This window comes from Typopeltis vanoorti, chromosome 25 (assembly GCF_054136105.1).
Source record: "Typopeltis vanoorti isolate ZY-2024b chromosome 25, IOZ_Tvanoo_1.0, whole genome shotgun sequence".
NCBI classification, from domain to species: domain Eukaryota; kingdom Metazoa; phylum Arthropoda; class Arachnida; order Uropygi; family Thelyphonidae; genus Typopeltis; species Typopeltis vanoorti.
Window position 1 is genome coordinate 63,916,078 of NC_143573.1, and position 136,714 is coordinate 64,052,791.

The 136,714-nt window shown below is 35.6% G+C and overlaps 2 protein-coding genes and 1 non-coding gene across 3 annotated transcripts; 1 reads left to right on the forward strand and 2 right to left on the reverse strand.

Moving 5' to 3' along the window:
• Nucleotides 1-4,842: 4,842 nt before the first annotated feature.
• Nucleotides 4,843-107,274, forward strand: LOC150092802 (uncharacterized). The gene is made up of 3 exons (XM_090414283.1): nucleotides 4,843-4,879; nucleotides 104,138-105,156; nucleotides 105,937-107,274. The coding sequence occupies exons 1-3, from the start codon at nucleotides 4,843-4,845 to the stop codon at nucleotides 107,272-107,274; spliced, it is 2,394 nt and encodes a 797-aa protein (XP_090270409.1).
• Nucleotides 29,896-29,977, reverse strand: TRNAS-UGA (transfer RNA serine (anticodon UGA)). Its single transcript has one exon. It is a non-coding gene; the product is annotated as a tRNA-Ser (tRNA).
• Nucleotides 107,275-119,876: 12,602 nt separating the features above from the next.
• LOC150092804 (uncharacterized) lies at nucleotides 119,877-135,394 on the reverse strand. Its single transcript, XM_090414308.1, has 10 exons — nucleotides 135,303-135,394; nucleotides 128,799-128,899; nucleotides 127,082-127,218; nucleotides 126,868-126,956; nucleotides 126,538-126,613; nucleotides 126,011-126,124; nucleotides 124,106-124,185; nucleotides 123,374-123,457; nucleotides 120,133-120,289; nucleotides 119,877-119,931 (listed from the first exon to the last, which is right to left on the reverse strand). The coding sequence occupies exons 1-9, from the start codon at nucleotides 135,357-135,359 to the stop codon at nucleotides 120,206-120,208; spliced, it is 822 nt and encodes a 273-aa protein (XP_090270434.1). The 5' UTR covers nucleotides 135,360-135,394; the 3' UTR covers nucleotides 119,877-119,931; nucleotides 120,133-120,205.
• Between the last annotated feature and the right edge of the window lie 1,320 nt (nucleotides 135,395-136,714).

Genomic DNA, 136,714 nt, shown 5'->3' on the forward strand with positions numbered 1-136,714 from the left:
GGGAGGGTCGTGCATAGACACTGCTGAACTGCAGCACCTCCAATTTTTCTGGATATATAAATATATTAATTAATTTATTTATATTTGCTTATAATATTTAATTTTATCGTCAACAATCCTATACAATTCTTTTATTTTGTATAAAAAATAATAAAAACCCATCTTGTAGCATTTAGGAGGGCGCTAACAGCACTGCGTTTATCACAGTATCATATTGCTACGCGCGCAAGCATATGCACGTCACAGTGAGATGCGAGCTATTAGCGTAATACGGCACTGTCCGTCGCGCAGTTCCACTGTTGTTTATATGCAGTTTGTGTCAGTAGTAGAGTGTTCGTTGTGCTTATCGTGTTTACTCCTTCTTTTTAAATATTTCGACATTACAATTAAAGACATAACATTTGTTATAGTTTTTATTTTAGAATATTATTGGGGTTATGATAATGGATTTTATTTTAAAGTAATTTTGAATTATACCAGACTGTATAATTTTATCGATAATAAACAATATTTTTCCATTTAATTTTTACCATAATTTTGATATTTTATCCAAACACGTATACACTGTTCTTACACGCAGCATCCCCACGATTTTAAGTTGCAGCACCCCTACGATTTCAAGCCACCAGCCGCCACTGAGTACAACAGTGGATGTTATGGCAAGTTCAACAACCATGACCCCAAAAATCGTATGATTGGCAGGAAGACAATCTTCGAGTCATCTCGGAAAGGATGTCATCGAAAAGTAGTTTCCTGTTTTCAAAACAACAAACCGGCTAAAAGAAATTCAAGTAACAAACAAAAGACTTACAGACTTTTCAGATAGGATTAGCTGTCCCACTGTAATACTAATAAAGTTTCTACGAAGACAAATTGCCTACAAACAAGCATTCAGATTTAATTTGGACACTATTCCCGCACTCTGAAAAATATTCCCCCCCACCTTTGCTATCATTTGACAAACTCCGTAGTGATTATATATTCAGAGCGTCAAGAATATCAGTATGTAGGTGATGACTTAAATATTTATCACTGAAGTTTTCCCTCGATGCCATTTGTTCGGTAAATACACGTTGGTTATCAATCACTCTCCTCAGAACTTTAAACTAAGTGGTAGGCTAAGAAACTGTATTCGATGAGGAAAACGAAGTCAGTTTCAAAGTAAATGAAGTTTTAATTTGATTCGGTCCACGAGAACCCCCTCTCACACACATACGCCAAACTTATGCTTAACAAAGTTAATTATAGATCAGATATCTTTTCTCTGATTAGATTTAAATCCCCCAGTCATGGAAAATAGCTAACATCATCCCAATTCACAAACTAGGAAAAGACCCACACCTACCTGAAAATTACTGTCCCATCAGCCTGCTATCCAATTTAGGGAAAATAGCTGAGAAAATCATCCTCATCAGACGCTAAGATCATGTCAACCAACTAAATATTATTCCACAAGAACAATTTCGCTTCCGTCAAAATCACAGCACCACCCATCAAATCCATAGACTGGTAGAATACATCACCACAGGATTTAATTGGAATCAACACACTGGAGCCGTCTTCCTAGACATCTTAAAGGCCTTCGATAAGATCTGGCACCAAGGCCTCCTCTACAAACTTATCATCGCTAACCTTTCCACTAAACATGACACCTGATCAAATCATACCTCTCCAACAGGAGGATGCAAGTCAAAATCATGAAACAGTCTCAATCCAACGGAAAATCCTCGCTTGATCACTTGATCACTCAAGGATCACTGCTAGCCCCGATCCTGTTCAACATTTATATGGCAGACATCCCTCAAAATCCTCTCACATCCACCATCGCCCTTTATGCAGATGACACGGCTATACTAGCCAGATCTCGCCAACCACATCTCGTTACCAAAAAACTACCTGAATCTAGAAAAATGGTTTAAAGACTGGCGACTACAATTAAACCCCCAGAAAAGCAAAACGATACTCTTCACAAGAAGACGAGCATCCCTAAAAAGAAGACATCACCCTGTTCAACTCCAAAATTCCCTGGAAAACTGAAGCAAAATACCTCGGAATACTTCTCGATAAATGATTATGCTTCAACAGCCACATCGAGAACACATGCACCGAAGCTTCAAAAGTTATCGTCCAGCTGTACCCCTTGATCAATAGACACAGCAAACTAAGCTCAAGAAACCAAATTCTACTGTACAAGACAGTGATCCGTCCCTCAGTTATATACGCCTCCCGAGCCTGGAGCCATACCTCCAAGACAAACATCCTCAAGCTACAAAGACTACAGAACAAATGCCTGCGAATGATTCTGGACGCTCCGTGGTTCATCAGGAACGCCCAGATCCACCGGGACATAAATATAGATATCCCCTACATCTCTCCACTATTACGCTCCCTAGCAGAAAAATTCTTTATGAAGACATCTACGCATCCAAACCAACTAATACAGCAAGCCGGAAACTATAACGGTAATGACCACTGGAAACATAAAAGACCCAAAGCCATCCTAACATCCAACGACGAATAACCACTTCTGCCCACTCAGGGCGAGCTGAAATAGCTCACAAATCTCTCCCATCACTGATCCCGAAACAGATAACAAGGAATATAAAAAGCGTCAAGCTTCACCCTCTGCGCCATATATGTCCTGCATCTTGATTAGATTTAAATCTTTTTCCATTGTTGAAATGAACGTTAAAATATGTTTTTTTTTTAGTTTGTTTGTTACAGGTTATTGTTTACTTAAATTCTCTTTAGAATTTATTCAGTTGGTCCAACGTTTCTGCCGCTGCTGGGAACATTTGTTCTTCTCCAAGATCAAGTATAGCACAGTCGGGACGTTACTCGATATTCTGAAACGTACTTCGAATCTCTATCTTTGTCTTTTGTCCAAAACTGTTGTACACTGTGTACAACAGCGCGAGTGCAAGGGGTGCACCACACCCGGGTGGAAACATTGACAGGGTGGCATTTTATGTAGCTAATATCTAATTTAGATTATACAATGCAGGTATTAGGGGCGGTCTATAAAAGTTTGCACCTGGGCAACAAATACCCTTGGCGCGCCCCTGTATACACAGAATGATTTGCGAAGGAGAATTGTGGTGGCGAATCAACGCTTCTGCGGAAAAAAAAACTCAACGAAAACTCTTGACTCTTTTATGTCACTCATTTTCGAAAATTGAAGAAGACAAACTGAAAATTAAACGGAGCTATGAAGACACTTGATAGACTAATTCAATAAAGCATGACGCAGATTAAAGGGGGACAAATTATTCTCTCAGTAGTACGTGTTTGTAATATTCAATACGGATCTTGGGTAGCACCTCGCATATTTTCAGCAGTATGTAAAGAAGAAACTACACCGTGTGTAAAGTCGTGATTATGCAAAAAAAAAAGACCTTGGTGTGTAAAAGAAAAAAATACATTCGCAGTATGCTTACAATATGCATTGTGAATTTAAATATTCAATGATCGCGAGCTTGTAAACATGTGCGTTTACAAGCAACAATATTTCTGTCTCCTCCTGTTTAATTATTGGACTTCACTACTAGGTTCAGACAATGGTGATGATTCATCAGGTGTGCTCGCCTGAAATTTTTTCTTAATATTTATTTTTGTTTTACTAAAAGCAAATTATTCGACCTTTCACTTGTTGATCCTCAAATTATCAGTAGTTTTCTAACTTACTTCAAGAGCTAAGCTTTTTTTTTTTCTTTGGAGGGGGGAACAGAATTCAAGCTTATTTTATGGAGAAACATTTTAACTGATTGCAGAAACATGAAGTAAACAGTATCACCCGAATTTGTAAGAAAATCGCCTCGTGTGCTAAATTCGAAATGGCTAAGCTTCATCTCACCTAGACATAGTATCAAAAACACACAAAGGTCTCGTGATCCGAGTATAGACATGTCAGAGTGGGGCATCGGGCCAAGGATAGCTGTCACACACAAATTAAAGGGTTGAGGTTTTTGGTGACACAAACACAAGGTTAGGCGTGTCACTCGGGTAGCTCCTCTTAACACCTTGCAACACTAATCTTATTTATTAAAAAAAAGATTACATAGGAAGACATAGTTATGCAATGCATCGTTGCGTATGCTCAGATAAGATCTACGTTGCCATGGAGACCAGAGGGATCTCCATGGCAACTTACCTTTAATTAATAATTAAACTCAGAACATCGTGATTTGGGAAATTTTGCTCTGAGAAAGAGGCTCCAATATTAAATCATGTAAATGAAAATTGCAATGAATAAGATTAGTTTAATTATATTATTCAAATATGTTTTATTTTAGATAAATAAAATACACGTTTAGATAATTATTTGTAAAATTCTTTTGATGAGAAGAAAGCGGATACAGTGAAATGTTATTTCAGATAGAGGACAAGGACCTACATAAAGATTAACTCAATCGGTGTTTAGGAGGAAAACCTAGAAAAAGCAAAACAAAGGTTTAAACACTGTATTGAAGGATAAAGCTCACGTAGGAAATATACTTTGCTATTATCCATCGAAAAGAATGCCATCCATCTTCTTGACAAAGACTTTCAATTGTGCGGATTTGCTATCCCTTAAAAATACCTCTCTAAATAGTTAAAGAGGGTATTTGATCTTACACAGTAGTCGTTGGAGTTGTAAACATCCCATTAAACTATTTTGCTATTCAGTCTGTGATGAGGTTGATTGGCAGCGGGGAACTTGTGTGTGTGTGTGTGTGTGTGTGTGTGTGTGTGTGTGTGTGTGTGTGTGTGTGTGTGTGTGTGTGTGTGTGTGTGTGTGTGTGTGCCTAGTTACATATAAAAATTGAGGTAGTCATGCATTAAACAAGTGTCCCATTATCGTAAATGGGTAGTGATCAACAACAACCAGAAGGATGGTTTAGTAGGTTGTGACAGCGTTCAAGGAGGTACTCCAGAGATGATCGTATACCGGACGATAGTAGAGTGTTGCGTAATGCCCTAATTATTAACAAATACACATGCGGGTCAGGTAGATGTAATGGCATTTCATTCACTTCGAAGGCAATTATGGACACTGCTCGTTTGCTTACACGTGGTTTCCGTGAATCTAGGGAAAAATATCCTCCTCCTGCAAATTAAGGACAAACTGATGAACATTTAAGGAGCAGAAAAACATCTCAATAGTCATCATTATTATTATTTTTTCGATCTTCCATTAACAACAGATCTTAATATAACAAAGTGATTTTTAAAGTTCATATTTGTCCATGTTAATGAATCCATTCACCCAGATCAATTAAACCCAATTTCATCACAAATACGAAGCAAAAAATACAGCGTTTATTTGGGACAGTTGAGATCAAGATGTTGCTGATTCATGTTCTTGGAATCAGCAACATCTTGTTGCTGATTCGAAGAACATGAAGAACTAAAATAATTCGAAGAACTATTTTAGTTTTTATTTTTCGGTTGCTTGATAATCTTATAATAGAAACACATAAAAGACCAAAACGATCTTAGTGATTCCGTTGATGATGAAGTTTGTAATATGGTCACTGGTTTGAATCTGTTCATTAGGACATGTCTTAATTTCAATTGAGTGCATCACTTGACTGAAGAGAATTGTGCAAAGTCTGAATACGAAGGGCATTTAAATGTTTTAAATGGATTCGCGGCTTTTAGTTGGTCAGCGCACACTAAAACATATTAATGGAGTAAGTGTGGTCAATGTTATGCTTGACATTGACCACACTTACTACTGAAATTCCAGGCTTAATAGCTGTGACGTAGTCTTGGATTTCAAAATGTCTGCCTGGTCCACCCGAAAGAAAAAAAAAAGTTTAGGAAAAGAAACAATATGAATATTTTAATAATACCCTAAGGAAATAAACTAAATATAAAAGGCGGCTCGTGCATAGGCACTGTGGAACTGCAGCACCCCCAATTTTTCTCGATATATCAATATTTTTATTAATTTATTTATATTTGCTTGTAATATTTAATTTTATCATCAACAATCCTTTACAATTGTCTTATTTTGTATAAAAAATAATAAAAATCCATCTTGTAGCACTTAGGAGGGCGAAGGACGCTAGCAGCACTGTGTTTACCACAGTGTCATATTGCTACGCGCGCAAGCATATGCACGTCATAGTGAGATGCGAGCTATTAGCGCAATGCGGCACTGTCCGTCGCGCAGTTCCACTGTTGTTTATATGCAGTTTGCGCCTGTAGTAGAGTGTTCGTAGTGCTTATCGTGTTTTCTCCGTCTCTTTAAATATTTGGACATTACAATTAAAGGATTTAATTGTAATGTCCAAATATTTGTAAATCCATTCCTTTAATTACAATTAAAGGAATGGATTTTATTTTTAAGTAATTTTGAATTATACCAAACTGTATAATTTTATCGATAATAAGCAATATTATTTCATGTTTAATTTTTACCATAATTTTGATATTTTATCCAAACACGTATACACTGTACTTACCGTGTGTATGTATATTTCCAAAGTTGCAGCAGCCCCATGATTTCAAGCCACGAGCCGCCATTGGAAATGACTTCAGGCCTCTAATAAGCAGGATGATAGCTTCACAGCAGAAGATATCTCCCACCTAAAGGCATTTTCAAAAAGTCCACATTCACAAGATTCACAATACTGTCTTGTATTGTGAATCTTGTGTTGATCTGTCTCGTATCATAAACCCCACCTTGCTGTGCATGTTTTTGGAAACCAAATCCGATGGAATAAGGTGTTAATCGCTATTCCCGTAGTCTCCTATAGTGCATGTATTATTCTGGCCTCTTTGTCTGTTTCACGGGATGAAAAACGAGAGTTTCCGGTAGTTGAACCTTGCTACATTCATATGAGACCGACTAGCTCACCTTCAAATGAAAAGTCGTGATAACGTTTTTTTTTCTCGTCCTAGATGGGATTCTTACACAGGTGTTTACACCCAAAGAGCATCGTCGAAATCGATTGACCGGAAGCTGGATCGTTGGTAGTTAAAGTTTTTTCTCTCAATATTGTCATTCATAAATAATGTTCATTTGATTTCTCACTAGTCGTATAGCTATACTTTGCTTCGTTTTATTATTTTTTATTTTTAATAGCAGCATTTATCCTCCAGCTTTTGTCCTCGGAAGACCAACGATCCGTTTTCGACTAAAAAAAAAAAAAAAATCCGTTTTTTTTTTTTTCCCAAGAAAGTTGAATAATATTAGATAATACTTGAACGATCTTTTTCCTCCTCTCCAACCACGTTCGCGTTCTGTATCCAAATCTGAAACGGTAAAGTGCATTCAACAGAGCATTCAAAACTGGATGACACAAGAATTACCCAATGACGTACTTACTCTCCGAGCATCCTGCAGTATTTCAACACAGCAGCGAGTAAATCAGCCTGTCTTGAACACCTTGACCGGACTATGCTTACGAAATGGAGTGATTTCATTTGTTTGTGTTACAATTGCTCTTCCGTATGAGAACACCACCAGCGAAAGAAGTTGGCGGCATTAGATTCCCAAATCTCGCATCACTTTCGTTCTCTCCCCTAACACCACTGCTCCCCTTTTCTTCTTTCACCTCCTCCGATTCTCCTTGGAAGGTTATTTTTTGCGTGGAAGCAACGACACGGAAACATCTGTTCATGAGACGTTCCCTAACCCTTTTTACCTCTCCTTTGGCCGTGTGATGACCTCGATTCGTCGCCATGAGCGGAGCACTAGTCCAAGACGGTGGTAGGTGTACGAAGTGCTCGAGGCCACCGTAACAGGTCGGGCAAGTATTTCTTTAGGATTGTGGTAGGTCGACGTCGGTTGTAACGGCGTTTCTCGCTCTTTCTCCTCTCCCCCCCCCCGATTTGCTTTTCCCCCCTTCTTTATCTGCGTTCGTTCAGTTCCTGTTACTCAGGTGGTTTTCCTTTGACTGCCCCACTTGCACGAGGGCCATCTAGGAATAACGGACTCTATCGAAAGTGTCTTTGGATCGTTGCATGTGTGCGTACGTTTTTTACGGGGGTGTTTTTGTTTTCGCGTGATCTGTAATACCTCCATGTGTTTCGTATGAGGTGCGCTTGTGGATGGAGTAATCAGACTGTGGTTTAGGTACTTGGAAATGTGAGGGGGGTTTGTGGTGTGCGCGTGCTTGAAGAAGGGAAGAGAGAGAGAGAGAGAGAAAGACAAGATCGGGATAATAACAGAAGAAATGGAAACTTGGAAGATCGTTGTCTTGCTGTTCATCCTCTCAATAGGTCGTTTGGGTAAGTGATGTTTTAATGTTTCTCAACGTCCCTGTAATAAATCTGTAGGCTATTCTCGAATATTGGGATTTAGTTGTAATATGACATGCGAGGATCCAACATATGTTTAAAGCAATGGCAGATTATTTTCTCCACTTCATCTATTGAAGAGAGGCTTGGATATTAATGAAAGATAGAAAGAGATAAAAGAAGAGTAAAGAGATGGGGCGATATATTTTAGCGTAGTCATAAACACTCTAAGAACATATGCTATTCAAAGAATAAACGACGTTTTTGGTCACGTGACCAACATTCTAACGTCATTAACTACTTTAGTTTCAATACTAAATGATATTCTAAAAATAACTGACAACTGATTATATTCTTAAAGATTTATTACAAAACAATCGAATGGATCAAATATATTTCATCCTATTTTTTTAACATTATGTAAATGATTATGTCATAAGCCCGATTATAATTCAGAATCCTAACCCAAAATATTTAACTTGGATGTAAAAAATTGAAAGGATTTTTCAAAAAATCAACGTAATTGATATTTAGTGTTTATTTGCAAAATTTATATTTTAAGAAAGAGTTTTATTTTATTTTTGTCTAATCAAGCTTTTTATAAGTGTGTGTGTGTGTGTGTGTGTGTGTGTGACAAAACTGTTTCAGGTAATTCCGAGTTCAGCCTTTTTAACTCAGACATGCTAATAATGTTTATTAGATGTAATCATTAGTAATGCCTGGAAATTCCGTTTTTTTAGGGGGGAGGGGGAGGCTTCCACAAAAATATGTTCTGATTTCGATGGGTATTTTCTAGGTGTCTTTTGCAAAGTGTTGAAAAATACGTATGGTTGCACCCTCTAATTTATGAGAGAATCTTTATGATTTTCCACGACAACATGATGTTATGTTCTACACACATTTTTACCATGTTTTCCATGCTTTCATATTCTCTTTTCATCTGCTGCTTGTTTTTGGCTTCTTCATCTTTGTAACTTTCTGAATTTACTGAAAAAAGTAGCTCTATAAATTACTTATTTAACTTACAGAATTTCATCATATAAAAAAAGTGTCTCTAAGAAGAATCATTTATCCTTGACTATGTATTGCATAGTTGAGAGACAGTTGTTAGAAGATTTTGCTATTGTAAAATATAATATGTCTATAATATTCTGAATCATTCACTGTTTTTATCTAGAAAAAAAAATCGAGCATTTTACTTATCTAGAAAAATCAACATTTTCCGAACAATAACAGGAAATACCCAAAGTAGATGCTAATTTCCACTTGACTAACTTATAAAAATGATTAAGTAATCATAAATAACCCAAATACCCACCAACAAATAATGGCTTTTGTATTTATGATTCCTGGCAATTAGTTTCAGCAGTAATCATTAAAACCAGCAGTTTTAATCAGCAAATTGAACTTATTGACTAAATTATTGGATCATAGGGCACTGCATCTGTGACGTAATAATAGACCAATAGTTCGCAAACTTTTTGTGCCCATGACACATTATTCTTTGCCTAAAAGTTGCAATACTACAGGAGAGTTAGCGCATGTGCAGTACTTGAGTAAGTTTTATTCCTATATAATGCATATAATAAGAATTGTGCATTATATACATTGAAATAAAATATATAAGACCGAATTAATACATTATATCAACAAATAGCTTTGTAGTCTTACAACATCCCCAAAGACGCTATTAGCATATCTTCTTGTACATGTTTCCGGTATCGCTCTAAATGATATCATCGGCTACTTCAAGTGAACACCCCGCCAGGAAAGAATAACCTGTTTGGGGACGTGTTTACCTTGGGGTGATCGCAAATACTAGACTTAGGTGTTGCACAGAGTGGTATGGTAATTGCAGTTTTTACGTTGAAAGAGTGAATGTGATATTATTTTTATTACAAAACTCAATTTCTCATTTCTGCATTTAATATAGCATTTTTGAAGAAGAAGTGCAAGTCTAGAAACTTCATGAATTATGTAAAGCCCCTCATAAAGTCTCTCTCCTCCACCTACCCCACTCACACAGAAAGAGAAATTGAAAAATCAATCAAAGAGAAAATATCCAACTAATAGCCATTTCAATGATGAATACGATGGTATGTTTCCATGACACGCATCAGTTAATATTCAGTGTAGAATGTGTTTATAAGACATCACAGCCAGGTCTATACTTTTTTTTTTTTTCCTGGTTAAATTTCATTCTTATAGGAGCTTCCGGGTTTTCTACTACTTGTACTGACATTCTGTGCTTGGCTAAAAGTAAAAAAATAAAGAAATTTACCACAATCGAGCAAAGAAATTTATAATTATTCTTTCGTGAAATTTTTTTTTTTTTTTTTCATTCTCTGGTCACTAAACAGACCTAAATCACTATGTGATTTCAGTTTGCAAAAAAAGCCTTATAGTCCTTATAAGAACTGACTTAAAGGGGTGAAGCAAGAATGCTTTTCATATTCGCCGTTATCTGTAGTAAGGATAACGTGTTATTGAGCTGTATAAAGCTCTGATCATGGTAGGAGGGTAACAGCAATAGCCGAGCCTGAGTTAGAACTTCATTGGTTACAGCATTGCCATCCATTACCCTCCCTGGATACCCATTTTAGTCGCCTCGTACGACATGCATGAGCTACATTGGTGCTGATACGTAAGTAAAGTCCTGTATAAAAATACCCTTGGAGGGTAATGGATGGCAATGCTGTAGCCAATGAAGTTCTAACTCAGGCTCGGCTATTGCTGTTACCCTCTTGCCATGATCAGAGCTTTAATTTAAATAACATTATTTTATTTAAATAACAGTATTTCAAGTGATTTTACTGGGAAGATCACTTGCAAGAAGTGTAGTAGTAGTAGTATAACGTAATCAGGTTACTGAACACTGAAAGTAAGGTGGGAGTGCATCATATCGAGCAACCACCCTTCCTGAGAGGGCGTATAAGAGATGCGGTAAAACATGTGGCCAGGATGGCATTTTCTTTGCCTGCTTCAGCAATCGCTTTCTAGGGTGGCACAAGGTCATCACAGGGAAGTATTACGGTGTTAGGAGGCCACCGAAGGCAGACTAGGTTTACTTTTTTATTTACATTTTTATCTACACTTTTTCCCCTTCGATTTTGGTACTGTTTTTTTCTTCAATATAAAAAGTGGAATAATGGATCATTCAAACATCCTTCAAAAACCGTATTTATATAATTTAATTAAATACATTTTAGTAGTCTTAACTAGACATTAGTAATGAATAAAATAATAGTTAAAGCACGGTTTCACCAGTAATTAAAAACGAAACGTCCCACAATTTCGTCAACAGCAGTTGACGGAAAATACACTCCCATCAACATTGTAAAGTTTTTTTCAAAGCATAGTCTGTAGTTATTATAATTTTTTGTTCTTTTATAAATTTAAATTCAAATTTTTACACTTTTTTTGCTACATTTTGAGACTACGCCCTTTTTGTACACGCGATATCTACATCACAGGACTAGTGATTAGGGTGGATACCGTCTATCCTCTGCTAATGTCGCATTCAACAGGGTACTTCATGACTGCCTCTATGTGCTACCACTTAGTCACGTGATTTTGATTATATTTTAGCATTTATGAATTATATACATTTAACCCTTTGAGAGCTACTCTAGGAGTAGCTCTAGTCTTTTAAGGAAATATCATGGGAGTTAATGGTAGTTGGCTTAAAATCTGCTATCCATTTAATTTATATATTGTAACTGACCATTTTGAACTTTTGACACATCCCATGATCATATAAAACCAATTAAATACTTTTAACAGCAGCCTCCTTTGGTCGGAAAGACCCGGGTTCGATTCTCGTCAGTGACGTGAGGAACCTTTATCTGGTCTCTTTCGAGAAAGGTGAGTTAGCCAGTCTCATACGGAGGTAAGGGATTTTTTTTACCAGGAAACTCGGGTTTTTCTTCTCCCAGAACAGGCAAACCAACCTCTGAACACACATATCTACAGACACAGGCTAACCACCTTATCCTCGATACGGTAGTGGTTAAGTGTAGAAAAATCCTCGACACCGCAAGTAAAACAGGAGGGAAGGAATAATAACAAGAAGATACTCAATATCTGCGTGCTGCATATAATTTGCAAAAAAATCGAGTTATATATCTCCATTAAAAAAAACCAAATACAACCTCTCTCTCTCTCTCTCTCTCTCTCTCTCTCTCTCTCTCTCTCTCTCCCTCTCTCCCTCTCCAGACTCTCCTATACACAGCAAGTTACAGAACTTCACAGCCAGAAGAGAAAGAAATTGATTAAAAAAATTAAATGATGAGCATGGAATGAAATTTTTGCGTCTTCATTTCCTGTATTTTAATAACAACTAATAGATTGTACGTTATGTTATAAAAAAAACTGGTTGTTATGAGTTGTCGAAATTAATAACAATAATACTCAAACAGTAATTTCATATCTGTTGTCGAACCTTTTTTTTTTATGAGACTGCAAATAATTAACACAACCGATATCTGGATTATAAGACCATAGGTTTAATACATATATGTACAAATTCGTCGACTAGTTTCGCTAGCAAAACTGACTAGCTTTGTCAAGACTAAACGGTGAAAAAACTAATAAATGCAAAAAAAAAATGAAAGAATGCAGTAACGGTTAGGCAACAAAAAATTGGAAGGCACCGCGTGACATGGTATGCGTGAAGCGATATACTTCAGTCATTATTATAAATACGCGTTATGTAGTTTTTGACGTACTGTAGTTCCACTAAACTTAATGAGTTCTTAAGATTTTTCCATATATATCCTTTAATATTACTCCTTGGTTTCTATTAAGGTTGTTTCCTGTTCGTAGGACCACTGCAGCTTCTTTAAATATTCGACATCTGTAACCTTTCTCCATGTATGGCATTGAGCTGCTATCCCAATCTATAGCGTGGTTTGAAGCTAAGACGTGATGCGCCAAACCTGAGGTGTCTGTTCTGTTATGATTAACGTCTCCGACATGTTCCTTCTGTCTAATTTCTAAGCTTCTTGACGTTTGGCCTATGTAGGATAGTCCACACATACAAGGTATGCTGTAAACACCTGCATATTTGAAGAAAGGTACACTGTCTTTAGGGGATCTTAAAAACTGTCTAGTGGTAACGGTGGGTTTAAACACCACTCTGATGTTATAAGATTTTAAAATTTTAGAATTTTAAAATCTTATAACATCAGAGTGGTTATAAGATTTTAGAATTTTAAAATTCGCCAATTTTAAAATTTTAAAATTGGCGAATAAACCAACATAGGGTAGTATGGCAATGGTTGATACGTACTGAGTTCCTATACGTTGTTGCTGGAGGTTGTTTTGATAGAGCATTTTATAGATCATTTTTTTTCAAATATGCAGGTGTTTACAGCATACCTTGTACATGTGGATTAAACATAGGCCAAATGAATTATAGTTAATAAAGACCAAATATAACTTTTCAACATGAGACTGCAAATAAATAAATAAAAAATTTAAAAAATAATAAAAATGTTTTTATTTAGTTATTTTTATTTACGAAATTATTAATAAAGAGCTAATTTTATAAAATTAAATAATACTTGAATCGCAATATCGTAACACTTCCAGTTATTTCCTGTATACATTGGACAATATTCCACTGATGATTTTAAAACGTGATTATTGACAAATAAAAAATAATTAAAGAAAAATAAGGCTCCCACTGTGCATGGATATTTGCAAATATCTTTAGGAAGCTGATGATTTTCATCTTCCGATGTGAAACTACCACACTAACTTATTACAGGCGTAAATGTCTTAAAAAGTTAGAAATTTAGATATTTAAAAATTTATTATTAGAAGATTCCTTATCTAGATCAATCAGAAAGTGAATGGTATTTTTTATTTATTTATTTTTCTTTAAGTTGGCATTTTTACATAGCGATTTTTTAAAGTAGCATTTCAAAGGGTACCTTTCTAAACAAAAATGCAAGTTTTGATTTTCAGTACAAAAAAAAAATAAAATAAAATAAGTCTTTTGATTTACATCTCGATGTCAATATAGACGCCATCTATCCCCTAATTGCGGAAGGGGGGGGAAAAAAAGACCGCACATTGCTGCTGTAAATCTGTCATATAAAAGATCTCGTGCCGGTACTCATAAAACTGGTCGTAAATGATATTTTATGTGGATCCATTATTACGTATAGACTTACAGTACAAGCTCTGCTGTAGGCCATTTTAAAACGAGTTGCAGCAATACAACAACGCCTAACATGCCCGCATAATGTTATGCGGTGTCTGGGACACATTAAAGTAGCCTTTACAGCTCAAGGACTGCACATTTTAAAAAAAAGTAAAAATTATCTGTACAGCAGGAATACATGCAAATGTTTGAAATTATTGTTGTATCCACACTAACTCAATAGGTATTTGTAAAAAAAAACAAAAAAAAAACAACGCGATTAGTAAGTAATGAGTTTATGATCAGAATAATTTTGCCTCCAGGATCGGCAGATAGACACTAATGGTGTCAAATATATTAAGCTAGTACAGTGGTATCTGGGATTCATTAGTTGATCTATCCCACTCCACCCCTTTCTGAAACAAAGAATCCGAGCCCATACCTGGACCGTTCTATTTGTAATTGTCTCATGCATATAGATGATTTGTATGTGTGTGTGTGTGTGTGTGGAAATATTTGTACTACAGCCTACAGAATGTTAATTCGGACAGTGAGTGGTGTGCAGGTTTCTCTCGTGTGACCTTCACATCGACATAGGCAAGGATAAAACCCCTTTGGATAACATCTCTGATACAAAGCACGGCTGTTCCATGGCCATTCTGCACTACGCATGCGTTCCAGTGGGGTAAAAGATAACACATTCTCAAGCATACACACCTGGAATCATATATTGAAGAAAGATAATGAAGACTCAGTCTGATAATTACTTTAATCCAGAAAAAAAACATATAAAGATATACGGGCATCAAACCTAGGTCTTTCCAAGCATAGGACATCGTATACCGACTGACCGCAAAACAGGGAAAATCTTTAGCAGAACACACGCAGTTAACAGACACAATGCACTGATCTCATAGCATTAATTCAAGCAAAACTCAAACAAAATGAAATCACTCGTAAAAATAACGATTGTACTCTCCATTTATGATTTGTTTAGTTGGCTTGAGGCCATCCTTCCCTGTGTTTGTGAATGTTGTCATGCCTGGTCTGTTTAAACCTACGAGCATATTGCGTAAAGTTTTAGCATAGCCTCACTTATAAAAATAGGGATAAAATAAGAGTTTTTTTATATTTTTAGAAATGTGTTTATTAGGTCTAGTATAAATATCTGTTTGAAACTTCGCGAGCTTGGGGATAGGGCTGAAGCATCGTGATGTGCGTGCACTTCTCTGAGCACCTATAAAAGAATATTCACGACTCCTTCCATTTCATAATTATAATCGTGAAGAGGAATATGTTTTCATTCTCTTCATGAATAAAGCAGCTTGTTTTTATATGTTTCTTTAGTTTTCGCTACATTCTCTTGTCCTACAACATAGCTTCGAAATCAAAGAATGTACATGAAACCGCTACTGGTTATCAAATTGAAGAATAGTCATGTATTATTATCTTTAAATATATTTAGCATTTTACTATATATTTAATATATTTTAACATATTAAAATTTAATAAATGCTTAATATATTAATATTATAAAATATATTATCTAAAATATTAAGCATTCGAATTAAATTCTTAAATTTTCATCTAAATTAAAACCAGTTAATAATACACATCATTTTAAAGAGGGCTTAGATATTCAACATATTTTGTTTAAGCAGTGATGAGATTATCTACGCAGACGACACAGCTATACTAACCAGATCTATTAAACCGCACCTTGTCACCAAGAAACTGCAAGAAAACCTGCACAGATTAGAGCACTGGTTCTCGGAATGGAGATTGCAAGTAAACCCTCAGAAGAGTATCGCCATGCTCTTCACTAAAAACTCAATGACATCTTCCTATTTAATATCAAGATTCCCTGGAAAGCAGAAGCTAAATATCTGGGTGTACTGCTGGACAGAAAACATAAACGCCTCATGTACAAAAGCATCAAGAGTCATTGCACAACTTTACCCTCTTATCAATAGGAATAGCAAGCTGAATACCAAAATAAAACTGATCCTTTATCAGTTGATGATTCGACCCATTATTACTTATGCATCCCCAGCCTGGAGCCACACCTCAAGTACAAATATCCTCAAACTACAGAGAGTGCAAAACAAATGTCTCCGCATGACCTTAAATCTTAAACGCACCATGGTATATCAGAAATGTCCAACTCCAGCGGGATACAAATATCCCCCACATCTACTCTTTTCTGCAGTCTTCGGCAGTAAAGTTCTTCTCAGCATCCTCTTCACATCCAAATGAATTAGTGCAGCAAGCAGCAAATTATGACGAAACAGACTTTTCCAAATATAGGAGACCCAAGGCCATCCTACTTCCAAATGAAGATCTTTTAATCGCACCCATTCTGGCAGAGCACTTAGCTCATAAACGTTTCCATACACAGCAACCTTATCAGATAACAGGGATTATAAAAGCATTTTGCTTCACCCTTATAGTCAGAAACGTCTTGCGTCTTGTGATGATATTATCTGTAAGATCCAGAAGAGTCCATTTTAGGACTTCCATGGTAACGAATGGCAATGCTCTAGCCAATGTGGTTTTAACTAAGGCTAGGCTTTTGCCGTTACCCAACCATGACTAGAGCTTTTAGCTCGATAACACTCCATCCACACGTTTTCTTCAATGAGATGAAGGGATAAAGAGTCAAGGACTCAGTCCATCTCCAAAAAAAAAAAAAAAAGCTCATAGATGAAAATTTCATTTATGAGGATTTTATTCCGAATTTTTATTCTAAGATTATTAGTCCTTTCACTTAATCTTGTGATGATTAAGTGAAAGCACTTGATCTTACTCGCATGATGATTATATCATGATTATTATTTTGTTTGTTTTTTTAAAGTTCATTTCCATGCCAGTTTACCGAATTCGAAATTGCTCATTCGTATTCATTTAAACACTTCCGAGTACAACATGTGGAAGTTAATTATTAGGAAATAAAGTCGCCCTACTAGCGTCGAAAAAGGGTTTGAAAGACGCAATTCATACCAAGTGACTGATATCGAGATAAAATATAATGAAGCATTTATAATATAGCAATTTATTTTAAAATTCGTTAAACATGATGTTTTTTTTTCTTGATTTCCTCTCTTTTTCCTTCGAAGTGTTACATTACGATAATGACTGAAGTCATATGAGCCACTTGGTGCCATATAAGTCGCTCTGTGGCTTGGAATACTCAAATTTGATTGCAGTGTAGTCTCTAAAATAATAATACACTGCCCTCATACTATATTTTTATTCTCCTGTGTGTCGGTCATTCTAAACTTACCGTTCTTATTTTGTATGAATTTTTCACTCGTATTTTCATGCTGTCACGCTCTGAGCGATATGCATGCACAGCGGAATATATTTTTTATTAGTTGGAGGTCTGCAATTCAATAGAACAGCTTCCTTGAAAGAACGCTTTTAGGGGAAACAACAACAAATTTTTAAGATTTTTGGTGCACCACTACAAAGGTGAGAAGAGATAAGGTTGGGCCGATTTGGAATTTGTACAAAGTTAGTAGTTAAATAACTGAAAAGCAACGCCATGAATGGAAAAAGGACACCAAATGTTTTGAAGTTGGATGTGCAAGCTTTTGTTTTTTTACAGAGAATTTCTCAATAAACACCGCTCATTGTAAAAATGTCTAACGGTTTTTAAATGATTATGATTACATGCCAACACAATTGCTATTAGAAATAAGATGAGATAAATATCAAAGCCACGAAGCACTTATAGAAAACACATAATGCAAAAACAGAGACTATCTGTAAGGTTTTGTCTGGTGATCTTTTAAAAATTGAGTTGTTCTTGGCTTATTGGCTTGAATTTAGTGAATATATGATTTTACAATAACAGAAATTCCAAAATGGATTGAACTTCACTCACTTCTGTGAATAAGGAAATTTCTCTTTAGTTATATTAATTATATTCAAAATTTATTTTGGCTTACTACATTAAAATAATTTTTAACTATTTTTTTAAAAGAAAAGTCAATAATAATAAGAAATCTTGTAATTCTTTAAAAATGCTTACATTTGTTTTACTATCATTGGTATTTATTACGAAATAATCTCAAAAAAGTTTGTTCTTTTTTTTTCATTTGCATCTATTAACCTGAGGGCAACAACAATGTCGGACACAAAAAATTTTGAACCATTATGGAACTGCAGCTGAATCGTTCATCCTCAGTTTGCCGTAATGTTTGCTGCAAATATCTCGATTCGAATCCCACAAAACATACGCAACAAAATGATATAATAGCCTAATAGTCTTAGTTGCTTCAGCCATAATTACAACCAAATCAAATCTTAAACTGAAGCTTTACAATTATTAGCATTTATAAAATTGAAAGAGGTTATTTCTCGATATCAAAATTTATAGAGCACATATGTTGTCATTTAGTTTTTTCAAACAAGCAAAAAGTTGCATAGGAATAAATATGTTGATTTGCTTCACTTGCGTTCTTAATTGAAATGCAACCATGCGTAATAAATATTGAAAAGACTATTTGAACTGACATCTTAATGAAAATTAAAAAATCTCCAGTAATAACAATTTCAGGCAAATTCTTTGTGCATATATAAAATAAGTTGCAAGCATAGTCTCCTAAACACTTAAAATTTTCTAAAATCATAAATATAATAAAATAATTTCTCTTATTTTATTTTTAATTTTTAAATAAATTTCAGATATATTCTTGTTTTCTATTATTTTTCTCTTATTATTAAGAACACCTTAAATTTCTTTCAATAATTCTACTTAATATATCTGCACCGTTTCTCCGAATTTGAGACGAATAGAATCAATCGACCGTGAGATGCGGTGATTGATTCATTCAATCCAATACCCTTGGAGTGTAATGGATGGCAATGCTGTAGCCAATGAAGTTCTAACTGAGGCTCGGCTATATTGCTGTTACCCTCCTGCCATGATCAGAGCTTTAATAGCTCAATAACACCTTATCGCTACACTGTCCTCTACAGATAACGGGGAAGATGAAAAGCATTTTTGCTTCGCCCCTTTAAGCCAGTCCTTATAAGGACTATAAGGACGAATTTGAGACTGTAGTTTAGGTTATCGTTAGAAGGGTTACAATGTTTTTCCAAATTTTTAACTACAGTTTCGGCTTTTTTTTGCATCTGTGTGAACAATTTCTAGAACAGATTTCAGAGGGGGAAGAGATTTATTTTTGTTTTTAATTTTAATATTTTAATTATAGTTTCGGCTTTTTTTGCATGTGTGAACAATGTCTAGATCAGATTTAAGAAGGGGAAGAGATTTATTTTTGTTTTTAATTTTAATATTTCTCAATAGCTTCCAAATGGTTTGATCACCGGGTGATATGGGGGCTAATTTGTCTTCCCATGATATGTTTCTGTGGGTTTTTTTTTAAGTGCATCTCTCATTGCACTTTGTTTCTGTGGGCTTTAAGTGCATCTCTCACTGCACTATTCAGTTTTTTGAGAAACCTTTTATCTTGGGGGTGCCCTGGCGTTATTTTTTCCCCTGATTAAATTCATGATATCTTCTGGTAGTCGTTTAGGCTTAGAAGCAGTTGGATTTGAGGTGATAGATGATAAGGCTGCGTTGATTTGATGAGTAAGTTTATTGACTGCAGATTCGACTTCTTCCTTGGAAGTAATATGGGGAACAGGACCATTGCAGTTTGGGAGCATTTTGGATAATTTTCCCCAAGGTATGAAGGTGTGAGGCGAAGGGGGAAGTCCCTTCTGATTACCCAGTTTGAACAGAATAGTGTTGTGGTCTGAGGATAATTCGTTCAGTGATTCCAGGTTGTACTGTAATTTAACATTCTGGAGGACAACTATATCCAAGACGTAGGAGGAACCAATCGGACTGTGATGAGTTGGTACTGAGGGGCCAGCCACAGTTGCGCAATTGGAACTTGATTAGTTAAACAGAATGCAGCCATTCTTATTAATAGACTTACTGCTCCAGGCGTGATGTTTTGCGTTTAAGTCTCCAGCGATAATGACCGGCACTTTAACTCCGATGATGGCATCCAGATCTGAGATCAGCAATATTTTTGATGGCGGGTTGTAAGCAGCGTAGATTTTTAGGTTTCCGACGGAGTTAGTGATGACATTAATACCTGTGATTTCGAGATTAATGGTCGCAGGGTTGGCTACAGAATGATGGTTGATGTAATTTTTGATGAGGATGGTTGTACCAAGTACTGAGTCTGTCATTCCTATAAAGTTGGTATCCTCTGATTTTTGGATAGTCAGCAGGTTTCAGGTGAGTTTTATTAATTAATAATATATCCGGATTATATTTATCATTGAATTCTTGTATTTCTAGTATTTTATTTTTGAGACCGTTAGCATTCCAAGCGATAATCTTTAGAGAATTTGGGGTGAGCTTTTTCTTATATATCAGAGAGTGCTGATAAGATGGACTGGGTTTGCTGTAAAAACCTTTTTGTAGTGCTTAGTGATGGATTTGAGTTCCTAAAATCCTGCAGCATATTTGCAAGAGAAGAGGTGATCTGGTCATGGGCTGTCTGTTTGGAGCGGGACACGTCGGCATATGTCCTTGTTTGATTGAAGGTTCATCTTCTTCTTCTAACTCAGTTAATAGTGGGTGAGCACCTGTCGCCCTGTTCGAACTAGTGGGAGACTGATCAGCTTGAGTTTCTAGAGCTCTTGTTTTAAATAATGAGGTAGATTGACTGGTTGGCTCAGTCTGCCTGTTTTTGGGGTGGTAAATACACCCTCTATAGTTAGCAGGGTGAGGGCCGCCTCACTTAGCGCACTTAGCCGGTGTGGTTTTTGGCTTGGCTTGGCGCAGGTATTTGTGGGGTGGGTCTCACTACATTTTAAACATCTATACTGAGCTTTGCACAACTTCTGGGCATGGCTAAATTTTTGGCACCTGTAGTACTGCCCAGAAGAAACTCTTTTCCTCAGTGGTTCTGGCGAGATTTTAAGCAGATTGACTTCAAGTTGTATATGCTTTTATAAATATTATGGATCTCCACAAGAACTAGAGGCAGAGGGGCCTTATTTGATCTATACATTCTGCTGACCTTTATAGGAGGTAGATCCTGTAAGTTGAGGTCAGTAGCTATTTCATCTGGGTGAATGTCTTCGGATACTCCTCGGAGCACCACTTTCAAATTTCAATCATATTTATAAAATTCACCGCCACGGCAGATACGTGCTAAAACGGTCTGATACCTGTACCAGCCAACTCACATCTACTTCTCCAGCTGAAATTTATGACATTATACCGAATTTAAAGAATAAAAAAGCTCCTAGGCCTGACGGCATATCCAATAAAATCATTAAACTGCTTCCCCGAAAGGCCATTGTACATCTTACAACAATAATAATAATTGCCATGTTCAGATTCAAGTACTTTCCCTCTGCACGGAGGTTGGCAGACGTGATCCCTATTTATAAGCTTGGCAAGGATCCACAGCAGCCACAAAGTTATCTGTCTGATTTCAAATTTGGGTAAAATTGAGAAAAAGTTATCCTTTCCAGAAATCAAGTCTCTGTAAACAAGTTAAATATACTTCCTACAGAACAGTTTGGCTTTCGTCAGTTTCACAGCACTACTCAACAAATCCGTAGACTAATTGAGTTCATTACCATAAGCTGCAATTGGCACCAATACACCGGAGCAGTTTTTCTTGACTTAGAAAAGGCTTTTGACAAGTTATGGCACTTTGGACTACTATACAAGCTGATTTTAGCCGGTATTCCATTTGATCTAGTCCACCTTATAAAGTCATTTCTTAGTGGCAGACGAATGCAAGTCAAACCAAATCATGTGTTATCTACTCAACGACGATGAATCTTGGCAGGAGTGCCTCAAGGGATCGCACAATCCAATTTCATCTATCATTGTCCTCTACGCTGACGACACAGCTATCTTATCCATATCTCTTAAACCGCATCTTGTCACCAAGAAACTGCAAGAAAACCTGCTGAAACTAGAGCATTAGTTCTCCAATCGGAGATTGCAAATAAACCCTCAAAAGAGCACCACCATGGTTTCTACTAAAAACTCAGTATCTCCCAAAGAAGATATCTTCCTATTTAATATCAAAATTCCCTGGAAAGCAGAAGCCAAATATCTGGGTGTACTGCTGGACAGAAAACTAACCTTCAGTCCACATATAAAAGCCTCATGTACAAAAGCATCAAAAGTCATAGCACAGCTTTACCCTCTTATCAATAGGAATAGTAAGCTGGATACCAAAATCAAATTGCTCCTCTATAATGAGACGAATCAGTTGATGATTCGTCCCATTATTACTTATGCGTCCCAAGCCTGGAGCCCAAATTCCTCAAACTGAAGAAAGTGCAAAACAAATGCCTACGCATGATTTAGATGCGCCGTAGTATATCAGAGATGTTCAACTTCATTGGGACACAAATATCCCTTATATCTACTCTTTCCTGCAATCTTTAGCAGTAAAGTTCTTCTCAACATCGTCTTCACATCCAAATGAACTAGTACAACAAGCAACAAACTATGATGAATCAGATTTTTCCTAATATAGGAGACCTAAGACCATCCTAATTCCTAACGAGGATCTATAACTCGCACCCACTCGGGCAGAGCACTTAGCTCATAAACTTTTCCCTACATAGTAACCTTATCACACAGCAGAGATTATAAAAACATTTTACTTCACCCTTATAGTCAGCAAACGTCTTGCGTCTTGCGAATTTGAGATCAGAATGATTTTGACTGTTTTGGTGAATGTTCTCTGAAGGTGACGTCACTAAGTGATGTCAACTACTAATGAAACGTTTTACAAAAACTGTTTCATCTATGTATGTATATAACACAACACACTATCTTATTAATACATTTCTATTCTGTGAACTAGCGTGAAGTTCACAGAATATTTTTTTTTTATATATATATATCAATAAAACTTTATCGGTAAAAATTAGTTTTTCCTCTTTTACGCTGACGTCTTATGTGTTCATACGAATTACATAATAACTTCAGTTAATTGAAGATAATAACCGCTTCAGGTTAGTTTTATTATTATTTTTAATTTTGGTGAAATTCGACCGTGTAAATTATTTCTGTTATTAATTACATTTTTCCCCATATCGTGTCTTTGCTTGTTTCTTAGCCTAATCATATTTTATTGATTAATAAAGTTTGACTTTTATTCCTATTACGTGATAAAAATTTGTCAGCGTTATAAACGTGCTTGACACATTTATAATGCTGTCATACACGTGTGTTTTCTCATTGTAAAACATTGTCTTCATATAAGAATGATAGTATAGATTCTTTTAAGGAACGATAGCTTAGCAAAATGCTGAGTTTAGATTCTTGTTGTCTAGAAAATATTCAATATTACAAGGCGTGACCCATTTTTGCTTTTTCTTTTTTTATCAGGTGATAACAAGGACAAACTGTAGGCAGTTATTTTTAATTAATGATCAAGTAATGTAAAAAAAAAAAAAAGATCGTGTGTCCATGTATATTAATTCAACCTCGATGGTAGGCCTAAGAAATTTAAATACTGTTCAAAAAGAAATCCTAGTATTTACTACATAATCGTAATTATAAACAAGAAGTTGGTTTTTAGAATTCATTCTTTAACACATTCAAATATATTTTATGAATTTGTACTAATATTTTAAAAATGAAGAATGAATGACAGCTCTCTTAGTTTCGGTCATGTCTATTCAGTAAAAATGTCACTCTGGTTTTTGGTGCAATGATGCTAGTGGTCATTTAGAATGCCATTTGGGGATGAGAATATTACGACTTGTATGGGTTGGTACTTGGGTATCATTTTGGATCTTTTTTTTTTTTTGTTCTGTGTGTTTGTCCTTTCCTGTTTTTCTCTCTGAGGCTGTTTGGAAACTTGCCAAATAACTGAATACGAGAATCCACTAATAAATATATATAAAAACAAAAGATCAAAGATGAAAGAATGAGATAATAACGGTGAAAGATTTAAGCATTTTCTTTGATCTAAAAGGTCATCTATATTCAGGGAGCGAGTAATATTTTACCAAAAGGTATCCACTGACCTTGCTCGATTTCCTTAATATTTCTAAGCTTCAATTGCATCCCCGCCTCTTTTGTTCATGAGTTTGAATTGTGCTTGGACTCTTTGAAAAATAACTAATTAATTTATCCTTGAATTACACATATACATCAAATGCGTATGTATAAGGTATACGTTAAATACCTTAACGTATACTATTTTATTATAATTAGAAGAATTTACATAAGATATCCCACTTAACTTTAAACTATTATGCAGAAACTATGATCCTTTCGATTATCATTGTCCAAAAAAAGGTCCGAATAACCATGATTGTTTTCAAGTACACCATTACAAACAATTCAAATTTTCATGGATTTTTAGAGCTACGAATTCGATGGCAATATGACTTTTTTTTTTTAAATGGTGCATTTAAGAAGCAATCAGGAGTCTGCTTGACATTAATTAACTTGTTAATTAATTAAGTCTTTTTGGCATTAGTAGTGAATATTAAGTTGTTCTGATGCTGCCTCGACCTCCAAGACAGTCTTAATACTTAACCTTTGTAGATAAAGCATAAATTTAATTATTTATATAGTAATATAATATATAAAAATGGGAGCAAATTAAAATCCAAAAAAATGCTAATGAATTCCATTGCATTCTAGTGTAGTGCAAATGCTAATATGAGGTTAATGGTTTTATTTTTTATTTGGGTTAGCAAATGCTCAGCGACATTTCGTGGTCGCGAAAATAATGACAATAAATAATAAAAATATATTTATTTTATATGAATAAAATTAAATGGTGTTTTAGGTGAAACATGACATCGATCATTTATATTAAAATAACAAAAACGTTTTCTTTTTCTCTATATCCAAACCTGAAAATTGGGTGGAGAAATCTGAGTGTATTTTATGCGATCATTTTATAATGGCAACAATGTAATAAACAGAAACTTTCATTAATAATCTTTATTGATTTCTTAATTATATATTGTCAGAACTGTACTTTTCCAGATACTTTTCCTAATTCAGCATTGCATATTATTGTAAGATAGCGTTTCTTTCAATCGAGACTGTTTAAATTATTATATAGGATATTCACAAATAATTCTGGTATTTCGAAAGTTAATATTTTTTAAACTGTATTGTTGATAGTCTTGCAAGTAACGAAAAATGTTGTTTACCTGACCAGAGTTTTCTGCGCATGGGCGTCCATTGTATTGTAGTCAATAAGTATAAAGATGTGAGTTGAACAAAGAAAGCTTACATTTTGTACAGAATACAAAATTGAAGTCTTTATTGTGTATATAACGAGAATTAAAATGAATTTTTAGCTCAGTTTGATTTACTAATGAATGCAAAAATCAGAATTATAATAACAAAAATTGATAATTTTCCTGCACCTTTTCTTTTATCAAGCAATGTAAAATATAATTAGCCCACATTAACTACGAATGTGAATGTAGGATGGAAAATAGGCCTTAAGATGCGGTGATTAATACCCTTGGTGGGTAATGGATGGTAATTCTGTAGCCAATGAAGTTCTAACTGAGGCCCGGCTATTGCTGTTACCCTCCTGCCATGATCGAGCTTTAATTGCTCAATAACACCTTATCCCTACACTGTCCTCTACAGATAACGGGGAAGATGAAAAGCATTCTTGCTTCGCCCCTTTAAGTCAGTCCTTATAAGGAATGTGAATGTAAGGAAAAAAGTCCTTTCCAGGGTAACAAATGGCAATGCTGTAGCCAATGAAGTTTTAACTGAGGTTCCATACACTGTCCTCTACAGATAACGGGGAAGATGAAAAGCATTCTTGCTTCGCCCCTTTAAGTCAGTCCTTATAAGGAATGTGAATGTAAGGAAAAAAGTCCTTTCCAGGGTAACAAATGGCAATGCTGTAGCCAATGAAGTTTTAACTGAGGTTCGGCTTTTGCCGTTACCCAGCCATGACTAGAGCTTTTTAGCTCAATAACACTCCATCCACACAGATTTACTTCATTCAGATGACGGGATAAAGAGTCAAGGACTCAGTCCATCGCCCAGTTCTTATAAGAACTATAAGAATGTGAATGTGATAGATTGAATCGACTGAGATGCAATGATTAATACCCTTGGAGGGTAATAGATGGCAATGCTGTAGCCAATGAAGTCCTAACTGAGGCTCAGCTACTGCTGTTACCCTCCTGCCATAATGAGAGCTTTAATAGTCAATAACACCTTATCCTGCACTGTTCTCTACAGATAACGGGGAAGATAAAAAGCATTCTTGCTTCGCCCCTTTAAACCAGTCCTTATCCTTTATAAGGACTATTCAGTGCATGGATGGAGGAATCGACCGTGAGATGCGGTGATCAATACCCTTGGAGGGTAATGGATGGCAATGCTGTAGCCAATGAAGTTCTAACTGAGGTTCGGCTATTGCTGTTACCCTCCTGCCAGGATCAGAGCTTTAATAGCTTAATAATAACATCTTATCCCTACACTGTCCTCTACAGATAACGGGGAAGATGAAAAGCATTCTCTTCACCCCTTTAAACAAGTCCTTATAAGGAATGTGAATGTTCGAGTTAAAAGACAAAATAAGTTACTCTGTAACTTATTTTTTAATTAAATTATCTGCAATGTTCAGCAGTGTTCAATATTCGGAGCTTACACAGAGCTAAAATACGAATTGCATTCACATTCATTTCTGGAACTACTCGATATACATGAGTTGTTAAACTTACATTTGTTTAGTAATTCTTAATTGTGTTATTATATTATATTATATATTATAGCCTAAATTTCGCTATTTAGCTATTATATTATAGCTAAATTTCACCCAGTTCAGAATGTTGCGAATGTGTCATTGTTATGGATTTACGTGACTGGAATAATCATTTTATAAACAGGAAAGTTTGTTTTTTATCATCCTACAGCAGGTTCTTTTTAAGTGTTCGTTTTTCTATTCATCTTCTAATGAGTCTGGTAAAACCAGCTGAAAACAGGCTTTTTGTTAGAAGGAACATTTCTAGTTAAATATAAGCACTTTTCCGGAAGTAAATAATCATATTTTATTAATATATAGTCTATTAGTATATTCAAAATGTTTTCTTTGTTTAACTTCAATAATATCAATTTTCAAATGAAAAACAAACTGAGTTAGCTTAAAGACTTTTATTATATTTAGGACTTTTATTATATTATACACAGTATACAAGCAATGCTCCTGAAAATTAATAAAACAATCTGGTTTGCACTTCTGTGTGAGTTCTACGCTCTTTAGAAAATTTCATATTGGGTTTTATTAATATTCCTAGGTCCTTTTGACTATTACGAGTTTTCTCCTACTTAAAATATTTTTTGTCATCTATTTGAAGGAATTAAAATTTTCATCTATTAAATAGTATGTTATTCTTTTTAAACTAAAGAAATATTTTATAAAAATAAAATAAAATTAAAAATCTGTTTTCTTATTTGGATGAAGATTTATACACCATTAAAAAAATAAAACAACTTAAACTAAATTAAAAAGAAAAATTTTCGAAATAAAAATCACACAGAGGGATTTTTTTGGAATATGCGTATTTTTCTGACGTTATTATATTATATAATATTTAATATATGATAAAGACATTATAGTCGTTGAGTTAATATTTATTCCACTGCATACAACATTAATTCATGGCAACCACTATTGCAGGAATGAATATATTATATTATATTACGCTTATTAAAGTGTAATATCTGCATACAGAAATTGCGAATATGATTATTATAGAAATAATTGAAAAAAAAAAAGGGGAATTTATTTGTGATCACTTCTGGAATACAAAATTAATTCTTAATATGCAAACAATTACAAAAAACATCACGAGTCACACCAGATTGGGATAATGCAACGCCATTTCTGAGCTTTCGCAAGAATTAATAAATTTCTTATTATCGATACAGCACTCACAGGTAACGTATCCGAAGCGCCAAGTTAAAATGACGGCCTAGTTATATGCACCATATAATTATACGGTACAGTGTCCCGGTTAAAATTGAACAGCTTAATCAAATACTCCGCAACCTCGTTAAAGTGTTCAGGTGTTTACGAAGTATGCTTATTGCTCGAATTAGAACGGAACCTATCCGAACATCGTGCGGTTACCTAAAAAATTTGAACTTATTCGTGTATTTTAAAAATTAGCTTAATTGTAGTTACGTTTTTTGAGTATTTGGGAGATAATGTACATAAATCTGTTTCAAACAGTAAATCCTAAGTGGAAATGAACGGCAGTAAATGCAGTTTGTTTACTTTAAACTACAAGGAACTTAAACAAAGGAGACAAAAGGGTGACTTGTAGAATGGTTGCTGACCATAAGTTAAGATCATACCAGGTTCTTGAAGCGAGAAATGTTAGGCTGACAGATAAAAAGGAAAGCCATGAGTGCAAGGCAGCTGTCATCCAGTTAAAGCACTGCGCTGGATGTAATTTAACTTATAAAAATTGTTGACAAGTAGGTATTTATCTCTATTTTGTTATTAACGTCTTGTGGAAATGGAATGCCGTTTGAAAACATCGCTCTTAGCTATTGAGTGGATGTGCCTTTTATGCCGTTTACAACTTTAATAAGATTGAAAGGAAACCTCGACAATTCAGCATGTAATGGTGCAGTACGTGTTCTCATTCTGACTCCACTTGGTAAGGCTAAAATCGGTTTTTCGCGTTTATTGATGCTATCGTTCAAGGAAGTATCGCAATGAGAATTTATTCCGTCGATTTCATCATGTTACTTGACGTGACCAATACGCATGCGATATTTAAATGACCCAAACTTCATCTTTTTATGTTCAAATGGTCTGTACAAGAATATGGTTACTACTAAAGATGCATTGCCATCAAATGTTGCGATGGGTGTGCCATTTGATGTTTAATTTTTATTCAGATAAGTTAAGACATTTTCGTTATTGACTATTGTTCTCTAATGTTTCGAAAACGCAACATTGAACTCGTGTAAGCGAGGATGTTGTTTGAATTGATTCTCTGATAAGTCTCGTTCACGTAAACCGACACGTGCAAACAATTGAATAGAGGGGGGGAAAATACTGATTACACTTCCGCACTTTGATTATGAGATCTCTTTTAATATCTGTTTCGTGAGTTAGCATGGAAAAGAGATAACATTAAAGATCTTTTCGACGTTATTAAGATAAGGTTTTAAGTAAAGAAATAGAGAATCAGCATTGGACTTCCTCAATATCGTAGAATAACTACTAAATTGCTAATAAGACTAATGCACTTTCATCACACAGTAAGGAAGTAATTATTCAACTTTTTAACTCCGTGCAAAATATGTTATCTGTAATCATCCCCATAGTTTTTGGAATCGGAATAAAAAACATTTTGTTTCTCCCCAGGTCCTATAATTTCGCTTAATGCAGTTTAGTAATTTGGATATAACATAAAGAAGCGAATAAAATTAAGGACAATTCTAAGTAGAATGATTTTTGAATGACAAAATTAGCGAATGAAAATAAAAACTTTTACATAGCCGACAGGACTCGAACCTGTGCGGTAACATCCCAATGGATTTCAAATCCATTGCCTTAACCCCTCGGCCACGACTGCCCTGTAAGTGTTTTCTACTGAGATACTTTTAGCCAATGAGACGAAAAGCACTCGAATCTGTCGGAGTTAGCCCGAAAGTGTACGGGAAAAAGTAAACAGGAGATACAGCCGTATACATCTGTCACAAAAGATTGATTTCTTCTTCGTTCTAGAAAAAAATACGTAATTCATAAATGACCACAAATTCTGATATTTTATATACTTATGAGATGAGAATTATTCTCTATGCGATGTGTACAACGTAACGTCAACGAAATATCAACATGTTACTTAGTATTAAAAAAAAGTAAGAAAGATATTATTGCAAATTCCCTAATATGTTTTATATCCACGAAAAATAATGCTACAGGCAGGGAAGGGTATACCTCTGAAGTACTAATTCGGAAAAAGCAATTAATTTGCTAATGATGTTAAATAACTACCTGAATATGAATGAGACGAATGTACAAAATACTTTTTAGGCAATAAAAATCCGCATTTTTTAATCTACTATTTATTCTACTTCGATTAAGTAAATTATTCTTGCAAATAAATATTAATCATTAAAATATTAATTTAAATCAAACATTTCTGATCTGATAATCTGAATTATCATGGCTACAGTGAACGTGGTTCATAATGGTTCGAAGTATTCTCCTCTTCCTTGTCTTAGTCGCTAGTTCACTTACAAAACATGGTTGTCTCAATCTACCTTTGGTCAGTAGGTACACAACATTTTAGGTGGGTGCTTAATGGATGGAACTGAAATTGAACAAATTAGGTTTTCCAATTTATTCGCTTTGGGTGGTATTGCTGCCAACATAATTAAGATCTTTTTGTCAAGAATTTCTACAATGTACGTAAATCAGAAATGTCTCGAAAAGATCTTTAAACAAACCGAATATTTTTAAACAAAAAACAAATGTAGCGTCTCACCTGCGACTGCCTTAGTAACTGTCCTTCCCAAAGGAACAGGGGTGACTCGTGCATAGGCACTGCTGAACTGCAGTACCCCCAATTTTTCTCGATATATAAATATATTTATTAATTTATTTATATTTGCTTGTAATATTTAATTTTATCATCAACAATCCTATACAATTCTCTTATTTTGTATAAAAAATAATAAAAATCCATCTTGTAGCACTTAGGAGGGCAAAGGACGCTAGCGGCACTGCGTTTACCACAGTGTCGTATTGCTACGCGCGCAAGCATATGCACGTCATAGTGAGATGCGAGCTATTAGCGTAATGCGACCCTGTCCGTCGCGCAGTTCCACTGTTGTTTATATGCAGTTTGCGCCAGTAGTAGAGTGTTCGTAGTGCTTATCGTGTTTACTCCGTCTCTTTAAATATTTGGACATTACAATTAAAGACATAACATTTGTTATAGTTTTTATTTTAGTGGGGTTATGATAATGGATTTTATTTTCAAGTAATTTTGAATTATACCAAACTGTATAATTTTATTAATAATAAACAATATTTTTTCATGTTTACTTTTTTAAAATTTTTACCATAATTTGGATATTTTATCCAAACATATGCACCGAAAGTTGCAGCACCCCCACGATTTCAAGCCACGAGCCGCCACTGCAAAGGAAGCTGCTAATTAATTTCATATCAAGTTTTATTTTTATGTTCTCTATTTTATGTTATTATTATTCTTAAATATCTAAAATCTCGAAAAATAAAACATAATCCTAAGGGAATCCACAATTATGAAATCCAACCTCGTTCCACTTCGCACAATGAAAGTTATTTGTGTGCTGGTCTATGAATGTGGTCAACGCCTTGTGTTAGTTCAGCTACTAAAAAGGAAGATATTTTTAATGAGATTCGCACTCGTAGGAACTCTGCTTGTATTCACCCGGGCGTCCTTGTGACACTTCTGAAACGGTATAGTACTTCTATGGACAGGAGGGGCAAGTCAACTAACACCGTTATTTAGTAGGCAAAGATGTTTTTAAGGTATTTTTACTAGAACACCCTAAAGTGCATAACCTCTTGTTTTTTTTTTAAACCAGAATGGATGATTTTTGAAGAATAAAACAATTTTTTTTGTTTAACTTTTAAGTAACTTCTAAAAATTATAATTTGAGACTGACGAAGTATTTTTTTAGAATACGAAAGTGCGTATAAAAATATTTTATCTTAATAGGGAAATAAATGTCATGAAGTATAGAAAAGTAAATTGCATTAAACTCCTAACTCGGTTTTACGATAAATTGTAATGACTTCTTCTTCAATATTGTTCGCTGCCATCTGAGTTTTCAGGAGCAGCATGAATAAATGAAACAAGCTCGATCTTTGATAGATAAGGAAAATAAAAACCAAATGAGATTATTCATATGTATTTTCCCATAACAGAAACAAATACCGCATTAAAAAGGATAGAAATACAAACTGCATTTCTAAAATGTACGTTAAAAGACATTATCAATCCATGCTGCTTTTATTAACGTAGTTTCCCAACACATTACTTTTATCTCGCACACTCCATCTGTAGTGAAATCAGGAAGTTGGGAGGCAATTTTAAGGAAGATAATTTTCGATCCTCAATGTCCACACTTCGAAAATTACCAGACATTATACGCATCTGAATGTTTCATCTTGTTTTCCTCATAAGAAATATTTCCCATTTAAAAGAAATAACGACATCAGAGAGTGGCGCTCTGATTTATTTTTACCCACAGTTCCCTATTAAGGAGATCCATTTTTTAATGATATATTTTAAGACTTGCCATTTTCATCCCTCGCTACACCTCACAAAAAAAAGAAGGCCATTTCACATCTCGCTAGCTACGACATTCCAAAACTGGCAATTAAATCGACTGAAAAGCAGACGGACGCGCTAATGTGAACAGTTTGTTATACGCCCCCAAAGATGTCGAGGGACTCATTTTCTAGGCCATAGAAATGCATCAGTGAGTTCTTCAATCACTTAGAACATAGCGCTGTTCAAAACGAATGGAGATGTGAGCCCTCTAGTGGCATAAATTTGAAACTTTTTTTTTGCTATCATAAATTTCTTGCTTCCGTGTCTAAGTGAACACGGAAATGCTAATAGCTTGATTTTTTATTTTTATTTTTATTTTTTTTTTTTTTGCTTCGATAGACACTGCGTTTAAATCTAATTTCATTTATTTATGTCAGTGAACCAGCTGTCGAAAGACATCTCACTGATATCTACCCTGATTTCGTACAATAGTAAAAAGAATTCATGCTGTTAATAGTTGCAATTATCATTACGTATTGATATCGTGATAGTTGGTTATGGAAAAGTTCAATGAATTGTATTCAGAATTTAAAAATATAAATTAACACTAAATGGCTCATTTTATTTTTTTAATTACATACACGTTTTATTTGTATTCTCTTGTATTGATCATTATTATAACAGACAGTGAACTCGCTTTTCTCCACTTTATAAAGGATATCGCCTACTTAAATCATAATATTTTTTTTTTCTAAAAAAATACGCCAAAATTTATAAACACTGCAAACAGATATTCGACTTTGTATAATACTTGGTTCGTTTTTAATTACGATGACTTTGCTTATATGCTGTTCGTGTGCAATCAAAACAGGTCCCTTCCATCTTGACTGATTTTGATGAAATTTTATATCTGGGGATATTCGTAAAAATTTTTTTATGGAATTTAAATTTTGTTTAAAAGTTGAATGAACATTCATAGTTTTCTAAGACAAATCCGAAGACAGTATACACAATTTCGATCGTAAGTCTTTCCAACTACGCTACTCAATTCAGAATAATATTGCAAAATCACTTAAAATTTACCAAATAATAAATTAGATTGATTGTAAGCTCTTATTCCAAATACTTTTAACTTAGAGAAGACGCGAAACAGAGATCAATCGATATTTCTTTTTTTTTTTTTTTTTCAGGGCACTGGTTTGTCATGCGCAACTGTAAAAGCTGACAAGAACAAGTCCAATTCCTTAATGACTTACATTCTCTTGATGTTACCTTGTAATTAAGCTTTCACTACAAGTTGTACACAATGGATTAATGTCGGAGAACTTCAGCTGAGTTGCGAGATGTGCTAATTACTGCTTTCATTATGTGCCTTGTAGGAAAACTTATTCGAAGTAAGATCACGTGACCAGGAAGTTGGGGTATACAAAAGTGTCTTGTGAACTGTGCTAGAGTTACTCAATCCTGGTATACACAATATCCATTAAGAGATAACTATTACCTGTTTTTTTTTCTTTGTTAAAGGATCCCAGTATCTATTTTCACTCATTACTGTGGGAATCTTTCAGAATTAGGGAAAGAGAAAATAACGGACAGTTGTCTCCAAAATGAGTTCTTTCTATCAGAAATATAAGTCAAAGAGGTGATGTTACAATGGTGTTAAATGAATGGAAAAGCGGTAAAATAAACGCACGTCATCGTATGAAAGACCATAACAAATCACCCGGTAGCTGTTTGAATTCAACAGTGTTAATTGTGCTAATTTATGTTCTCCGTTTCCGGATAATTATTCACACAGTAGTTGGTTCTCTGATTTCCTAGATTGTGAAAAGTGGCGCACCCACAGAAATTCCGGGTCAACACTGTGGTACGGTCATAGACCACTTCCTATTTGAACATACTTATATACAAAGTATATTCATACAAGGATCAGAGGAATTTTTCTTAGATAGTTTTCAATTGTGGAGGGTTTTTTACTTCTGAAAATTGGTGATTTATTTTCACAAAATATAACAAGCTGCGAATACTGAAGCTATGATTTCGTTGTCTTATTAAAAAAAAAAAATCAGCTAACGCCTTTTTATTCCCGTATACGAGAAGTAGGCGAGACCATTTAGCCCTATCTAACTTTTGGAGACTGAGTGGGCAGTTCAATCTCCACTGGTACCCAATCAGAGACAGATGGCCCAAGGCTATCACTAATTAAGCGGTACACAGTGAAGAGAGACGGCTCAAATGTGCCGCCATCTCGTGGTCCCTAACCCTAACACAATATATTTAATGTCTGAAATAATGTGGGTTCTACGGTCGATTTTCTTGAGTTTGCGGGACGAAAAACCCGCTTTTCCATGCCAGAGATCGACTAACTCGGGAACCGGTCGAAAAAAGGCTTAGAAAAATTTCCTCTAGTCGCCGACTAGACTCGAAACCAAGTCTTCCTTCGTGCGGCCAAGCGCCATGGTGTGCAAGCAAACGCCACATTCACTGAGCTACACAGGCTCCGTTGTCTTATTACCGTGATGATTTTTGTTTTGCTCAGTTTTTAAAATGAAGTCTTAATATCTTTTGAACTAAAGCATATTGAAAACTAGTTAGATCATTAAAGAGTGAATAGCCCTCTCTTGAGGCAAAAAGATTTATCCTAGTTCTACTGTTACTACTACTAATAATACCCTGTTGCACTATTCTTGTTTGTAAAACTGTTACAAAGTCCATACGTTATTGAGATTGGAAAGTTTTTTTTAACGGTATAGGAACATTTTCATTCTAGTCTTCAAAAACAACAGAAGTAGTAAAAATGTATCTATTCCTGAATAGGAATGAATACTTTTGTGTATTAATAAATAGGATCTGAGTTGCAAGCGTTCTCAGAAAACTATCACCCCTACGTCTATCTTCTGAACTCTTCAAATGTTCTCAGCAGTGCCGGATTACACAAGGACTCCGTATATTTGCTCCAATGTGTTCTTTCTTTATACTGTATAAATCAGACTTTCACTGACTTCAAATCGTGTCCATATTTTCATGGCGACTGCATGCTTGGTTGCTCTTCTTCATTTGACCGAGCATGTAAGGTTAATAAGAAATATTCATACTATTCTTCAGTGTGATGTTGATAATCTCGTCATATTTCATGCTACTGTAACGTGGTCGAGATTTCTCTCTCTCTCTCAAAAAAAAAAAAAAAAATCGCTTCATCATCCAACTATGCCTTTTAACAGAGGCGAATGCTGGTCTTGAAATTCACGCTTGCTCTTGTTATCATTCAGGGAGTGAGAGGTGTGATTGAAATCTGATTAGCGGAATAATGAATTACTGACCATTTAAAACTATATATTTAGACATTTATGTACATTTAATCATACAAATACAACATTTATTTTACAAATGATATTCTATCTTTTTCAATTTAGCTACTTGAATACAAATTCTACCCTCCTCGGTTCTTCTTTATGAGCTGGTCAATAACATCGTCATAAAAAGTTGGTTGTAACTTAATATTCCCAAGAAACACACACACTTGTAAAGGCTGACTGAAGCTCACTTGCTAGAGCTACTTTGACTGCGTATGGCCTGTGTTTAAGACGACGTGAAGGGAGCGGAAATGGCTATGCGCGCGCATAAAATCACAGTACTGTAGCGAGGACCTGGAAGCTCCTACAACCGAGCAAGCCAAGGTAGCTTTGACTAGACGAGCAAGCATCGGCCTTCGATACACAACGCAAAGCTCAATTATTGCCGCGCAAGCTTAAGACGTCTTCAGTCTACAAAAATAAAAGCCTAAATGGAATGCTTATAAATGCATGCATTTATTAACAAATAAATATTACTTCTTTCTCAATTAATGAGCTTGCGCAGCAAGCATAGCAAGCATGGAGAATTCGCCCCTGCCTTTTAATAATTTCCATATCTCTAGATAAATATCACATTTTTGTTCGTGGAATGACTCACACCTTCAGCCTTTTCAAGCACCAATACATCTTTTTCATTTCATAAGCGGTTTTTCTGCTTTCATCATTCGCCTTTTCTCTAACCCAATAAAAGACACGTTTCTCTATTACCTGCATACTCCAACCTAGCAATTTCTCGTTCTCTTCTTTCATTCCGTCTGTTCTCTCATCTGGAACATCTTTCTTTATATTATGTTCTTCAAAGAGGCCATGAACCCACCGTAACGTCTTCAGAGAAACATTCCTTTTTTTCTTGTCAACCACTCGTCCATTACACGAGATGATATACTGTAGGTTTTGCCACAAACATTCGTATGTACAGTTAAAAAAAAGAACAGAATGACTAGTTTTCTCTCCCATGTCACTGTGCCGATGTCCCCGCTTACAATGTCCTTAATAATGTAAGAGTATACAGAGCTCTATTCGTCTACCTATAATTTTCCTCCGATAGATCAATGATCTTTCTTCAGTGCTTGTAAATTGTATGATAGCTTTACTGAAGAGAGTGCCTTTCGTTCTCTTTCCAGTTTAAAATGTCAGTGTTCAACCTATCAAAGTATAAGAAAGATCAGTGACTGTCTTAAACTTATCTCGAAATGCAATGGAGAAAATTCTTCGCCTTACTTATGTTAAGTATGCTAATTCCTCTTTCATTTTCCAAGACAGTGCACCAAAAATCTTCATTTAAAAAAAATACTGTTTAGAAGTTACGTTGTAACTTCTAAATCATCAAGCTAATCATTGGACTTACGAAAAGAAATGGCTGAAGAGAAAACTCACATGGCAGAGGCCATCACTTAGGAAAATTGAAGGAGGTAATCATTGATATGGGTTGCCATAGTAGAACAGCAATTATACAAGCCCCAAATTACCCGAACCAACATGTAGCGTCGTCTTCAATGGTGCAAAGAACCTGTGGGACGTGGAAGCTTGGAAAGTTGTCTTATGAAGCGAAGAATCACACTCTGTCGAGCAGATGACGGGTGTGTGTGTGTGTCGAATGCCCGGTGAACGTCTCTTATCAGAGTGCGTAATCCCAACTATGAAATTCGAAGGTAGGGCTGTGGTCAAATGGTCCTGTTTTTGCTGGTTTGGCCTCGGATCTCTATTTGTAGTGCCACGAACATTGAACTCCGAGAGGTATTTGATCATTCTGGACAATGCAATGCTTCTTACTTTGTGTCGTTTCTACAAACTGGCCATTTTCTCTTTCAGCAAGACAACGCACCGTGTCATAAAGCTACTACTATCGTAACTGCGAAGTTTGTGGACATGAACGTCGCCAGAATTGAATGGTGTCATTATCTCAACCGTATTGAAATTTCTGGGATGAAACTAGTGTTAGGTGAGGTCAAGGGACACCGCCTCACAACAGTCTATCACTGCAGTGATAGAATTTTTAATCACTAAAATAATCACACAGCCTTGTGGTAAATTCTATCTGACATTCATAAAAAAATAAATCTAGATCAATTACTCAGTTAACACAGATGACTGAGACTGTTCTTCTAAATTTCATAACAGTTTCTTGTAACTTAACGTGTATTATTGTTAGGAAGAACCTTAATGCAAACTATTTTTATGAGTGTTGATAGAATACTTAATTATTCTTTTTTAGAACTGAGAGACCACAGAAATATTACTTAAAAACCCAAATAATGAAATATAAACACTTCTTTTTGTATTAGTGAAAGCTTACGTTCAAATATCTCTCACAGTCGATTCCACACCGTTACCTACGTTCAAATATAAATAAAATAAATACGTTCAAATATGCAAGACATTGCTATCTATAAGGGTGAAGCAAAATGCTTTTATAATCCCTGCTATCTGATAAGGTTGCTGTGTAGGGAAAAGTTTATGAGCTAAGTGCTCTGCCTGAGTGGGTGCGATTTAAAGATCTTCATTTGGAAGTAGAATGGCCTTGGGTCTCCTATATTTGGAGAAGCCTGTTTCATCATAATTTGCTGCTTGTTGCACTAATTTATTTGGTTGTGAAGAGGATGCTGAGAAGAACTTTACTGCTGAAAAGAGTAGATGTAGGGGATATTTGTATCCCGGTGGAGTTGGACATTTCTGATATACTATGGTGCGTTTAAGATCATGCGGAGACATTTGTTTTGCACTCTCTGTAGTTTGAGGACATTTGTACTTGATGTGTGGCTCCAGGCTGGGGACGCATAAGTAATAATGGGTCGAATCATCAACTGATAAAGGAGCAGTTTTATTTTGGTATCCAGATTGCTATTCCTATTTGATAAGAGGGTAAAGCTGTGCAATGACTCTTGATGCTTTTGTACATGAGGTTTTTATATGTGCACTGAAGGTTAGTTTTCTGTCCAGCAGTACACCCAGATATTTGGCTTCTGCTTTCCAGGGAATCTTGATATTAAATAGGAAGATGTCATCGTTGAGAGATATTGAGTTTTTAGTGAAGAGCATGGCGATACTCTTCTGAGGGTTTACTTGCAATCTCCATTCCGAAAACCAGTGCTCTAATCTGTGCAGGTTTTCTTGCAGTTTCTTGGTGACAAGGTGCAGTTTAATAGATCTGGTTAGAATAGCTGTGTCATCTGCGTATAGGGCAATGATAGATGACATTGGATTGTGCAGAATGTCGCCATGTAAATCGTTAAAAGCAACAATATCAAATAGGAACCCTTGACGTACTCTTGCCAAGATTAGTAGATCACTCTGGTTGGATATTTCTGTAGTCTAAAGATAATTTCCATTTTTAGGTGTGAAAGTACTACTTATCGGATTTTTGTTCATTATAGATTTAATTTGACTAACATTCTAATATAAGAATTTAATCTTTATAAAACATTTTTTTAATATAAAAAAGAAATTAAAGTATAAGATAAAAACTCATTCATTTTCTTTCTTGATACTACGGTTGGTCTTTCTATCTACTATTCTGGTTCGATAATAAGAGATTTAAATTTTTTCCCAGAAACATTTGAAGAAAAAATAATGTTTCTGTCAGAGCGATAAAGGAAGTGTGCGAAAGTTCCTTAAATGCTACCCACAGATTTCATAAAAATAGATTTTTCCCAATGATTGTAATTTTTATTTTAATTGTAAAGCATTCACCTTATGAGGAAGTAAGCAGACCATTGAAAAGGCAATTACCCTCACTCTAGGACATTCATTTATTCCCAAGTGAGTGGGAATGAATGAAACGTTGTCAACAAGTAGATCAAACAAATATTGCTTCCGTCTTTTATAATGTAATTAATGTTTCTTATATCATCAAAACGAAATTCTGAAGGATACGATTGTAACTAGTCACATTGGAAAGCGAATTCTTAGTCATTGTAGCATTCTTAAATGTAGAAATTTTCGTATTAAAAAATTCGTATTGACTTCTTTTTTATATTCAATTTTTTTAATATAAAAAAAGAAATTAATATGAAGTTTTTATCTTTTACAAAGATCAAAACCATATATTAGAATATTAGTTAGATCAAAGCTTTAATGAACAAAAATACGATAAGTAGTACTCCCACACCTAAAATTGAAAATCATCTTTAGACTATAGATATATCCAACCAAAGTGGTGGTTGGTTTGGGTAGAATGGATTAAGATGGCGGCTCGCGTGTTAGTGTTTTGTGTCGTGTATGTATTATTGATGGTGAATTGTGAATTTGACTGATAAGTTTTTAGAGATTTATGCTTATTCATTAGTAATATCAGTTATTTGCTTGCTGCCATAAACAGGCATTTTATTTTCCATACTGGTTTATCCAGGTAAGTCAACTGACTTCACAAAGGCGATACACTAGGCCTACTACCATTAGTATCGCCATTGTTGTTGTATTTTAACATCTTATTACTGGTTGACAAGACTATGCTTGATATTGCTGGCAGTCCTTTGCGGCTGCGGGATATTTTATTAATGCACATACGCAGTTAAACCGATATGAGCGTACCTGACCTAGACGTATTCAATAAAGAGCCAGCTCTTGAACTCATTGATAAACTCCAAAAGAAGTTCAAGCTGACATGGCCTACCAGCATGATTGACCCCGACACTATTATCGAGTCACTCGATAAAAAGCTAGCACTCAGTTTTATTAAAAAGCTCCTCAAAAAGTTTGAACAGGATTGGCCCGGCTACTTAAATTTGTATTCCTCACCTGAAGTCGATGTTGAGGAAAATGAAGACTCCCCTCAAATGGAGGAAAAACTCAATCTAGTTGTCTCTACCTCTAATCCTTCTGATCAAGAAGAAACCCACGCACGTAAGAAGAGAAAAATTCTTGCTGCTGAGTCAACAAATGTTTTTCCCGATTATCCTAAGGGAAAAGCAGAGATGGACATCACTCAGAACCATCATGGCTAATTCACAGATTCGTTACACTTTTGCTAAAAATGCAGACGAGGGAATACGAATCCAGCCCACCACGATGGCTGACTATAGAAATCTCACAAAGGAACTGGACACTAGAGGAACCCAATATCACACATTTTCACTTGCCTCCGAAAAAAATCTGAAAGTAGTCTTACGAGGAGTCTCCGAGGATATTGACACAGATGAAATAGTTACTGACCTTAACCTACAGGAACTACCCCCCATAAAGGTCACTAGAATGTTTAGATCAAATAAGACACCTATGCCTTTAGTTTTAGTAGAAATTCATAACATTTACAAAGACATTTATAATTTAAAATCAATCTGTGGACTCAAAATCACCCCAGAACCATTGAGAAAGAAATCATCTTCTGGGCAGTGCCACCGATGCCAAAAATTTGGCCATGCCCAGAAGCTATGCAAAGCTCAGTTCAAATGCCTAAAATGTGGCGAGAGTCACCCCACAAACACCTGCGCCAAGCCAAAATCCACCCCGGCTAAGTGCGCTAATTGTGGGGGTCCTCACCCTACTAATTATAGAGGGTGTATACATCACCCCAAAAACAGATGGAATGATCCAAGTCATCAATCTACCTCGTCATCTAGTGCGAGAGTTCCTGAAGCTCAGGCTACTCAGTTCTCCAAGAGTGAATACATGACAACAGGTGCTCGCCCATCATTAACTGAGCCCCTTAAGAAAACGAATCTTCAACATCAAGTAAGAACATATGCTGATGTGACCTGCTCCAAACAGATAGTACAAACCCAGAACCGGAATAATCCACACTCAAATCTATCAGCTGTTATCACCTCTTCTCTTGCAAACATGCTGCAGGATTTCAGCAACTCAAATCCATCCTTAAGTGTCACAAAAAGATTCCTACAGCAAACCCAATCCATATTATCTGCACTCTCTGATGCATAGAAAAAAAATCGTCCCAAACTCTCTTAGGATTATCGGTTGGAATGCCAACGGTATAAAAAACAAACTGTTAGAAATCCAGGAATTCAATAATAGATACAACCCAGATATACTGCTAATCAACGAAACTCACCTGAGGCCTGCTGACACCCTGAAAATCAGAAGGTATCAGATTTACAGAAACAACAGGCTTGGGTATAGAGGTGGAGGTACAGCCACCCTTATCAAAAACTATATCAATCATCACTCAATAACCAACCCTACTACCACTAACCTCGAAATCACAGGAATCAATGTTCTCACAAACTCAATTGGAAACCTCAAAATTTTTTCTGCATACAACCCGCCATTAAAGACATTATTGACCTCAGATCTGGATGCCATCCTTGGAGTAAAAGGACCGGTCATCATTGCTGGAGACCTCAATGCAAAGCATCCTGCTTGGAACAGTAAATCTACTAACAAAAATGGTCGCATCCTTTCTAGCTACACAGGATTAAACCATGCTGTTGTGGCTGGACCTACCGAACCAACTCATCTCAGTACATCTGGCACTGCTGATATCCTGGATATAGCCATCCTGCAAGACATTAAACTACAGTACAGCCTTACATCACTAAACGAGCTGTCGTCGGATCACAAATTGGGAGAACAAGAATGCCTGTCCCCTCCTTCTCATTCAGGCATATCGTGGGAGAGATTGTCTAAAGCACTTCGGGATCAAATAGGACCGTCCCTCACATATGCACACCAGAAGATGTGGAATCTGCAGTGACTAGCCTCACCCAACAGATTAAGTCCGCTATAATGGTTGCAACCTTCCAGAAACCTGTTCCCAAGCCTGATCGTTTGCCTGAGGACATTATGGACCTGATCAGAGAGAAGAGCAGCGCTAGGAAGAGATTTCATAACACTCGCGCACCTCAGGATAAGACAGTGCTTAACAGATTGAATGGAGCAGTAAGAGCTGCACTTAAAACACACAGAAACGAAGTTTGGGATAAAAAGTTAGCCTCTATCTCACCTATTGATCACTCTATCTGGGGCCTACTGAGAAACATCAAAAATAAAAACAGAATCCTCCCCCCTATAATCTCAAACCAGGGCCTAGTCCACACAGATGCAGATAAGGCAGAAGCCATACTTAAAAAACTTGAGGATCAGTGCAAACCTTCTTATAACAACATTGATTTCAATCATCTGTACAAAATCCACAGACAGGTTACGCATGCACTAAACCTCCGGTATACCAGTGCTGATCATATTGCACCCGCATCACCTGTTGAATTATATGATATTATTAAAAAACTTAAGAACAATAAAGCTCCTGGACCAGACAGCATCTCAAACAGGGTGATCAAGCTGCTGCCTCGAAAAGCTATAGTGCATCTGACCAGTATAATAAATGCAATCTTAAGACTTCAGTATTTTCCTTCCACCTGGAAAATGGCTGATGTGATTCCTATACATAAGCCAGGCAAAGACCTACACTTACAGCAGAATTATCGTCCAATCAGTCTCATCTCCAATCTGGGTAAGGTTGCAGAGAAGGTCATCCTCTCACGACTCCAAACCTCAGTAAATGACCTAAACATCCTCCCTAAAGAACAGTTTGGTTTTCGACAACACCATAGTACTACCCAGCAAATCCACAGAATTGTGGAATATATCACCACCAGCTACAACTGGCGCCAGTGCACAGGAGCTGTATTCCTAGACCTATCTAAAGCATTTGACAAAATCTGGCATTTTGGACTCCTGCACAAACTTATCTCAGCCGGTATCTCACTAAAAATGTTTCATCTAATCCGTTCATATCTTCAGAATAGATCAATGCAAGTTAAAATTAACGGTTCTACATCGTCCCAGCGCCATATCTTTGCTGGAGTGCCGCAGTGATCTCTACTGGCTCCATTGCTGTTTTCTCTATACATGTCAGACATCCCACACAATCCGATGACTTCCATTTTAGCACTGTATGAGGGCGATACGGCAATACTAACCAGATCATCTCTCAGACCCCACTTCGTTACCAGAAAGCTTCAAGAAAATCTTCTACAGCTGGAGGGTTGGTTCTCCAAGTGGAGATTGGAAGTCAACCCCCTGAAAAACTCAGCGGTTCTTTTCTCAAAAAGGCCAATGTCTCCTGCAGGAGATGTGTTACTATTCAATACTAAAATTCCCTGGCAGAAAGAAACAAATTACCTGGGTGTGATTCTCGACAAAAAGCTATCTTTCAACCAACATATCAAGTCTGCATGTGCAAAAGCATCTAAAGCCATAGTTCAGATCTACCCGCTAATTAATAGAAATAGCAAACTCAGCAACAGAATCAAATTGCAGCTATACCAGATGACGATTCGTCCTATAATCACCTATGCCTCTCCAGTCTGGAGCCGCACCTCTAATACTAACATTATTAAGATACAGCGAGCGCAGAACAAGTGCTTGAGAATGATTTTGAACGCCTCGTGGTATGTTAGAAACAGCCAACTCCACAGAGACACAAATATTCCCTATATTCTCTCTTATCTACAATCCTTAGCTTCCAAATTTTTTCTAAAGACGTCCACACATCCCAACGATTTGGTTCAACAAGCTGCAGCATACGAGCCAACGGACATATTCAAATATAGAAGACCAAAAACTATATTAGCCTCCTATAGCGATACATAATCTCCATGCCCATTCAGGGCGAGCAAACTGCTCGTAAATTTTACCCTCACTGTAATCCACGACAGATAGCGGGGAATATGAAAAGTATTTTGCTTCACCCATAAAGAATAAATGTCAATTGTCAATTGTGGTTGGGTTGAGCGGGAAAGAGTTGGCGAGATTAATACCCTTGGAGGGTAATAGACAGCAATGCTGTAGCCAATGAAGTTCTAACTGAGAGTCGGCCATTGCTGTTACCCTCCTGCCATGATCAGAGCTTTAATAACTCGATAACACCTTATCCATACACTGTCATCTACAAATAACGGGGAAGATGAAAAGCATTCTTGCTTCGCCCCTTTAAGCCAGTCCTTATAAGGCCTATAAGGATAAGGTGTTTGAATGTAAGCATTTATTGGGGTTTTTAAGTAATATTTCTGTGGTCTCTCTACTATACTCCATAATATTAATATAGAATTATATTATATGAAATTCTTGCTAAGATCTTGTGAAATTAATTGTAAACACTTGTGTTAAGATCTGAATTTTATTACTGGTTCGAGCCAAGAGCGTCGATCTATATCTGTGCATGTTATTTTTAACTGGTTCCTTTTTCTCTGTTGGATGAATCACACTAATACATTATTCCCGAGTGTATATCCAGGTCATTCTAAAAGTACACAACGTTCATTGTACACAGCATGACATTCATTATTTTAACGTGATCATGGATAACACCGCTTGTTCGAAACAGATTAAGGATATCTTCAAGGAAATGTTTATTTTTAAGGAGAAATGGAGCTATAAATGCGTGGCGTGTGTTACCAGTACTCCAATATACAAATGGGTCATTTGCATCGGTATATAAGTAACTTCATCATAAATATATTTTAAAGCACGCTCTTCCATATTTAGTTGTTTGCCATGCTATTTAAAAAGTGTGTTGCAACCTCCGTGTTTATCACCTTATACGAGGTCAATACACCTGAACAACTATGACTAATTTATTCAGCGATTTAATTAAATTAATCCTTGATGCTGTAAAGGGATATTCGTTTGCTCATTTTGAACCCATGAACTTCTTTCTTTGTTTAACCTGAAACAGTATAACAAGAATGTAAACATTGTCCAGAAACTTTAAAATAAGTTTAAGAATTTTTTTTCCCTGTCAGTTCTCCCGTTATTTGAATACGAAGAATAAAATCAAACTTACATCATTCAAATCACGTTAAAAACAGAATTGATCAACATTTTTAGAATGAGATCAATCCGTGACGCTTTCACAAGAGAAGGGAAGGTGTCACGAGGTAAATATAAATGTCCTGATTTGGCCACGTTTCGCCAATGTAACAATGTAACCTTTGCCACAAGGAAAAATGCTAGCGACGCTTCTAAAAGGAGACTGTTTACTACTTCCTTTTCTGGTGAGGGATTCAGTGGGTTTTTTTTTTTTTGCTCGATACCGTATATTTTGCATTCTTTTAGTTACCTGTAATTTCTGGATTCAAGATAGCGCAGTTAATTGTAGGCTGCACATCTTTGTTATAATATGCACTTACGTAGCAACATTAGCGTCATACACATTGTACTACATTATTGCATGTATAAAGTATTTATGCCTATGTGTGAACCATCTTCAAGAATCAGCAAACTGAAAAAAAATTCTGAAGTCGGATTTCTGAAAAAGACAGAAAAATATATTTTTAAAAAAATAAAGCAAAAATGTAATTAATCGGTAAGACTTTAAATATTACTGTCTGTATCAATCATATAAACTGTATATCGGATTGCCATTTTCTAACTGATCATGTTATGTCATTTGTATTCATATATTTTAATTGCTACAAAACTTAATATTTCGTATTGTATAAATTTAAATGATCAGCAAATAATAAATTTTAAATATGAACCTATTTTAAATTTAACTTCAATATAACTAATTTTGCGAAAATATTAATTTCGACACCTTATTTTTTATGACATGTATATATTATATATTGATACACACGCAGCTGGAGTGAGCTGAGGATTAATGAGGGAACAATCGACCGTGAGATGCGGTGATTGATTCATTCAATCCAATACCCTTGGAGGGTAATGGATAGCAATGCTGTAGCCAATGAAGTTCTAACTGAGGCTCGGCTATTGCTGTTACCCTCCTGCCATGATCAGAGCTTTAATTGCTCAATAACACCTTATCCCTACACTGTCCTCTACAGATAACGGGGAATATGAAAAGAATTCTTGCTTCGCCCCTTTAAGCCAGTCCTTATAAGGACTAAGGAGTGAGCTGAAAGAAAAATAATCCTTGAAATGTACGGTTATAGAGAACTTTCAGAAGTCATTTATCCTACTCACCTCCGCTGAGTAGGATAAAATAACTAACGTATAGTGTTTAAAATCCTGTAATATCAATTCATAACATTTATTAACGATACACTGTTACATGAGATTCACTGCTGTTGTCATGGCATTTTTTTGGAGAAAAAAAATGACAAAATATGTAGTAGGGCCAACATTTCAAGGTTATCTGTTGTGTTGTGTGTTTGGGTTTCAAAAATCCCAACTTCAATTTACCTACGGGATGTGCCTTTGAAACAATAAATCATCTGAATTATCTCAAGAAATAGTCTGTAGGTTCAATATTAGTCGTGGGTTGAAAAAGAGAAGGATAAATGTAATTAATTATAGACTTCCTGTTCATTTGAAGCATTCTTTCTTTTTTTTTACAGCACTGGCATTTCGCTTTTATTGAAGTGATCGGAATGAGAAGTGAAGTCGTAGACCTTCACAAGCTTCAAGGAAAACATACAGGTTTGACTGCTTGGAAGGGAGATTTGTTTAGAATTTTTTATATACGAATTAGACCGAAAAGAAGGCTAGTTAGAAAATGAGACTGAGAGAGAGAGAGAGAGAGAGTATTCCCTTGTCTTCTTTAGCTTCATATATGGCAATAATACATCTATACTTCGGTACTTTCCTCATCGTGCTGACTGTAATCTGGCGTGTGTGAATTTTAGAATGTCCTGTATATACCGAGATCATGATGGGGGGGGGGATAAACTTAGTTGAACTGAGATAATGCTTTCACGTTTCCATGCAACAACAGAATCTCTTGAAGAGATTATCCATGTATGTTGCGTTATCAAGAACGAAATAGGCGGATGTCATTCGTTTGTTAAAGTGCAATGCAGATTACTATTCCTAAGCGTTTTTCATTTGAATCTTACTTATTTTTCATTTATTTTTTACGTGACTCCCAAATACGATAGATGTTGTTGTCTTGTCCTTTGAAGAATCTTCGATGTTTCCGTGTGCTCCTTGTACTGCTTTGGCTATGTCGATGATTTTGTTTGTATAGAGCTGTTGTTCAGGATTAGGATCTATTTCTTGCAAGGCTGCTGTAATTCCTGGACAGGTAAAGATGTGAGTGGGTGTCAGTTCAGCATTGGGGCAGTTGTTGCAGTTTCTATATATGTTCTCGTATCATCTGTATTGATCTTCATTCCTCTATAATGTCCTGTTCGTAGTCTTGCTATCGTGGTGGAAGTCCTGTCAGCACTGATTTCGGGAATTTGATGTTGTATCACTGATTTCAGTGGAACTAGTTTAGCTTTTGCTAGTGCATCAGCAAGAGTTATCATGTGAGTTTCTTGGTTGAGTTCTCTGGCCTCTTTTTCTAATTTATCAGCTGCTTCATTGTAATCAATGCCTACATGAGCAGGAATCCATTGTAAAATGCAACTTTTTACTTAAACACTTTAGTTGATTTAAGAGTTTATGGATGTCTTGTGTGAGCTTGGTATTGCCCTTTTTGATTGCCTCCATAGCTGATCTTGAGTCACTGTAAATTATAATTCCTTCAGATTGTTGAGATGATGACAGTTTTAAGTAGGCTTCGAGTGCTTTATTTATTGCGTAGAGTTCGCTGGTAAAATTGGAAGCGATTCTCCCAGATTCAACTTTTATTGAAAGTTTTTCACCTTTCGGGAGTAGAAGGAGAACATTGGCGCCTCCATTAATCATATTGGTGTCTGATGATCCATCGGTATAACAAGTAACCTGTTTGGAGGATGAAAGAAGGTTGAGCATTTCTTTTGGTTCTTTTTTTGTACAGAGTTTGGTAAGGTTTAGATTTATGGAGGTATTTGAAGGTAAAGGACTGGAAAATAGAGGTTCTTTGTTTATGTGGGCATTTAGCTGATCAAGACCTATTTCTTTCCTGATAGTGTCATCATATTGTAAAGTTGATGATCTGTGAAGTCTGCATTTTTGGTTCCAATATTCATAAGTTTTTAGGGAGACTTGATCACTTTGATAGCTTCCGATATTATTTATGAATTTTATGCAAATTTTCGTCTGTCCTCCAGCAGGTCAAGCCCACATTCCTGTTGGGCTCTGATGTTGTTAGTGGATGAGACTGCACCAATGATAATCTTGGATGCTTTTGCTTGTATTTTGTCTAATTTTTTCTTTACGATGAGGCCGAAGGTGACCAGATAGGTGCTGCATATTCCATTATTGGCCTTATTAGTGTAGTGTAAGTAGTTTTGAAAATTTTTGGCTTTGCGCCCCAATTTGTTCCACAAAGCCTTTTCAGTATATTTAATTTTTTTAGAGCTCTGTTGGAAGTGTTAGAGATATGTTGTGCAAAACGTAATTCCTGATCAAGCGTAATACCAAGGTAACTTGTGCCAGATGGCTATATCATCTGCATAGCAAGTTACTTTTGTGTCTTCTGTAAGGTAGGGATGAATGTTATTGACATATAGAAGGAATAGATAAGGGGCTGAGTACTGAGCCCTGTGGAACACCAGCCCAGGTTCTCCGCTCTTTTGATATTGCTGCATTGATTCTAACTTTGATCTTTCTTCCTCTAAAGAAATCAGCAATCCAGATTAAAGCGTTTCCTCTAATTCCAATATCATATACTGTTTGTATTAATTTTTTGATCCAAACATGATCAAAAGCAGCAGTCGTATCAAGGAATATGGCAGTTGTCTTTTTTTTGTTGGTTTTTCCTGAAATGAGTCTATTATTGTTTGGCAGAAGTGGAATAATTGATCTGTTGTCGAATGACGGGTTCTATAGGCAGTTTGGTAGTAGTTGATTTTCTTATTTTTTGTCAGCCAGTGCATAAGCCTGGAGTGTATGATTCTTTCAGTAATGTTACAAAGTATGCTAGTTAATGCGATAGGTCTATAGCTTTGACATTCTGCAGCATTTCTGTCAGGTTTCAGAATGGGTACAATAACTGATTTTTTCCATTCTTTTGGAAGTTTGCCTGTTTGCCAAGAGGTATTGAGAACGTCCAGAAGTTGTTCTTTGCCAATTTTGTCAAGGTGTTTGACCATATGTCAAAGGTCAAGCACCAAAGATAAGATCATTACCTGGAGATTTATTAGGTGCAGTTTTCTCGATTGATGAATTTAGTTCACTTAATGTAAATTCTTCGGAGAAGATGTCATTAATTTGGTATGTTCTTGCTTGTTTTAGTATTTTACTTGTGAGTTTATTGAGGGTCTTGTCCTCTCTGTTATACTGAAGTTTGGAGTTGTTTGAATAGGTTTTTGCCAGTCTGTTTGCAATTTCTTGATCTGTAATTGCTTGTTTCCCAGCATTTATGATGAAGTTTGTTTTCTGTTTGGTTCTCTTTTTTGATATTGTTGTCTAGGATTCTAACAATGTTCCAGTGTTGGCTGTCTTTTCTTGGATCCAGGTTACTGCAAAACTCCGCCCATTTCTCTTGTTTGCACTTCCAAATTTCCTGCTCTATTTTGTGTGCTATGTCTATGTCACCAATTTCTTTCTGTATTCATCAGTTTTATTAATTCTGAATTGTTCATTGATATTGTCTCTTTCTGTAATCATTGAATCAATATTGTGATCTTTCCAGTATGGTATCCAGGTATTTTTCCGCTTGCCTCTTGGTATTGTTGCTTTGGCAGCTTTACTGATGTGTGAAGCAAGATGTGTAATTTTCTGTCGAGGTTTCCAGAGACAGGTTCATCTTGACAGAGGCTCTCCAAGGTTTGAGTAAACCTTGTCCAGTCGGCTTTTCTGAAGTTCCATGTCCTTTTGATTTGCTATTCTTGATCAATCTTGAAGTTTAGTGTTGTTATTATGGGTCTGTGGTCACTGATGGCATTTCCCCAAATTTTCCATTGTGCACTTGATGCAATACTATAATTAATAGCTGTGATGTCAATAGCAGATTCAGTTCCCGTAGTTTTAGAGCGATAGGTGCTCTGTCCATTGTTAATTGTTGTGAGTTCCAAATCTGTAAAGAGGTCTTCCAATTGTTGACCTTTATGGTCTAAATCGGGGGAGCCCCACGTTGGGCTTTTTGCATTTAGGTCACAAGTATAATGGTTGCATCAGTTAGGGATTCTCTTAGCTTTTCAATGATGTCTGATATTTGTATTATCAGGATGGTAGACGTTTGTGATTGAAATAGAAAGGTAGATGTATTTCAACAGCTTGAACTTCTGTTCGAACTGTTATTATTTAAATATTGATTTAGGGTGATTTCTTTGAATTTGATTTCTGGGGGTCTTCAAAAGGATAGCAAACCCGCCACCTGCTCTTTCCTCTCTATCCTTCCTAAGAACTGTGTATCCTTTGATGTTGAAGTTCAGATTTTTATTTAGTTTTGTTTCTTGTAGACAAGCTATATGGATATTGTTTTTGTAAAGCATGTATTTGAGTTCATCCATTTTTCTCTGAGTACCGTTGATATTGAGTTGCAAAATGTTAATATGAGTCCTCGTAGCATATTCATCATTTATCATCAGGAGCCCGGACTGCGGCCCCAGACGCGTCGGCTGCCCCGGAGGCTGTAGCATTGGTTGATAACTTTTCATGGCTCTTCATTAGAAAATGGGTGCGGTTGCCACGTTAGTCACCTTGAAATCGGACCATAAGAAATTTGGTCAAGAGTTTCAAGAGTCCAGGAGGGGCCGCGAGGAGGTGTGGTCGGACTTCTCTCCCCCAAATACGACAGATCACAAGCCTAAAACAAATAAATGTCGTGTGTATGCTTAATGCACAAATCATTCTTGAACTGAAAAAAGGACAAAAAAATGAAGAGCTAATTAATCAATCAATAAAATAATAAATTTAGTTTAATCCATTATCCAAGTGTAAGCAAACAAAGTTTGCGCCTGAAGTATCTTCAGGACTGAATCAACTCGTGGTAAAGGTGGACCAAGCTCTCATCACTACTTGTCTTAGTATCTCCCATAATGCAAAGCACATCCTCTTGTGGAGATGTACAATGCTATGCCTTAAGGGATTAAACCACTATCCAGACCGGTTTCGACCTTTATTGAAGTCTCGTCAGTGGGAGCCAGACCCAGAGGTGGTGATCCTAAGTCCTTATAAGGACTGGCTTAAATGGGGGAGAAGAAAGAATGCTTTTCATCTTCCCCGTTATCTGTAGAGGACAGTGTAGGGATAAGGTGTTATTGAGCTATTAAAGCTCTGATCATGGCAAGAGGGTAACAGCAAAAGCCGAGCCTCAGTTAGAACTTCATTGGCTACAGAATTGCCATCCATTACCCTCCAAGGGTATTAATCAACAAACCTAACCGTTTGTTGTGATCCTAAGTCCTTATAAGGACTGGCTTAAAGGTGCGAAGCAAGAATGCTTTTCATCTTCCCCGTTATCTGTAGAGGACAGCGTAGGGATAAGGTTTGAGCTATTAAAGTTCTCATCATGGCAGGAGGGTAACAGCAATAGCCGAGCCTCAGTCAGAACTCATTGGCTACAGCATTGCCATCTATTACCCTCCGAGGGTGGACATTTCATCGTGATCCTAAGGTAAAACAATGAAGAAGTCATATTTACTTATACGAGCTGCCAAAAAGTGTCTAATCGTATTATTAAATTACTCTGGATTTAGAGAACGATCTTGGAAGATTTTTCCACTTGGTTAGACTATAATAAATTTAGTTTAATCCTTTATGCAAGTGTAAGCAAACAAAGTTGCTCCTGAAGTATCTTCAGGACTGAGGAAACTCGTGGTAAAGGTGGACCATGGTCTCATCACTTCTTATCTTCCAACATCTTTCATTAAATCCAGAGTAATTTAATAATAAGGTGAGACACCTTTTGGCAACTCGTATAGGTAAATATGACTTCTCCATTGCTTCCACCTTAGTATCACCAGGCCCGAAGACAGGACCACCATACCCTTGGAGGGTAATGGATGACAATGCTGTAGCCAATGAAGTTCTAACTGAGGCTCGGCTATTGCTGTTACTCTCCTGCCATGATCAGAGCTTTAATAAAAGCTCATAACACCTTATCCCTACACTGTCCACTACAGATAACGGGGAAGATGAAAAGCATTCTTGCTTCGCCCTTTAAGCCAGTCCTTATAAGGACTATAAGGACTTAGTATTGTCACTTCTGGACCTGGTTCCCACTGAAGAGACCTCAATAAAGGTCAAAACCGGTCTGGACAGTGGCCCTTCCCTTAATGCATAGCATTATACATGTCTGCAAGGAGATGTGCTTTGCATTATGGAAGATACTGAGACAAGAAGTGACGAGAGCTTGGTCCACCTTTGTCACGAGTTGCCCCAGTCCTGAAGATACTTAAGGTGCAACTTAAGGTACACTTGGATAAAGGATTAAACTAAATTTATTATAGTCTAACCAAGTGGGAAAGAACTTTCAAAAATAATGAAATATTTCAAATCTATGACTTTTTCTTACAGGAGGATTTCTGTAAGTATTTAAAAGAGGTGAAGGATTTTGTATTTGCCGGCCTGCTTAACCTAGTGAATCTTCGGGTTCGGATCCCATCATAGGTATGGATGTTTTGAATGTCTTGAGGTTAGATGAATTTCATCCGTGAGATCACCATCTTATTGGAGGTTTCAAAAGATCTCTAATAAAATGGCTTAAAACAAGCCTGAAACAGTTTGGTTCTGTACAGCAGGGGATACGAAATATCTAATCGCACTGTACTAAGATGAATGTATTGTAGGTTCATAATGTTTTGCGGAAGATTATGAACTTCGCCATAAAAATTACGAAACTGAGCGATCAAGATTTGTTTTATTTCTAAGAAATAAAACAAGAATGTTTCAACATACCAAAGTACTACTTTGGAGCGATTAGAAGTTATCATACTTTCAACGGGAGCTAGCTACGATATTCGTTACAACAATCTAAATATAGATTATGAGAAAATGCTTTTTCTAGAGTACAATTTTGCTCTTTGTTAGGATATTATTAGAAAGAATAAAAAAAAAGTGGAATAATCTACTGAACAAATTAAAATAATGAAATTCTCATTGCTTGTTAGCAAACACTGAAGTAACGAAAGCTTGTGTGTGTGTGTGTGTGTGTGTGTGTGTGTGTGTGTGTGTGTGTGTGTGTGTGTGTGTGTGTGTGTGTGTGTGTGTGTGTGTGTGTGCGTGCGTGCGTGCGTGCGTGCGTGCGTGCGCGTGAGAGAGAGAGAGAGAGCAAATATGTGTGATAACACGTATCCATTTCTTTATTGTTACGCGCAGCACATTAAAGGAATCATTCGCTGCAGCCTCATCGTGGGAAAATATGCTTACATCAAGAATGAGGTCATAACCTAAACAAGCCTTGAAACGGGAAAAATGTTTGTTCCACTTTAGCAGCAAGGATAGAAAGTGCATTTTATCCAACAGGTCGATTTGTGTAAGATAGTCGTGTTTTGCCACAGCTACGAACTGAGATTTCTAACAAGGTTGTTGACCTAGAATGGACCTGAGTGTGTGGGAGCTCAGGTAAGATAACCCAAGGACAGTAGCTCTGACTACAGTCTTTTCTGCGTGTGCTGGGGCGCAATGAAGAAGGAACACTGTGGTCACCTTGAGTATTTTAACATTGCCAAGTAAAAATATACAGGAATGTTATCGGACAGGATTTGCAGAGAGTTAACGTCTAAGTAGAAGTGACTAGTTACTGTGATTTTGATCCTACAGATGGAACGTGAGAGAGAGTCCGTGATATTATAGCTTAATATCAATATTATCTAGTCTCAGAGGTTATTGAAATCTTAATACCTAATTTTAGTACTAATTAATACCGGTTCAGATCCAGACTCAATACCGAAAAAAGTTATTGGAGTTTCATGAAACCTTATTAGTGAGAAAAATAGAGGAATATACAGGGCAGCCATTTTTCTTGATGTAGCTAAATCATTCGACTATACATCATGACTCACTCCTTCTGAAAATGTCTGGATGCTGCATTACAGGTGTTAATAATGATTGGTTCAAATCCTATTTAAACAACAATATATCAGCTATGACAAATTTAATAGCGCAACGAAAATAGTAAAATATGGAGCCTCACAAAGTTCGGTGCTACGATCTATCCTGTTTTTAATATATGTAGATGATCTGTTTGAGTGCAACTCTTTGGCACAATCATCGTTTCTGATGATAGGGCATTAATATACACTGAAACGACCGTTGAGGATCTAGAAAATCGAATTAAATGATATATATTGAAACCAAGCGTTTTAGCAATAATGGCCTTAAAACTAATACTGATGCAACTAAATACATGTATTCAAAACCGTAAATTGGTAAAAAATTAAGTAGTTGGGCCTCTGTATCGAGAGTATTATCAAATAGAATTACCATATCTATCTCATTTCTAACAAACAAATTGAGAGTCGTAATTAACAGAATATTTTATGTTAAAAAAAGTTGCAAATACAGCATTTTTAAGATGCTTATACTATTCTTGAGTTACTCACTGCAATATGGTATCTGTTGGGATGGAGATTACTGCAAAAGTGTTCTTGCTTTGATACGAATACAAGATGGAATAATTAGAGCCATTACCGGACTTCCGTTGAAAATGACCTCACATATTCAATCAATTACTTTTATGCCATTACAGAAACTCTTTATCGTTGTATATCATATGTAAAAAATAAAAAACTATTTTCTGTATATAACGTAGATTATGGTTCAGACTGTTGCCGGCTTGCTGGTAGTTCCAAAAACAAAACAAAGACATTTTTCAAAAAAAATCTTTTTAATACTTAGCAAAAAGCAGTAGAAGTGATATCTTTGTCAAAGAAGGATGTATAGAAATAGTTATAAAATATATATTAACGTCTTTCTGAATTATTAAGCGTTTTATTAGTGAAACGCAAGTTAATTTATAGTTAGATAACTGTATTTAAAATTTATGTCTCAGAAATAGAGTCGTTTAAATAGGCTTGAATTGGATTTGACATGGCTCTTGTAGTGTGGCTTTTCTTGATTTATTTGTAGAGTCAATTTCTGGTTCCCCTTTCTGCAAATGAGATAAGATGGCATTAAGAAGGACCTTAGAATTTTATAAATGATATGAATAAATCTGAAAATAAATTTCGTTTATGTTGGTTTTGTGCGTGTGCATATTTGAGAAGCTTTATGATAACGATATTAAAATGCTTGAAGAAAGAACGTTGTAGGTTCGGTATTAGCCACCGACTAGTAGAGCTTTCTATGTTTATTTTTAAACCCTGTTTCAGAATAACTCGATATTTGATACCAGTGTGGAGGGTTTTACTCCCTGAAAGTTGGGTTTTTAATTGTATTTCATAAAAACTGATTGTAAAACTCATTCTACTACGGACAACAATATGAGTATTAGTGTTTAGGATCACAAGATGGCGGCAGATGTACGAGTGTTGCTGCTTCGATGCCTCCAATATTTGCCCTTGGCTCAGCTTTCGGTGAAAGCTGAGGGGGTGGAGAATCCCCCCTTTCGATTTTAAAAATTCAGTGAGGACTAGAACAGCTGCATTCCTTAGTATATAAAGGGGAGGATTTTAAGCTTTGCTAGCTATGATTGAGTGTAACTTCGTTTAAGGACGTGAAGCAGTTTCCAGATTCTTTCACTTAAGACTAAGTTCTTCAGATATCGAAGGAGAGTGGCGATTTTAAAGTACACGTTTAAGTAAATATTGATAATAAGATGCAAATTATGACAACACAGTAGAGTATCATATGCAGTACAGATTGAAAACATAAGCAATGCGATAGTTACATTATGTACGCATGCCTCAGATTCGTAATACAACAGGAAACCTTACAACATACCTTTCAGTTTGTAGATTAGTTGGTGAGAAATTCGTCCAAATATTCATGTTGATGCCAGATAGTTTTAATATTTAAACTAAATTTATGTTATTGTGAAAAAATTGTTTATCTCTTAGGTTTAAAATGTGATAAAGAAAGTTACAATTATGTATGTTCAGGAAATATCAACGTTTACACCAGGTAGTATCAACAATGAGAGAATCCAAGAATTACATAAAAATCACTGAACACTTTCTCTTAACATTCTAAGGAAGAGATCCACAGAATTTACGTTCCTTATATTAATATAATGCATTTCGGAGCGCGCAGCAAAGATTTTTAAGAAATTCCCGGTTCAATGCCACCTTCAGATCCTTCAGCGAAATCAGCAATCTGCTGCCTTCTCCAAAAGACAAACTTCCACCATTTTATTGCTACTTGGTGTTTACCATATTCCATGTTTCTGCAACTTGCCTTATTTTGGTGAACAGAAAGATCAGTTAAAAACATTTCCGAACATCAGACCTATATTCCGCAATCAGACCTCATAGATGTGACTCAACATGACAACACTTGGCCGCTGGATCCAATGGAATAATATCGAATGTCTTGAAGATGTAATGATAAGTTTGAATGTCTATTCCAAGAAAAAAAAGCGCTGAAGTTTTTACTACATTTGCCAAATTGAAATAGTAAATGATTGCTTTTTTATTTGTAAAATTTGGGAATTTTTATCCTCGATTATATTTAAGTAATTTTATAATTGAGGATTGCATGACTGCGTGTCTACAAGGGTTCCATTATAACTCCTGAGTTTCACTGTGCAGTTGTACTTTGTTATTGTTATGGTTATTGTTATGTTTCTGTTATTGTTCTCCAATCCACACTGATGATGGTTTTTTTTATTTACTGTTATTAATAAACTGGCATTTGACGACATTAATGTACTGTATTATGAAAATATGGAGGTCGCATTGGTGTCTTAAGAACAAAGGGCAATGTCATTTCCATTTGGAAGCCAAGGGGGATACCAGTTATCAATCGAGAACTCATAGCACATAGGCAACTTTCTTCGTATGGGCCATTAATTGATACTAAATAAGAATAAAATTTCTTTTCAAATAATATTTAATTTGTAAATAAATAAAATAAAGTTTCTATACTTTTTCTATCCCAGAGTATTCGGATAATATATTAATATACCTTTTTTTTTATTATTTATAAAAATATAAAATATGAAATATGCATTAACTTTGATTTTTAACTTAATCTTAAACAACCTTTCAATTAGAAACTCTGCCTTCCTAAACTAATGGTACGAAAATGTTCTGTTCTCCATTTTTTTTTATTTGGACCTTTGTTCCTTTAAGATCTACTTTTTTAAAGTAAGCTACGGAGTTGAAGAAAGCTTACTTTCTTTACCACTTCTCATATTAAACTGTGACCCTGCATGGGATTACAAATGGGAGTTGATTATTCTGTATTAAAGACATAATTTGACCCGCCATGTTAAAATTTCTGTAAGCACCTAACACGTTATCTACGTTTTTACGTTCTCTCTCTCTAGTTAGACTTTCATATTGTGTCACACATGAATGTAAACATGGACAGTAAAAAAAAACTTGACAAAATAGGAGTCGAATGACCCAGGTTATACCTTTTAATGCGGTCATAAGGGAGGTGGTTAGTGATTACCTGGGTGTGGTCGGAGCTTATTATATTTCCGGTTTTTTTTTAACCTCCCTCCCTACCCTGTGCGATTAAAGTGAATTAACTTAAAATCACAAAAACACACTACAAATACGCACAAATATTTGTGACGCTGAAATTCAATGTCACGAATATTTAATCGATAATAAAATGATGGAGAAAAAAGCACCCCCCCCCCAATATAAACTAATAATCTGCACAGTAAGGAAATTTTTTTAGTGATAAATAGAAAATAAATACCAGAAATTGAATGCTTTATGGACTTACAAATTGAGGGCGTCTCCTAGATTCGTAGTACTAGTAATTAGTTTAATAAACCGGTAGAGTTGCATTCGATTTGTTTGTGATTTAAAAAGACGTTCGTGAATTCCACGATGGAAAGTAGACATTGGAGTTGGAAGTAGTCCAAAATGGTTACACCAGGGATAGCAAGTTCTGATCTGATGTTTATTCAATCATTGCTTGTCACGATGGAAAGAACAAACTCTCCAAATCAGCACGTATGGAATCCATGACATTTGCTGGTGATCTTTGCCATGATATTCATGGACCATTTCACATTCTCACTGGATTCCTTTAGCTATTATTCAAGTGGTTATGAAATACAAACCGGAAATCATTGACATTCAGAGATAACTGAAGTTAATCTTGTTACTGAAATTAAAATCAATCGTATCTACCATTAGAATGTAATGCATTATAATATCAGAATTATGATAAAAATAATCAAATATTATGTAGATTATTAAACACATAGATTTTTCCAAGGAAGATGCTGTTGTCCGAGTGGATAGTGGTGGATTGTGATCGTGCTATTAAGATCAATTCATAGCGGTAGAGCCTTCGTAGCTTAGTCGGTATAGACGAAATCCTTTGATTGAAAAGACCTGGGTTCGATTCCCGTCAGTAACGCCGAGAAACCTTTATCTAGTTTCTTTCGACTAAAGGTGAGTTAGCCGGTCTCATACGGAGGTAGAGGGTTTTTTGCCCTCTTGGAAACGCGGGTTTCTCGTTCCCCAAACAGGCAAACGGGCCCCGTGAATACATGTGGATCACCAGTCGAAAATACATACTTAGAAGTCCCTCATTGGAGGGCACAGTCTCAACTAGTCCTAAGGGGACGAATGGGGAAAATTGGGGGACCCCGCATGAACAGCAGTGATGATACCTTTCATCCTTTTACATTTTCCATACATATTAATTGGACTCCATCTTTACTCCACTTATTTCGCTAACTTTTTCCTTCACTCTTTTGTTCTTCAATCGTATGTCAGCTATTAATATTCAAAAGATTTTTCCCCTGGAAGCACAAAATACATACCCACTGCTTTGTCCAAATTAACTGACGTCTAGTAGAAAAGACGCAGCAAATTTTGCAGACGTTAAATTCCACTCTTGCTTAAATGTTTTGTAGTAGGCATTATATTTAGTGTCTTATTATTTTATAGTTTAATGAAATATTGATAACCAGGGATTTATAATAACCAAATTTTACCATTAGGAGAGCCGAGTCCTAAATCTGGATAACCTTTATAAGGGGCTTCTCAAGATGCTTTAGGACGAAAAGGGGATTTCCCACGGAATTCTAGTTTTTCAAAACAGGCAAGTAAGCAGTAGGCCAGAAGAACACACACACACACACACACACACACACACACACACACACACACACACACACACACACACACACACACACACACACACGATTAACAGACATCACGCACGGGCACTTCATCGTAATCCCAAGCAACTCAACTTAGGTCTTATATGGAGATGCAAGGTTTTTCTATAGAAAAAAAAAAAACTAGGGTTTTTCATTTCGTAGAACAACTAACCAGAGACTCGTAGTTAACACACATGATATATTAGACCGATAGCCTTGGTTGCTTTGGCGTAATTCCAACTAATCTAAGTCCTTTCAATTGACTTCTCCAGGTTTATAGATATACGGTACATATGATTTTTTTGTGCTTGTTTTTGATTTTCCCTTTCAATTATTTCTGTTTTTATTGGTCATATAGGGCCACATCACATCGATTAGTTGAATTTAAATGCAATTTGGGCTTGGAATTACGTAATATTTACGCAAAATAATAATATACACTATCTACCAATAATTGTCCGGACACCCTGTGTTATTTGAAGTTATGGAACATTCCAGGTTTGTTATTAGCATAAAAACCGGTGCACAGATAAGTGATATGGCAATACGACGTGAACTCAGTGATTTCGAAAGAGGTGTCATCGTGGGTTGTTACATTGGTGGCATTTCCATACATGCCATTGCCGCTCAACTGGAGCATCCAAAATCAACGGCTGGCGATGTGATCAACAAAGGGAGACTTTCTGGTATCACTAGTGCAGGAAAATACCCAGTGAGGCTGCCGAGAATGACTGACAGGGACAGGAGGGTGCTAAAACGGGTGGCACCCAAAAACCGGCTGCAATCGACACAGACCATCCGTGATGAGTTCCATTTCCACAGCGCCAGTAACACTATGGTGAGCACTAACACTGTATGAAAAGAACTCCATTTACTGGGTGTCCACGGAAGAGCAGCGGCACACAGGCCGAACATCACAACAAAGAACAAGGCGGCTCCTCTGATCTGGGTAAAGAGAGTGTGAACTGGACAACTGACCACTGGAAAACGGTACTCTGGAGCGACGAATCAAGGTTCATCTGCTTCCAGTTTGATGGCAGAGTGTGGGTGTGGAGGCAGCCTGGTGAACCCTTGTTACCACAGGGTGTTGTACCCACAGCAAAGTTTGGTGGTGGAGGAGTAATGGTGTGGGGTGCATTCATCTTTCTCGTTTTCCGTGGTTCCATGAAGGCAGCTCAGTACCTTGATATTCTAGATAATCAGGTGTTGCCTACACTGTGGAGTTTTTATGAAAACGACCCGTATTACTATCAAGACAACAATTTCCCCATGCTACAAACTGCAGCTGTTATGGAATGGTATGAAGAGATGGGTGTTAAACGATTGTCCCGGCAAGCACCGAGTCTTGACCTCAACCCCATCGAACACTTGTGGAACGAATTGGAGCGGCGATTGAGGTCCAGAGCAGAACGTTCTCGATCTGTCGCTGAACTCAGTGCTACTTTGATGGAGCGTTGGTGACAAATTTCAACTGTCTGTCGCGCATTGGTGGAAAGCCTCCCTCAAAGGGTGCAGGTGGTGATCAAAGCCAAAGGTGGAGCTACCCAATATTAGGGTTGGCCTGCTGGTATCAATTGTAAACTGTTAAATTGTAAATTTGTTCAATAGTCATTCATGAGCATAAAAGCAAAAAGAAAATTTCAACTGTCTGTCGCGCATTGGTGGAAAGCCTCCCTCAAAGGGTGCAGGTGGTGATCAAAGCCAAAGGTGGAGCTACCCGATATTAGGGTTGGCCTGCTGGTATCAATTGTAAACTGTTAAATTGTAAATTTGTTCAATAGTCATTCATGAGCATAAAAGCAAAAAGAAAATTTCAACTGTCTGTCGCGCATTGGTGGAAAGCCTCCCTCAAAGGGTGCAGGTGGTGATCAAAGCCAAAGGTGGAGCTACCCGATATTAGGGTTGGCCTGCTGGTATCAATTGTAAACTGTTAAATTGTAAATTTGTTCAATAGTCATTCATGAGCATAAAAGCAAAAAGAAAAAAAAAGACGAACTAGACTTTATTTACTTAAATTTCCAGTGATTTCACGAAATTTCTACTGAACAGAAGAAGAATTTTTTATATTTTCTCTTCACATTTTCAAATTTACTTCCTGTGCTGCTTCATTTAGTAGTGTTCCCGTAGCGCATTTCTTAAGAACGACAGCATCCGTGGGTTACAAAGACCTGGTTTCGAAACGCCTCTAAAACCTGAGGAAACTTCATGAGTTCTTTCATCAGAAGGTAAATTCCCTGAGCTTATTGTAGAGACTCAGCATTTTGTTGTTCTTGTAAACTCAGAATAGGATAATGTCATTCAAGAGGAATTTTTTTAAATCGTAGTTTGTAACATTATTGTAAGCACTTTAAAATGACAGATTGTGTGTTTGTGTGTGTGTGTATGAGGGGATTGAATTTGTTAACTTTAAATATATAGTGATCGACAGTATATGTTTAAGGTTATATAAAATTAATTAGGAAGAACAAATAAAGAACGTTGAGTTCCACATATGGAATAAACATGACCGTTATTAGATTTTTCCAATCCAAACTGCATTGCGTAAGCTAATCATGGATGCACTAAAAAAACAAGTACATATCTTTTAAAGAAATACAACCTGGAAATGCGGTCTATTCGACTCCGCCCTGATTTTGTCACCGGTTGACTCCTAACACCAAAGGTCAACGTTTGAAAAAAAAAAGAAACCACAACTAGAATTTCAACTGAAGCGAAAGACATGACAATAAAATAACAACACACTAATTAATTTCAATTTCACACCCAACAAAAACTAGAATTGAAAACATTGCTGTAAAAAGGAGGCAGCTCCGGATCAAAACTTAAGTTATAGGTTGTCAAATATCGTTTATTAGATTGCTATAAGAACGAGGCAGCTCCAATAAGCCAGAGTAGAGTTGTAATGACTATAAGACTTGCACCCTGCAAATTTGCGACTTGCAACATACGGCATGGAAGTTTGCAAAATACTTTAGATGGTAGATAATCTGCATCGAGCCTCTAACTCTATCCTCTTTATTGGAGGTTCAATGTATCAAATCATCACTGTTAAAGAGTTTCTGGATTATATAACCGATAATCTACACATACAGAACATGATATACCGTAAGTTTCATCCTTTTATGGGCAGGAAATATTAAAAATTTACAACACAGGCTCTTTATGAAAAATTGCACTTGGAATATATTTTTTTAGAAGCATCGTGGGGATTTTAGATCAAAAAGTGTAAGATATATTTTATTTTTTCAGTAGTTTAAATATAATCACTATCGTTATTAAGTTTTATTCCAATTAGATGTTTATTTATTTTTCACTTTATTTATTCATTTTGTTAATTTCGATTAAATAGTACTTTTTCTAATGTTAAGAAACGAAATACAGCTGTTTACTTGCTCGTTAAATCACCGATAATGTCAATAACATGAAAGAACGTGAATGGGAAGGGCCACTACCCAGACGGGTTTCGACCTTAATTGATGTTTTTTGTTTTGTTTTGTTTTGCTTACTTGGAAAAAAGGATTAAAACTAAGTATATAAAATTTCTATCAGCCCGGGGGGACTTTTGGCCTCAAGCACCACATGTCGCCACTGGGCACGGTCCTCTGCGACTGTTCGCCATGTTCTGGTCTCCAGCCCGACAGCCTGTAGGTCTTCCTTCTCCTGATCCGCCCATCTCTTTCTCGGTCTTCCTGATCGGGGTCGGGCCTCCCACGCTTGTTTCACAGTCCTTTCGGGGGGGGGGGGGGGGGCATACGGTACAGGTGCCCCAGCCACTGAAGACGCCGGGCTCGCAGCTCCATCAAGACGTCTGCCGAGTTGTATAAAGCGTGTATGGTAGCATTGGACCGCCTCCTCCAAACTCCGTCTGCCATGACCCCCTCCATAGATATGTCGTAGCATCTTGTTCTCGAATACTCTCATATGATGTATGAAATAGTTCGTAAGCCAGTAAAGACAACTTTGTTATCGATTTCTGCTAATAAAGCTATCCTATGTTTATTTATATTTATATATGCGCATGTTCCATAACGTTTGGTAAGAACGTATACATATAATATCATAATATATGATCAATGACTGAATGACTTCACAATGACTCTCGTCGATATGTCATTGAAGAAGATTGTGCTTTTCATTATATTAATAGGATTATACTGCACTTATGTCCGGTATCTAGATTCATTTTTTATAAATCTAGGTTCTTGTTTGATCACCTGTACCTGATGATCAAACAGGAACCCAGTCCCAGTTTTTCCTGTTTAAGAAATAGTCCCTTGTACTAATCCACGACTTTTTTCCGGATGAGAACAATTTGCTTGCCTTCAGTTGAAAAAGAAAAAAAATCTTTTAGTTCGTATAAAAGTTTCCTCGTGTCACTGACAGTAATTGAACCAAGGCCATTTCTGAGCAAATAATCTCCGCTGCGTTTTTGTTTTGTTGGATCATAATATAAACATTCTTGTTTTGATATATCCAAAGTACTCCATAGTTTCTTGGTTTTCCAGTTTTCATCTCTCTTTTAGAGTAGAACAGTATGCATTCCACAGAATGTAATCGTTATTTTTCTAGTAATTAAAACCAGAAGCACTCTTTAATGATTTATTATTATTATTATTATTATTCCCCAGCCTAGTTTGCCAAGCGGATTTCTTTTTCTGACAAGCATTGATAATCTTGCATTCGAATCCCATTACACGCATGGATGCTCGTCAAGGTGTTTCTGAATGTCTTTAGGTGGCAGATGAGTTTGACTATTGGGTGTAACAGCACTCGGCTTTTTTATAGAAGGCTGATGGGCAAGTTTTCATATTTGGTCTCCTGTTTTTGGATTTTATAATTCTTAGCGCACCCACAGTACGAAATTGTTTCCAATTCCACTCACTCCACTATACTGAACAAATTATGTATTTGTCCTTTTAATTTCATTCTGCGTTTTTCCACAACAATTATTAAAAGTTGTTCAGTAAATGGAGATAAAAATAAAAAAAAGCAAAAAATACACCTTTTTTTTGTATGACCTTCATTTGAGGCCGAGAGAGATTAACATCTTAATCTTGTTATTTCTATTTCTGTCATCGTCACGAGCATATCGCACCCCACGTAGATTACCACACACACCACGCAGGTTTAGCGAAGGTCCGTTTCGTGCTATTGGTTAATAACATTCCTTTCCAGTAGGTCATTGTTATTTTTGTTACTGGCTCGTTGCATTGACAAGGTGACAATAATCAGATCACTTGTATCGTACACAGGACGTGCACTTCTCCGAGTGACACGATCAAATTGAAGTTGACAAGGGAGACATATATGGTATCCCTCTCTTTCTTGCGACACATGTAGTAGCAGTTCTTACAGATAACTGCTGCTGCCACCTAGTGGAAGACGAATGCCATTCATCATGCAGTAATTAATCAGATATAGAAATCTAATACTTGTTTATGTCCATAGAAAATGTTGCCTACTACGAAATAAATGAACGTGAGGTGTGTATATATATACGGTAAAATACTTTCTACATATATATATATATATAAACTTCGATTTGCAAATCGCGATATTTTGTAATTTTTTCATTTTCTTTGTCGTCAATCCGACCATCTCCTGGTACTGATATTTCGATAAACTTAACACCCTTGTTTTCACTTTTTTCGGCCATTGTTATATCGGGTGTATTGCATTCCTAGCTTTTTCATTCTCAACCACTTTCTGGTGAACTTTATGCTTCCAATAGTCTTTAGATACTTCAAACCCATAATTTGTACACAAATGCCAGTGAATTATCTTAGCTACGTTATTATGCCTTTTACGGTACTCAATGCACCCACTTATAATGTGGTCTACCGTTTCTTCCTTTTCTTTGCACAATCTGCATTTACTGTCTTCTTGAATTTTTTGTATTTTTGCCTTCATAACTTTGGTTTTAATGGCCTGTTCTTGTGCTGCAAAAATTGCCGATTCTGTTTCTTTCTTTAGTGCTCCATTTCTCAATCATTGCCAGGTCAAATTCCTGTCAGCGCTGTCCTCTGTGCTGTGAAGGTATTTTCCATGCAATGCCTTATTTTTCCATCTTTCAGTTCTCACTTTTACTTGGTTGGTTTTGTATTCCAATTTTGTCTCCATGGGTTTAAATTAACCCTCTTTCCTTACCCCAATTAGACATTTTTCCGTTGTTTGCTGCAGATAATCATCCAAATTTTGTTTTTCTTCTTCAATAACTTGCTTTATTTGTAATAATTCTCTGTCTACTTTTTTGAGTGATAAATAGAGCCTATCAATGTCACTGCGAGGATTGAGGGCAGGTGCATTGTCATTAATTTTCGAGTTTTTCGGTCTAAATTTTCCATCTCTAGCTGGGTCCATTCAACAATGCCTGCTGAATATCTCAGAACAGGTATGGCCCAGGTATTAATTGCTTTTATCAAATTTCCAGCATTAAGCATTGACTTAAGGAGTTTTCTTAGTTGTCTTATGTATTCTGCTCTAGTTCTTTCTTTGATCTTATTGTGCAGAATTTCTGATGCTTCTAAAATTCCCAAATATTTGTAGCTGTCTTCGAATTTTATTGCCTTGATTATTTCACCATTGAGTAGCTCGATTTCGTTCATATCTTCAAACTTTCCTCTTGTTATTCCAGCAATTGCACATTTGTCTAAGCCAAAATCCATTGATATATCTTGACTGAATATGTGCACAGTATTAAGCAACGATCCGAGTTCATTCTCTGATTTTGCGTACAACTTCAGATCGTCCATGTATAAAATGAGATATCTCTGCACTTTTTTGCGCTGTTTGATAACCATGAGCAGTTTTATTTAAAATTCTAGTTAAGGGGATCAGTTACAAAATAAAAAAATAGAGGAGATAATGAGTCTCCTTGAAATATACCACTTTTTATGTTTACCTCTTCAATTTCTTCTCTATTTAGAACCAACGTTCATTTTCCAGTTGTTCATGCTGGATTGCAAAACGTTTTGTACGTTTTCGCTAATACCCACTTATCTCGCATTTTAAAATCCAACTATGAGGCACCGAATCAAACGCTTTTTTATAATCTATCCAAGCCATATGAAGGTTGATTTTTCTACGTTTGCAATTTTTCAGAATCATTTTAGCAATCAGCAATTGGTCTTTTGTGCCTGTTGAATTTTTGCTGTTACCTTTTTGTTCAATTGGGAAAAGAGAATTTGCTTTGAGATAGCTGTAAATTTTATCAGCTAGTATGTGAGTAGCTTAAAAGTTGTTGGTAGGCAGGTTATTGGTCAGAAGGTTTCTGGGTTTGGACCTTTTTCGTTATCCTTTATGATTAAAAACGTTTTCCCTGCGGGTGAGCCACTCTTCTTTGCTTTGTCCTTCTAAAACATCATAAAATTGATTAGCAAGTCTTTCGTGTAAGCCTGTTAGATATTTCAACCAGTAGCCATGTAATCCATCCTTCCCGGGTGTGTTGACCAAGTTTTTATCTTTTTAGCTTACTTTTGAACCATTTCAGTTGTTATTTTCAATTGGTACATTGTTCGTTCTTGAGATTCCTTCGTAATTTGTTGAATCCACTTTGCCTTGTTATTGTGCCTCTTAGGGTTGTCCCATATGTTTTTCCAAAATTCAAGTGTATTTTCTTTGTCTCTGGTATTTATATTTTCTTTAAGATTATCATTCCTGCAGCAATCAATTTTCTTGTAAAACTGGTGCTGATTTGCGCGAAACATCGAATTTTGCTTGTACTGTTCAATGCGTGCATTGTATCTTCCTATTTTAGCAGCAACTGCAACTATTTTTTGTTTATATATATATATATATATAATTAATTTAAGTCATTAAAACTTTTTAGTAATATATATATATAGTAATATATATATATATATATATAATTAATTTAAGTCATTAAAACTTTTTAGTAATATATATATATATATATATATATATATAAATATATATATTTAAATTTAAATTTAAAGGGTATAGCGAAAAGAACTTATATACTCTGCTATACAAGTTGTCAAAAAGGTGCACCCATAAATTATTTAAAATAAAGAGCCAATAGCCTTCATTTCGGCGAGGTAAACATTATTTAAATTAAGGGGATATTAAATCCCACATTGTTTTAAAACCGAATAAAAAACTCAAAGATCGGAATCAAATGAAGCCTATTGGCTCTTTATTTTAAATAAATAATATATATATATATATATATGTGTGTGTGTGTGTGTGTGTGTGTGTGTGTGTGTGTGTGTGTGTGTGTGTGTGTGTGTGCAGAGTTTCTTACCTTGGGTGTAATATGCGTTAAAGATACCAAGAAATTTTATACTTGGATTTAATCCTTTTCCCAAGTAAGCAAAACAAAGTTTTGCGCGTGAAATATATTCACGTCTGAGCTACTTGTATATAATGACTTCATATCACTTGCCTTAGTATGTATCCCATAATGCAAAGCACACCCACTTTCAGGCGTGTATAATGCATAATGGGAAGGACCACTACCCAGACAGGTTTCAACCTTTATTGATGTTTTTTGTTTACTTGGGAAAATTATTAAAACCAAGTATATAAAATTTCTTGGTATCTTTAACGTATATTACATCTTAGTTAAAAACTTTCTACATCTTTCTCTTATCCAGAGATTTTTATTAAGAAGTTCAGGCACCTTTTATCTATTTGTATATGAGATATATATTACCTTAATTTAATTATTATCTTGATTATCTTTTAGGACTTCCCGGGTAACAAATGGCAATACTGTAGCCAATGAAGTTTTAACTGAAGCTCGAGTATTGCCGTTACCCAGCCATGACTAGAGCTTTTTAGCTGAATAACACTCCATCCACACCGATATAGATATATTCTTCATTCAGATGACGGGATAAAGAGTCCATCGCCCAGTTCTTATAAGAACTATAAGAATCTTGATTATTATCTTGATTAATGTCTTGGTTATCGTATTACTTTACTAGTATGTGCTAAAGTGCGAAAAAAAAAAAAGGAACACTGTAAATATAAATAAATATAAATATAATACATGATGGTACAAATTAAGTGAATATTGAATCCAACATTATTTCATAGCCGAATAAATATAGAAACTACAAGAGTTTCGTGCCGAATATATAGAAACTAAAAGTTTCTATATATATGTATAAATTAGCAGTAAGCAAGAATAAGATGCCCATATTATCAACTATTAAGAAAACAGACGGTTCCTACATTAAAAACGTAGCAGAAACTGTAGCTATTGTGATAAACAAGTTTATTCCTGATGACAACGAATCAACAGATGAAGAAATCCACAAAAATTACAGACAAAGAATGGAAATAGATAAAGACACTCCTAAGGACGAATTATTTACAACTAATGAAATCGAGTCAATATTAAAAATGAATGGATCCAAGAAAATCTCCTGGAGAGGACGGAATAACCAGCGATATACTCTTAAAACATTTATCGAATTCATAACAACAGTTTACAACGAATGCCTACTAAAAAGAAAACGATTTCCTTTATTATGCAAACGTTCTAAAATTACACCCAAAATCAAACCAGGAAAAGAAACATGAGCAAATACAGGCCAGTCAGTCTCAATAAATGTTGTTGGTAATGTATTAGAAAACCTTCTGATAAACTCAGTAATGCACTTTGTATACTCAAGAAAGAAACTTATTAAGCAGAAATTAATATGCATTTAGACCTTAATCCGGCACAGTAGACGCAATTATGGAGGTTCAAGAGTTCACAGAAGAGAGAGTATACAGCAAAAGACGTGCTACTGATCTCACTCGACGTACAAGGAACTTTCAATGCTGCATAGTGGCCAGCTATAATCAATCAATTAAGAGATTTGAAATGCCCGAAAACATACTCTACCTTACGAAAAATTATTTTACAGACAGAAGAGCAACTATGACATTAAAAACACAACTGTAGCGAAAGAATCAAACGAGGCTGCCCGCAAGGTTCTTGCTGTGGGCCAGGCTTCTGGAACATCCGGTACGATTCGTTATTAAGACTTCCTTTTACTACCGAAACAAAAGTCATAGCTTTCGCCTATGATAATGATTCGAGGACGCGACGGCTTACAGTTCGAAGTAACGGCCAACGTAGAAATCTGCTAAAATTGCAGAGTTGGCACGCGAGAAGAAAGCTACCTTCAATAGCACCAACTCTAAAGTGCTCCACATCTTACGTAAAAATCAAAACAATCTGTAACGGTCTTCCTAAGCGGGGAAGTTCTCGAGGTAGCCAGTGAGCTAAAATACCCGGACGTAAAAATTTTCGGCATATGTTGCCGAAAAAAAGCTTACAAATAGTAAAACTTCTAGCTAAGTGGGCAAGGATAAAGTATGGATTAGGGGATTATACTACCATTGATATCTTATGCTGCACCTGCCTGAAAACATGCATTAAATCAAAGCAAAACCGATAAAAAATAAACAGAGTTCGACGCCTTATAGTCATATAAATAATTAAAGGACACAGGACAATATCTTTCGAGGCAGCTTGCGTTATTGCAGCTCTAACACCGATATGCCTGAAAATACAAGAATTCTCTCTTATGTATGAGGTCAATTACGGAAGTTATAACGGAAATTCCAGCATTGATCCAAATTGCTGCGAACGTCCGCTTCACTACAGTAAGTGGCCTCATCCAGCAAAGAAAACAAATATTAAGGAGCAGGAAAGCTCTGAAAGTGACGAATTCCATATATACATACTGAAGGAAGCACTAGCGAAGGGAATGTCGGTTGTTCTTTCATTGTGTATTATAGACAATCCATTATACAAGAACGCTGCTCTAGACTGCATCCTCTCTGTTCCAACAACCAAGCAGAACAACTTGCTACAGTTCATTCGCTTACATATCTCCAGGAGTTAGAACTCAACAACTCTCATCAAAAGACAGCAACAATTTACAGATGGTAAAATAGGTTATCAAAACATTTGCAGAAGAAATAAGTCATGGGAAGAAGAATGGAAAACATCAAAAAAACGGAACAACAACAAAAGAATTCTTTCCTAACATCAGAAGCAGACTCCGGCTTAAAAGACACTCCATTCACACAATGTCGAAAGGTTGGGGTTTACAGAGTTTTTGAAACGGTAAAGAAATAAGAAAATAAATGGATTTTGAGCAGGAAATTGAAAAAAAAAAGGGGGGGTTACTTACAGTTTTGCATTCTCTGACATGAGATGTCTACTCTCATGAACCCGCAAATGCCACCTTTGTTATAAGGAAATCGAAGGGTGAGATCACCAAGACGAAATTGACGTTAGTAAGAGATTAACTCAATACGTGGAGTGTACACACAGTAGACCAAGAAGAGTTGGATGTAAATGGATAGTGGCCTGTTCGGCAAGCATTATTTATGAAAGTACTTGTAGAATAACCAGGAAGAAGAAATGTCTACGAAATTGGCAAACATCTGAGAGAGAGATCATCACTTAACCAGATTTCCCACTTCTGAAAGGTATCGGACGATCTCAGACAGGATTTCGGTTCACCACTCCAAGTGTGTGAGCAATATTCCACTGGAGGACAGATTTGAAATTTATGTAGTTTAGTGGTTTCAGGTGAGAAGTAATGCCTTAACAGAAAATTACGCCGCGTTTTTTGGAAGCTACAGAATCTATAGCTAACATATGCGGGGAAAAGCTGGAGGAACATGTCGGTGTAAGTAGAGAAATTTGATAATGCTTTGATATCTGAGTGTTATAGAAAGTTAGGGGAAGTTACCAGAAACCTTTCTTGTAAGCAATTAGACAAGATCGAGTTTTGGTAACACTAATAACAAGTTTATAAGGTTGTCTTTGCCCCATTGCAGTATATTAAGGAGATACTTTAGGACATTGTTTATGGTAGATCTAGAAGATTCTAATAGTTTAACTGCAATGTTTGTCAAATGAAAAAAAGAGAAATGGAGTATACTATGATCAGTATACTATGGATAGAATTTAAAATCTACGAGAACAGGTTTATATTTGTACAGGAAGAAAGAGAGTGGGTGAGAGAAGAGAGCCTCAAAGTTGTGAGAGACAAAAGAAGCTGGTGATCTAACTGTAAAGGATAGAAGCAGACCATAAGACGGTAGTTTATCAAGAACAACTACGTGAGTTTTTTCAAAGCACTCCATGCCTTAAGTTCAAAGGTGAGTAGAAAAGACTATTAGATCATTTATAAATCGAGAGTGGCGAAATCCATATTAATGGTTACTAATTAGCTGGTTTATCTCTAGGGTGGCCAAGCAGTTTGCCATTAACGAAATTCTCCATCGTTTTTGAAAGAATTCAAGTGAGAGAAAGTGGACGGCCGTTTGTTGACTGACTTTTGACTTTTATTATCGCTCTTTTTTTTTTTTTTTGGAATTGGCTAAAATAGACTTGTTTTCACGTAGTTTGGGTAGATGCCAATTGCGTATGAAAGATTGAAGAGGCGAAATAAGATAGATATTAGTTCTGTAATAAAAATGTTTAGTAGAATAGGGGAATATCATCAAGTTGTTGAGCAGCAGGCCGCATGCGGCCCGCCTGTGGGTTTTGATTTTCACGAGCGAAAAAAATAAAATAACAATTTGAATCGAATTCGCATTATATATTTTAATTCTATCACTAATCGATAATCTCGATGTTGGTAATTTTATTTGGTGTTTTCCCATCACCATATACCCACGTGTTTTTCAAATATTTGATGTGTCAAAGAAGCGTTCTTACACTGTTTTGTTCCAATGCGCATGCTCCGGGCGCTCACGGGGAATTGTGAGCGCGCGATTAGTGTTGTTTGTTTGTTCAGCATTCGAGGTTGTGTCGCTGCTGCTCACCAAATTACTAGATACGCGTTATGATGCGACCCTCGGATAATTTTTTTTTTAATGCAGCCTTCGGATTACCTAAGGTTGGACAGCCCTGGCCTAGATGATGGTTCCTGCAATTCTTTATTACCATTTGAATAGGAGGAGATTTTGTAACATTTGGTCATTTCAAACTCTGATTTGGATTTGGACATTTTTGCAGTTATTGCAAGATGTAGTATGTATAGACTGAGTGTAACCCACTTAAGTTGTGAACTAGAGTCGCGCGTGGCATATCATGATTTTTTTAAGGAGCCTCCGTTGCTCCTTAAAAACGTTTTTAGCGTTGGAGCCTCAGTCGGTATAGACGAAGCAGTGTGGTCGGAAAGAACGGGGTTCGATTCCCCTCAGTGAGGTGAGGAACTTTTGATCTGCTCTCTTTCTACGAAAGGCGAGTTATCTGGTCATAGCATTGGTGTTTTGGGATGCTAAAGGCATTTTTTTGTTTATTAATTATCTTGAAAAGGATAAAACAATAACCGGGAAATATTATTCCGATCTTTTAACCAGCCTAGACGAAAAAATTTCCGAGAAAAATCCCGGTTTGCAGATGAAAAAAAAACATTTTTAATCAGGACAATGCACCTGCCCACAAAGGTGTTTTGGCAATGGGAAAATTAAGGGATCTGCGCTATGAATTGTTGGAACATCCACCCTATTCCTCAGATTTTGGCTCCCTCTGACTTCTATCTCTTCCCAAAAACTGCACTCACCTCTTGATTCGCAGCTATAGAGGGGCAGTTTGCAGATCTTACTGAGAACCACTATTATAGGGATGTGATAATGGCACTGGAGCATCGCTGGAATAAATGTATTAGTCTTAAGGGAGATTATGTTGAAAAATAAAAATAAATTTGAAATTATAAATTCGTTTTTTGATTGTTAGGCGAGAACTTTTCGACCACCCTCCTATATATATATATATCACGTCTGGATGGGTATCTAAGTGTGCAGAAATATAACGAACAGTCGCAGAATAAATATTCTTAATATGATGCCCTTTCTCCCTAAACTACCCTATTCCAGTTTTGTAAATATTAATATTCCATCAGCAGAACCTGCAGTATTTAAGTAATAAAAAATATTTACAACTTTTTAAGACGAAATTAGGAAACTCACTGATCAATAATATATTACTTTCATTGTAAAAGAATAAAAAGAATAAAAATATTATGAACATCTAATTAAAATCTATACAAATAATACATAAATACATAAAAAACTATATTTTGTGAAAATTATCTTGCACTGCATTTACTTTTCATATATCGGTATCAATGCAATATCATTTCAATTTTCTAGTGATTAATACTTTCAGCGATTATTTTCCGCGATGAATTGTCCGTGAAACATACATAGTTTGATAAGGAAATTTTGCAGATTAGACAAGGGGGGGGGGGGAAGTTATCGGTTTAGAATTCTCTGACAATGTAATTTCTGACGAATGCGCAACCGCTACCCTTACAGAGGAAGAATTTGCGTAGAGGTGACTGAGGTGGTTAGTCGTTGTTGAGGTCTTTTTTTTTTTTTTTAGGCGTCTTTGCCTATTTTGTTGTACCGTTAACTTGAAGTCTTTAATAATTTTTCCGCGTCCCCCCCCCTGCCCCACACATCGACTATCATTCTCCTAAGCAGAACGTTTCCTCAACAGCTTTCCCCACAACCCCTGCTCTAAGCCACAGCAAGATTATGTGCCAGCTGGTCAAAAGGTTGATGTGATATCATGGCACCAGCTGGTCGAGAGGCGAGTCTGTGAATCCGCTGTAGTGTGCATCCTTGAAATATAATACTCCCTGGATCCCTCACCTTGTGGCCCAGTATTTTGGTGGTGGTAGCACTCGTCAGGAACGCTTTAGGGGTTGTCTAGAACAGCGTTTCCCAAACTTTTCCTACCACGGAACACTTCACAAATCCTGAAATTTTCACGGAACACCTTGGTTATTTTGTAATGTATTAATTAAATAATTAATTGTTAATTTAGCTGATTTTTATTATTAATTAATAATTAATTAAACATAAACATCATTAAATTAATTTGTGCTGATTTTCCATTCTGATCACCAAAAATTTATAATATTATTATAAGTACTTACGAGTGAATGCAGACTTTTTCTCCTGTGTGCTGGTAGTTTTTCCCCTCCTTTTGTACATCCCGGAGATTGCTTTGTAGGCTGGTGGTGGATGACTCACTATCTGTTGCTTCACAAACACCTTCAATAAGAGATTTCTTAACACCAAAATTGAACAACGTCCCTTGTCTCTTATTCATATTAGAATTTAAATCTCCAGACCTATTACTTTAAAAAAAAATCACGGCACTACGGTTTCGAAACTTTCACCCTACAATACGAACTTGCGAAGAAAGTATTCGGTATTACTAGATTTGAGAACCGGATACAGACTAGCTTGATCTTCAATTTTAGTGGAAAAATTTTCTTTATACTTCCTTGCTGATTGGTCACTAACATGTGCAACACAGATGTTATTTCTTTCAGTTTTGAGAACAGAGGATACGCCGCCCATTGTTATAATCGGCTTGCAGGCAATTTTTATGACCGGTCATAAACAGCGGTATATTCCCTTTCCCAAATGTCGAAAGGTTTCGATGTGTGAAAATTAACGATAATTAATGAATACTTCCACGTTTAAAAATACACGGCTTGGTCACTACCATTTGCTACACAGATGTTATTAGGCGTTCTGGGTCTGAGCTTTTCGACATATTCACGAATATTATTCTCCTCAAAAGATTTCCACTATGAAATATTAATTCATGAAAAATGCTTAGAAAACTAATTTGACAAATTCCAGGAGAACTTCTCGCGGAACACAGTTTGAGAAACCTTGGTGTAGAAGATGAGACTGATAAATGTTGTACTTCGGTGGCCTATGAAAATCAAGAGACTTAGAATCAAAATACTTTGTCTCAATGAAATTCAATTTAACGTTATTATGAAAATGCAGAGGTAACTATCAAAAGCTCTGAAAAAATGCACGGAGAAATAAAGTTATTTTGAATTTTTCAGAATTTTGAGAGCTACCTCTGCTGCACAGGCAATTGTTACAATGTTAAGGAAGACTGGCCCTTAATACAAGCCATCAACAGATATTTTTAATAGTAGAATAATAATTAACCCTGAGTATGTCCTTGAACATCCTTTAACAGTTTTGGTACTTCGTTTTAATATTCGATCAGTCTTTACAGCATCTTTGAGGAAAAAAAAACTTTTATTATATGATTAGCCACAGATTGAATTTTCAATGTTGCATAAAAATCTAAGGATTTTTCTCGTTAATGTGTTTATAATGTAAATAAGTTCAATATAATTTAATAAACTTTTAGAAATATTTAGAAAGAATTATAGGTGATTCCATTTAATCCATTGCATTACTTTATCATTATTTATTGTTATAATTACACGAGATTCTGAAATCCATTACAAAAATAAACACCACTAATCCTCACTCATCACGACAAACATCTGTATGACCAGCTGGTGTTGCCACAGATTGGATAGCGGTTGTGAACAGATGGATCGAGCGAACGGGTTAGTTCCATAGATGATGAAAACTAAAGAACTAGCCTCTTGTTTATAATTAAAATGTAGAAATTAAAATTAAAATGTAAAAAAATACTGCTTCTGCATTGCACCGGACTTGACTTTTATTGACACTTAGTATAAATCAACCCAAAACAGTCAGTAAATAAAAGAAATTAGCAAAATTGAGAACGTTATTATACTGAAGATATGTATCCATTTGATTCGATTATGCATTTCATTATGAACTAAAATGAAGAGAATATAATTAAAAAAGAAAAGTTACAAAGCTCATGTACACCCTCTGTCCAAAAAGAAACCGAACTTTTCGAAAATTGAAGAAACTAGTGGCGCCACCTGTTGTATCTTTTTGTTATCGAAAGCGGCAACCTTCATTAGTGTTGTGTCAACTGTTTATGATATTTGTTTCATTAGAAGCAGAGTTATAGTGTCAAGAGTGACAGTGTGTTTTGACGAACGGTCGCAAAATGAGTTTAAAACAGAGAGCTGCGATTGACTTTTGTGTTAAACTTGAGTAAACGTTTTACCGAAACGCATGAAATGCTTCAAAAATCATACGGTGATGAATGCTTATCCCGTATTCAAGATTACGAGTGGGTTAAGCGATTTCCAAGTGATTGTGAGACGCTTGATGACGACGAAAAGCCGGGCCGTTCCAAAAACTGCACTGAGCGAAGTTAACATCCAAAAAGTGCGTGATTTCATCAAAGAAAACACGAAATCGTCCCTGAGATTGATTGAAGATGAATTGGGGATTCCAAAATCAACTGTGCACAACATTTTGACCGAGATCTTGGGCCTTCGTAAATTGAATTCGCGATTTCTTCCCCACAAGTTGACCGACGACCAAAAAATGTATCGAATTGAACACTGCAAGGACCTCATTAAAACCGCTCGTAAGGACTCAAACTTCCTTGAAACGATCGTTACTGGTGACGAAACGTAGTGTTTTGAGTATGAGCCCGAAACAGAGTGCTGAGTGGAGACCACCAGAAGAGGGGCATCCGAAAAAAAAGTTGCTTGAAGAAGTCGAAAGTAAAGACAATGCTGATTTCTATGATTCCAAGGGCATTATCCACAAAGAATTCGTTCCGGCTGGCCAAACGGTCAATGGTGAGTTTTATCTCGAAGTTTTGAAGCGATTGATAGCGAGAATTCGTCGCGTACGGCATGAATATCGTGACGACCGACAGTTCGTCAAAACACACTGTCACTCTTGCCACTATAACTCGGCTTCTAATGAAACAAATGTCATAAACAGTTGACACAACACTAATAAAGGTTGCCGCTTTCGACAACAAAAAGATACAACAAGTGCCGCCACTAGTTTCTTCTATTTTTGAAAAGTTCGATTTCTTTTTGGACAGAGGGTGTATGATCCAGCAAGTATGGTGAGTGTAGCCCCAATCTTAAACTCTTTTTCACGAGACATACAAGCATAGATTACGATGAATGTGTGGGAACAATGTCATGGCAAACATGAAGTTTTCATTTGATGGTTACCATCATTTATTGTATCTGAAGCCTTCACAATTTTTTTATTACTATTTCCAAAATGATTGTTTTGAATTTTAACAACGTACAGAGTTTTTCTGTATGCGTCTAAAGTAAAATAATGTCTCCTCTGTAATCACATTGAAAAACAATTTAACGAAGATTTTTAAGTAAATAAATCTTTAATGAAATTACAGATATTAAATAATTATTTATGGACACGTTGGAACTAAGATATTGGTGACAAAGATGTTAAAGTGAGAAATTGGCATCGATGACTAACGCACAAAAACCAGAACTTAGACCCACGCTGCTATTCTTTATGATGCCAAAACGGCATAACATGCTTGTTTGTATGTGTGCGTGCGTTCTTTTTTTATTATTATTTTTTATGAAAAGCATTTTTTCTATTGATAGCGTTTTTATGTTGGTTTCATTAAAAATCTGATCAGTTATTAGCAATCAGAACGATGCCGGAAGCTTAAAAATGGAACAAGATTTTATATGTCAAGGCTATTGGAAGCCTTTTACGATCGCAAATGTCCTTCCAAATGACTGTAGGGCTTGAGACTGACAAATAAATGCTTGGTAATTATATCGCATTTGAAATATGAACTAACACGTGCTTTTTACGTCCTAAGTATGGTTATCATATTGAGCCTAAGTGGCTTTCGTGTTGCGAGCCAAAAATAGATAAAGGTTTGCAACAATATTCATGGACACATTACGTTCTGTAGTTCAAAGATATTCGCATATAACATAGACATATAGTGCATTTATTTTGTTAAATAGCTAATAAAGTAGTTGAAGGATCTCTTTGGAAGGAGTTTTTATAACTCCTTTCGAAGAAAAAAGGAGTAACAAAAGAGTCAAGTTTTATTTTTTATTTATAGTTCTTCTTCTTTGACTAAAAATGAGTAATCGGGAATGCACATACGAGTACAAAGATCGTATAAATAGCCTATGAACAAACCAAAAAAAGATCTTATTCTTATCTTTAGATAAGATTCGAAAATTACACGAATTTTTGCTAAGTTAATAATCATATTACCAAAAATTAATTACACATTGTGGTTATTGAAAGTTGTGATCACGTTTTAAATGTAGTTTATAATCCAACAAGAACTGGATCTTGATTTATAAATTTCAAGTGGAATAAATAATTTAAAAATAAATTATTTCTTTGAACGAAACAATCAATTGAAGTGTTCTTAAATTATATATAAATGATCAGATAATGTGGAATAGTTTATGATAGTAATGTTCGTTTTAAATGATGAAATATCTTCGATCTCCAGCATATCAGAAGTATTTGGCTTAAACCGCGAAGTTCCACAGAAAAATTTATCCCTTACTAAAGAATGCTAAGGAATTTATTTATTGATACTTTTGAATTATATAACTGTCAGTTTAATTAATTAAGTTTGAGTTTAGAATTCAAATGGTGTAAGTTGTCTTTTTATCTTTCTCCATTCATCCATCCTCAAAGTTTTCCCAATTCGATATATAGTTCGTTTATTAGATGGATGGAGACACACACACAAAGAGAGAGAGAGAGAGAGAGAGAGAAACACCTGTTGAAGGTCGCATGCCAACGGCGACTCTATAAGCAAATCCACCGTTATACTACCTTGAAAATTTTCTTCCTACCGGTTTTCTCGTGTGACCAGATAACCTCAAGCCTGGAGTAAGTACAGGATCATTCACAGAGACAAGTGCTGGCTTTACAATAGCACATGCGAAAGGTTCAGCGCCACAAGGTGAGATTACTACCTGTTAGAAATAAACAGGAAGACTTGTAGATGTTAAAAACAGCAAGAAAACCATACAAAAAGATATAATCTATGGTGATATTGCTCCATGGTCACAACATATAAAAGAAGCTGTTGAGAGATAGCATCGAGATCGTTAGCATTATCTTGACTAAAATATTCTACTGCCACTTACCCCCCCCCCCGCCACACACACACTTTGTCTTTTTGTTATGATCGGGTAGTGAGTTAAAAGCTGAAGAAGGGGAAAATGCTGCTAAATCATCTGTAATTTTCTTGAGCTGGTATTAAAGTCGGCTTATGTTCTTAAATCAGACCAATAAGGCATTAACGCTTACAACTACCTATTTATCTGCCACACTTCTACTCCTATGAGAGAAGTAGTGACCTCTTTCGCTAATTATGTTAACGGATTCTACTCAATCACCTACTGCTGGATTAAGGTTCACCATTCTTACAGCATTTCTGGTTGGAATGCTATAAGAATGGTGGTTAACGTATACCCACTCTCCAATCACCAGGTTGCGGGTTCGAATCTGGCTGTACGAACGCATGTGATTGTCTTGAGATAGGAGATGAGTTTCACCTCCGGATGTGAGAGCATCACGCCGGTTATTGGAGACTTGAAGTAACTTGGAAAAATTACGTGTTTGGTGGGATTCCGGACAATATAAAAATACAAAGAAATAAATATGAAAAATACAAAACCAATAATTTTTTGACTTTTTATAGTTTGTGTTTTACGAAAAGAATAGCATTGATAATTGATGGAACTGGAAAAAAAAAAGACAGACAGAGAGAATGCAATTAAAATACGCAATGAAATGCAAGATCTAGAATAAGGTGGCAATTTTACCAGATGATGTAATTTTGGTTTGAAAACTTGACCGAAGACAAGAAAGAAATAAAAAAAATGCATCGTAAACATACGAATTATAATTTCACTTACACAAACACGCCGATTCCTTAAATGGATGGGTGCGACGTTAACAGGAATAATTAACCTAATTGAGGAAGATGGGCGAGAAAGAAGGGGGTAGAGATGAAGCTGTCTTTCTACTCTCAGGCAACGTAAACTCTGTAGGGAAGAAAGAGAGAGAGAGAGAGAATGTGAGTGATTAATGGTTACTAATTATGAAAGCATTCTTCATCTGACGTAAGAGAAATGTGCACGTGAGTGTGTCGCCAAATGGATCGAACGAAAAGCAAAAATATTTTAATTTCTCAATAAATCTAAGATGACTGCTTTAAAGGTGTGATTCTAAATTGAAGAAATTTGTCATCTTTGATACCTGATATATATTAATTAAGCTTCTAGGATGACATATTTACGACTGATAACAATCGACGTTACGGAGAGAAACCAAATGTCGTGTTTAATTTTAGCTTGAGCCTCCTGTATCTCTTTCCCTTTCTTTGAATTTTTCCTTTTTAATTATTCTAATTTCGTTTTTCAAGGACATTTTCATCTTGATAGCCGAACTTTAATTGAAGTCAGTTTCTTATATGTTTTTATTTTTAATTTCCATAATGCTTCACTTGTTGGAGCTATTTATATTCTAAATGAGAGCTTTCTGCATTTATTATAGTCATCTGACTTCTATGGCTTTCCCCAAGGGACACACAAGCTTTTTTTTTTTTTTTAATTAATGCAAGCTAATTTCATAATATTAAATGACTACTAAGCGTTAACATTGTTCATTTGTTATAGTCTCTAAACATGTACGGAATTATAAATTTTCCAGTTGGTATTTATTTTTTTTTTTTTTGAACCGGGATAAGTCCGCATGAGAAGCTTTTCTCGAAGGTTTTTTGTGATTATTTGAAATGCAAATACGATATTAATGCATAACCGGATATGACGTAATATAATGGTGTGTTATTAGAGAATCACCATTACCACCTGCAAAATTAACGGTTGGCCATTTCTCCCTCAACAAAATCACGGACTCAAAAAGGTGGCCATCAGCTGATGGCCTTCAACCTTGGCCGACTTTACTCTTTTCCGGTAATTATTCTCCGGTATAGACGTGAGAATAGAATCGTGTTATATTCTTTGGAAAGCAACGTCATAAATATTTGTTGCCTCTTAACATTCTTTTTGAACGCCCATACCAAGAATGAGGTCAAGAAAAGGTGCACAACATTAATTAGGAGGGAATTGTAAATACATAGTGGAGTGGGTGGTTTTTTGACCTAGAAGGAAGAGACGGAGAAGCGCAGAAGATAAAGAAATGATCAAACACCTTCATTACGAAAGTGCTGATTATTAATTGGATAATAGAAGTTTATCCAATTTTCGACTAAGTTTGATAGTCATTGTCAATATAGGAAAACTCTAAAAAGAACAACAATTGAATTGTTAATGCACATAATATCACGTGCTAAAAAGAACAACAATTGAATTGATAATGCACATAATATCACGTGCTAAAAAGAACAACAATTAAATTGTTGTTCACTTTAGAGTTTTCCTATATTGACAATGACTATAAACTTAGTTGAAAATTTTACAAATAAAAATATTAAACGAAAGTGATTCTGGTATTAATATTTTATAATGAATTGTCCTAGATTATTTCTTACTTGTTGAGCTCCTCTAAGATTCCATTTCCACATAAAATATGCACACAATTAGTAAGGTTTACGTTGGTAATTCTTCATACGATAAAGCAGATTTCATGAAAATAATTATAGCTAAAAATAATTATAATTTCTCTTTCAAACGAATAATGTTCCATACAACAAAGTTAAGTAATAAAGCAACAAAAGAGCGAAATCAGGACACATTATCAAATATATAAATAGTTAAATACTGGAGAGGTCATTCCTATCCCACAATAGTCTGTACCTAACAATAGAACAAACACTGGAAGCACCGCCATTGTGTTGCATTTGGTATGAAAGTTTAAATTATAGCCTACGGATTCATCAATTTCAATAGGGAAACTTTTGTACTGACATAATAATAGTGAATGTGGCACTTGCTTTATGTGGGGTCTTCTAGTACGTTTATATTTTGTTCTGTGTCCGTCGGATATAACACATGCATGTTTATTTGTGGTATCCATTTTATTGAGCTGCTGTTTATGATCTATTTATAAAATATCAGATTTTCTAGCGATAATATAATCACCTAATACAATCAAAGAGTAATATAAATGTATTTCTTTTTTTTTAGCCTTTGAAAGTCATTAAAAAACCTCCCATGATCATCATAATGTCTATTTTGATGAATGTAGATAAGTGGTGGGTTTGGTCTTCCAATGACACATTCCCATCGAGTGACCACCACCATTCCAACCCACGCAACCCATTAGGTACACCTGCCATATATTATTTTGCTAACAATCCACTCTTAGCACGTGTAAATGCTTATGGCAATTAGAAAAATATAATGGACAGCTATATTTGTTTCTCATTGACGATATGGAACCTTTTTTCTTTATCTTTGTAAATAACCTCAACCTCCTTTTATCTATTAAGTCCAGAATATCCGGTTTTTAATGGCTAAACTGGTTTTTGAATCAAGTGAAATAGTTCGTCTTTGCACACGGACTAACAAATAGGAGGGTGATCAAGTTGTGAACATTTCTTTTGCAGATATTACAACACATTTAATACCATGTTTGTAATAAGAATTTTTTCCCCTGAAATATTTGTGTTATATAAGCAAAGTAAACGTTTCTAATTTTTTTATATATTTTTATTAAACAGTAAAATTGTGTGTAGCTAAACACCAAGAATGGTGTTGCAGGTCGTATATAGGAATTCACAATAGCATTCAAATTTCCTATGTCTCTCACATTATTTCTGAATACTGTCATGAAACAAGATGAATATCTGGTGTAGCCTTGACCTCATTCAATAGAAACGATAATGATGAGTACGGTACTCAAACGTCATTTTTTGTCCTACAGAACGGCCAGACAAAAGCAAATTGGTCTTGTGAATAGGCTTTGCGAAAAATGAAATCCAGAATTAATGATTTCTTTAGTTAGGATCTCTTTAATATTATGTTAAAGAATTTTTTACGAATAATACCCTACTTGACAATTGCCTAAAGCATTACATCGAAGTAACAATTGACAGTAATAATTGACAATTACATATACAAATGATTGGCATATGTAATCAAATGAATACTATTAATAACGCTAATAAATCGAGTGTATTCTAACAATTGGTATTGATGTAGTGACTAAGGATGATTAATATAAGTAATTAACATAACAGGGAGTATATTTATCATAATTGTTATAATTGATTATTCTAATTTTAGAGTGAGATGCATCAAGTGATAAGTGATTAATCAAATCACTGAAAGTTTTGCTGTTGCTATGGTTACAAGTATTGGTAGTTGATGATTATTTTTCTTTTTCATTGTTAATATAAAAATCGAGTAAGCGGTTAGTTTAAGAAGATTAATATGCTGATACTATTATTAAACAGGTTAGTCTTGATATAAGAACTGTAAACTATTTTAAGATATTATTGTTGTTTATTGATAATTAAAATCAATGCAATCATTGCTAAGAGATCAGCTATAGATCGATGTGTAATTAGCAATAGAATATGTGGGTGTTTTTTTTGTGTATATATATATATATAATAGAACATTTTAAAGAAATATTACAAAAATAAACATAAAAGAAGGAGAAAGCGTAGGCTGATCCGAATACACCTTATTTATTTTTACATCGCAAGTGATGATTTAGTCATTTTCCAGCTATAGTGCGATTTTTTTTTCTGGTTTCATTAATGCTATTTATGATAACTGAGAGATAACTGATTATAATCATTTTCGAAACATATGTCTTGACTGAACTATTTCTTCTAAATGCTATTAAGGCTTAGAGAAATTTATAGCATCTACCAACATGCATACCCAAAGGTAGGCGTGAAAATCGGCTATAATTCCTATGCTACTTTGATATGAATCACCATCAAACTGTCAATACATAAATGTCAACCGCGACCTTGCTCCACTTTCACGTGTGTAAATCTTGAATAAGACGATAAAGCTTATTTGTCTCTCTCTGTATACACCAGTTATTGTAATTCTGGGCATGCCTGTTTTCCCATAGATACTGCTTTAACAGAAGAAGGAAATGACCATATTTGGATAAGTTATTGATGGCGTAGAGCACATAAATGTTACATATGGAAGTCGAGCCATAAAAGTCACCGATACTTTTTAATGTGAATCCTACTCACAGAAATTTATAAGCTTATAATTAGCATTGGTACCGTTTATAGGTTAAAGGTTAGATTCTTTTAAAACCTTAAAATTCTCTTTGAGTCTGCTCCAATCCACACCATTTTTCGATATCTGTCAGATAGTCCTCGTCTTATCCATGCCAACACCTTATTACCTATTCCAACCATCCTTAATTTATACAATAACTCGTAGTGCGGTGTTCTATCACATGCCTTTGCCTTATTTTTTTTAATAACATGCATTATAAAATATAAGTTATTAAAAGGCTCCTAATCATCCTGGTCTCTTTTCCAAGACCTAAACTATCCCATAAATACTGGCTTGTCTGCAATTTACTGCCTCCGCTTTGGCACTGCCCTTGTGCAATCTTCCTCCCTTTTCACACCTTTGGCTCCGTGCCAGAGTCAAGACTCGAAGTAAATAACCACATCAGAGGCACTGTTAATGCCTTCGCACATTCCTGAACCCTGTCACTGACATCTCATCCAGTCCTACTGCTGTGTTTACATCGATAATTTATCGCAACATTTTTAAGTGCTCCAGCTAATCCACTTCTCTTCGCTGCTCAGTATGAGGTAATAATTATACTAATTCCATCCTGATGACATACCTGGCATGGTTGATGTGCGATAATCCAACTAGTTTTCAACCTTACAGTTAACTTCCTAACGTCTGTTAACCAAAGTTATTTGTTATTTTTAACTTTTAATTGCCTAACGAAAGAATGCCCTGTGATTTCCTCCTTCCTTTAGTCCATTAGCTAATTTCACCTGATAGTTTCCCTTATCATAATTGTCCCTTTTCTATCCGCACTCTGTTATACTGTTTACGCATCATTTCATCATTTTTTTCTTCCTCTCTTTCCTTCACACGATCTTATATAATTTATTTCTACTTGATGTCGCAATTGACTTCCATTCGCCTTCTATCACGGTGCTTTTCAAATATCTCTCCACCGTGAGGCAGGATGATCACCACATTTACAATCACATCTTCTGATATTATCCTCAGATCAAACTTTCGATCTCCAATCTCCTCTTTTTATATACCATCGGAGTATCCCTCATCAACTCTATAAATTCCCATTATTTGCTTCCTTAATTCTATACCCTTCTTGTTCTCATAGTTAAAAGCTTCCCGCAACAGTTAACTCGCTCCCCCTGGTGGCTATTCGGCAAATTTGCCGATACATTTCACCTTCATCTTCCTCTGTAACAGGAAGCCTATTACAGGCCTCCAGGTATAGAGATCCTCTACCTCACACGAATACCCTGAAAGCCTCAGCGCTTATCTTGAATCTTTACGTTTTGTTAGCCTTAATTTTTCCTGTTGTCATCGAACACACTCCTCCCTTTCTTATGCCATTCATTATATATACTATTTTATTTCTTGTATTTGAATGCGCAAGTATTTTGTGAATCCCGAGCTGAAATGAATGTTTTTACACAATAATACATTCTGAGCGATAATGAACTTATCAAATTTAGAATATTAATACATAGCCTTGATGTTCTAATCTGAATTGGCAAACCACCAAAAATCAGGGGCGAATGCTAATAAATAAGCTAATAAATAGAAGTTTTAAGCTAATAAATAGAAGCCAATATTATTGGAACAACTATTAACTTCTCTGCACTTGATGAAAACACACGTTTGCTTTGTTTTTAATTTCGTATGTGTATGGTACCTTCGGGTACGTCGAAGGCCGAACGACTATGTTTGTTCTAAACGACCTTTCGCTTCCATCTACAACGAACGTGTCACCGCAGTACTGGTTCGATCTAGTTTGCCTGCTTGACGGTTGCCCTGACTTTCATTGTACTCCCTTAGTGCGAGGCTTCGAAGGAAGAGAAATAGCTGCCGAGACATTAAAGGCATTGGAGAATATTTCTGGCAGAAGTGATTGGCCGCCAGATGACCTCACGGTTTGGAGGTAACAGGAAAGAGGTCATTCCGAAGTGATAACAGCAATAAATGACCCAGATTTCATTTGTCCTGGTCAGTTTTGCTACCCACTATTGATAACTAACTCGAGAGCGGGGGGGGGGAGGAGAGTAGCGCGTGCCCAACTTGTTTGTAGTTTCGAATGTAACAGTGAAATCAGAAAATAAAAAATACTAGTACAAAACGAAGGTCTTCAGGTCACCACTGTAGAAGTGTGGTCGATGCCAATTTGCGAATTATTGAGAGAACAAGTTCACCAGCACTACTTAACACGTGACTCCCACTTCCGGAGAAATTTCCTGACAGTAGTCGGCGATTAGTTGACGGCTATCCCCGTTTAGGGTTATGATGATGCATATGATGACTACCAAAACATTTTGATGGGCAAGGACTGTTCTACTTTTCGTAATTTGCATTTAGTTTTTCAATTTATTAGAAAAGAAGACTTTTTTTATTGTCCATCTAATTCTGTTATCGCTGTTGACCTCATCCGCGATGAATCTGTCCCTTGAACATTATTTTGTGGGTGTTCACGTTTTACAAATTAATCTATCTTTTGTAAGATTAACACTTAACGTATAAGAAAGAAAGATCTTATAAATTTTATAATAAATAAAACCTTATAAATATTTATAAGATGTTTATGTGTGAATATTGTTTCGGTCATTTTGAGGATTAAGTTATACAATATTTGATCATTTTGTCCTTTCAAAAATGTCAAATCATATATGCGATGGTATCACTTCGCTTGTAGTGATTTCATCTTGCTTTTTTAAGACTTAATAATCTCCTTACCTTTTAAATCATGTCATTTTCTCCGACACATCCACTTCATATTTTTCTGATTGAAGTATTAACCAGTTCTCTTGATATCTTTTTTTTTCTTCTTGATTTTCCCGAATGGAAAGCGAAAATCGATATTAATATTTCCGATATTAAGAAGAAATTTGAAAAATCAAGAAACAAAACCTTTTAGAATAGATTAATATTTTAGTGTTTCTTGCAGAATTATTTCGTTGATGTCATTAAAGATATACAGGCAATTCTTTAACGCTCATACGACTGTTTCTTGATCAATGGATTATTAACAACAAATAATAGCCAATATTTGCAAATCAAGTGTATGACAAGAATGCACACTATCTCCACTCTTATTCATCATCTGTATGGATCACATGAAGTTGTATTCCTCAATCCATTTAAAGTCTCCAGAATTTTTTAAAATTAAGTTGAATAAGTGATGTAGCCAATTTACAATCAAGAAATTGAAAATTTCTACTGCATTCGGAATGGAGATCCTATAGAACAAGTAAAATATTTTAGCGTTTTTAGTGAAGATGAAAAATTAAATATGGAAATAGACAACAAAAAATAGCCAAAGAAAAACTGAACAAATTTATATGGAATAAGAAAAAAAAATAGCCAACACACTAAACTAGGACACACAAAACAATGGTCAAACCAATTTTAACTTATGGATCGGATCTGGGACGGCAATAAAAAATTTGATCAAAGACTGGAGACCACAAATATCATAGTTTTGAGAAAGATTACAGAGTGAACTGATAGTATAGTGTCAATGGCATTATCGTATTAAAAATAAGGATATCCGAAAAGAAGTTCATATTATTAGCATTCAGGAATGTGTGAACAGAGCTAATCTAAAGGTGAGATGGTAACTTAAATAGAATGGAAAAGGAAAGATTAGCAAAACATTTGTTTGATGCGGGAAGAAGACCAAGATCTAAGTGGATTGATACAGTCAGAAATGCTGTAGAAGAGGCTGAAATGTAAGGTCTGACAGTGTTGAAGTACTGACAAGTGATAGACTAATTTGGAGATTGTTGATAGGAAATTAGTAATAATGTAAAAATAATCGTATAGTATTGTCATAGTGTTCTGTACAGCCTTGAGTATACCCATCAGGAATTTGATTATGATAATGAGTGTATATTATATGAAGAGGCCTACCACAATAACTTTAACTCATTAGTTTGAACAGACTACTCATGTATTTCACAAGGATCAAAATGATTCGCTTTTTTATATAACATTTGAAACACTGTATCAGCAAAAGTATATTAAAAAGTAAAACATAAAATTTTGTAAAATTGTAAACAAAAAAGGTAAATCGAGGTTCAAATTAAAAATAAATCAGGAACCCAAGGATGCAAATTATATATGGAAATACTTATTTCAAATATTCTTGTATTTCGTGTGTGGTTTTTCTACACGGGATGATCACATTTCTATCATTAAAGGTGGGGAAAATATTTTAACCCTAATTTCAGATCGAGACGTTGGTTTCTCAAGTATCGTGAAAATAATCACTTCCATCCTTGTAATAGTTTGATCTACTAGTAATTTTGCAATAAGACTTCATAATAAAATGTATTTATTCTTTTAAATGTTCTTACCACTGTCATTATTTCCATTAAGAAAATGTTCAGTAAGTAATTTGCTTTTAAATTTTCGCATATGTTTGAACTCCACGGAAATTTTAATAGCTGTCTTTTAATATTTGCCCGAATTTTGTTTTTTTTTTATCTCGAGTCTATCGAGTTTGTCAAAGTGAACTGGGCTGGGTGGTAGATTTTCTGCTGATATTCTAGTTACATATCGCTATAGACAGTAAACACATGTAATAAACAAAAATCACTGGAAGTAGGCCGCTCTATCCGGTTACAAATGATACAACCGAAACGTTTGAATCATAGAACATAATTCAGCTGGCAGTTCTGTACATTCTAACTGTCGTCATTTTTTTTGTGTGTGCGTGTGTGTGCGTGAAAATGTAGCGTGCCAGTTGCATAACGATCCATGCAGCTATTTTGTTTTTCCTATCGAACTATTTCCAAACACTATGCACTTCCTTATGGTTTTCGTTCGCTCTCTTCCAACATGTTAAAAACTATTATTTTGTCTTCTTTATAGGAGTTTCGTGCAGAAAATCGGGAAGTTCCGTCTATTTCTGATATTTTCTAGTTTATCTTCATGTCCCAGTCATACTTCTGAGTGACAAGAGTGTCACAATCATTGACTGAAATCGTTTCTCTTTTCCCCCAGCACTTTATTTCGGTAAAATATGGATAAAAATATTCTAGTTGGTGTTTTGTTGTTGTTATGAAGTTGCCGTTATTTCTTATTGTCCAATACATCCCTCCCCCCCGAACTAATTTAAGTCTTTCTTCCTTTATAAATTTAACTTGTTCTTTGCTTAGTTCTGTAAGTTTTTATTCGTACACTTTTATTCTTAGAATTCTAACAATGTTTCTGTGGTTGGAATATTGTCATTAATATATTTCTTTATTAGGATAATATCATTAATATATTTATTTGGGGTTGAATAACAGTCCAAGGACAATAACGATGACGACACAATCAAATCATTCTTAAAGATTTCCATTCAGTGTGCAGAACAATAGTAGCATCAGTATTCCAAGAAATCAACGTGTGTAAGTTTGATGCTCCCACTAAAGTACGAATAGTATGATAATTGGCAAAGGTAAGGGACTTTCAAGGGAAGATGACACTGGGAACCAGAGATGCTGATAAGAATTTATTGCCAACGTTTTCCTACTAGGATGCTCATGTGAAATATCATTAACAACTCTTATAACGAACACCATGCAAACTTGCGTCTTTTTTTTTTTTTTTCATTTTTTGCATTCAGCCTTAGACAGATGTGTCTACATATAAAATATCTCTTCTAATAATCATTTACAAAGCTTCTACATAATTCATCTCGACAAATCTTTCAGCCATTATTTTAAAAAAATTCAAATCAAACGTTTTGAAATATTCTAAACTTTTTTTCTTTGTTTTCTAAAATGGGAATAATGATTTTTGAGTATTTCTAATTATGAATCAACTATCATATAAAATGGTTGTATTGTCTTTTGATAAGATGCCCAACTTTCCATCCAGCAAGTGTTTTAGTTTAAAAATAGTATAAAACAAGGTTTATAGAGGTCATCAGTTAAGATAATTCGGATGCCTTTAGTTGAACTTACGAAGTAAAAGAGATAATAGGAGTATCCGCTAGACTGGCCCCAGTAGACCTCCAAATTGGCCAATGAAAATTTTGTGGTTTCTGATTCACTAGATTGTATTTTACAGCGATAAAGCAAACGTTGGCCGATTGATAGAGCCTCTGCTACTGGCTCACGCAAAAAGTTAAGCAAATTTGAGCATGGTTAGTAGTTGGAAGGAGGTTATCGGTCGATACTGTTGGCACACTCTCTCTCGATGAGTCTTTGGACTCGCTGTCGGTGTCACATAATATAAAATAAAAACACCCTATTCACAACAACTTGATAAAGAACACGGTAAAGTTTTCCATACATCAAACTAAAATTGAAACTATTATATTAGATATATCTGATCACACATATCTGAAACTTCAGAACCACCAACAGCAATTATAGTCCTTATAAGGACTGGCTTAAAGGGGCGAAGCAAGAATGCTTTTCATCTTCCCCGTTATCTGTAGAGGAGGATAGTGTAAGGATAAGGTGTTATTGAGCTATTAAAGCTCTGATCATGGCAGGAGGGTAACAGCAACAGCCGAACCTCAGTTAAACTTCATTGGTACAGCATTGCCATCCGTTACCCTCTGTTTAAGTAAAGGGGTAAAATCTCAAAAAATCAGACGGTCTCTAGGCCACTCATTCGTGGGCAAAAGACCGTCCAAATCTCCGCGTTGGTTCCACTCAGTGAAACCGACCACCGAGCAGAACCGCTCATTCCGAAGAAAATATATAATTTAATTCACCGACAAGAACCCCTCAGCGGGCCGTGTCGGAGAACACTTTCCCCGGAGACTCAAATTGCTCCCTTAAGGCAAAAACCCTAAGAGAGCGAACTCTCGAAACTCAGCAGGGTAACAGCAACAGCCGAACCTCAGTTAAACTTCATTGGTACAGCATTGCCATCCGTTACCCTCCAAGGGTATGGTAGATTTTTTTCACTCGATTTATATCCTTATTCCAGTCGATTTATATCCTTATACAAATCGACTGGAAATTTCCACGGTCGATTTCTTTATAGTCCTTATAAGGACTGGCTTAAAGGGGCGAAGCAAGAATGCTTTTCATATTCCCCGTTATCTGTAGAGGACAGTGTAGGGATAAGGTGTTATTGAGCTATTAAAGCTCTGATCATGGCAGGAGGGTAACAGCAATAGCCGAGCCTCAGTTAGAACTTCATTGGCTACAGCATTGCCATCCATTACCCTCCAAGGGTATTGGATTGGATTGAATGAATCAATCACCGCATCTCACGGTCGATTGATTCCTCACATCTTGATTTCTCAAGCCACGGTCGATTTCTGGAAACTGTTCTAACTAATTGTTGTAATACTGTGATATGCAATATTTAAAGGTATACGAGATATTTTAAAAATTTTAGAAAATTATATAAATTATTTAAAATTTTCTTAAAAACTTTTAAGTATAATATAAGTTAAAATATTATTTATGACTAAAAATTAATAATTCTTTATACTAATGTAGAAAATTATCAAAAAATGAAAACCTCAAGTCACAGCTAATAACACTGTTCACTAACAGTTTATAAGCTGTTAGTGACTGTTAGACTTTTTAATGGAAACAATAATCTCTCTCTCTCTCTCTCTCTCGCAATAATTTATCTGTTCTTTATGGTGCATGGCACAGATGCTCAAATTCAGTTGATGCGTGTGGCGATTACCGAGGTCTATTCACGCACAATAACTCCCATGGTGGTTGTGCACTGCTCTTACACTTGAACAACATGTCAGTAGATGAACTTCGTTCTAATCAGTGTTTCATCCTTGAAATTTCACGTTTATCTTTGGAATTTCGTTAATCAAATTTTTATGCTAAGAAAAAAGTCAATCTTCACCGGGAATTTTCTTCCTCAAGAAAACTTGCTGGCTTCCAAGATTCTGGAACTATATTATCCCCATATTTTTGAATAATTGAGTCCTCTTATTACTTGAATGCCCATTTTTCTCTGCCCTTACAACAAACGCTGCTCTCACATGTGAAATATTACAAAACTCCTTGAGAGAATATTAAACAATATAATCGGCCAGTAGAGCCATGGGTCGTGCTATTTGCAATTAGGACTGAAGTAAATAAAGCTACAAGGCTAATCTATCATGTCTCTTAATTGAGCGTATTCTTTTGGCAGTTTGGCTGTTTTAATGGAAAAAAAATCGTCCACCTTCCACCGCCTTCGAGAATGGTTAACTCGCGAAAATTGAAAAGTCTTTAAAAATGTTCTAACATTCGTTTGACTTTAGAAAAAACGATTGTACTTGTGTGATTTAAGGTATTTTATCTCAGCAGAAAAGAACGTTTTCTTTCTCTTATTCTATAAGAAAAATCGCACTTTTCTTTTTCTGTGCGTCAAAATGCTCTGTGAACTACTTTCACCAAATGTCCAACCCTGAGCAAGTCTTTGCTCTGGCTGAGCAAGGTTAACTGATCGTATCGAAAGAGGCGATTTGCTTTTAATAAATGTCTTGCCATTTAAATGTTCAGAATGACCGTCTGCTTGTACTGCTTATTGCATTGTAATGAAGTATAAAAAGTATTAAGAAAAATAACAAAGTCGAGTATGCCTAAAGCGAGTCTCTTGTATTGCAGATCTCTGCTAAACCTACGATTTAATGATGTGGTCTTTCGTAAGGGCTAAGAGAAGAGGAGGAACGGAAATGGTAAAGCATGCGTCAGTAATATTGTAAGATGACCTCTGGCGTCTTTATAAAGACCCACCAATAGCCTGTTTTTGATCCTTAGTCATGTATCCATTATTCGGCATCTCTCTCTCTCTCGTGTGTGTGTGTGTGTGTGTGTGTGTGTGTGTGTGTGTGTGTGTGTGTGTGTGTGTGTGTGTGTGTGTGTGTGTGTGTGTGTGTGTGTGTGTGTGTGTGTGTGTGTGTGACAAAACTGTTTCAGATAGGTTCAGAGGAAGTGGGTCATCTTTCCAGTCCAGCAACTTTATCCTTCCGTTTGTTTGTTTTACGACTATAGGCGATTTAATCACATGACTTTCTTTAGTAGTGACCTTTGACCTTAATGGTAATGAAGATTTACTTCTCTCTCTCACACACGCACGTACATTTTTAAATACTGTTTATCCACAGAGGTGACGAAGAGGGGTTTGAAGCGTGAACAATTCACAGCGATGTGTTGTTAGCATATTAAGAGAACGAAGGCGGTATCCATGGGTGGAAACAAAGTAATGCAAGATGTAAATTAAAATAATTACGTTGATCTAGGAGCTCGTAGCGGAAATGATTACGGTGATTGTTATTGCATAGACGAGATTATTTGTATTTGTATCCCGGTAATCAAAGCAGCAACTTGTGAACCCTTCCAGTTCAAATTTCATACTAACAAATGTGCAACTAACTATACGCAACATAAATATTCATCTCAGGATTCAAATGAGGTCAGAAGAAAAGTATATAAAAATGAAAGTTCTTTCTGGAAATAAATCGACTTTCTGAAGTGCTTTTTTTAAAATCTAAGCCATTTTCAATAGGAAGAAGCGTCTACGTAATAATGATTCTAAGAGTACGATCAATAGGATTGTATTTTGTCTAGACATGTTCCTCCAGATGGTCATAATATTTATCTCAAGTATGTTTTTTTTTTTTTTTTTTTGTTCTTCATCTTTTCCAGAAAACAGAATTATACATCTTGATCTTTTGTTGTCATATTTCGCAAGTATATCGAAATATTCATGTATACATCGAGCCTAACAAGTTATTGCCACACTAAAAAACATTATCGACCACCTTGACTACTGACTCGAGATCCTCATTTTTTTTGCATGCTAACGATGAACTAGAGAAGCAGCTAATTTTAGGAAATCAGTGTAGCCACTTGTAAGCGTAAAGAGATCACACATGCCCTTAAGCGTTAACGGAGATAACGAAAATATTGTTGTTAGGTATAAACAATTAATCCCAAATTACTCTCTCTCTCTCTCTCTCTCTCTGTCTTTCTCTCTCTTACACATACATACACCAGAAGCAATGTTTTCTTTTGGTATGTATGCTAAGGGAGACTTACCGAATGATGAACCTCGCATTTCACATGTTAAAACTGCTGATAGAGAGAAAGAGAAAGAGAGAGAGAGAGAGAGAGAGAGAGAGAGAGAGAGAGAGAGAGAGCTTTGACAATGCTAGACATTTTCAAGAGAATAAATGTCAATGGAACTTAAATGTAGATACTGTTTTTTCTTGGTAAAAATTTATATTTGGAATTTGAATCTGTTTAATTTTTTTTTAATTTTTGATCAGTTATGAAGGCAGTGTAGACGTACTTTTCATTATTATAGATTTAAATTAACGGAAAAAATTCTTTATTAAGGAAGGCCTTTGCAATGGAACATGGTTAGTTGCATGTAAATTAGACATCCTGGTTTTTTTTCTTTGTTATTATTATTTCTTACAAAAGACATACAAAGAAATGTCATAACTCCACCGAGGTTAAATCTGAACAAGGTGGTAACAGAATTCCTGTTTGTTCATCACGGTCTTCATTTCCTGTAAGATTAACTAAACAAACGATTACTAAATTATATTTGAACAAACGCAATAAATGCACGGAATCTATGTGGGAATCAGGATTTGAACGAAGGTCAAAATGAAGCATTTTCAAAATGCTCAGAGACGGAACATAACTTGTGAATTAGTAAGACCCTTTTATAAACCAACCAATAGGATAGTGGATGATCTGATAATGCCGAGTGTTGTCTGGTACTTTCTACTTATTTATATAAGAAGGAATGCAGCTTTTTCTTAAAGTCCCACTTTGATGCTTCTTCATTATGATAATTTCTCACGAAGTGCATAGAAGGGTTGCACATCCTTGTCATCAGATGTATCACCTTAATTTACCAGATTATCAATCCACTCACGTATATTGATACCTTCGATTTCTTCCGTGGTACGTCTTTCTCATCACGGTCTTCATTTTCTTTATCTTCCACAAGAATGCATCTTTACGAAGCTCCATCTCACGAACATTAATATCTCTTAAATGCTCTTGCACATACCATTTGTAAACTGCTTCTTCAAGGATTTTAGCTGAGAAGAATCTACGCTTTAAGTACAGTGTAGATTCTTCTCAGATTCTTTTATGCTTTAAGTACAGTGTAGAAGAATCTACACTGTACTTAAAGCATACGCCTTTAGTTTATATTTAGCGTTACGTATGTCCATCACAGTTTGTTTTTAAATTCATACTCGCCACGTAACAAACGCGCGAGATCCTGTCACCTCTGTGGCAGACGCAGACGCATGGCAGACACAACTGTCTGCAATTTCTGCATATGTGCTAGTTTCTTAGAAACGCTTAAAGCCATTCATTTCCTCTTAGCATTATTACTGTGTCTGGAAGCCAACCTTAATTGAAATTTAATAAAATTCGGATAAATATAAGAAATCCACTGTACTTCTGCCTTCATAGCCTTTTAACAGCTCAGCAATAGTCCAAAGGCTACCCACAGATTACAAAGGACACGTTTTGAAATTAACACAAAACTTCTTTAAAATATTTGCTCCCTCTCAGTTTAACTCCACTCATAAGAGTCAGAACAAAATAAATGTTTATCATATCAAATCTCTTTTTATTGAAACTTTTTATTTACGATGAACACTGCTTATAGTCCTTATAAGGACTGGCTTAAAGAGGACAATGTAGGGATAAGGTGTTATTGAGCTATTAAAGCTCTGACCATGGCTGGAGGGTAACAGTAATAGCCGAGCCTCAGTTAGAACTTCATTGGCTACAGCATTGCCATCCATTACCATCCAAGAGTATTGTGTGCTAGATGCGGTGATTAAGCATATTATTAATCACCGCATCTCACGGTCGATCCCTTCCTTCCAACCATATCAAATCTCCGTATCCTTATAAGGACTGGCTTAAAGGGGCGAAGCAAGAATGCTTTTCATCTTCCCTGTTATCTGTAGAGGACAGTGTAGGGATAAGGTGTTATTGAGCAATTAAAGCTCTGATCATGGCAGGAGGGTAACAGCAATAGCCGAGCCTCAGTTAGAACTTCATTGGCTACAGCATTGCCATCCATTACCCTCCAAGGGTATTGGATTGAATGAATCAATCACCACATCTCACGGTCGATTGTTCCTTCTTTCAGTTCGGCACCCATTTCCTTATATTAGTCCTTATAAGGACTGGCTTAAAGGGGCGAAGCAAGAATGCTTTTCATCTTCCCCGTTATCTGTAGAGGACAGTGTAGGGATAAGGTGTTATTGAGCAATTAAAGCTCTGATCATGGCAGGAGGGTAACAGCAATAGCCGAGCCTCAGTTAGAACTTCATAGGCTACAGCATTGTCATCCAATACCCTCCTAGGGTATTGGATTGAATGAATCAATCACCGCATCTCACGGTCGATATACTAGTATTATTTCTAATATAGTAATAATATATTAATAAATACTAACTGTATTAATAAATTCATAATAATTAATAATATTTTATCATCAATATTAATTAAAAAATAAAGTTTTGTTAATGATATTATACTTTCTAATATATTATTAATACATTATTTATTAATATTAATTAGTATCAATATTAATAATAGACTGTATTAATGTATCGTTGCAGTATTCGACATCCAATTTTTAATTATTGTTGTAAATTATTTGGAGAATTGTTGCTCATCAGAGATTTGATAAAGATTATGCAGATGTTAATGAAACATAATAAATACACAGTCATCCACCAGATCACTAATATATATTATACAATCATTAATATTAAACGAAGCTCACGTTTCCAGTTCAATATGTTTTTATTATATGATTAGCCCAACTCCAGGGACATTTATGAAGATAACATCAGTCAAAAGCATGCGATCCGAACATAATAATCACATTAATTCGTGAATTAAAAAAGGAGTAAGTCATATCACTTGAGAAAGGGAAAACAGAACAACCAAAAAGAATAAATGGAGACGTTTTCAAAGGAAAAATACAATTCACCACAGAACACGATAGAAAAATAGACAGAAGAGAAAGAAATCAGCATTTAAGTGGGTGAAATGAGCTTGACTGCATAATAAAAAGAAACAGTGCATAACAAATGCCTAAAAATAATTATTTCGGATTATTCTTCAAATGAGCGTAAAATTCAGACACCAATGACAAAAGAAATGTATCCTTAACAGTCACATTATGAAGATAGAAATTTGTGTGATCAGAATGCAAAACAGTGCGTTGCAATAAGGTTACATCAGTCTCAATTGCTATGAGAGCGGAAAGAAGAATGCATTTATTTCTTCTTTATTTTCTGGTTGCCAAGGTTGCATGCTAATACCAGATTGGTAGGTAGTTGGAGACGGATTCAAGTGTAGAAACAAGGCTGAAGACATCATCACAGTTCGACGCATGCGCACATTAGAAAGACAAAAAGTAGGTCATTTCTGACTGATGTTTAATTTGTTCGAATTTCATTAAGTATTTTATTTCGAAAACCGAATTCTTCCTGTGGAGAAAAAGGAAACTAGGAGACAATGTGTACAAAGCACATCCGTAAGACGTAATTTGCCAATAACGAGGTTCAGTACACGATACATAATGAAGCGTGACATCTGTTTAAGTGCACTGACAAATAAATTCTTTTGCTGAATCATGGAAACAGATAGTTGGCTCCGAGCCAAAAGTCTTCTATGTATCTTTAGCTTGTGGATTTTGAACAAGTTACATAATAACTGTTTGGTTTGGTAACATGCAAATATTTAATTTGCGAGATTATTTATTTCCTCTTAACATTAGAATTTGATTTGCAGGACACCAGCCTCCTGAAGAACACGATAAAATATAGAAAATCTCCACCACAAGTAGATTTTTTTAATGTAACTCTTACCGAGAAAGATCGTTATAGAACTATACATTTGAACCATAGGGCTAAGAATTTTTTATTAATTTTTATAGATAGATATTTATAGATAAAAATATTTTTAAGAATTAACCAGCCTTTTGTATGCTGGCGATCAAATTATTTTTGCTGAAAATGAAGACTAATTACAGAAATATCTACACGTGTTGGACAAAACAATAGAACAGTACGGCATGAAAATCTCAATAAATAAAACGAAATCAATAGCATCTCAAGGTAAAGAAATTAGAAGATGCAAACTAGTCATCCACAACAAAGTAATAGAACAAATGAACAAATTTAAATATCTAGGGAATTACATAAGCCCCAATGGAGAAATCGACATTGCATATAAAAAGCAAAAATTTCTAGCCGTCATTGGAAGTAAATAGATGTCTAGAACAATTCCAATAAAACTATATAAAATAATAAGCAAACCAATTCTGAAATATGGCAGTGAAACATGGACTTGGGGAGAACGAGATAAAGATAAGAAATGACGAAATAAGAAAACAATTACCCATAATTAACATAACAGAAGATATCACAAACTATAGAAAGAACTGGAAAAACCACGTAGAAAGAATGAATGAGAACAGATGGCCGAATAGTGCCTGAAATATAAACCAAAGGGACACTGAGCGAGACGAAGATCCAGGTGGAGATAGGCAGAAGACCTTTTAAACCCTTGAAAACGCCACAGGCAAATAATTGTCTACCACGCGAAGCCAAGAAGAAGAAGATTAATTTTTATAAATTTTTGGAATTTTTTAAATTCTCTTTTTACGTAATCCAGAAACGCTGTTTCGCTTAGAACTTTTTCAAACCAATTCAAAGCCTCCAATAAGCGAGGTGAATCTCAGCTGATTACAGTTTATTTAGTGTTGATTACATTATAATAATGAGTCGCAAAAATTGCTGGTTATTGTCCGCCATATTGTAACTCATCCTACACTAACATCTGCAATTAGCCATCCATAATATCTCTCACTTAGATAAAGAGTAGTATTTAATTCATTATCCTGTTGCCAAGCAACATTTAGATGACCCAAACCCTGCAATTTCGGTTAATATGTATGCATAACATTAAGGGAGTGCAGTCGGACTGGTTAGGGCGGCGATAGTAGTAGTTGCTTAAATTTTAAGACGCTCCGAATTTTTCTTGATGTTTGGGAGGGGTCTCTAAACTCAATTAAGAGGACAACAAACAGAAAGAGAGAGAGAGAGACTTTGTTCGGCGTCCTGGTTATCTTGATGACCTCTTACGGCTAGGAGTGTATTATTTTCTCAGACTTCTGTGTGTGTGTCCTATATACGTGATCTCAACTGATGATGGCATCCCTATAAGTTAGCGAGATCACGGAACACCTTAATATGCATATAAACAAATAAACTATTGATGAAACAGAATTTTAAACAGGTAAGTTTACTGCTTACCTATTTAAATTTATAGCTCAGACTGCATACCTCATACTTCTTCCCCATGTTGTCATGTCTGTATCTAATTAAAACGAGTGGTTCACTTTTCAAGATTTTGACGTCTTTCTTTCGTGATAAATTGCTAATAAAGTCATTTTATGGTTTACAAAAAACTCTAATTTAGGTGTTAAATACATAGTGGTCTGTAATATTTCAATATTTTGAAAACTCTAACAGTTTTGTATTACGGCAATTATCTAAATAAGTTATAAGATAAGCTCACATTAGATGCTGTTAGCCTTGAAAAGGCGAGTTTTTTTTTTTTTTTTTTTTGAGAGTAAAAAATAAATCGATCGACATCTTATTATACTAGTAGCTATCAGGAAACCTGAAAAATTCTCCCCTTTGCATACTAAATGATATTCTCAGTGACAACCGTAAGTTCACAATGGTATTTATTTATGTTTTCGACTGCGAAACAAACTATTGCTTCTTAAGGTTTCTTTACAAGTCTTTTTCTTTCTTTTAGTGTTCTGATTACAAGTTCTATAAAACCTAGACAAGGTACATGTTGGCAAGTATCCCGAAAGAGGAAGTGACCTTCCTCTTTCGGGATACTGCATTGCTAAAAAAAATTGCTAAAAAAAAATTTGCTAAAAAAAAAACCAAAGCAAATAAGACTGCATGATGTCCCTAAATCGCATGTGTTCTGTGGCTGATTTGCCTGTATTACATTGATAAAAAAAAAACGCCTTTCAGTGAAAAAATAAAAAACAAATCTAGGCATAACTCACCACCAGTTACAAAATCTTTCTAATGCAATATTTTTCTCATATTATGACGGAAATCAAACCTGAATCTTTTGACCTAAAGATCTTAGGTCACTGCTGACTCTACGAAGATGCTGATAGGCATAAGAAGTTCTTTTCTGGAATGTAAAAGCTATGAATAAAAGTGGTATAAAGATCATCAAAGGTTTCTCTGTTCTTTATAACTCAGCGGATATAGGAACGATCGTCAGATTTTATTCTGGGTACTCCGACTTTTTTTTAATTCTCGGTGACCTCAGTGCAAGGAGGACGGGTTTGAAGTGGAGTAAACGCATGATTCAAAATGCTTTTTACAGTCATGGATAAGGCGAAACTATAAAAGAAACAAAATAACTTACGTGAACCTTTGAAACATCACGAATCTCAAGCACGATGTCCGCAAATAATCAGCATTCTTAACGCAAACTCCCCAGTGGCAAAATTAATAAAATAAAATAAATCTGTCTTAGCATAGTTGCTCAAGTAATCTTAGCCTGCCCTATTTCTCTATAAATGAAAGTTTTAAAGTGGGTTTCTGTTAAGTTTCGATGTGATCATTCATAACAAAACGCATCTGATTAATCTGTTGTTGGTGTTCTAAGACAGATGATGCTATTTGCAAAGAGGAACGCGATATCGGGAACAAGAGGCGGGTGTCATTCACCGGCTACCAGAACGCCATATGCTCCTAAAACAACGAGGTTGGGCTGGTGTTTAATACCTGCTTACAGTAATGATAAATGACCAATCTGTGTACGATTAGCAACACATTTCTAAGAATTGCTTCATTTATTAATCGGAGATTCTGTAGTCGCTGAGTGTCGCTACATATTCAGCCATTTTAGTTTACTTCTGAGTTTGCTTTTTTTTACAAACAACAATCATTTAGTTTCTTCCCATTTTTTCCATTGGTTCAATTAGTTTCTTCCCGTTTCGTTCATTATATTAATTTTTTTGCTTATGTTTCAATATTCTTTTGCATTTATCCAATTTTACTTGTAAAATGCAAGCGAACACAACGCAAAGATATCTTTATAAAATAAAAAGGCTTTATTTCTCTGATGATTAAGGAAGCATAATGCATCCATGTTTCCATAGCAACAATTAAATTTACTTAAGTATGTCAGATAATCTGATGTGCGGTTTTCTTTCCTCTTTTTGGAAATTTAATGTCCTTACGATCGTATTATTTCCTTATGTAAGTTATTGTCGAGAACCAAATACGATACACAATAACATTTACCCTTTAATGTTATCGCTCTTAGTGCTGAAGGTCTAATGTTTTGCATTCATAATATAAATACTATTTTTTTTATAATATTATATCTATAATACAAAGTATACTTAAATATAAAAGAAAAAAATCTTAGATCAATTATCAAGATAGTGTATAGGATTCGAAATAGAGAGTCAATTTTTTTTTTTTTTTTTTTTTTCACGGTACGGGAGAGCATCACGTACCTTTTAAGGAATTGCTTAGAAGAGCTCCCAATGAACTAATTTACGTGCGATGCCGCAGGTTGTGTGTTAAGAAATCCCATCAAGTAACATTAGATTTGTATCCTCGTCATGTCGACCTATATGGATAAGATTCAAATGAGTCATATAATAACTTTTTATTGCTGTGCAGTGGTTTGTTTTTCGTAGTAAATTAAACATAATAGCAGTATAGGCCGTGTGACAATCATAATTCATACATATCATTTTTATCAAATACTTTGTGACATTTCATGTATTGCAATGAAATAAATATCTATTACCGCGTTACAGAGGAGCTTGGGTCGTATCCCTGTCTGAATGAAGGATATTTCGGTCTTTTTCACTTAAGGCTAAGTTATCTGGTCTTAGACAAAGGCGACAGAATTTTCGCCCAAGAATTGACTTCTCCTAACTTTAGTTACATTGATAATTCTATACAACCAGCCTTGCCAATCCACTAAAAATTGAAATCTTTCTTGTATTTCACTTTAATGTTTCTTTGTAACAGTTTCTTCCCCATAAAGTTCATCACGCGTGAGTTTAAAATTGAATCGCTTGTTAGATATCATCATATTGTTAACTCAACAATGGACCATTGTCGTTTCTAGCTAATCAGTTTCACCAACAGATTATTCCTTTGTGAATTGTTTTTGTAGCAATAAACAGAGTAAAAAGAAGAATTTAAAATAATTTTAGCATTCCGAAATAAAATTGCATTTTCTTTGTGTTGTTTTTTTTCTGATATACATTTAAATATCACCTTTCTGAATTAAACATGAAGGTAACACGAACTCTAATAGGTCGGCAAATGCTTGTTTGAATACGGGGTCACAGTCTTAATGATAACAGAGATTATTCTAGAACACTGTCATTAGCTAGACTGTTAAGGGATAGGAATGCAAGTAGGTTATCCGTGTTCATGGCGGGCACTTCATTCTGATAACACTTCCATTCAGATGACCTCCCATAAAGAAATTGAGAAGCAACCTGACGTGATCTGTCTCTAAACGCGTGAAAAACGATTAATAAATTATCATTAAGCCGACGTCCCCTATAGGTTTGAATAATTTAACAATATTCAATGTAGCTCGTTTATCTGTGGAGAAAATAATAAAACATGTGGAACGAATTCATTAAAACTTTTTGCTTGCAGTTTATAGCTATTGCACGTCAAATACGTTGAGTTATCTTTAAATTTACAAGTTGAATTAAAGGATGGACAAATTTGTTCTCCTTTAATCCCCAATAAATAAATTTTTTTTGATGAATTTGCTTTTCAACAAATACAATGAATTCCGTCAATTATGACAAAGCAATTTTAAGAAATAATTGATCTAAAATCATTGGTTAACATAAGAGAACTATAGTATAGTGATATGAAATAATTAAAGGTGTATTATATTTGATTTAGAATTCTAAATAAATATTAAAATATTTAAAATAATATTCATAATATAAGATAAAAATATAAGTTACATAATATTTTTAGGAGAAATAAAGCAAATTATTTTGAATAAAATACATAAAAGCAGTATATAAGCATCATACCGTTCAAACTATAATGAAAACATTTTGACCATTGTTATTATTACTTAAGATTTAATCTAAAATTAAATAATTATATTTTATGAAATGTACCTTATTAATTAAATTAAAATAACATAATTAAATTTTATTAATGATTACTTTATTATAATTTCAGACGTCTTTCTCTACGAGGATGAGAAGTCTCCAAGACACCTGGCCACAGCAGAGATCGTCGCAACCCAAACGGCTCTACCTACAGTGACAGTGCGAGGTTTCTTGAATTTTCGGACTACGGTTGACGGTACTGTGATTGTCTTTACTCCGGCATCGGAAGCAGTAGATCCTGTGACGAAGCCATCAAGCCAACCACTGCAGTCCACGAAGTCGATCATTCACAGCAATGCCCTCGACTCCAGTGAGGGCTCCGAAATCCAGGACCTTGCCTACACACAAGCACCGAGTCACGACAATGTAAATTTATTGAAAACCGGCGAGGAACTCGAACGCGAAGCCCAGAGAGCTAAAGATTCTTTTAGGCACATCTCGGATAACGTAGTACTGCCCTCTTCTGTCATCGACAGGTCCAGGGCGGAAAATCACGTGACTTCCACAGCGGCTCAATATCCGACGGGACTAGTGACCGTATTGGGTGGCACTCAAGTCGCCGAGGGGAGGACCACCGTGTTTGAAACTAAGGTTATAGGCACGTACATCGATGGGAAGTATGCTCAAATACTTCAGAGTACTTCCCGAATTCTGTACCAAGCGACCAATCCAAGTATCTCCACAACTAAAGTGCAGTCACCGACTACAGTTGCCAAATCTCAGCACGTGAGTGAACTTCAGCCTACTACTACTAAAATTCTGGAAACTACTTCGACTCCAACGCAGGCACCAGAGCCGACTAAAGAAGTGCGACCTTCTGAGCGTAAGAAAGACGAAACTCTTGTCACCAATACGGTTCTTCAGTCATCTTTTCGTCTGCCAGAATCCTATCTGGAGAGATCAAGCCATCCTACTCAATCTCTGGATAGAGTTCGCACCACCACAACTCATTTCGGTTCGAACATGAACAAGATCGAGCCCTCCCTGACCAGGCCATCTGACGAAGACAATACCGTACTGTCTGCTCAAAGAAATAGAAGGCCGTCTTCGCGAATTCGATTTGTTCATCCGCCTCGGCCATCTCAGACGGTAGGAAGGAGTTTTTTTTGTTACTGATTTTAAATATTTAAACCAAAATTACTAATTTCAACAAAATTCAGTTTTCATTAATTATTGCTATCCAATAATATTTTTCTTGTTAAACAATATTACCCCAATGTACTAAATGCTTCCTTGGTTTAATAAATTCAAGTACGAACAAAATAAATAATTACTCTAAACATATATATTTTAAAAAAAAATATTTTTGTCAGTGACTAAAGGTACAGTGTTAAGAATAATGAAATTTACTAAATAATAATAATTTATGATTTGTTTTACTCGTACGAGACCAGTCGACACTTCTGCGCATGTCTGAAGGCGAATCCATTTCTATAATAGGGTAATCAATGCGTTTCGTGGGATGAGTATTTATTATTAGCTTTCTTTTATGAAAATTCTAGTTTCTTAAGTGGTAACTGTTTTGCCTGTACGACAGTTGGAAATTGTTACGTATAAAGTACGTGATTTCGCGTGTTGGTAACGAATTCGTACATTGCCTTATCCCTTTCTCCCCTTGAACAAGAATTGACTCTTCTTGGCACATTACCAGCCGAGGGTCTCGCATCTGTGGTCGGACAGTACTGTAAAATTCAGGAAGTACAATTTTTTCGATGAAAGTGTTCAATTACTTGAATCATAAGCATTGAATGCATTATTTCCCAACAATTTTCGTTTAGTTTATTCAATAACTTCGTTCCAAAGTTCATTGGAGCTGCACTTTCTTTACGTTTTATCTCAATGTCTCTAATGGTAACACTTTACTTGCAGGTCCGACTAAATCGTTTCAAAGTGAAACTCACGCTTCGCCAAGACTCCACTGACTCGACAGACAGTACACCAACTACGGAGGAAGAGGAGCTCGAAGAGGAGCAAGAGCAGCTAGCACAGCATCACCATCTTCCGAAAGACGAGGAGACAACCAGCGAGGAAGAAAATCCATTCATATCCGTAGATCCAGCGCGCGTCGTCTACGAATTAGCGACCATCACCAGCGAGGTCACGATTCACGTCGGCAGACGGAAATCGGTACGCACCCTCACCATCACCACCACTGTTCCCAGAACGCTCGAACCTTCAGAGGTCGCTTCGAACGGCATTCTGGACACCACGGAAAGCGCATCCGTTAACAACCCTTTCACGGAAAGCATCGCAGGGGAGGAAGAAACGCCAGTGCTGGTCATCTCTCGCACCTACTCGACTACCGAACGTTCGCTGAGGACCTCCTTGGTCCCCGTCTTCGACGGACAAACGACTTCTATGCATACAGTGACGGAGAGCTTCATAATAAGGAAAATAATCACCGCCTATAAGACTCTTCCCCCAGGAGATTTGACAGTGTTGGATTCGGAGTCCGAATCGGAGATCGGTACCACCCCCGAACACGGAAGTCACCTTCAGACGTCCCTTCTGCACGGAGTGGTTCCTCTTCCCCCATCGCCTCATCAGCAGTTGCTACAAACTCCGCTTCCGCAAGAACAGATTGTTCAGAGCACCCCTCACGTGCCTATCTCCAGCACGGGGACTATCCCCCCTGAAATAGCCAATCCTTTGTTGTCGTTAGGAGCAGCACTGTCTAACAACCCTTTGGCTGCGGTTTACTTAGGGCTGCAACAACTGAACCGGCAGGTGACGCTGTACTCAACAATCACTAAAACGTCATCATATGTTACGACTGATACTGTGTACAATACAAAAGTTGTACGCTTCTACGACGGACGTTCGACCAGATTTCGCACCCTCTCCGAATCCATCTCCACCACAGTGAAGACACTGACCACAACCTCCACTGTTGTAGAGCCTTACATCAACACCCAAGCTTTGCAACAACAGCAGCAATGGCAACAACTCATTGCTACTCAGCTACCTCGACCTTTAGCACCTCCACCACAATACAGCACGGTGACCTCCATCTACACCACCGTTACCACAGCAACAAGTCTCAGCACAAGGATCTACACCCTCATTTACAACGCGTTCAGTACTAAATATCGTACTGTTACCAGCAGCAGTCTTTATCCGACTACCGTAACCGTGACCAGCACAAAAGAAGTACCGTTGTCACCTACGGCACCACCCGGACCGTATCCATTCCCGTATCCAGCTTGAGATAAGTGCTCCAATCAAACCACGCAATCGCACCCATATCGTCGTATTCAAATACAACAGTTCTGTTCCCAACAATGCATGGTTACCATGACTACCGTTGATTCTGTGTACATCACTTTCAAGTCATGATCAAAACAACAATGGTTCCAACCATAGCTCTTGGGTGATTTCTGTTTATAAGATGAACAGTCAGCAAGATTTTATGACTCAGGAAATGTGGCTGTTTGTAAGATAGAGTGAATATTTTTGTATCTCATGCTTTCTTTTTTTCTGTACATGAAAGAAACAAAGCATCGCAACGAATGACACATTATTTCCATTAAGTTTGTGGTAAAGTTTAATTTACAGTGCTCAGAGATGTCGATTTAACTTTTCTTTAATGCTTCGAGAAAATATCTCCTACTGGATCAAATTACTTCCCTCTGTCTCTCTCTCGAGATGTATCTAACTTATTTTGTCCCCAGGGATAGGATAAAATAAATTTAGATAACACTGATGTTGTAAATAAAAGATGTAATTCCTATTCACAGTGAACTATTAGCTACGGAAATACATTCTTTTATTTATAATAAATAAAAGACTTTTTAACACTATTATGTATTATTTATGTATCCGTTACACCATTGTTTTGTTAGCGATTTCCAACAATTGAAGTTTTCGTAGTTATGGTAACATATTGCTCACAAGGTGGCGCTTGACGCAATAGTACTATTCTTTACGTGCTTTACATAATTATATTATCATGGTTGTGGACATGCAAAAAAGAGAAGTGAATCGTTCTAGTTTTTTATTTTCCTAGAAAATGGGATGTCAGTAGTGTCATCCACTTTTCCTACATTATTCTTACACGTATGATCCAGTTATTCTCAAAGGTATCCCGAACCAAAAAATAACTAATGTTACACCGCATTGCTAATTACACTTTAGAAAGTTAGGTCAACGAACCTCAACGCGCTTGCACTAGATTTTTGGGGTTAGCTATGAAAAATGGGGTCATATGGTAGTGTGGAGGTTAGTTAGTGTCCCGTTTGTAAGGAGCCATGATGGTATATTATAACAGTTAGGACTAAGTAAACCTGTGTTTAACGCCAAATAACGATCGTGTTTTACTAGGACATGTCTCTAGGATAAGTAAATTATTAATCAAGCAGTTTGCGTTGTGCTTAAGACAGCTGTTTTGGCATGTGTGTAATGCTGCTACCTTACCTTTTTTCTAGTTCACTTTAATTATTTTAAAATTTTGATTTTAATTTCATCTCTCTCTCTGTGTGTGTGTGTGTGTCATCTCTTCCCTTCTCTTTTCTAAAATCTTTCCTTCTTCGCGGATATTTACATTTTTCTGTCTCTTTATTTGTTTTGTTCCTACAAAACAAACTAATTGTTCCTACCTCGTTTTTTTTTGGTTAAAATTCGATTTATAGAAAAATATCATTTTTTTTACTTATACCAAATAAGTCCAAAGGAAAAAGTCTTCTTGTGTTTTTTTTTATTTATTTATAAATATCTTTTTTTTTTTAAAATTCAGAGTAAGTAACCAATCATTATTTATTCTCGAAAATATTCAATTAGCGAATTTTAATAACTATTTTTTATGCGAATGGCATCTACCAAAGGTAAACCTATGATACGTGTAATACTCTGGATGAGCTTAATATCATATAATCCGGGACTCTTTTTAAAGAAACCAAGCGTAGAACTTTTTCAAGCCATTTCAGATCTCCACTAAACCGGTTTATGGTTCCACACCGGGCCATTGATCCATAAAAATGCTATTTATTCGGGTAACAAGCAGACTGGACGAGTTTTTTTTTCTTTCCCTTTTATTTTTGTACTATTTTGAACTTATGACTTTTATATTGTTCTCTGGAATATATTTTGGAATTATTGATAAGTTTTGATTCTTTTTGATACATTTGGCCAATATGCACAGCGTAAATCAAGAATAAAAACTCAGAGATTTATTGCAAATTTTAGCAAGTAAATGAAATATTCAAGAGAACATGCGATGAATTAGTTTTCATAAAATCCCTGAAAAATCGATTAACCAAAACTAATAGACACTTTTTTCAGGCGATTCGGGTACCTTTTCAGTTTTCATGGATTAGTCAAATCCCACTTTTATTCTAGATCTATTTTGTCTTTTCTTCTCTTTTATTTTATACTCATCATTCAAGTAAGGATGATAAAGATTGTCCTGGGTATAAAGTTCTTTACATTTCACTTCCTTTTATTTTCTTTTAATGCTACTTTAGTACTGCATATTTAATTAATTCTTTCACTGTATAAATATACGATTACTCTAACATACCTTCATGAATTCGAAATCTTACAAGGACTGGCTTAAAGGGGTGAAGCAAGAATGCTTTCATCTTCCCCGTTATCTGTAGAGGACAGTGTAGGGATAAGGTGTTATTGATCTATTAAAGCTCTGATCATGGCAGGAGGGTAACAGCAATAGCCGAGCCTCACTTAGAACTTCTTTGGCTACAGCATTGCCATCCATTACCCTCCAAGGGTATTAATTAATCACCGACTGTTTAAATAAAGGTGAACTCAAAAAAATTCGGACGATCTCTAGGCAACTCCATAGTGGGCGAAAGACCGTCCATAGCTCAGTGTTGGTTCCACTCAGTGATGGGCTCCCCCACCACCGAGCAGAACCGCTCAAATTCCGAAGAAAATCATTCACCGACAAAGCCCCTCAGCGGGCCGTGCTGGAGAACGCTTTCCCCGGAGACTCAAATTGCTCCCTTAAGGCAAAAAACCTTAAGAGAGCGAACTCAAAACTCTCGCATCACCACCGAGCAGAACCGCTCAAATTCCGAAGAAAAGCATTCACCGACAAAGCCCCTCAGCAGGCCGTGCTGGAGAACGCTTTCCCCGGAGACTCAAATTGTTCCCTTAAGGCAAAAACTTTAAAAGAGCCAACTCAAACTCTCAAATCGCTGCGCCTCAGGGGGTAACAGCAACAGCCGAACTTCAGTTAAACTTCATTGGTACAGCATTGCCATCCATTACCCTCCAAGGGTATCAATCACAGCATCTCACGGTCGATTAACCTGCATCTCCTGAATTCGAAATCCTTATAAGGACTGGCTTAAAGGGGCGAAGCAAGAATGCTTTTTATCTTCCCCGTTATCTATAGAGGACAGTGTAGGGATAAGGTGCTATTGAGCTATTAAAGCTCTGAACATGGCAGAAGGGTAACAGCAATAGCTGCGCCTCAGATAGAGCTTCATTGGCTACAGCATTGCCATCCATTACCATCCAAGGGTATTATTAAATAGTTCTTAAGTTCTTAAAAGAACTGGGCGATGGACTGAGTCCTTGATTCTTTATCCCGTCATCTGAATGAAGTAAATCTGTGTGGATGGAGTGTTATTGAGCTAAAAAGCTCTTAGTCATGGCTGGGTAACGGCAATAGCCGAACCTCAGTTGAAACTTCATTGGCTACAGCATTGCCATTTGTTACCCTGGAAGTCCTAAAAATATAGCCGAACCTCAGTTAAACTTCATTGGCTACAGCATTGCCATTTGTTACCCTGGAAGTCCTAAAAAGAATTTTTTCAAATTCTGTATTATTAATCAACACATCTCACGGTCGATTAACCTCTCCTGAATTCGAAATTGATGATATATCTATTTATACAATTATATAATCAATAAGAAAAAGGTGTATTGGTTTCTGTCAGAGAAATTCCGAAATTTTATTGAATTTTCTTCATGTTTTAAATAAATTATATCATATTTTTTATAATTTCATTAATTTTAAAAAAAATATGGCTGTAGATTTATTATTATTATTTAATAGTTTTAAAAATTAAATGTTTGAAGCAATAATAATGAACATTTATATCTAAAAAAGAAAAATATTTATTATTATTGCTTCAAACTTTATGAAAAATCATTAGTAGTTTTCTTTAATTCTTAGTTTTAAACATATTATTTTGACTTTTAACTTTATTATAATCTTTTATTATGGTTTTAATAGCTTAGTTTATGACTAAGCTATTAGTTATAAACTATTATCATTCCTCTCGTAATACTTCTGTTTTTATCACTTTTTCCCTTTAATTTTAATGTGTCTGTTTATTACATATAATGCTTCCTGTTCCCTTGGCTTATTTACGTATTCCTTGTTTTATTAATGAAAAGCTGATGGCATTTCTTCTTCTTCGCATTAAAATCAGATTAATGAAATGTCGGTACCATTTTTTTATTTATTTTATTTTATTTAATTGATTGGATGTGACGTTTGCCACGGCACTTGTCCGCACGAAGGAAGACTTCCTGGTATCGAATCTAGTCTGCGACTAGAAGAAATTTTTCTAAACCTTTTTTCGACCGGTTCCCGAGTTAGTCGATCTCTGGCACGGGAAAGCGGGTTTTTTCTCTCCCGGAAACTCGGGTTTTTCGTCCCGTAAACTCAAGTAAATCGACCGTAGTGAACCTACATTATTTCAGACATTAAATACGAGTGTTAGGGTTAGGGACCACGAGATGGCGGCACTTGTTGAGCCGTCTCTCTTCACTGCGTGCCGCTTAATTAGTGATAGCCTTGGGCCATCTATCTGTGATTGGGTACCAGTGGAGATTGAACTGCCCACTCAGTCTTCAAAAGTTAGATAGGGCTAAACGGCCTCGCCTACTCCCTATGTACGGGAATAAAAAGCCGTTAGCTAATTTTTATTATATTATATTATTTTTTTTATTAATTATTATTATTATTATTTTATTTATTTATTTTTATTATTATTTTTTTTTGCGGAGCAATGTCTTCTCCTACCCACCCTCATTCTGTACCTGTTTGATCTGTTAATAGCTAAGATTAGTTACATTTTCTAATGTATGCAATTTCATATTATATCTAGACTTAATGGAAATTTCAATTTAATATAAATAAAATATTTTATTAATATGCTATTAATATTGTTAATGAAATATATTGTTTCAATTTCTAGTTTTATCTTGGATATTTCATACGCAATAATATTTAATGTTATTCGTTATTGTTAACATTCTTTAATGTTAGCACCTTTCTATTGTATTTTTTCCCCTTTTTACTTTGTTGCTCAAGGAGCCAACTCCTAACAATGCAACCTCAAACATTGACCAGTGCTGCCATCTTTACCAAAACTACAAAATTGTATAAATCAGCCCAAAACAGCGAAATAATGAAACTAGGTCGTTAATGAGTACAATAAAATTTCTCAAAGACAAATAGTAAGCTCCGAATATTTCTTTGAATATTACTGTAGATATATTCGCCTTTGGGATGAGAACTGAATGTCATAAGTGCGATTTTTTACTACCTTTCACAAACAACCGACTACCAATGTATTAGAGCTGCCTATTTATGGTATTCTAAGAGTCCTCTAGTGCTTTGATCTCGGATCCCTCTCGTTTTTCGGGGTTTGTCCCATGAAAATTATGCCACTATATCTGAAATATGTACACTTCGTATATTTGCGTATCTAATAATGTTAAGCTTGTCTGAAAAATTGGGTCTGAATAGACAAATAATGGATGATGGAGATGTGCTTCAGCCATGATTAGAAAATACCGACAGATCGCAGATATAAACATGACAGAATGAGAAATGATGATACAGAACAAGCAGATGAAGTGCTGGTCATCGTTAAGACGAGCAAAACAAAAATACAAAGACGAAACAAGTCTTCGAATAAATGGATGGAGTGAATGAACTCCACAATACAGCCTTTGCTCTACTTCACAGGCCTCAGTATTTATTCGCGATGTCTGAACATTTAAAGCAGATTATTATTATCATTATTTGTTTTCCCTTGAGAAAAACTAACCGACAGTATTCAAATAAACTGGCATCGCGCTCATAAACTCGGTCAAGGATTTTATGTTTCGTTTTTTATTCTGTGTTTGAAAACTGAATGCGAACAACGAATTTTAAAATTGATTTAAAAATTAAGAAATTCATTTGCAAAAAAAAAATGAATTTTAAACATTGAATTAAGATGAATTTTAATCTGTAGGAGGAAGTACACAACTTAATTTGGAGAAATAAATTAAAATGCATTTCGAATTTAATTTAAAAAAAATTGAAAATAATCTATTTGCAATTACTTTTAGTCATTCAAGAATAACTGAAGTTTGAATTTTACATGTTAGTTATAGCTACCCTATTTGAAAAAGAATTGATCGATGTACAATATATATTGTATGTGTATAAACAGTTATACAAAGTAAACAACTATATAATCCTCTAAATATTTATGTAATCATCCCTATATCATTGCATGTAAATGTCAGGCTGCTAACTAGTAATACTAAACTGAATCCTACTCAAGCGACAGCTCCAGCATAAAAGTCTTACTAAGAAGATGTTGTATGGCACATTTTATGAAATTCCGAATTATATTCCAATTATTATTATTTTTTGGTTAGATGGGTAAAGCAAGAATGCTTTTCATATTCCCCGTTATCTGTAGTAAAAAAATGTATGGATAGGGTAATATAGGGCTATAAGCTCTGATCATTGCAGGAGGGTAACAGCAATAGCCGAGCCTCAGTTAAAATTTCACTTGGTACAGCGCCATCCATTACCCTCCCTGGGCATCCATTTTAGTCGCCTCGTACGACATGCATGGGATACAGTAGGATTAATAAGTAAAGCCACCTCTAAAAATTAAGACGATCCCGGACCACTCCCTACGATTAACCGAAAGACCGTCCAACTCAGCGTTGGTTCCACTCAGTGACGGGCTGCCCCACCACTGAGCATAACCGCTTATATTCCGGGGAAGAGCATCCACCGACAAGGCCTCTCACGGGCCATGCCGAAGAACGCCCACCCCAGAGACTCAAAATGCTCTCTCAGGCAAATCCCCACTCCGAAATCTAGGCCCCCCCCGCCTCACCGGGAGCAAAATTCCGGAAGAAACCTAAGAGAGCGAAACTCATCCCATTTTAGTCGCCTCTTACGAAATGCATGGGTTACAGTGGGGCTATTCTTAGCCCGGCCACCACACGGGGGGAAAATTCCAAATTATGGCATGTAATTAAAATTATAGTAGACTCTACTTAATAAAATTTTAGTGTATTTCTAAAAGTATTTTTATATTTAAAATTTTTGAAAAATATGGAAATATTTTTAATATACTATATTTATTATATAATTTTATTTCATATTCTATATAAATTATTTATCTTTATTATATAAACATGACATCTTCTTATCCCAGTGTATGCCAATATAGTTTGAGTGTGATAGGGATTTTAAACACGTAAAGAAGCATTTAGGGGAGGGGGGGGGGAAGAACGTCGAAAAGTAGTTGGAAATCTTTCTATAACCAAATTCTAATTGGTACATCAATCGTATTAACTGAAAACAGTTATTAATATGTAATATGCTATTATAAAACCGGTATATAATATGCAATAAGTGCGAATTTTGTATGATTCTTATTGATTTTTTTAAAAATTAAAGTTTACAATCCTGAAGGAAATACTTAAGAAAATACTACGCATGTCTAAAATATTTTTCATATACCCTTTTCTAGAAATCTCAAATAGTTGGTTTTTTTTTATTTTTTAAATGTATTATATGTCAATATTCTATTCAGCGAGCGAAGGCTGAAATATTGCCTATTTATAATGTATTATACACATTGTTGTTGCTATGGAGATAAGGAAGTGTAACGTGACATCTATTGTTAACAAATAGAACTATTTTATTATACAGAGAGACGACAAATGCGTAGTTGAATTCAGGAATTCAGCCTTTCATTATCGTTAATTCATTTTCTTCTGAGAATTCTTCTAATCGAATGGCTGTAACATACTTATTACCTTCCTCGTGTCATCGACCAAAGAACAGTTGAAGGATTTTTTGGTTTACGGACAAAATTTATTCGGAACATTGACTTGTACAGAAATCAGCCTTAAATATCGCAACCAATATGTTTTCAATGTGGATACTTCTGTTTTTTTTTTTTTTGCTTGATCGTTGAATAAGGATGTTGATCTAAACTAATTTAAATATACTTGTTTAACTACCTGTAGTATGCTGAGCTAAATTTTTAAGTCATATTTTATTTTAGAGTACGTTATTGTAATTAGCTTGCAAGTCACTTTTCATTTCTATTTAATAGATTTTTTGCTTAGACTGTTTCTTGGACTAATTGAATCCTCGGGCTATTGCTATATCCTACTTCCAGTTAGGTTATAAATCATCAACTCCATAGAATTAGCGAAGTGCATTACAAACAGAGACGATACTCAGAGACGAAACATACTCTTTATATTGTTATTGTGGTACTTTTAATCAGTGAATTTAGCATAATGGAATGAGGTAAACGTAAAATAACTTCGAGCTATTTATTAATAACACGATTAGTTTCGTCCAAATTACATTGAACTCATGCAAGCGTGAAAAAACAATCAATAATCAGATTGACAAACAGTAAAAAGATTAGCATGGCGATAACAAATACGGTTGGACTCTGAAAAATCAAAACTAGTTGTGAGCACGCGCCCATTGTTGTGCATGTGCTCTTTTTGCGTATTTCAGGTGTGTTGTCGAGTTGGGATGTTTATTAGAGCCATTTGTGCGAAGATATTTTTGTAGAAATGAAGTTAATTTTTAAGGGTTTGCAAAGATGTAAGGGAGCATTGAGGTATCTATCAATTAGTACATTATTTCTCCAACTTTCAGTACCAGCGTCTCCTCTCAGGCAAAGGCACTTTGAGAGGTTATAATATATCTTTAAGGAGGCGAATGAAATGATTGTTTCTGTTGGAAAGAGGTAAGTTTGGGAAAATCTGGTTCTATTCCATACTTGTTATTTTTTAGCCGTAAACGGACTAGATTTGATGAGTATCCAAAATGGAATTAATATATTCTGGTCATATTTCAGTTTTGAAAATGGCATCTAAAGCCAGTTCAATAGTCAGAACGCGGTTAAAAAGCGATCATGCCACAACCCAGAGACGGCCCGACCGGAGGTCACTTGATACATGCCAAGAGATACGTTTTTTTTTTTTTTTTTTTTTTTTTACACCTGTATTTTAGCAAAAATACAGCGACAAAAATAAAAATAAAATAAAGTAAAAGTAAAATAAAAATAAATATCGTCCCTTTGAGACTTTTCGCGTATCCCTAAGGGTACATTAAACCACATTTGGGAAACACTGTATTTGTATTAGGATTGTGTTTATTATAATGTGCATAATTAAAACGAACTTTTGGATGTGTATTGCAAGATAAAGTTTATAATGTGTAACGAGAAAATAAGGTGTGCATACATGGGGTGGTCCAGAAGTGATAGGGAAGTTGTTGGAACAAGTCACTACAATTTTATTTTAATTTTATAATTTTAATTTTTAATTGATTTTTGTGTAATATTATTGATATTTACGTTGTACGCATACATTACATATATATTATGTTCTGCTAATAAATTTTTATTGATAAACGTTGATTTTCTGATTGCCCTATTGCTTCTGGCCGCCCTGCAGACCTAACAGAAGTGGTATCACGTGACTTGTAATTCGGTGACAATATGCACCTCCAGTAAAAAAAAAAATAAAAAAATAAAAAATAAAAAAATTTGATGAATTTCTTGAATATTTTAACGGTGAGAAGTATTACCTAGCTATTGGTGAGGGGGGGAGGAAAGTTTTTATTCAGATAAGCAACGGTGTCACGCTGTTTGTAACTATTCAGGTTAATTAGTTCGATTAATTAAATTGCCCTCACTTGAGACGCTCATTACAAACGTGACCCACGAGATATTGGAATTATTCAGGTTAATGCTATGCCGGAGAACGGTACAAATTATTCCTAGGTGTGTGTGTGTGCGCGCGCGCGCGCGTGCACGTGCAGTGCATTCTCACCATTGTTTATCGAGAAAATGCCAACTTTATTTTTCCACGATTAACCTTGTGTGATTTATAGAACCACCCACGCCTACAGTTCAGACGTTGTTTTAAATATCGTGGAAGTAGTACAGTTTACCACCAGAGGGCAATTAATATTGAGCGTACCCTTTCACCCAGCTTGAAATGTTTCCTTAATAATGCGAATATCCGCACAAAGAAAGAAAAAGCATATGTATATAAATATCCGGACTTCAGTCACATGATTTAAATTATTCTTCATGTTGGAGCTAGAAACATGAGTCATACCAATAATTTAGCCATAATCAAAAAATATGAAAACGAATTATATATGAGTGTTTTTTATTTATTAAATATATGTGCATAAGTATATATAACTCATATACATGAATTATAGATGAGTGCTTTTTATTTATTAAATATTACAATTTTTTCAATTCGATGTTCCACATACTACCGTGTCCACTATTTCTTACGGTATTTTGCGATTCTGTTGACCTCCTAACCTTACTAGCAAAAAGAAAGAAAGTGAAATAAATATGGGTTAATTTTTATGACCTATAACTTTAAATTGTCTTAATTTTTGTCCTTGTAGTATATGAATTGAGTTTATACAGAATTAGCATAAATTTTTAAATTCATTCTTCTGCACTCTGGTAACTTTTATTATCGTGCAATGAGGCGAATTCCTAAGACATTTCCCATATAAAAATAATAATCAATAGTAAATAATAATAATAAATAAGAATGTATAGCAGTTATTTAACTGCTACACATTCTTACATTTCATTGTTAGTCATACTGATTCTGTAATACAAGACTATATCTTTAATTTTACTGATTGTTTCTTCTAGAAAAAAAATGCTTACGACTTTTAATATAGTACCTTTTCATTAAATACTGTTTTAAGAAAGATATTAGATTATTTTTGAATTATTATGAAATTATTTTTATATTATTATTAAGTATTAAAATCATATAATATAATTTTTTTTTTAAATTTTTACTAAAAATGTAATTATTTACACATACACCATTTTGTATTATCAAAAGTTAATTTATAAGTAACATTGACAAATGTATACTAGATCAAAAGTATTGAGATTGTTTCATTCATTCAATCCAATACCCAAATACCCTTAGAGGGTAAAGGATGGCAATGCTGTAGCCAATGAAGTTCTAACTGAGGCTCGGCTATTGCTGTTACCCTCCTGCCATGATCAGAGCTTTAATAGCTCAATAACACCTTATCCCTACACTGTCCTCTACAGATAACGGGGAAGATGAAAAGCATTCTTGCTTCGCCCCTTTAAGCCAGTCCTTATAAGGACCCTAGATCAACAGACACAGGAAACTAAACACAAGAAACATAACTTTACTCTATAGTTCGCTTACAGATTAGGGACCCTTCGACACGTGTCAACAGGTGGAGAATCCATTCGGATAATAGGGCAATCAATCCGTATTGTGGGATGAGTTGTGTATTATTACACGTCAGAAAATTAACTTCTGTTTTATGATAATTGTAGTTAACTATTTTGCTTTTATAACAGTTGGAAAATTTTACTTATAAAGCACGTGATTTCGCGTGTTGGCAACCAATTCGTAGTCCACCTCTTTCTTCCCTTCAGCATGAATAGACTATTCTTGGCAAGTTTCCAAGTGGAGATCTCTAAAGCGTGGGCACACTATACAAGACAGTGATCCGTCCCACAGTTATATAAGCCTCCCCAGCCTGGAGCCATACCTCCAAGACAAACATCCTCAAGCTACAAAGACTACAGAACAAATGCCTGCGAATGATTCTGGACGCCCCGTGGTTCATCAGGAACGCCCAGATCCACCGGGACATAAATATCCCCTACATCTCTCCACTACTACGCTCCCTAGCAGAAAAATTCTTTATGAAAACATCTATCCATCCAAACCAACTGATACAACAAGCTGGAAAGTATGACGGTAATGACCACTGGAAACATAAAAGACCGAAAGCCATCCTAACACTCAACGACGTGTAACCACTTCTGCCCACTCAGGGCGAGCTAAAATAGCTCACAAATCTCTCCCATCACTGCTCCCGAAACAGTGATGGGAGAGATTATATATATATATATATAGAAATAGAAATACCAAGTTTTAAGACCAAGGCAACTCATGGTAAAAATAGAATAAGCTCTGCTCACTAATCTTAATATTTACCCTTAATGCAAAGTGCATCTGGAGGAGATGTATGATGCTTTGTATTAAAGGCAAGGTTTTAAACCTTTGTTTTAAAGAAACCGGTCTGGGTAGTGGCCCCTTGCCTTTAATACAAAGCATCATACATCTCCTCCAGGAGATGCGCTTTGCATTAAGGGTAAATATTAAGATTAGTGATCAGTGATTATTGATATATATAAGATTATATATAAGATAAGATTAGTGATATATATATATATATATATATATATAGATTGAAATTCATGATTCACACCAAATTACGCATCGCATTCCGTATAGTGGTATGGCAAAAAAGATAAAAGATATCTTTTCACGTATATTTTCGATACTGTAATATTCAATTTAATACCTCTGTGATGTAGAATCGAGAAAGAAAATGTTTCCACGTCTAAGCATAGCATTAAAAAAAAAAATTGAAGTCCAAATATTTGTACTTTATTGAATTTAATACATGAAAGATTTTATAAAGCCTGAAATGAAATCTTCCAAACCAGAATATTTTATTCCCAGTGAACTTCATAATAACCAACGGGCTCATTTATCTTCAGCAACTTTCTTAGCAGTCTGTAAGAATAAAACAAAACATAGCAGTGAATTCACGATACTTAGACTTAGTGTAAGTATCGTAAATTCTAATTGTGTAGTTCATATGGATTAGGCAGTCATGTGGAAAGCAGTTAGGATAAAATGATGTTGGTGAAAACATTATCTAAATAGATGAAAGGATATTTTGAAAGTTTATGAATTTAGATACCAGAAACCTACCTGCAAAAGAGCTCCATATTGATCATTAGAATGGTTTATTTATGTTTGCGTAATTTTGCCATAATAGTGGTGTTCATCTGGTTGAATAGGCACTCCACTTGTTAGCAGTCTTCAGTCTGGGAAGTACTAAATTCGGAGGAACATGTCCTTTCTCTATCTGAAAGATAAACGAAGGTGATCTTTAAGTAATTTTCTGGGTGCACGTGACCCAATTTTTTTTAAAGCCTCCTCATTCGTAAAACGTTCTAGAAACTGTAATGCACTTGTATTACACATAAATTCATTGACACCGAGTCATGTCAAAACGTATGTGTTTAGTATTGGTTGCAGAAGCGTGTGGTGTACAGAATCCGTGATTATCTTTATGTTTTTAAATGTGAATGCCGCTTACGAAAATGTGTAAGCCAATAGTATTAGCATTGGCACCTTTTCTTTGCGTATTGGTCCAAAGAGACATGGCTCTATTTTATCAGAGAATGGGAAATAGGAAATAAACACAGAGAATATTTGGATCTTATAGAAGCAATTTTTCTATAATAACGTATAGCTAAATGAAAAACAGTTACTTCGTTTGGGCAATTATAGATTCCAATTTTGCCTTGTTCATTGCCCAAAACAAGAGATTTAATATCGAAATTCGCCTTCTTTCCAATAGGACCTTATAGAGGTTCCTTTCCCCCCCTAATCCTATTTCAATCCAGTATTTCTAAACGAAGTGCATAATGAATGATGTATATCTCTCAGCTAAGTAGTTCAGTTGTCTAGCTACATTGGTTTGATTAAAAAATTATCGCTATTCATATCTAAAGGAAAGAAAGGTGCCATAAACATTGCAAGAGCATGAACCTCTTAGAAGAGCACAGTTCAAACAAATTGATATATCTACTGTATAATATAAAATGATAAGCCTTTTTTGTAACGTTTTTGTGACACGTTTTTTGTCAAGTTATTTGAAACGTTTTGAAACTCAGGGGCTACCCTGAGTGTCGAGTCTTCAAAGTCATCAGAATTCAAGGAGAACACCGGCCTACCAGTCCGGAACTCGGGGGGGGAAGGAACCCCCTCGAGTCTTCAAAATTCGAGTCATCTGAATTCAAGGCGAACCGGCCTACCAGTCCGGAACTCGGGGGTTGGGCGCCGTAGGCGTCAGGGGGAGCGGAGCCCCCTAGTATATATATATAGAGAGAGGGAGAGAGATATGGTAGCTGAGAGACAGCTCATCTCGGATAATAAAAAAAAAAGAGAAATTGAAATGCGTTTAATTCAAAGGCAACTTTGATTTCTTTCAAATGAGAACAAAATCGTACACAACTGAAAGCTACTCCGAGTAAATCTTTGATGAAGGAAAGTTTATATTGAAGGTAACAAAGCTTTTTATACAATGTACCTATTTTCGGTCTGATTTTCAGAGAGGAATCTTTACAACTGAAATATGATATCAGTTTCAGACGTCATGTTTTTTAATATGCACTGTAGAAAATTTTATCACAGCGGAAATGACGCATTTACTATTCGGAAATGACGTGTTGCGTTACGTAAGCTTCAGCTATTGACCATTAGTAACTTCAATAAGTAAGTTCCTTCTTCCCCAACTCCAAACCATACGCAGCACTAATAACCTAAAGGTTTTGCTACTTCTTTTCTGTGAAACTGAAATGAAAATACACAGGTCCATAAATCTATAATATCATATTTTGCGCAAAATCATGCACTCCTGAAATCGATATTCAGTATATCAGACTGCATGTTGGTGAAAATGTTTGATTTGTTGTAAGTTATATTAGGTTAATATCAAAATTTTTAATATAAAAGAATGTCTTCTAATATTTTCTTCTTTAATTTTATTTTTTATATGTATAATTTATTTTTAAAAAGCACATACACAAACTAACGCAATCTACCTAATTTTATTTTTCATCTACTTGCCTTAAATTTTATTATTTATTTATTTATTTATTTGAGCGGGGAATGAACACCTGATTCCCGGAAAAGTCCTTTTTAGGACTTACAGGGTGACAAATGGCAGTGCTATAGCCAATGAGGTTTTAACTGAGGCTCGGCTATTGCCGTTACCCAGCCATGACTAGAGCTTTTTAGCTCAATAACACTCTATCCATACAGATTTACTTCATTCAGATGACGGGATAAAGAGTCAAGGACTCAGTCCATCGCCCAGTTCTTTTAAGAACTTTATTTATATTTATATTTATATTTATATTTAATTTTTAAGAGAATGGAATAGAATGAGAATGAAGACGAGAACAAAAAGTCCTTTTTAGGACTTCCAGGGTAACAAATGGCAATGCTATAGCCAATGAGGTTTTAACCGAGGCTCGGCTATTGCCGTTACCCAGCCATGACTAGAGCTTTTTAGCTCAACAACACTCCATCCACACAGATTTACTTCATTCAGATGACGGGATAAAGAGTCCATCGCCCAGTTCTTATAAGAACTTTTAAGAGAATGGAAGAGAATCGACCGTGAGATGCGGTGATTAATACCTTTGGAGGGTAACGGCAATAGATGGCAATGCTGTAGCCAATGAAGTTCTAACTGAGGCTCGGCTATTGCTGTTGCCCTCCTGCCATGATCAGAGCTTTAATAGCTCAATAACACCTTATCCCTACACTGCCCTCTAACAGATAACGGGGAAGATGAAAAGCATTCTTGCTTCGTCCCTTTAAGCCAGTCCTTATAAGGACTAATATTTTTTTTTTAATCGTCAGAATTACATTTTTTGTGGAATCGTTATCTATATAACATAATTTATCACAATGGATGCAATTTAAATACACAATGTCTAGTATTGTATTCTAGATATTGCATTCTAGTTCTTCGGAAAAAAAAGGAAAAACTACGAAAAGAAAGAAGTCCGATCTTTATTTGAAATTTTGAACAGCATCCAAGGATACCAACCGATGCTCTCCAGCGATGTAGGATAAATGTAATAGTGTTGAAAGAAATGCCGCATAGGTAAATGACTGATTTAACAACAATCATTTGTTAATAAAACCCAAATAGGATATAAAAATTACTCTTCATTCTAAATAGATGCCTTCTTTAGATATCTCTGATTTCTTTTACTGAAAACAAAAAAAATCAATTAAGATGAAAATATTTATCAATTACGTGCATCTCAAAGTATACTACACTTCGGAAAAGAAACGAATTGCTTAGTTAAACTGGTGGTAGGATTGATATTCTCAAAACAGATTTATGTAAAATCAAAACGATACGTACCTCTTTCCAGTTCACTTTTCCTTTGAAATAATGATGATTTTTGATTTCTCCAAATCCTTTCCATCCAAGACGAGAAAATGGCGACTGCATAGAGCATTCAAGGAAAAAAAAACTATTACAATTCATTACAAGATTTATTGATATTATTTTAATATTATAGGTAATTATAATTCAATAATATTTCATCTTCTCATTTATGTTTTTAGTTTTTATGTTTAAATTAATTTCTGGCTACAAAAATGTATTTATTTTAAAAATATGCAAATGATTAACACATCGTCACTAAAGAGAGGATGCGATTATGTAAATATTAGAATTTCAGCGCGCGCTAATGTTTTGATTATCGCCTATTTCGTTCTAGACTACGAAATGATAACATCCTTTGATAGTAGAAGCATACACTGCCTGTTCTGCCTCACATTGTTGCCATGGAAACATAATGTTTCAGAAACAGATCTTTTTATTAAAGAAAAATGCGGTGTAGAAGCCTCGAGAATCAGCTAACGTGTGGCCTTCAGAGACATTTAACTGACTGTTAAGGTATGTAGTCAGTAAGGCATTAGTTAGTACTTAATTACGTTACTAATTATGTGCTAACTAACCAGTTACTATGCATTAAAAAATTAGACAGAAATAATTAAAGTCCGTATTTCTGTATTATTAATTGAAAAGGAAAATGATAAAAAAAAATGGAGAATTTTTTTAAATACAATGAATTATATGATGTCTTACACTCTGCAAAAAATCTTCCAGGAGTTCCTTTTCATCCGATTTAAGAGTGTCGGGAAAGTCTAAAAAGTCCTTGTCAATAACTGGAAATTAGAGAATACATTTGAATTAGTTACTATGAATATTGGTATAATTGTTTACCTATTTTAAATCATAAATATTAATATAAAAATAGCAATTATTTCTTGTGCTATAAAATGCAATCTGATCATCAATAGAACTAGATGGTCCTGAAATAAAAACTGGCATTATTAAGATTTACTTTATTTAAAGACTGAAGTAATTTCCCTTGTGCTTACTTCTGAAGTTTTTTTATGCACCTCTTTATAAGATGACAAGCTTAGTTGTCGTTATATATATAGAGAGATTTTCTTTCTTTGGTTAACTTTCCAGAATGTTAGAAGTGTGCTATCAAGTACTGGAACTTCAATGATTAGGCTGTCTTTAGATGCACTCTGCCTGCTGTATTTTTTATTCCCAGCGGGAACAAAGGCTAGAGAGTCTGTCACTGCTGCATTTTACCTAGGATAAATACAGACGTGTATATTTCCTGTGGGATAAACTATTATTCGATTTTTTTTGAAGGACATACAGCATTAGCTTGTAAATGATTCGGTGCTGTTGTTACATTTAAAAGCATTTCGGTTGATCATGCGCTACTGCGACTCCCAGAATTACAGAATATAAAATATTTTTGGTACTGGGTAATTTAACTGTTGAGCAGTCGGAGTTTTCATATCCCTAGTAATGGTTATGACACTCATCACCATTTTTTAATCTTCAAAGGGACTGGGTTTTATTGACTCAGATCGAATGGTCCGGCATTTGGAAAGACTCCAAATGATTCTCTGTGTTAGAAATGGCAACTTTCCTAAGTAATTGCTTGAACCGAACTATAAATTTTAATAGGTGTCATTACCTTTTTCTTACATGAAAAACCTTTAAGTAATTCACTACAGTTGCAATATCTTCTGCTGTCATTTGAAACTTTGATGTAAGAAAGCGAGTGAAGCCATAAATTCTGCCTTTCCCATTTTATCTATGACAGTCTGCCCACCTGTTTTGGTTCACATCAGATGTTAGTTTTCAATTCGATCGTGCGTTCTCATGGAATAAACGGACATTATTCTTCTGAGTGTAAAAGAACCCAATATTTATTTTTTCTCGTTTCTGTTTGAGCAGACTTCAACCTAGGGTCATGTGATTTTCCGTATTTGTTTCCCTCTTTAACTGAGAAGGATCTCATTTAAACAGAATTACTTTGCATCAGTCGTTTTCTGAATTTTGCCATTTGATCCATTTTAAACCAAAACTAATAGGGCATAACAAATTGTAAGATCACAAACTATAAATTTCGTTAAAATCATGTAATAAGTACTTAAAAAGATTTTAAAAAAAATATTAGCAGAAATGGAAAGACATAACATGACGGACAGGATTGTGTATCCTTTGGGTGTTAGAATTGAAATATTCAGTCATGAGATAGTATGAATGAAGAAGACAATGGTAGCTCATGGTTCTTAATGACACTTTTTACATCGTTCCTGTTTGATACATGAACGTATAATTCATGTTTCGTTAAGGGGTAACTGATTTTCATTTTCCAAACCCAGTAAGAGCTTCTCCATAGCTCAGTTGAAGATGAGATTTAATGAAATATGCACATCTGTAATTATAAAAACTGTAGAAAATTATTATAATTAAATAGTTTACTATTTAATGAACAAGAATCAGACGTCTACCAATACAAGCACAAAAAAATTTAATACCACTTAGTGAGGCCTTGTAATTATAAATGAAGTATTTGTTGTTGTGTATCCTTAAAATGTTATTTAAGTACGTCAAAGTGTAAGCTTAAAAACTGTGACACTACACCTGATTCAACGGACAATTTAAGTACATTATTACCTCTACACAGTCCTTTTCTTTCTCTTTTGGGAAGGGTGTCTAATCTCTCTAGAGGTCGAACTAACAGCAAACGACTTGCTACAATGCCTACTGAATACCAGTCTACCGTTTTATCTGTTAAATAAATGATTCCGATTTAAATTTATGACATTATAATAAAAAATAACTTTATTCCAACAGTTTGTAAACTAAATCACTAAAGAATGGCTATTTAGTTAATATATATTTTAGTAATCACGCTGAGCAGACAAACCTTAGGTTTAATCCTGCTTGACTAAACAATACACTCAACAGCACAGTAAAAATAGAATTATAAAATGTCACGTTGAATGTATCACCATATAGTAGGTGATAAATGGTGGTTATTTAAGTGATGATTCTGAATTTATCACGATATAGTAGCCTGATCATTTAAGTGATGATAAATATTTTGACTATGGCTTTAATATGCTGGGTATGCTATTGATTTATGCTGACTTAGTAATAGTTTGGCTCCAGCCGATAGTATGATAAAAGTTAATACTTACCGTATAACTCTCTGTGGGCCAGTTCGGGAGCAATATAACCCCTTGTACCAACCATCTCACGGGATGTGTCGCTCAGCTGAAATTTTCCAACAAAGAAAGAGCAATCAGCATGATGGGCATTCAAATCACGACTGGGTGTAATTATTTTTGGTCAATATTACATTAGGTTGTTTTCAATGATTATTATTATTATTTCTTGGCACCTCAATGAGTGCTGAACTCATCTCAAGAGGCTACTCGACAGTTAGTAATGAAGACTTCGAAATTTTTACTCTTTACATAAATAAAAATGGGTTTGGCACACGTAAAATCAAATCAAAGTACACTCACAGTGCAAGAATCAAAATCGGCGAGTTTAATTGACTTGGTTTTCTTCTTCAGTAGGATATTTCCTAATTTTATATCCCGATGTATGACACCTGAAAAATACAGTAATCCACAGATTATAAAATGCGATCACTCTAAGTCACATAAAAAAAAGCTTTTTTCGATTTTTGTTTATTTATTTATTTGATTCGTTTGAAATAACGTTTTTGCTACTTACCTCTAGTATGAAGGAAATGCACAGCAGCACACAACTGAGAAATCCATACACGAGCTAGTTCTTTCGATGGTAATCCATTTTTGAAAATGTATTCGTCAAGGTCTCCACCATCAACGTATTCTATAATCTTCATAACACTAAAAAAAAGATCGCAAAAATATTGTAATTACACATGCATGCAATACAGTGACAATGTTAGCAGCACATGCTGAATTATATGATGTTTAGCAGAACTTGGACACCCCCCTTCAGTCCACACGCTAAAAAATATGTCGTTCGACTTCATACACGCGTGTAGTCTACGTCATTATATTTAGCTGTAGCATTGGGTTGACGTGGGAAGCATCAGAAATGACGTTGGAAGAAAAGACGTTTATTGTTGGGCATTATTTTCGTTCATACGGAGTTGGTAGAGCAAATGGTCCAAGCCTACGGCATTTTTGTGACCAGTTTCTTCGTCGTTTCCGTAAGCGTGCCCCAAGCAATAGTGTCATCATTGCCTTAATCGAGAGGTTCCGACGTACCCGAAGTGTTCTGCCGCAATGCAAAGGGCATTTGGGGAAACCGCGAACTGTTCGCACAAATGAGAATCAAGGGCGTGTGCTGGAGCAAGTGTTATCATCTCCGAAACGCAGTCAACGCCGAACAGCGGTAAAAAGTGGGATAGCCAGGCGGTCACTACAGAGAATCCTTAATTAGCTGGCCATTGTCTATGAAGATACGTTCCTCTTTCATAATGTCTGGTTCTCGGACGAAACGCATTTCCATCTAAGCGGTCATGTAAACAAACGAACCTAAAGGTTTCTTGGTTTCTCGAGACCTGCATTTGTCCAAGAGAAACCTCTTCACAGCGAGAAGGTTACCGCATGGTGTGCAGTTTCCGGCCATGGCATAATTCAGCCCTACTTCATTGAAGAGGGTGGTTTAACCGTGACTTTAAATAGGAACGCTACATTGAGAATGTATTGATTCCGTTCACCCAGGATTTACACAGGATGTGTTGTGCAAAAAAACATTCCATTTGGTGCACAGGTATTCCAACAAGACGGAGCAAACTGTCACACATGACGTGGTTCTAGATCCTATTTATTAGAACACTTCTCCTGGAGGCTCATTTTGAGGTTCCCAGAGTTTGGGGTATGTTGAAGGAATGGGTGTTCCACCATGGGCCGCCTTCAGATCTTGATGAACTAAGGGATAAAATTACACGATAGGTCAGTACATGTCCCAACCCTTGATCTCTAAGATGGCAAGGTTCCCATTTCGAGCAAGATTCCACCAATAGTTGTGAATGTACATATCATCAGGCATAAAAATATATTGCTTTGTTAATAAACCCGTTTATTCCATAACATATATCGTTGTAGTTATTCAGTACTTTTTTTGCGCCATACTGTATAATATAAATTCTTCTAGTTAGAAATAGAGGGCACCACATTCTTTCTATATAATCATACTACACAAAACATATTTACTTTTTTGGTCAATTTTAAGAACAGCAATCAAGTTGCATATATCAAATGAATTAGGATATATATACTGTATATATATATATAACTTCATGTTATTCATACCGTCAATATAAAAAAAAATCATACAAGTTTACAAATCAATCGACTGGATGCATTTCATAATTAAACAAATATAAAATTGGATAATTTAGAAGGAATATCCATCCTTATTTTTAATTATATTTTTTAAATTTGTTTTGACTTACAAAAATTCCACATCCATGAAAGCTAATGTCTGTACAAAGAGGGGATGACCAGAAACGCTGTCGCCAATTTTCTTTAGAGTGTCGAAGTCAATAACTCTCTGCTAAGTAAAAAAAGTATTAAAGTGCATTTATTATTGTTATTATTATTATTATTATTAGCAGCAGCAAGCAAGAAAACAAGGCGAAGAACATCGATCCTAACTGACAACTCCCAACTCCGATCTATATATCTGAACACTGTACTCCATACTTTAAAAATCTTCTATACCAGGCAAGGAAGGCAAAAACAGAAAAAAACTACAAGTTTCTGTGGACTAAAGATTCACAGACATTTATGAGACAGAATGAAAATACTCGAGTTTATATAATTGCAAGAGAATCCGACCTACCATTATAAAACATTAACTCTTCCCATCTTTAAGAACTATATTTAAAATTATTTTAAAACTATAGCATAAAGATCTCAAATCTGGACGAACAAATCCAGTCAGAAAATATAAATTTCAAAGTCTTTGACTCTTTGAAGAAATGGCAGACAACACTTCCACCAATACTGACTTCACTATCATAGACACAAACATAAGAAGTATAAAATAAAAAAAAAACTGGCTTACATTGATAAGACTGCTCAACTAGACCTTGAAAACATAAATGCGTTAATACTAACGGAAGGTGTAATGAACGACACAGAAATTTACGCATACAACATTAATAATTACCAAACCTACAACTTATGCAGACCAAACAAAAGAGGAGGTGGCATCGTGGCATTTATCAAAGAAAATACAGCATGACGGAAAAACAAACTAGTTTTAAACATAATATACAACCCCCCCCCCCCACATAATAACCCACTCAGCTTACTGCACGAATTAGAATCATGGCTAAGCGGCATTGAACCCTGTGCAACACATCGGCTCATCCTAATGGGAGATATTAACATAAATATACTTGTCCATGCTTCTACAACCACTAACACATACCTTTGATATACTAAGTGAGTATAACATAAGCCCTGCCATAAACTCCCCAACAAGAGAAGAAATACTCATCAATTCACTAACACAATCATGCACTGATCATATCAATATACGGGCTCTCTCCATACATATACATCATCAATAATTAACATCAAAATTGGCGATCACTACTTTGTCGCAGCTTCGTGTCATTACGCCACTTCCTCCTCCCCACAACATTGCAAAACTCAAAAAACTCCATCATATTAAAAAGCATTGTCAACATTATAAAAATACAGACTGATTACCTGCTTTAAATAAATGATCCTGTAACTTTATACGAGAACTTCCAACTAATGTTCACGAAAATATACAAAACAACGCAACAAAAACTATACAAACGAGGCGACAAACAGACAATAACCCATGGATAAATGGCGACAATCTAATAGCATTACTGTAAAAGAAAAGCTATGGAAAAAAACTAAAAAAGTCACCCAGTAACACTCGTTTATTGTTTATTTATAAACCTTACACAAAAACACAAGAAATCAACTAACAACAAAAATTCGTAGAGCAAAAGGACACTACTACTTCCAAAAATTCATGGCATATAACGACAACATGAAGTAAACATGGGCTACACTCAACGAATTAGTAACCCGAAAAAAGAAAACTTCACCACAAGATTTTATTGCAAAACGTTTCGGTCAGGACACAAACCAAGAGGAACTAGCAGACTCATTCAACCACGCATTCATAAACAATATCACACAACTCAAAAAAGACAATCTGTCAACGATCAACAAAAAACTACAGACACAAAGTCAACAACAAACGATGTATTTTCCACCCATAACAAAACAAGAACTGAAAGAAGCACCCCTACAACTAAAACCAAAGACCACTCCAGGAATAGACAAAATATGACTCACAGACCTTTTAACACTATGAACAAACAAATTGAATACTTCTGAGACTCTTGAACATAATATTCGACACAGGCATTATTCCACAACAACTAAAAACTGCGATAATTATGCCAATTTACAAACATGGCAAAAGAAATGATACACAGAACTACAGACCAATAGCTAACCTACCAGTCATCTCCAAATTCTTGAAAAAATAACACACACCAGACCACAAAACTATTTGCAGAAGTACAACATTATATCACAAATGAAAAACGTATACAAATGAAAAATGGCGTCCCACAAGGCGCTATTTTATCACTTACTCTTTCAACATTACCAACCTGGATACTCGAAGTCAAATATATCAGTACGCATACAACACTACGCTACTACCACTTCACACAGACATCAACACCTCTCTCTCTCCAAAGCACAAAGCACAACTTCTAGCAAAAATTAATTATGATGAATAGAACCAAAACGCAGATGTTAATTATACATAATCCGAGAATCACGCGCCCCGCACCACCATCGCTACACTGTCACACATACCAATGTCCCCATAACACGTGCAAAATGCCTTTGCCTTTACATAGATTGCCGCCTTAAATGGACAAAACATATAGAATACCTACATACTAAACTCCGCATCATCGCAGCCAAACTCTTTCAAGTAAAAGACATGATTCCATCTAACGTAACAAACTCCTATATCACGATATTTGCGAATCGCTACTAAGCCATGTATAACAGTCTACGTAAACACTAACGAAATTATAAAGATTACATAGGAAAATTGTTTCGACAATGATTTGGAGGCTTCATATACAACAACCATTAACCGAACCGCTTGTGGCTATGCACAAAATCCTGAGCATTAAAAATCTGAACCACTACACAGTGTTCCTAATGAATTACTTCATCATCACCTATCGTAACAACAGAGACGCATATCGCATAACACTCCCCAAATCTTTACACTCCAACATCCTTCAACAACTCATACGGTTCTGCAGTGAGATCCCATCATACCCAACCCACGTTACTCAACAACCTAACCACAAAATTTAAAACACATAGACAATTACAGAATTCAAACACGAACTGCAGAAGCCATACCAACACAATTAATATAGCACACACCACTATTTTGCACTTCACAAACCATCAGCATATAACGCAACGTCTGTTTTCCACCCATAAAAATACCAAACATAAATAGTGTATGCTAATCCCGCTCTCTTCATAAAAGCTTATCATAGCTTCGAAGTAGGTGGGATTAGCAGGCCTCGATCAACTAATTCTCATAATCACCATTATCTCTTCGAATAAACTGCAGATGTGTTAATCGTATAATTGTAAATAGTCTGAATGATAATAATAATAATCTCTCTGTGAAATGATACAGATTTGTACACAGAATTGTACACTTAATCCCTGAAGAGACGAAATAATGTTACCTTATCTTAGTTGTATAAAAAACCAACAATGTATGCATGTATGCAAAATTATTATTATGATTATTATATAAAATTCTATATCAAATCAATAATATAATATGTAAATATCTAAAAGTAAATAGTCTGTATAATAATGATAATACATTGTCAAACTAAAAAAAAAGTATATAATAAAATGTAAAATTCAGCATGTAATCATATTATCTACCTTGTGTAACTGTGAACTATATTTGAAAATGATAAAAATTCCATTCTTATTCTTAGTAACAGAGGGCGCTGTGTAGGCATACGAACAGGCGAATGGTGATATCGCTGCCCCCGTTTTTTATAGTTTTAAAGTGGTTCCAACTCCTGTTTTTAATTTGAACGTGTTCCCATGTAACGCTACTTATCACGCCGAAGACTGATATAAAATTCACCGAAATCGGCTAAGAAGAAACCAAATTTTGAAGTGTTGAAAAGTGAACAGAGAGGACCACGGTCAACAACGAGCGAAGAACGAAGGACGTCGCCATCTTTACAATCACGCCACTATTGCTCAAGGGAAGAAAGGTGAGTCATGAAATGTATCAAATGTCTGGAAGATTTATCTCTAATCCATAATCACCAGTTTAATATTCATCCTCATTTGTTCTAATCTGATTAACAGCATTCCATGGACTATCCTGCCAAAAGCCTTAGCAAAATCCAGAGGTATCACTCTGTATTCATTCCCCTTTTCCAACTCAGTAGTCACTCTATTATAAAAAAAGTTAATAAATTACTAAGAGACAACCGATCTTTAACAAAACCATACCCCCTATCCATATAGAATCATATTCTTATCCATCCATTCCTAGAATCTGTCTTTAATCAACTTTTCCAATACTTTTACCACTACTTCTGAGATGATCAATGGTGATTTGGTCTGTAATTTTCTACCGCAGTCTTAAAGCCTTCTTTATGCAAAGGAACTACGACAATTCCTTTGCACATTCACGTAATACCCGAGCTGATATCCCATCCAAACCTAAGGCAGTATATGCATTTAAATTCTGCAATATCCTAAGTACCTCTGATTCATTAACTTCAATTCTCATATGCTACAGAAGACGCAGAGATATCCTCACTCGGGTGAGAGACTTTTGAAAAGTGGTCACTCAGTAACTCTACTATGACATCTGACTCAGTCACCTCAGGCCACGAAAGTTATCCTTATAAAGTCATCATTCCTTTTACTTGCCACATAACGAAAAAGTTCTTTGGAATTTCCTTTGACCTGCTTGGCTAAGGACCTCTCATAATCTGATTATGAGAGAGAGAGAGAGAGAGAGAGAGAGAGAGAAGTATTTGAGGTTGAAGTATTTTTTGCTCGAGAAAACTGTGGTTTATCATTCCTAAAACGGGCAGAGGCAAATAGCACCAACGTATTTCTTAAGTAAATGCGATTAGTTTCCAACAAAGGCCCTTCTTGTAGCTTACTATTTCCCCTATTACTTCTCTTTGGTTTTAATATCTTCTCGTAATCCAAATGCTATTTCATTTCTTTTTTTGTTTTTTTATAGTTTAACGCATATGCGAAGATTGAGGGGAAATATTACGACCTCATCAGACATCACCAATAACATCATCATTGCAGTGATTACGATGATATTTTCATCTGAATATGAATAATGAAAAGTCTGCCGACTTTTCATTACTCATTAGCTTTTCTTGTTAAATCACGGTTGATGTTGCTAAGGCTATGAGGCCAGCGATTTGTTGGTCACTTTACTTGTTTTGTGGGATGAAAATCCAGTCTCCTGATATATAACTTGAAGCTTGAATCGAACGCACTATAATTGCGAGCGGAATTATAAATACACCCGCTGTCCAAAAGGAAACCGAACTTTACGAAAATAGACGAAACTAGTGGTGCCACCTGTTGTATCTTTTTGTTGTCGAAACCGGCAACCTTCATTAGTGTTGTGTCATCTGTTTATGACATTTGTTTCATTAGAAGCTGAGTTATAGTGCCAAGAGTGACAGTGTGTTTTGACGAACGGTCGGTCGGCACGATATTCATGCCGAATAGCGAAGCGATTGATAGCGAATTCTCGCTATCAATCGCTTCAAAACTTCGAGATAAAACTCACCATTGGCCAGGCGGAATGAATTCCTTGTGGGTAATGCCCTTGGAATCGTAGAAACAAATCAGCATTGTCTTTACTTTTGACTTCTCCAAGCGACTTTTTTTCGGATGCCCCTCTTCTAGTGGTCTCTACTCAGAACTCTGGTGCTTTGTTTCGTGATCATACTCAAAACGCCACGTTTCGTCACCAGTAACGATCGTTTCAAGGAAGTTTGAGTCCTTACGAGCGGTTCTAATGAGGTCCTTTCGGTGTTCGATTCGATACATTTTTTTGGTCGTCGGTCAACTTGTGGGGAACAAATCGCGAATTCAATTTACGAAGGCCCAAACTCTCGGTCAAAATGTTGTGTTGTGCACAGTTGATTTTGGAATCCCCAATTCATCTTCAATCAATTTCACAGACAACTTCGGGTTTTCTTTGATGAAATCACGCATTTGGATGTTAACTTCGCTCAGTCCAGTTTTTGGACGGCCCGGCTTTTCGACGTCCTCAAGCGTCTCACTATCACTTTGAAATCGCTTAAACCACTCGTAAACTTGAGTACGGGATAAGCATTTCGTCATCGTATACGTTTTGAAGCATTTTATGCGTTTCGGTAAAACTTTTACCAAGTTTAACACAAAAGTCAATCGCAGCTCTCTGTTTGGAACTCATTTTCCGACCGTTTGTCAAAACACACTGTCGCTCTTGGCACTATAACTCGGCTTCTATTGAAACAAATGTCATAAACAGTTGACACAACACTAATGAAGGTTGCTGCTTTCGACACTAAAAAGATGCAACAGATGGCTCCACTAGTTTCTTTTATTTTCGAAAAGCTCGGTTTCTTTTTGGACAGAAGGTCTAAAAAGCATATTTTTAATTGCATCTTCTTCTGTACAAATATCATTTCATTAATTTACGAGTCAAGAGTTCTATAAAGTTGATGAAACTATTGGAACTAATCGAAAATCTTAACAGTTTCATTAATCATTGTCGTTCGTCATAAGTAAATAATCCTAAAATCAAGTGAATACGCGTGAGGATGCTGTAATTTTACATTATACAAAGTACATACACAAGGAATTACATAAGTTTCGTTCTTGCTTTGCTTCAGAAATAATTTTATAACCATTCTCCGGTCTATGTATTTTATCAGTATCACTTCCTTGTTTGGAAGGCTGCTCAGTCGCTTGAGCACAATGAGATCATTTAATCTGACACACATTTCGGAGGATTCTGTCTGCAAAGAAAAAAAATAGAAAAACAAACGTGCTTTATACAAATGAATACTATTACTTAGCTCATAATAATAGTAACAATATTACTATTAAAATATTAACATAATAATGGTAAGTATTTACTGGGCTTCTGCTCAGTAAAGCACTAATCATTTCTAATACCATGTTTCAACATAAAGGTGCGCACAAGTTCACATGGAGAAAAGACACAAGACACGCTTTAATGATTACATCATTCTTGATAGTGATATCTTCATGCTCGTTCAGGATACAGAGGATTTGAAATTGGAAGTGACCATTAGTATTAAGCAGGATAAAAATGGATGTCACACTGAAAAGAACAGTATGTAAGAATGTTTTAAAAAGAATTATAAAGTCGAGCAGCCTTTTACAAGTAAACTCTAGACTCGACTATAGCAATATTGTTGAGAAATCGAGGGAGCATGAGAAGGATCTGTACTTAAGGTTTGTAGATCTAGAAAAGGCATATGGTGCCAAGAGAAAAGTTTTTCAAAACACTACGACTGTAGGGAGTGAATGGAACATTATATAGAGCAAATACAAGTCTATATTTAAGTTGTCAGTCAGCAGATGGAATTGAAGGAAATATAGACTGATGATTTGATGTAAAATCAGGGGATAAGACAAGGATGCACATTATCACCACTCTTATTCATCATCTATATGGATCACATCATGAAAGAAAGTGGCATCAAGCCTGATATTAGAATTGGAGATATCAAACTTAGCTCTTTGCTTTATGCAAATGATGTTCTACTCCTAACCACATCTACTACAAGTCTCAGGATTCACTAACTAAATTGAATAACAGCGTAACGAATTTGGAATGAAAATCAGCAATAGAAAGACCAAAACTATGAAAATAGACAGAAACATTGAACACGCATCTGCTGCATTCTGAATAGAGTGCCTACAGAAAATAAGTAAAAATTACAGCTACTTAGGCACAGTTTTTAGTGAAGATGGTAAGTTTAATCCGGAAATTGACAACAGAATAAGCAAAGCTGGTATGTTGGGAAGTCAACTGAATAAATTTATATGGAATAAGAGAGAAATTAGCCAAAACACCAAACTAGGAGTATACAAAACAGTGTTCAAACCAGTTTTAAGTTACGGATCTGAGAGTTGGGTTAGAAATAAAACACCTTGATTTAGGACTAGACCCACACATATCAGGGTTCTGAGAAAAATTAGGGGAGTGAGCCGATGGCATCAATAGTAGAATCAT

Bases quoted from the DNA above. Each gene is read 5' to 3' on its own strand.
- LOC150092804 (XM_090414308.1), bottom strand. From the start codon at position 135,359: ATGGTTATAAAATTATTTCTGAAGCAAAGCAAGAACGAAACTTATGTA. The intron at 128,900-135,302 runs GTATGTACTTTG...TTTTTTACTTAG, and splicing joins AAACTTATGTAATTCCTTGT to CAGAGAGTTATTGACTTCGA. The intron at 120,290-123,373 runs GTACGTATCGTT...TTTATCTTTCAG, and splicing joins GAAAAGTGAACTGGAAAGAG to ATAGAGAAAGGACATGTTCC.
- LOC150092802 (XM_090414283.1), top strand. From the start codon at position 4,843: ATGGGTAGTGATCAACAACAACCAGAAGGATGGTTTA. The intron at 4,880-104,137 runs GTAGGTTGTGAC...TTATAATTTCAG, and splicing joins ACAACCAGAAGGATGGTTTA to ACGTCTTTCTCTACGAGGAT. The intron at 105,157-105,936 runs GTAGGAAGGAGT...CTTTACTTGCAG, and splicing joins CGCCTCGGCCATCTCAGACG to GTCCGACTAAATCGTTTCAA.